Source organism: Genypterus blacodes, unplaced genomic scaffold (assembly GCF_046128005.1).
Source record: "Genypterus blacodes isolate CSIRO-AG114 ecotype Tasmania unplaced genomic scaffold, CSIRO-AGI_Gbla_v1 ptg000053l_1, whole genome shotgun sequence".
Lineage (NCBI taxonomy): Eukaryota > Metazoa > Chordata > Actinopteri > Ophidiiformes > Ophidiidae > Genypterus > Genypterus blacodes.
The window spans coordinates 41,192-178,730 of record NW_027466865.1 but is presented as its reverse complement, the minus strand read 5'-3'; the positions used below and the strand labels follow the sequence as shown (position 1 = coordinate 178,730).

The 137,539-nt window shown below is 44.3% G+C and overlaps 10 protein-coding genes and 1 long non-coding RNA gene across 15 annotated transcripts; 10 read left to right on the top strand and 1 right to left on the bottom strand.

The window, feature by feature from the left end:
* The first annotated feature begins 4,338 nt into the window (after window positions 1–4,338).
* Window positions 4,339–6,890, top strand: npffr1l2 (neuropeptide FF receptor 1 like 2). The gene is made up of 3 exons (XM_076150981.1): window positions 4,339–4,681; window positions 5,163–5,262; window positions 5,906–6,890. The coding sequence occupies exons 1-3, from the start codon at window positions 4,339–4,341 to the stop codon at window positions 6,888–6,890; spliced, it is 1,428 nt and encodes a 475-aa protein (XP_076007096.1).
* Window positions 6,891–18,790: 11,900 nt separating this feature from the next.
* Window positions 18,791–33,368, bottom strand: hk2 (hexokinase 2). Its single transcript, XM_076150735.1, has 18 exons — window positions 33,088–33,368; window positions 30,668–30,830; window positions 28,706–28,854; window positions 28,302–28,421; window positions 27,843–27,938; window positions 26,576–26,675; window positions 25,883–26,066; window positions 25,412–25,573; window positions 24,682–24,915; window positions 24,257–24,561; window positions 23,711–23,859; window positions 23,092–23,211; window positions 22,758–22,853; window positions 21,696–21,795; window positions 21,392–21,575; window positions 21,120–21,275; window positions 20,672–20,908; window positions 18,791–19,917 (listed from the first exon to the last, which is right to left on the bottom strand). The coding sequence occupies exons 1-18, from the start codon at window positions 33,178–33,180 to the stop codon at window positions 19,779–19,781; spliced, it is 2,787 nt and encodes a 928-aa protein (XP_076006850.1). The 5' UTR covers window positions 33,181–33,368; the 3' UTR covers window positions 18,791–19,778.
* Window positions 33,369–35,080: 1,712 nt separating this feature from the next.
* Window positions 35,081–39,966, top strand: figla (folliculogenesis specific bHLH transcription factor). The gene is made up of 6 exons (XM_076151098.1): window positions 35,081–35,091; window positions 36,157–36,346; window positions 37,016–37,162; window positions 37,245–37,334; window positions 39,065–39,220; window positions 39,961–39,966. Exons 1-6 carry the CDS (start codon window positions 35,081–35,083, stop codon window positions 39,964–39,966), a joined length of 600 nt encoding a protein of 199 aa, XP_076007213.1.
* A 3,507-nt stretch (window positions 39,967–43,473) lies between these two features.
* add2 (adducin 2 (beta)) lies at window positions 43,474–59,856 on the top strand. Of its 4 annotated transcripts, XM_076151094.1 has the most exons (15): window positions 47,300–47,506; window positions 49,225–49,421; window positions 49,809–49,950; window positions 50,353–50,504; window positions 51,729–51,809; window positions 52,125–52,274; window positions 52,815–52,958; window positions 53,252–53,350; window positions 53,964–54,140; window positions 54,358–54,606; window positions 56,508–56,624; window positions 56,736–56,822; window positions 56,990–57,116; window positions 57,653–57,736; window positions 58,775–59,856. In XM_076151094.1, the coding sequence occupies exons 2-15, from the start codon at window positions 49,275–49,277 to the stop codon at window positions 59,026–59,028; spliced, it is 2,010 nt and encodes a 669-aa protein (XP_076007209.1). In that variant the 5' UTR covers window positions 47,300–47,506; window positions 49,225–49,274; the 3' UTR covers window positions 59,029–59,856. The 4 variants fall into 4 exon arrangements, with proteins under 4 accessions (XP_076007207.1, XP_076007209.1, XP_076007206.1 ...); XM_076151092.1 differs by lacking the exons at window positions 47,300–47,506; window positions 57,653–57,736 and adding an exon at window positions 43,474–43,661; XM_076151091.1 differs by lacking the exon at window positions 57,653–57,736 and having other exon boundaries at window positions 47,305–47,506.
* A 961-nt stretch (window positions 59,857–60,817) lies between these two features.
* snrnp27 (small nuclear ribonucleoprotein 27 (U4/U6.U5)) lies at window positions 60,818–64,038 on the top strand. Of its 2 annotated transcripts, XM_076151183.1 has the most exons (7): window positions 60,818–60,896; window positions 60,969–61,030; window positions 61,902–62,034; window positions 62,151–62,251; window positions 62,704–62,783; window positions 63,273–63,337; window positions 63,728–64,038. In XM_076151183.1, the coding sequence occupies exons 2-7, from the start codon at window positions 60,994–60,996 to the stop codon at window positions 63,780–63,782; spliced, it is 471 nt and encodes a 156-aa protein (XP_076007298.1). In that variant the 5' UTR covers window positions 60,818–60,896; window positions 60,969–60,993; the 3' UTR covers window positions 63,783–64,038. The 2 variants fall into 2 exon arrangements, with proteins under 2 accessions (XP_076007298.1, XP_076007297.1); XM_076151182.1 differs by having other exon boundaries at window positions 60,835–61,030.
* An 887-nt stretch (window positions 64,039–64,925) lies between these two features.
* On the top strand, window positions 64,926–84,429 carry mxd1 (MAX dimerization protein 1). Its single transcript, XM_076150774.1, has 6 exons — window positions 64,926–65,762; window positions 66,412–66,511; window positions 73,595–73,624; window positions 77,121–77,235; window positions 78,564–78,723; window positions 80,616–84,429. Exons 1-6 carry the CDS (start codon window positions 65,696–65,698, stop codon window positions 80,819–80,821), a joined length of 678 nt encoding a protein of 225 aa, XP_076006889.1. The 5' UTR covers window positions 64,926–65,695; the 3' UTR covers window positions 80,822–84,429.
* Window positions 84,430–86,501: 2,072 nt separating this feature from the next.
* Window positions 86,502–89,061, top strand: LOC143001532 (uncharacterized). The gene is made up of 3 exons (XR_012963702.1): window positions 86,502–86,876; window positions 87,311–87,421; window positions 88,764–89,061. It is a non-coding gene; the product is annotated as an uncharacterized LOC143001532 (long non-coding RNA).
* A 3,007-nt stretch (window positions 89,062–92,068) lies between these two features.
* On the top strand, window positions 92,069–96,824 carry neff1 (neuronal intermediate filament family member 1). Its single transcript, XM_076151097.1, has 4 exons — window positions 92,069–92,806; window positions 95,184–95,501; window positions 95,737–95,861; window positions 96,470–96,824. The coding sequence occupies exons 1-4, from the start codon at window positions 92,069–92,071 to the stop codon at window positions 96,822–96,824; spliced, it is 1,536 nt and encodes a 511-aa protein (XP_076007212.1).
* Window positions 96,825–104,535: 7,711 nt separating this feature from the next.
* On the top strand, window positions 104,536–114,006 carry cds2 (CDP-diacylglycerol synthase (phosphatidate cytidylyltransferase) 2). Its single transcript, XM_076150934.1, has 13 exons — window positions 104,536–104,672; window positions 107,111–107,253; window positions 107,360–107,456; window positions 107,934–108,031; window positions 108,430–108,569; window positions 110,142–110,200; window positions 110,384–110,466; window positions 110,548–110,635; window positions 110,745–110,813; window positions 110,912–111,064; window positions 111,274–111,393; window positions 111,625–111,728; window positions 112,375–114,006. The coding sequence occupies exons 1-13, from the start codon at window positions 104,607–104,609 to the stop codon at window positions 112,499–112,501; spliced, it is 1,347 nt and encodes a 448-aa protein (XP_076007049.1). The 5' UTR covers window positions 104,536–104,606; the 3' UTR covers window positions 112,502–114,006.
* Window positions 114,007–116,129: 2,123 nt separating this feature from the next.
* arhgap25 (Rho GTPase activating protein 25) lies at window positions 116,130–127,856 on the top strand. Its single transcript, XM_076150842.1, has 11 exons — window positions 116,130–116,517; window positions 119,951–120,153; window positions 121,084–121,171; window positions 121,381–121,494; window positions 121,628–121,832; window positions 122,608–122,743; window positions 123,096–123,169; window positions 123,433–123,554; window positions 123,868–124,025; window positions 124,839–125,386; window positions 127,163–127,856. The coding sequence occupies exons 1-11, from the start codon at window positions 116,454–116,456 to the stop codon at window positions 127,362–127,364; spliced, it is 1,914 nt and encodes a 637-aa protein (XP_076006957.1). The 5' UTR covers window positions 116,130–116,453; the 3' UTR covers window positions 127,365–127,856.
* Window positions 127,857–130,165: 2,309 nt separating this feature from the next.
* On the top strand, window positions 130,166–134,148 carry bmp10 (bone morphogenetic protein 10). Its single transcript, XM_076150629.1, has 2 exons — window positions 130,166–131,185; window positions 131,510–134,148. Exons 1-2 carry the CDS (start codon window positions 130,783–130,785, stop codon window positions 132,586–132,588), a joined length of 1,482 nt encoding a protein of 493 aa, XP_076006744.1. The 5' UTR covers window positions 130,166–130,782; the 3' UTR covers window positions 132,589–134,148.
* Window positions 134,149–137,539: the final 3,391 nt, after the last annotated feature.

Genomic DNA, 137,539 nt, shown 5'->3' with positions numbered 1-137,539 from the left:
TTACTTTGGGGCCGTATTGGACAACTTCAAGAAAAGGCTCAGAGATACACACACACACACACACACACACACACACACACACACACACACACACACACACCTGCTGAAGCGCGCGGCTCGGAGATGTCAGTGTCGGAGTGCGGGTGGAGCGCCGGAGCGCCAGAGCGCAAGAGCGGCGGGCGCGCGACCTGCTCGTCTTCATAAATAAGGTTGAGTCGCGCGCGGCGGCTCCTCCGATGGCGCAAAGCAGCTGGCGCGTGTTTGTCTCAGTTTTCACATCCACGTCGATTCATCACAACGCGTCTGATATTATAAAGGTGAGTCATTTATTGCGCATGAAAGAGTCTCGCAGAAATATGTGAAAACTTCGCTGTGCTTTTGACTTCCAACCTCTGACTGCTTTTGGTGAGTTGCTTAATATATATACTTTATATAGAACATATGTCGGCGTACCTTGCATCACTGCATGAACCCTTATAGCACAATACAATTCGATACATTTGTGGTCACTACTCTGTTACACTGAAGAATTACAGAGGCTTCCAAATGAGCATCAGTCACGGTGGAACGGTGTTTGGACTTGATAATCTTCATGTAGGATATATAAGTAGCTGAATAATGCAGTCAAAGAGGCGGTAGCACATTTCCTCATGTTTGGATACTTTCCCTCTGTGAGTAAGTTCATAAGCTGTCCATGAGCCCTGGACTTCAGCTGCATATCAGTCTGTAGTGTCAAGATCTCACTCCACTGCAGAAGAGTTCAGGTGAAACAGTGTTGCAATATTGGATGCAGGTTAATCAACCTCAATATCTTCCCTAAATGGACAGCACATAAATGTATCCATTGGCTCGAGTAAAGCAAAGTCTTGAGACCGTTTGTCAAAGTCTGACAGGCAATTGTCCATCTGCTGTGTGTAGCCGCCCTGTCGGACACGTCTCCAGCTCTGACGAGAGGTTTTGGTTCTCCAAATCATGGCGTTGCAGCTTTGAGGACAGATGTTGTAATTTTTCTTTTGAAAGCATTAGATGAGCTGATCATAATGATCATATTGATCAGGGTAAACTGGAAGGATAACTAGGTCACTTAGCTCACTGGAGTTTTGCGCAAGCTCGCGCGTTTTGTGCGTGTTGACCCGTGTGTGAGAAGAGGAGAGACCTCAGACTGACCACCAATCAAGTGACAAACGCCATAGCGAGGACAGATGATAGACTAACTAATAAAACGCGATGATGAAAGACATGCCTCTGCCTGCAAAGAGCGCCAGAGACCGAGACATGAAACTGGCGACAGACATCTCCAGTCTGCAGATGGAGGACATCAGCTCAGCCCCAGTTTACCTGTGAGGATGTGAAGGACACTGACAGAGCTGCTGTGCAGGTATGTGAGCTCTGATGGACCAAACCCAACAGAACTCCACTTTATTGTTCTGTTTTGTCGGTAATAACATCCCCCAACACAAATAACACACTTATTTGTAAAGTTTTCTTCACTGTAGCTCTATAATTTCACAAATGCAAACCATGGTGTAATTTTAATGGAAATGCAGAGTGAACGCAGCAAGTAAACAGCGCAGAGTGTCACATGTGGGTATAGGACTGCATGCTCACGTAGACTTGACAGACTGTTTGCGTCATCGGGCCGAGATATGTTTTCCGGCTCCAGACAGATTTTTCTTTGTAGCCTGCAGAGCTTCCTTTCGCATAAAGAAACGATGCATTAGGAATATTAAAGTGATCCAGCTCAAAGTGTATAAAAATTAGATGTAGAAATGTGGGGAAAGAGAGCCGAAGATTCATCAGATCAGTCTATCCATATTGACATGAGCGCTGTTTGACATCTGGAGCTCTGGAGTGCATTTACAGAGCAACAATCCCGGTGGTGATGATTATGGTGGTGGTGAATGCGTGGCGTTAAAGGCACATCTTCATGTCTGTGTGAATGTTTCAAAGGTTCAATTCATTGTGCACTGCAGTAGAAGTAGCATATGATGAAATGAGAGCAACATTTAAAAAGAGAAATATGGATGAAAGGGGGAATTATTGCATCATACCTCCTCAAAGACAACAAAAAGCTCTTTGATGGCTCAGAAACATTATAAAGCTGTGATATAGAAAAGTGAGACATGAGGATCCTCGAGTCTTCAAACACGGCCTCAGTTCATCCTGATGTGGATTGAAATGATTACAAAGGGCTCATATAATAGGTGAACATTTTGCATGCTGGCCTGAGCCTCTTCACAGCTCTGTACAGTCACATGGGAGGGAGGCAGTGGCTCAGTGGGTAGTGCTTCCGCTTGGGAACCGGAGGGTTGCCGGTTCGAGCCCCTGCCGAGGTGACCCTGAGCAAGGCACCGAACCCTCAATTGCTCCCCCCTCTGCGTAGGGTGGTAATGTAATGTAAGTCGCTTTGGATAAAAGCGTCTGCCAAATGCTCGTAATGTAATGTAATGTAAATGATACCAAGTTCAACCTCTTTTACTGTCATAAGCTCAACAATTCTAGCAGTAGTTATATATTACAGCATACTTATTTATATGCCGTCACCGAAAGAGCCAAAATTGTCTCGCGGGCTGGACCAAATGGGACGGAGGTTCCCCACCCCTGCGTTATAAAATGTGTCCAATTTATATGTTCAGATTTTTGTTTAAACATATAAATATAAGAAACTTTATCAACAGTAACTTATGTATGAGATTGTTCAAGTATGAATCCAGTCTGAGGAGGAGAACAGCAGCATCATTCATCGCTGCAGAAATATGAGCTGCCATCAAACAGACCCTCAAACTGTCATATGTAATTCATGATTTATATAGTTTAAAGCCATGTATACTGAACACTTAATTTACAGTTCAGCTTCACTTTGTTTTTAGTTGCATCAGTTGGTTGTTAAGGCAAATAAGTCAGTCTTATATAACCATCAACACTATGGAGGCTGAGACTGTGTCTGGGTCCAGGCTGTGTCTCTGTCCTAATCCACACATTAACACATCTCTAAAGCTCCTGTTGCAGCTGTTTCCTTTGTTACCACCATGGTGTGAGCATTATTGTCAAGTCTTGTTTGGATCATTGCCTCTGTTGTGCTCATCCGTCTTTCATTTTGATAGATAGGCCTCCTGGGAGATAACAGTGCTCGGACATCTTTAGATACATCGTCAGAGAAACTTTGCTCTGATTGAAATTCAAACCCCTTAGCAATGAAGAATGGTTCAGGCCTCAAATGCCCAAAGTGTGTGTGTGTGTGTGTGTGTGTCCACAATCTGCTTGAAGGTTTTGTCAGGTGGCTTTTCAGGGATACAAGTTACCCATAACACTCAGCAAGACAGATCATTTGTCACTGCATTTGCATTACAGTACAACTCGACTCTTTCAGTAAAAGTGTTCCAGTGGTCAATGCTGCTATAATTGTGCCACTGGTCGCCATGTTTGTATCCTGCTGGTCCTTTAGTGTCCTGTGACCCCCGTGCCCCTTGGCCAGCTTGTCTGCACGTGTTGCTTCTTGGTGCCAAGTCGAACAAGGTACAACAATCAAGCCAGCGAGCAGGTCAATGCATCTGCAATATGCATCCAAACTGGAAGTCCTTCAAAATAAAGCACGTATGACCCTGTCACGTTGTATTAGAAGTGCATGTTGGCCACTTCAGTAATGCCGCCATTAACTCCCAAGTAAGCTTTTCTCCTTGCCAGCTGTTCACCGAAACCAACCTACTTGGTTTAGATTTGAAGTCGAGTGGAAAAGCTGTTGAAACTGAACTGAGCTGTTCAGCCTGGATGATCTTTTTATTATTGCCCCTGTTAGAAGGACCGAGCCTTCTGTGTGTTCGCTGAATTGGTGATAAATGATGAGGAAAAGATGAGCTGAAGTCTTTAGATGTGTTCTACTGAAGTAATTGTTGAACAGCGCTAGGACACTTTCTCCTACGTGCAATGAAGAAAAGACAAAGGAAATCTCCAGACATTTCGCCTATATCGTGCTTAGTGGGGCGTTCCCCGGGGGGGGAAGAGAGTGAAATGCATACAAATTAAAGATTAACAATACAATGCAACTGCCCTTCTGTAACCGCCTTTGATCTGACTAAGACCCCCAAACCGAGAGGCTCTTTTCTCACTTCTGCTGGCCCACAAATGCTGAGGCTTTGATAAGGTGATGCAGTGACCCGAGCTGCACTCTTCACCTGTTGACAGATATGTGTTATCAAGCCCTCCTGGAGTGAGGATTGTTAAATCCTCTGTTTTACTCTTTTATTACCAGACTTGCCAGAGCCAGCAATTTGGTTATTGTAACTATTTTAATCTCAGTTCCTGCATTTACTTATGTTTCGTGCAGTTTTCTGGTGGAGGATGGAGGTATTGGACCATAGTGTGGAGGAGGAGATGGAGTCTGATGGATCAGGTTCTGCGGTGGTCTTCTTTAACACCAGCCTGAATGCCACTTCAAATGTGACCAACATCACCTATATGCCCTACTATCAGCACTCTCTGTTTGTGGCTGTCAGCTACCTCCTGGCCTACTTCTTCATCTTCCTCTTTTGTATGGTGGGGAACATCCTGGTGTGTGTAATCATACTAGAAAACCGACGGATGCGCACGGTCACCAACTTGTTCATCCTCAACCTGGCTATCAGCGACCTACTGGTGGGCATCTTCTGCATTCCCACAACCCTTGTTGACAACCTGATCACAGGTAACAGCACCTCCAGAAGCCATTGATGAGGCTCATTAACACGTAGGCGCTACTAATCGGAGACCTTTCACCACACACACTTGAAGGCAACTTGCACCTACGCACGTTTGAGTAAGGTGCCTTCAGCAAGCTGATCTACACAAGCAAAATTCATCAGGTAATTACTGATTCAACCATGAATGACAATGAGAACACATTGAGCCAAATATTCAGAGTCTCCTTTTTTGATAGTTCTTACATGCATTTCTTACAAAATTCCAGATATTTGCCTGGTTTGCATTCAAAGAAGAAATGTATACATGGATGGAATGAATAGGAGTATACATTACATTATTACATTCATATTACTTTACATGTTTTATGAACAGAGTATGACAATGATAATCTCATATAAAGTGTGTGTGTGTTTGTGTGTGTGTGTGTGTGTACCATACAGTGTTATTTCATGCTCGGCTTTAAGGCTCAACCTGTTTTGTTACAGGTTGGCCCTTTTCCAACATTGTGTGCAAGATGAGTGGCTTTGTGCAGGGCACGTCTGTCTCTGCGTCCGTCTTCACTCTGGTTGCCATTGCTGTTGAAAGGTGAGTACATTTTTTTTATTTTCCTCATTTCTTACTGTAATGTAGTCGGGAGTTTGTGTACTGATCTGCCAAGAAAACTTTTTGATTGGTCCATTACTTCTGTTACATGTTGACATCAACATACAATTTACCCACTGACAGGAGGGGTCGATGTGTTTGTTGCACATTAAAGCATTGCAATGGTTCCAAAATAGACCCTTAATAAGAATAAAAACTATATAGTGATCTGTATAATACATGAACATGGCATTTGTTATAATGTAAATGTAAATAAGGCCTCTTTTTTACCATGTATATTTTCTAATTACCTGCAGCCTTACACATACCTCTACTGCACAGTCAATTTGCTGAAAGAAGTGTATATACATATATGTATATATATATATATATATATATGCATGTTACAAAGAACTTAACCTGTGTGTAGCAACAAACATAACGTGAGGCAACGTCAACATTAATTACACAGTAAAACTATAAAATGAATGGCATAAAAATTTGTTTGAAAAGTGCAGATGGAGTCAGATGCTTTAATATTTAATGGTCAATCCTTCCATAACTTTGGGGGCCTGAATAGAAAACACACACTCGTCCTCAGTTAACCCTTCATTTTAGCGTCCTTTTGTTTTTTTATCCAACACAGGTTTCGCTGTATAGTGTACCCACTACGACCCAGGCTGACCTTACTTGTTGCCAAGGCCACCACTGTGTTAATCTGGGTGTCAGCAGTGGCCATAATGTGTCCCGCTGCCACTGCCCTGAGTGTAGAGGAGGTGCCCCACCACTACATGGTCTACAACTTCAACCAAACGTACCCTCTCTACTCCTGCTACGAAAACTTTGCAAACCCGCAGATGAGGAAAGTCTACACCGCTGTGCTTTTTACCCACATCTACCTGGCGCCCCTGGCGGTCATCACGCTGATGTATGGAAGCATTGGGGTCAAACTCTACACCTCAGGGGTTGCAAACCAGGAGCAGCAGATTCCAAATGGCATGGTCCAGCTCAGGGGGAGGAGGGGCGTGATATCAAAGAAGAAGCTTACAGTGATCAAGATGCTGATCCTGGTAGCTTTGCTTTTCATGCTGTCCTGGTTACCACTCTGGACCCTCATGATGATGACGGACTATGCAGGCTTAGACCGGTACCAGCTTAATCTTCTGACCAGCTACATCTTTCCATTTGCCCACTGGCTTGCTTTCTCCAACTCCAGTATCAATCCCATCATCTATGGCTACTATAACGAGAACTTCAAGAGGGGCTTCCGCGCGGTGTGCACGTCGCAGCCCTTCTGCTGCCTTGTGAGATGTCAACTTTGGAGGAGGGCCAGAGGAAGTAGACAAGGAAGGCCGGTACAAGCACCTTGTGCAGGCAATGACTTAAGGTGTGCCACAAGCAATCGCAACCCCATCGTGTTCGGAACAAGAAACCAAGTCCACAATGATAACAACTTGACGAACAGTGCCGAGTTGAACAGGCGTGCTCAGGTGGGCTGTGTGGCTGCCCACTCCAACAACAGTGTTCCAGATTTAGAAATGGCAGTAGTGAATAAAAATGGAACCAATAGTGAAGAGTCACAGAGGGTTAGTTCACAGGCAGCGTCTGTGTATCAGGCGTGGGATAACTGAGTTTTTACATCGAACTAAGCAAAGCCACAGAGTCCCACGCACGCAGCTCATGGGAGGGAAACCTCCTGGGTTCAAGTCAGTGACACAGATAAGGATTTATCAAACACTCCTTACATTTTCACCTGTATAATAATTTAACCTGTATAATGTATCAGCTTTAAGATCATAAAATCTTAAAAACTATAGCCTACAGCTCTTCTTAATCAGGATGTTCCACCTGCAGTACAACAAACTTAAAATCCACTGTGCTGTTCTGTAATCGGTGCACAGCGTCTCTGTTCTCCGTTTCACACCGGCAACAATTAAAGTGTCATTATATTTACATTGAACTGCTTGATGGACACACACGTAATCCATCAAGCAGTTCAAGCATGTGTGGTTAGAAAACCGATAAATCAGTTGGTTTGGTGGAGTTCTCTTTCGTTTTGTGTCTATTAGAAACAGCCTTACAGTGGCCTGTACATAACTAGGAACATTACTACTCTGTTTTGTTTACACACTCTTTTGTTTACACACATTCTCCAAAACAAGGTTTGTAATTTCTCAAAACTGAAAACCAAACAATGGTGCAGCTCAGCATAATAATCTCACCTGTAAAACGCTGTAATTCAACCAAAGCATTTAAGTCATCTCAAAATGAAATCATTGGGCCAAGCCAACACAACACAATGTTTGGACATAGAGGACCACATGCATGAACGTTACAGTCATATGACCCAAAATCAGTTAATGGCACGATCAAGCTCTTCATTCATGTAAATAATGACACATTAACTACAGAGAAACTGGATATGCAGCAAAATTCTTACTATCAGGATGCAAACTTCCATATTACAGCACAGCAGTTCAGTGAGCTAAAGGATAGCTCAAAGCATCTAAAATCAGATTTGAAGTCATTATTTGGTCTCTATTTGTCATTTGTAAATAGAGCTGTGCCCTCCCACAAGCTACCCAACACTTTCCTTATGTACACTACTTTTAAACGTTTAAAATGTGTGTTTTTGTGTATGTTTTGCCACCTGTGGGGAGGCTTGGGTGGTGGTGTGGGTTCCTTTTAAAGAGAAAATGAAATGGTCATGTGTGCGTGTACTGTATATAAATTATTTGTTTTCATTGAAACTCAGTAATACCCAGTGGCAGATTAAGTACCTTTAAATCGTACTTGAGTAAATGAACAGATATTCCACGAAGAATGACGTTAGAAGAAAAATTCATTGGAAAGAATTCTTGTGTAAAGAATATTGAAAGTAAAATCATTTCTGTGGGCCGTTATATCTTATGACTCAGTCCTCAGTCATTCTGGTTTGTGAGTAAACGACTTGATCACTCATGACACGAGATATAATGATAGAAGATAAGATACGATAAAACTTTATCGCGAGGGAAATTGCTGTGCACGTGGGATGCAGTACAGTGGAGATTGAAAAGATTCACCTCTAGTGCAAAAAAACATGCGAAGCAATCCTCAATGTACAGGAAGGAAGAGTACAAAAGCTAAAGACAACAGCAAAGTCTGAAATGTTCAAGGCAGCAGGGGAAACAAGGATGTACAGGAAAGGAAAGACTAAAGAGACTTATGAGAAGAACAGGACACGTGGACAGTACCTGCACTCGACTCATGAGGGACTGGAGGTCAGGGGGGTGGAGCAAAGCGGAGAAGTGAGACTGACTGGAGATGGGGGGGTGGAGCCAATCAGGGGCAATCGGAGGGAAAGGGGAGACGTAAACACCCACATTTTTACTTTGTTCTTTAAACATTACATCTTTCATGTAACATTTCAACTTTTTTACTTGAAACATTCGACTTTATTCTCGTAACATTATGACTTTATTCTCTTAACATTCCAACTTTATTCTTGTGACATTTCAACTTTTTTCTTGCTAAACATTCTGATTTCATTTCCATAAGGTTTAAAAAAAAATCTCGAAACATTCCGAGTTTATTCTATTGACATGCAACTTTATTTTCATTACATTTGTTACTGCAATGAAGTTTGCTTGCATGAGCTTTAGTGAGGTGTGCTAAATGTTCTGACTCTAAGGCCGACATAGAGCAGCTACTCCCTCCTGGGATTTTCTGGCAGTGAATTTATCAGAGAATGGCCGCTCAGGTTTCATGGTGTCAAAGATTACGTAATGCTGTCAGTTGTGCTTTTAAATTTGTCATTGCCTTTCTAATGTCACAAAAGTTGACTGAAGTCTTTGTGAAGTGTTACCAAACAACAAAAATGTTGCAGAGTTTTCGTGTGGCTTCTATTGCAAAACTTTTCTAGCGCTTTTCTACATTATATTACATTGCATTACGATCATTTAGCAGACGCTTTTATCCAAAGCGACTCCCAATAAGTGCGTTCTTACAACTATAATTCTGTTTCCATTTCTGCATTACAAATGACAACAGGTTTTTTCTGCCAGAAGCCTATATTGATACTTTCGTGCAGAAGGACAGGAATATGTTTTGGTGGCAATTGCATATTGAATATTTTTTCTCAAAAAGAACATGTTCTGAATGGAACCTCTGAATGGTGTCCCAGTGTCAGTGCTATGCATTTAAATTCATGAAGGCAAAAAAGAAAAGAAGAAAAAAAGCGATACCTGAATTATATAACACAAGAATCGTGCTGCTTATCCAAAGACGGAATCATGCAAATTAGTCCATCTTTACAATTAGCTTCAGATTATTGAATGTTGACTGTGATTGATGTTTTCAAATTATCATGGTATTGTCCTTGATGAGCTCTTACCCTGTGAATCAGCGCGGATGAATCAGTGGAATGAATACACGCTAATGCCGCTAATGAATTTCACCCATTAGTGGTCATTACATGGGTCTCACTATACCAGCAGTTGGGATGTTTTATAAGCTATAATTGGGGTATTGTAACGTATGATGCCATCCATGTTGGATATAATATGAGTAAAACACAGTTCTCAGGTAATGTTGAATATTTTAGAATCACAGATGAATCAGATTTGAATACAGCACCATGACATGTTTCACATGTTCAGGTTTGTTTTGCAATCTTAGTGATGCCACAAGCGAAGTGTGATGGTGCCGATCTTTAAGAACAAGGGAGACGTCCGTCCGAAGTTGAGGTGCCGCCCGAAGTTGTGGCAACTACAGGGGAATAAAGTTGATGTGCCATACAATGAAGCTGTGGGAAAGAGTAATAGAAACTAGGCTACGGACAGAAGTGAGCATTTGTGAACAGCAATATGGCTTCATGTCAAGAAAGAGTACCACAGATGAAGTATTCGCTTTGAAGATGTTGATGGAAAAGTACAGAGAAAAACAGAGGGAGATTCATTGTGTCTTTGTAGACCTCGAAAAAAGCTTATGAGAGGGTACCGAGAGAGGAACTGTGGTACTGTATGAGGAAGTCTGGAGTGGTAGAGAAGTATGTTAGAGTGGTGCAGGACATGTATCTGAGCTGTAAGACGGTGGTGGGGTGTGCCGTAGCAGTGACAGAGGAGTTCAACGTGGAGGTGGGACTGCATCAAGGATCAACCATGAGCCCCTTCTTGTTTGCTATGGTGATGGACAGATTGACAGATGAAGTCAGACAGGAATCTCCATGGACCATGATGTTTGCAGATGACATTGTGATCTGTAGTGAGAGCAGGGAGCAGGTGGGGGAAATCTGGAGAGGTGGAGGAATGCACTGGAAAGAAGAGGGATGAAGGTTAGCCACAGTAAAACAGAGTACATGTGTGTGAATGAGAGGGACACAAGTGGAACAGTGAGGTTACAGGGAGAAAAGACAAAGAAGGTGGAGGATTTTAAGTACATAGGGTCAACAGTCCAGAGCAATGGAGAGTGCGGAAGAAAAGTGAAGAAACATGTGCAAGCAGGTTGGAACGGGTGGAGAAAAGTGTCAGGAGTGATGTGTGACAAAAGAGTATCAGCAAGAATGAAAGGAAAGATCTACAAGACAGTGGTGAGTCCAGCGATGTTGCATGGTTTGGAGACAGTGGCACTGAGGAAGAGACAGGAGGCAGAGTTAGAGGTAGCAGAAACGAAAATGTTGAGGTTCTCTTTGGGAGTGACAAGGATGGATAGGATAAGGAATGAATACATAAGAGGGACGGCACATGTTAGATGTTTTGGAGATAAAGTCAGAGGCCAGACTGAGATGGTTTGGACATGTACAGAGGAGGGATAGTGAACTTATTGGGAAAAGGATGCTAAGGTGGGAACTGCCAGGCAGGAGGCCTAGAGGAAGACCGAAGAGGAGATATATGGATGTAGTGAAGGAGGATATGAGGTTAGTTGGTGTAAGAGAAGAGGATGCAGAGGATAGGGGTGGATGGAGACGGACGACATGCTGTGGCGACCCCTAAAGTGAGCAGCCGAAAGGAAAAGAAGAAGTGATGCCACAAGCGCAGGCTCAGATTGTGTAATGAGCCGCTGCCTTAGCAAACAAGGGGCTAATTATGTGCCTATATGCTTTATTCGAGTAGCTGTAGCTAATGAAGCTCAGCTACAAGTAGTTAATTGTGAGAACTTGGTCCAATCCAATTTGTCGGTAATTGTCATTGTGTAATTTCTTGTAAATTATTCTGCGCATCTATACGTAATTTATGCAGGAAATGAAAATCTTGAAAATGGAGAAAAAAAAGATAAAATAGGAGATATGTTGCCTCCGCACATGTGTATATGCTTCACATATGTATCAGACTTATGCAAATTAAGTGTATGCTGATGTTTAATGTTCTCACTGGCATTGATTTATAAGGCCTGTTGCTTTTTCTTGTCCAAAAGTTACCAAATAAAGGTTTGATGGATAAAAGAATCCTTCAGGTTATGAGTTTTTTTATATTATGGATTCTTTTATCTTCTTCTTTCTTCTTCATCTTTCATCATTCTTTCACGTCTGACAACCAAGACAATGATTTCATGCACAGCAGAGCACCGGCCCTGACTGCCTCACAGCTGCTGGAATGCATCAATGAAAGTGGTTTGAATGACTGAATTCAAGTACAGTATAGCATGCGTATTTGTGCCATTATGCCTATAGGGAGCAATTCGAGTGAGGGTGAGTCAGGGACACTACAAGTTGAATTCATTTTAATTTAATTTAGATTTAGAATTTTGCTGGCTGGCAAGATTTAATTGGGAGCAAAGAGTACAATTACACATGACACCAAATCACAGCATTTATCCAACCAGCCTTTAGTCCGGCTCAAGTAAAAAAAACAAACCACAGTGTAATTTAGCCGCTGTTAAGCAGAGGGAGGATTAAGGGATTTCTGCAGAAGAAGTGCAAGACGTCTGGCTAATAAGGACCTAAAATGTATTAATTTGTTTCTTTATCTACCTTTGTTGAACGCACTTATTGGAAGTCACTTTGGATAAAAGCATCTGCTAAATGACCGTAATGTAATGTAATGTTTTTGCATAGTTTAGACGATTTGACTCATCAGGGGTCCCAAAGAGGGAAATCGATGGACAGGGCAACAAATGTCTGCCCATCATGGTAGATGTTATAGTAAAATAAGCAGACCAACAATGATGAAACGATAGGTAGAGGAAAAGCCATCGCTCACATTTATCCTCCACCTCTGAAAAGGGGGAATCAAATATGAGGGAAGAAACAGGAGATTGTTACATTGTTACATGATGGACCTGAAGGAGATGCAGATGGTTCCTAAACTGGTAACAGGTAAGATCAGGTGTGTGATCTCTGTGTGCCACCGCCTCATTAAATCAATTATAACTTTTATTCTTGTATTTCCTCTGACTTATGCCTGTGTAAAGCATTTTGAATTGCCTATGTGTTCAAAATGTGCTAGATACTTAATACTGTAAATAAAGATGCCTTACTTTAATTTAACTTTGTCCAATTGTGTAAACTATTGTCCTTTCTTTATGTTGATCCCTTTTCCCTTTTACCTCTAGGCTGAGCTTCATATCGGACAAACAAAGACATTAAGTTTATTCTAAATAATTTCTAAATAAATTCAATTTCTAAATAATTTATTTCTAAATAATTTCATTTTCAATCATTTCATTGTATATGTGATTTGCTCAAGTTTAAGAAAAACACAGTGTCATTAAGTCGCTGTTAAGCAGAGAGAAGGAGTTAGGGATTTCCGCAGCAGAAGTGCAAGATGTCAGAGATCAATGCTCAGATGCTTCTGCCTTGATTCATATGTTTCTGCTTCCCCCCAGTCTTGGGTCTTGACCTGCAGACATGTGAGGAGGTTCTGATTGAGGAGCTGGTGGTGTATTTGGATGGGCTGCATGGGAGGTGTGGACATGGCTCAACCAGTTGTTAATCCGAATTTGTTTAAATTGCCAATCCTTCATTGTTTAATTGTGACTAACATTTGTTCCCTGACTTTCTGGATTTCGTAGTGGAACAATGTTTTCATGCCACTCTCTGCCCTGGCAGCCATTTGGTTTGTCTCTCATTAGTTCCATTTTAGTATTGCGCTTCCTTCAGTTTCATCTGATCACTTTTGTGTCTTTGTTGGATTTAATTCTTATATGACATATGGCTCCCTTCCTGAGCCATATGTCCTGATGCTTAAACACCCCACAGACAGATGATTGTTCTGTCCATTTTCACACCTTGACTCCACACTTAACTCTGACCTTTTCTTCCACTGTATGTCCACCATGCATTAAAGAAAATGCAGATATGACATATTCTGGACAGAGAAGAAAGGCCTGTTGTGCACTACAAATGTGGGTGCAGTGTGGGTGCAGTGTGGGTGCCTTGAACCCCAGATGCAGCCATTGTTTATCAGACAGCAGGAACCGAAACCCAGGTTAGCTCATTATAAGAATACAGAGATCCAAAGCGAGTACAGGGTTCAGAGTGCAAGCAAAGAACAAGGTAACATACCCATACTGGGTGAGAGGACAGAATTGCCATTACATTCCCCTCTTTTGATCATTCTTGGTCAATCTTCAATCAATATATAAAATCACATGCAAACAATATAAAAAAAGGACATTTTAAAAATCATATCTAGAAGGGAATATAAAGTCATTATCACCAGAATAACATCAAACTGTCGCATCCTTCTCGGGGAGGGTTGGTGCGGGGGTAATCATAACCTGGAAAAACATTAAACATTTGTATCCTCATGTCGAAGGGATCAGAGAAGTTGTGAATAAGGGAAGGAATCATTAGCAGGTGGACGGAAAAGGGGAGCAGTGAAATTGTCATGCAATAACTAATAATGCAGAAGCTGGGTAGTGATGAGTGCTGAGACACACAACGCACGGTCTCAACTGTGCATCAATATAGCAAAAGGAGGGAAGAAGTGATGAGGGAGACATGGCTTATTATCAGGACCTAGCCACACACTGGAGGAGACCGAGGCTGCATCGGGGACATTGAACAGGAACGCCAGCGCAGAAGTGAAACATACAGACAATAAACACCACACAGAAGACCAGTACATATGTCCCAGGTATTTGATCTGCTGACACTAGCACCCATTTATCAGCATATTCTTCATCAAAGCTGCGGTGGACGTGAGGTGTGCAATGCACTTTATCAACAGTCACGGAAGTCAAGTCAGGTTTCCTACATTGTGTGTGTGCAGTGGTCAGTAATGAGGATGTCAGTGATCTATCAGTAAGAGCCCACTTACTGTATGTATGAAGAGAGGGTAGTGGGTCATGGGAGGAATGGACACCCTTGAAGGATGCTGTGGTGACTGCAAGACCATTGGGGCAGGAGAGGAGGGAAATTCCCAGCGCGCACATGACGTCACGACCCAGCAAATTAAACGGACAGTGATTTGACTCCACCAGAGGGAGTGAAGTAGATTTACCCTAAAGAAGCTCAAATAGTACTGGTCTGGTTAGAAAATCTTGCACTGTTTCTTCGTTTTCCACCTGAGAAAGTGACAGGGAGGGCAGGAAGACCTGCGATTGACAGAGCATGTGGCCCCGCTACCTACCAGAGAGGAAACGGGAGCACCCTGAACTTTAATTGTGAGGATAGGAAAAGTTTTACATACATCAGACTTGTATTTTAAAAAGACGTCATGGTGCGCCTCGGGAAGAACAAAGGGTTGCCAAGCAAATTCTTCATTGCATGCAAAAGCAGAGTTTTCATTGCAGAAAGGAAGTGACAATTGTGTTCGTATTGTGTGTGTGTCATGTGAGATGCACAACCTTAAGGTGAGGAGGTAATCAGTGGAGCAGCAGCTGGCTAGACGTCCTCTTCATCAGACCATGACCCTCAATCAGACATTGATTTCTGTATTCCCAGCCACTTTCAGGACAATCTCTGGCCTAATGTCCAGCTGGCGGCAGATGAAACAGCAGTATTCACCTGGGGAGGGTCTGGTTGTAAGACCCACCGTGTGGTGCTCATCGTGTGGTGCTCGTTGTTGCTGGCATGTCAATCCTTGCAGACCTGCAGTTTCACCAGTTTGGTTCATGGTGTGCAGCAGGGCCATTGTGGCTCGATGCATGCTGTCTTCCTTCTTCCCAGACGAGGCGCTTGCCTGGCATTGATGTTGGCTTGTGGCGTGGTCAGCATGTTGTCGTAATTTATCACCATAGCCGTGGATGGCCGAGGATTCAACAACAATGTGAATATACAGGAGTAAGCCATTCAGGAAGTGGTTGCAGAGGTGACACTCCCAAGACCCGCTTATCACTGGCAGACTCACCGGCTTGTTGCTTGCAGGATGTCATTTTGGACAGGTCAAAATGTACAGGGGCTTGTGGGGGGGGGTGTGTATTTGGGTGTATGTGTCTCTGTGGGGCTGTATGGCTGAGATGTGTGATCTGTATGGTCTCTGTTTGTCCGTCTGTCTTTTTGCAGTCATCTGTAGTTTTCATATCTTTTTTCGAACGCGTGGTAATGCTCTCATGACTTAATTTCTCTCTTCCTCACTAATCCACATATGCAACACCCTCTCAGATTTCTCTATTTCTCTCAACAAACCCATCAAAACGGATTTTCCCCCACATAGGAATTTGACCTTTTGATCAGTTTCAACTACTTGTACCTTTCAAAATGTACACAAATGTACACAAGATGTACAGGATCTGTACGCCTTCCTGACCCTGAGGCGGGCAGGCAAGATTATGGCCGACCGCTCCCACCCTGGACACAATCGGTTTGTAACCCTCCCCTCTGGCAGGAGGTTTGAGGTCCATCAGGACCAAAACCTCATGCCACAAATTCAGCTTCTTCCCTTCAGCAGTGGGCCTTATCAACAAGGCCAATTGCCAATTGTTGTACAACTGGCACATTTGTACCTTGTAACTTGCATGTTTAATTAATTTAACCTAATTAATTAATGAAATTTTGTGTTTTATTTAAAGTTTTTGCACATTTATTGCTCCGATATGTTGATCGCACCAACAACCAGAACAAATTCCTTGTAAGTGAAAACTTACTTGGTAATAAAGCTCTTCTGATTCTGATCCAACGGAGCATTGTTGTCATATCACGGAAAAATGGCAGGCTCACAAACATTAAAGCGAAGTTTGCATGTCATCACACACTCACTGCGCTTCACTCCTTTGTGCATTGAAGGGAGGATTGTGCAAATAACAAGCCGCAATATTAAAAGTGTGGAATTGAATTTAGTGTTGCGCACTTAGCAGGGGCAAGTAACACATTTATACAAATCAAAAACACACTTGTTCCATGAATGTAGTCTGTGATGCAACACACAGAATCCCAGATGTAGCAGGCAAGTGTCCAGGCTCTGGCCACAAGTTTCATCTTCCTCACTAGTTCGCCTGCAGCCCGGGCAGCAGGGCTCAGGATGGTAGATTGCTCGTATACAAATCAGACGGTTTGTGGTTTCATTCCTGGTTCCTCCTTCTCTGTAGCACATCAGGTCCATTAATCCTCAACATATCATATACACCGCGTTCCAAATTATTATGCAAGTGATATTTTTCTCAGATTTTCCTAAATAGTCGATGCAAATGACAGTCAGTATAATTTTCAAGTCATCAACCGCTAGAGTATAATTCAAATTGTATTGAACAAACCTCCCAATGATAACAGTATTTTTTTTAGAAATAAGAAACTCAAAATGCACTGTTCCAAATTATTATGCACAACAGAGTTTCAAAACATTTTATAGGTTGTAAAGAACTAAAAATGGCCATTTGTTGAATTTGCAGCATTAGGTCATATTTACTGAAATCAAAAGCTATTTCAAAAACATCTTAATAGGCCAAGTTACATGTAAACATAGGATCCCTTCTTTGATATCACCTTCACAATTCTTGCATCCATTGAACTTGTGAGTTTTTGGAGAGTTTCTGTTGAATTTCTTTGCAGGATGTCAGAATAGCCTCCCAGAGCTGCTGTTTTGATCTGAACTGCCTCCCACCCTCATAGATCTTTTGCTTGAGGATGCTCCAAAGGTTCTCAATAGGGTTAAGGTCAGGGGAAGATGAGTTTATCTCCTGTTTATGCCCATAGCAGCCAATGACACAGAGGTACTCTTTGCAGCATGAGATGGTGCATTGTCGTGCATAAGATGATTTTACCACGGAAGGCACGGTTCTTCTTTTTGTACCACGGAAGAAAGTGGTCATTCAGAAACTCTATATACTTTGCTGAGGTCATTTTCACACCTTCAGGGACCCTAAAGGGGCCGACCAGCTCTCTCCCCATGATTCCGGCCCAAAACATAACATTGCCACCTCCATGCTGACGTTGTTGTGACCTTGTTGGGACATGGTGGCCATCCACTACTCTATCCATCTGGACCATCCAGGGTTTAAGGCACTCATCAGCAAACAAGACTGTTTGAAAATTGGTCTTCATGTATTTCTGATCCCACTGCAACCGTTTCTGCTTGTGAGCATTGTTTAGGTGGTCGAATAGTAGGTTTATGCACAACTGCAAACCTCTGGAGGATCCTACACCATGAGGTTTGCGGGACTCCAGAGGCACCAGCAGCTTCAAATACCTGTTTTGTAACGGCATTTTAGCAGCTGCTCTCCTAACTCGATGAATTTGTCTGGCCGAAACCTTCCTCATTATGCCTTTATCTGCACGACCCCGTCTGCGCTCTGAATCAGCCACAGATCTCTTCACAGATCGATGATCACGCTTACATTTTCCCTAAATATCTAATGTTTAAAAATAGTGCAATACCTTGGAGCTTGTCCAAGGTATTGCACTATTTGACACTTTTCGGCAGCAAAGAGATCCTTTTTCTTTCCCATATTGCTTGAAACCTGTGGCCTGCTTAATAATGTGGAACGTCCTCCTTAAGTAGTTCTCCTTTGATTGGGCTCACCTCGCAAACTAATTATCACAGGTGTCTGAGATTGATTTCAATGATCCAAAGAGCCCTGAGACACAATACCATCCATGAATATAATTGAAAAACAAAAAAATAAATGTTTATGACACTTAAATCCAATTTGCATAATAATTTGGAACGCGGTGTACAATATGTTCCCGCTTGGTGAGTGATATCCGTTTCCTTTAGAATATTGAAGTGTATCGTTGATTAATTGAAGTCTTTCTAGATGAAGGTACTTTGTCCTTGGTATTTTGTATCATTTGTCCTTGCTGTCAGTATGGTGACACGACAGGCACCACTTTGGCCTTCATTTCATCAATCAATCAGGTCTGAGCCGACTGCTGCGCTCTAACAAACATCACTCTTTTACTCTCCTGTTATCTGTTTTAGTAAAAATATGAGACAGGGTGATAAATTGACTGAGTTCTAGGTTTGCGTTTACATCGAATACGTTTTAAAACATGAACAAACACGACAGCAATACTTGCCAAAGAAGACTTGTAGCTCTACCCAAAGTGGCGTAGAGCTACAAGGTTTACGAGACTTCCAGAGAACGCAAAAACAGAGAAACAGACGAAGAAATATGATGCACCTGACCTTGAACCGGCTACCCTGCGCAAAACTGAGGAAAAGTCAGCTAAATGAAATATTGTAGGACAGATCTTTAATCATTTCCGTAGACAGGTCTTTAATCATTTCTGAAATCCCTGTGTAAGCCAGATTCAGTCAGACCAACTAGTAACAGCATTACAGAGGAAAACAGTCTAATGCAAATGTAACGAGAGTGAAAGTTTGAAAGGTGCTGATTTGGTTTGATTTTGAAAGGTTTCCTCCCTGGTTTTGTTTTCGTGCTCACGGGACAGAATTGCAGGAGTCCAGGGGTCTGTGCTGTGACGGAAGCTGAACAGACCTCAGCCTTATTTGTGTTAGCTGGCTTGACTAAACCTAAACCCCTCGGTCAGGCTGAATCAGTATCACGTTGCTGCTACTCGGCTCACTTTGTTAACAGCGGCAAAGTGCGCGGGGCCAGAGAGACCCCCTCAAAGGTCACGCTGTTTTCCAAATTAGGCAAAAGGTGCTTTATATTTCGGCCGAACTGCGGCTCCTACATGCTGCCCCAGGCCGGACATAAGTTGTAATGGCAACAGAGCGCGATTAGAAGTGAGTCAGCTTCGTGACACTGAAAAATCTGACTTGAGCCTGAAGTTAGCCAGCTTAACCCCTTGATCTGGCTTCGTAGCACAGACCCGACAGTTCCTCCCAGGTCAAGGGCCAAAATGAAATCATTCTGTAGTGGAAGTAAGCGTGAGGAAAACAAAACCAGGGAACGTAGCAACCGACTGTAACATGTCACACAGGCTGAAGACTCCTCCAGCAAAAAGGCCAAACTATAACTTAATTTAAACGTTTCAATATCAGCTCACAACATAAATAGTAATGTCATCTATTCATCTACTGAGCACATGTTGTCAAAACATTCACACACACTTTGTGTACACTCACACCAATGTCATTAACTAATTGTACAAAAGATTTTAAAATCAAACAATAAGTGATTACTATGCGTCCGTTATTCACGGTCACCTCGGCTGGTCCTTGGTCGCTCTTCTTCTACGCCGTCACTGGAACTTACTACTCGTTGGCCTTCATCCTACAAGCCACCGCCGTGATCAGCGCCGCTCCTTTGCCGCTGCCGTCCTCCGACTGGAGGAACTTGACTTTGCACTGCGGGGCCAAATCCTGCAACGTCTCCTGCATGATGCTGGAGAAACTGTTGAGGCAGAGGGAGTTAGAAAGAGACAGTGTCAGCACGCATGAAGCAATCACATCAGAGCAACAACACTCCATCTGTCTGTTTTTCTACTTCTATTATTGCGACTATGACATGCTCACGTGTTGCATATTTGGGCCTTAAAATGTAAGATGTGTTTCATATGGAGTGGACAGAAATTGTGCTGGTGCTGGTGACAAACCTAAGATCGCCCTGAACGATTCTGTGATCCATCGATTTAATTAACAAATGACTGCTACTGCAACCAGTTACATGAGACTATAGAGACTCTATTCAGCCAAGTAGCATGTATTTGTATGCACTGGGTTCTTTGTACACAATGGCTCGGAATAGGATAGAGAGGATGGCTTAATGCCGAGTGTGTGGTTAAAGCAAATTCCACGTGGGATGGGAGATGATTGTGAAAAACAATGTTTTGTCTTGTTGTTTGTGAAGGTTACTGGGAAACAACATTACAATAACTATATACATTAGAAGGAGAGGAGGGGGAGGAGAGAGCTAATCTCTTTGTGCAGCAAAAGCAGCTGTTCAATCCCCCCACTCTCTGAGTCTTAACTTTACTTTCTAATTAGCTGTAGCAATTATAAGTGTGACGTCATTTTGCGGAAATCATTGTGTGAGCTTGACTAAACTTCAGAAGCCGCAGTGTTGTTTCTTTATTCTGTAAAACCTAATCCCTGTAGTTATGGCAGAAAAACAGGAAACGCTGCGGCGTGTCATTATCTGCTCTTACTGAGGGTGCAGCTTGTAGAGCGTGCCGTCCACTCCCACTGTGACGGACAGCTGCTCCAGTCTGCGGTTCTCTCTCATCTTGTCCACCACAGCGGCGAGGCCAGCGCCGCACAGCTGGGCCGCGCGACGGGAGACGACGCTGCATACCTCCTTCACCAGGACGCTGTCGTCACATGTGGAGCTGGTGAGACCCAGATGCTGCAGGATGGAGCGGACCTGACGCATGGCCAGGCGGTCACTTCAGGATGAGAGACAATCACAGCAATTATGCACCCGGGAGACATTGAGACAACGGTTGAGAACAATTTGATGGAAATAACTAACAATACCAGTGTATTGTTGTTGCTGGAGCTAATATCCTGGCAAATAACAATAAAACGAAATCTGAATCTGATCTAAAATTCACATGGGCTCTGAAGCGACGTCGAGGGCTCGTCTGTCTCGCTCACCTTGCGATCTGTGACAGGAACTTGGTCTCAAAGATGCCTCGAGTCTTCAGCCGCTCAGACAGTTTGCCCCTGAACAGCAAACCCTTTGCAGTGAAATCCAGCAGGACGTTCCTCACTATCTCCCCCAGGTACATGCCACTGATCATCTTCTCATACCTCAGGGAGACAGACACAGATACACAAGGCGTTATTCTTGGCACCGTTGTTACTCGTGCAGCAGACGACGACTTATCTGCTCTTCTCTATTCCACTACATTCTTCCCAGTTGGCACCTTTGTTTGCTGGGATTGTTGGAGCACTGATCCACAATGTGGTCAAACTGCGTGCAGAAGTCATCCAGTTCGCCTTGTTCTCCAAACGCCCCCCACTCCATGTTGACACACATGCGTCCTTCATCGCCGTCCACCAGATCTACGTACTGCATTTCCTCCATGTAACAGGCGTTTGTGCCTGTGCCTGAATAAAGTGGCAAGGAAAACATCTTTGTAAAGTGGGAAACGAGTGGGAAACCAACTTTTACATTTGGTTTAATTCAACTTCTATTGTTTTTAAGCCAAAGAGAATCGTGTTACTTACCGACAATGAGTCCCACTTCACAGTTGGGGTCCTCGTAGCCGCAGGTCATCATCGTTCCCACTGTGTCGTTCACCACAGCCACAAAAGTCAAGTCGAACTCCTGGAAACAGAAACAGGCTGGCAGTTCTAACTAATAAGAGAAACACCATTCATTTCAGCATTTGATTCGGCTGAGTCAGCAATACCTTCAGGATGTACTGTAGACCCCCTTTGATTTGTCAGAGCTCTTATATGTTTTATGTGTAGGGAGGCAGTGGCTCAATGGGTAGAGCTTTCGCTTGGGAACCAGAGGGTTGCCGGTCAAGCCCCTGAGCAAGGCACCGAACCCTCAATTGCTCCCCCCTCTGCGAAGGGTGGTAATGTAATGTAATGTAATGTGGCTCATACTCTTTCTTCAGGCTACACAATGAACTATTGCTGCGGAACACTGAGTGCTCAAAGTAATGGACCTTGACGAGTCTTAAATAAGCGAATGGAACGCGTACATTCTGAGCACACGCTGGAACTGTTGTTCATGTCAACAATGCTATATGTTCACATTGTCTAGTGCAGGGGTGAAGAACTTCAGCCCTGTTATCACAATCCCCTCCTCAGACCGGCAGATCACTTCGCAAACACCATATATATTACATTACATCCTAAGCGGAAGCTCTACCCACTCGACTACTGCCTCCCTGAGGCTAATACATAGAAACACGTGTACTATGCGTCAACAAAAGACTCCCTTTTCTTTTCTATCTATCTATCTATCTATCTATCTATCTATCTATCTATCTATCTATCTATCTACCGATCTCTATCTATCTTTTCTATTTATTCCCCTGCAGCAGCAAAGTATAAAGGATGTTTACAAAAGGGGCGCGAGGAATCAACTTTAATTCACTAGAAAATAAATCACTGAGGCACAGCTGCCGACACAAACAAGGAGCCAATTTATTGAAATTAAAGTTGTACATTTCTTTGTGTGTGTGTGTGTGTGTGTGTGTGTGTGTGTGTGCGTGTGTGTGTGTGTGTGTGTGTGCTTGTGTGTGTGTGTGTATGTGTGCGTGTGCCCATACTAACCTGTCTGCGTCTGACTGCATCTTTTAGCAACACAACGACATCTTTCCCCTCACAGCCGCTGGCTTTGAAACCCTTCGTCCACTTCAGCAAGATGCCCTGCAGCCGTGATGACAGATGAGGACGAATCGTTAGAAAACAACAGCAAACACACAGTCCACGACTAAATTGGCTTTTCGACTTTTGAGTTTTATTATGGGGATTTTGAGAGGCAGTGGGATCGATGCTCATTTCAGCGTTCAGGCAGGGGGTTAATATACCTGCACAATCCCACCACAGCTGCAGTTCATTAAACTGAGTTTAGGAAGAAGAGAAGAGCTTGAAAACAAATCATTACCTGGTCCAGTTTATTCTGATTACAGGGGAAGGAGAAGGTGAACCCGAGCGGCAGGGATGCTCCTCTCATGCCCCTGTGCTCCAGGAAAGCCGCAATGCACTGCACAATGTGGTCAAACAGCTGGAACACAAATACACACACACACACACATCCTGCTTATCGATCGCACAGCTGGTCAACGGCAGGTCTTACTAGCTGTTTTAAGCTGCTAACAAACTGGAATGTGTGATAGTAAACTATTCCTTTAACAATGTGCATTTCACGCTCCTGTTGAGTCAGAGGTTTGTTGAAGGCCGACCAAGTTTTCAGACAACAAACCTCAGAATGTGGCCTTTGTGATATGCAATTAAAAAATGAATACTGACCTCAGAGCGATGCTATAGCACAGCACTTTTGCTTTTGCCAATTATATTAAATGATGTTCCTGAAGCATGAAATGTTGCTGCTGTTGCTCTTTTGAATATGTTTCTCTTGCTTTTACATTATGAGTTCTTTCAGGTTAAACGTCTGACTCAAAGAAAGTTATTCAAATGTCAAAGTCTTTTCCCATTTTTATTTTGTGGGACGTCTTCCTCCCTAATGCAGAGAGAAGAATGAGCAGCTCAGTTCAGTGCTTCACCTCTTCTCCGGTGCCTTGCATGGTCTCCTGTGGGATGTTGTAGATCTTGTTGTGCATCTCCACGTTGCGTTTCTTTCCACTTTGCACTCGCACCAGCAGCACCCTGAAGTTTGAGCCACCCAGATCCAAAGCCAAGAAGTCGCCACATTCTGATGAGCACAAAGGTCATAGAGCAGCTCGCTCATCAAGAAACCAGAAGAGGAAGATGCAGGAATTATGGATTTACTGTGCCCCACAAAAAATGTGAAGGAGATCAACTTTTCTAACAGAAGGAGGATGAAAGATCTCAGACGGACAGGTGGGAGGATTGTTAACACTGTCATGTTAATAAATAGTATAAAATATAAAATTATTATGGAAATACACAAAATTATAGCTCACAGCACCAGAACCTACAATTATTGACTATTTGAACTTATCCCTATCAAATCGGCCCCATTATGATTATTATTAGTGATGGACACAAGAGTATATACGAGGATAAATACTGGCATTAGCCTGATCCATTCAGAGTAATCATGTCAAGTGAAGGCCTGAGGCGTTTACCTGTCCCATCTGGCGTGGCCCGGACGTAGGCGGGCAGCATCTTGACGCTGGCCTGCTCGTGTGTTTGCTTGCACAGGCCTCTCGCCATCTCCTCCGTCATCCGCATTTTTACCTTGAGCAGCTGCTCGCGGCTTAAGCGCAGGGTGTCGAGGACACGCTGTCGCTCGGCTTGTTGGGCGGCCCAGCGAAAAGCCACCGCTGTTACCATGGCTGCACCCTTCCCGCTGCCCTGCTGTGACTGCAGGAAACGTACATCGCAGTCGGGCACAAGGCGGCGAACCATCTTATTGAGCTTTCTGGCAAACCTGAGAAACAGGGAGACGATAGGGAATTGAACCTGTGACATGTTGCGGCCACTTCAGATATATCTATCTCTCCTTTTTTCATGTGGTTGAGTGAATGTGAGGGTGTACAAGATGAATTACTGTGGATGATTCTTGTAGACCGAACCGTCCACTCCAATCGTGGTGCGAAGCTTCTCCGCTAACTTGTTGTCCCGGATCTGCCGGAGCACAGCGGCCAGAGTGGCGGCGCACAAGTGAGCAGCGCGCGTGGATACGATCTGACACACCCTCCGAGTGGCTATGCAGTCCTCCAACGATGGCTCCAGCATCAGGTTGCGGAGCACCTTCTCAGCGCTCAGCAGACCTTCCCGATCACTGCAGGTAAAGCACAACACCTTAGAGTCCAGAAGACACGCAAAGAGCAAATGAGAATATTACGCAAAAATGCCAAACTCTCAAACTTATTAACACTGTACTGCTTTAAGACAACTCCCAATTTCTTTATCTTGCCGTCCTTGAAAAAGCCCTTTGACTCAGTGATGTCAGTACTCGAAAGAGGAAGAAAAAGAGAGCAGGGCTCAAGAGGCTTTCATTATGCAGGAGGTTGATGAATTCAATTAAGTTCTTATGTTTGAGCTCACTTATAAGAGCGGAACTTTCATTCGCCATTGAACCTATATTGCATCCAAACAGTAGATATTAGAAATTGAGCCTCACAGCACATCTAAGCTTTAAATGTGAGTATCTAGGTTCAGACATGCTGATCGTGTCTGTGTCCATCATCCAAGTGGGTTCCTACAGACACAACTGGCTACAGGAAGCCACGCACCCAGTCACACAGACACGCACACGCACAAGCAAACAAACTAACTTGTCGTTCTCAATAGCGAAGACGCAGCTGGTCGTCAGGTGTCCTGTGGTGAGGAGCTCCGTCGTCGTCCGGCCCTGGAACAGCAGCTGCTCCTTGGCCATCCTCGCCAAGATGAGACGCACCAGCTCCCCCATGTACAACCCGCTGATCATCTTCTCAAAACTGCAGGAAAAAGTTGTCCATCCCTCAAATGTTGTTTTGTTTGAAATAACAATCCATTTAAGTGAAACTGCTTTCTCTCTGCTTTTATTGACCCACGAGGGCGAGAAGAGGCTTGTAAACAGTTTTAGAAAAAAGTGTTACAAGTGTTGAAAATAAAGAAGAAATGAAGATGCATGTTTAATTAAGAAGATGATTACTAATGAGTTACTAATTTAGTGCGCTTCTCCACAAAGTCACACGAACCTTAAGTAGCTGTGCTCATGAAATAACACGCCAGTTGGCACGTTTAAAGGAAAAGGAGATGCTTACAGCTGCTTGCCGGGGTTTAGGGAGCCGGCATCTAAGTCCCGGTCAAAGTCTGTGCGCAGGTCCTCCAGGGCGCCATCGTCTCCGAACGCGCCCCACTCCATGTTCACACACATGCGCCCCTCGTCACCTTCCAGCACGTCCAGGTTGCGCATCTGCTCCATGTAGCAGGCGTTGGTGCCCGTCCCTAAAAAGAGGGGGGGGGGGACATGACTGATGACCTGGCGTCTGACCTCCACATTTGGCTCTTTGCTTGAGATGTAAACTAATCTGCTTCAGCTACAGCTCAGTGATGCCACAATTAGGGATTGTGGGAACATCGATCAGTTCAGTCCAATCATCTCTATTCAAATTCTAAACATTGAACCTCTTTACTGTGACATTTTCCTCAGCACAAACATAAATATTAATACGACTGTGACTTATTATTGAATTATTAATTTTGTATGAATAGAATACTTTCAATGCCTAGACAGAAGCGGGTTTCTGTATAAATGAAACCTCTAGAACTGCAGCAGAGGATTGATTCAACAATGCGGCTGATTGAGGTGAAGTTAGATGTTGAGCACCAGCAGGATCCGTCCATTTCTGGGCTCTCAATCAGCTGAAGAGGCTGCGTGTAAACAGCCATTTACTTGGTTTCTTAGAAGAGCGACTCAATCACTTCAGCTTCACTTCTACGTAGACTCGACTCACCAACGATGAGGCCAATCTCGCAGTGATGGTCGTCGTAGCCGCAGGTCATCATAGTTCCCACTGTGTCATTGATGACTGCCACAATGTCAATGTCAAAGTCCTGCCATGACATTTAATTGTATGTGTTAACAATTGTGTGCATTTAAAATAAATGAAGCAGTCTTTACTCGCCCCCTTTGTAAACACTGTGGCACTGGAGGCGAAACTTGGTCAATTGTTTACCGCAACGTTAAGAATCACAAACTTCACTTTAGGCTGAACAAGTCCAACTTCTTCACCTTCTGGTAACAAGGAGTCGTTAAAAATACATTTTGCTGGTTTTCAGAAATCGCGTGAGAGGCTCCAAAGTGTCATAGCACCAGATGCAGCAGATCTAAAAAACATAAACTTAATATTTTCACTTCAATCCCTTTTCGTTTCTGTCTCAAGCTGTCAAGAAAACATTTCGACGACATTCCCAAAACATTTCCTTGGCCTGTAAAGCATATTTTCGATTTCTCTGAAGGTAGAACCCTTTAGCATTACAGCCTCCACTGTGTCGGAAAGCAACAGAGCGTGTTCAGTTCTCTAGGTCACGGGCTCTTTGATGGTGGGAGCAAGGTCATCGGTGAGCAGGGCGATGGCGGCTCAGCCTGGTGGAGCTCCACACGGCTTAAGAACCTCTGTCAGGCTGCTTCGGTGAATCTGGGTTTGCACAGGCTTTTGTAGAATACATTTTCCAGAAAACTGAGTTACAATCGCCGGACTTACCCACCTGCATCTTTGTCAGCGTTTCGGCAGCCCGAGAGGGAATAACGGCACATCTATACTATATACTATAACCACATTCGAGTAACTAACTAAAGCTAGATGTGAAATGTATGTAACTTTTCCGACTTACATACAAATTCGACTTACAGACGGACTTAAAAACGTAACTTGTTTGTACTTGAGTTGGTGACGTCTTGCTTCACGATGACTCAACTGTCATATTATTGAAGCGCCGGGTTTCATTTCACATTATGCTTTCACATTTCACCTTTTTTTTTGCTTATTTTAAATTCAAATGCCTTTTTTTCTCTCTTCCGCTTTGAGCTGCGTCAGACTTTTTGTATTGAAAAGCCAAATGGCCAATGGCTGCATCTTATCTTCTCAGTGGGGAGTTGCAACAAGCCTTTAAAATCCATTCAGAAGATTTGCAGTTACCGCAACGACGCTTGCCACCTAGCAATTTCTCTGCACACGCTGCTTTCAGCTACGGATCACTCGAGAACATCACACAGCTCACCCCTCGTTTGTTGATGGCTTTCCTCAGCAGCTCCACCACATTTTTTCCTTCTACTCCACTTGCACTGAAGCTTTTTGTCCAAGACACCAAAATACTCTGCACACATGGAAACACAGAGATGGAACAGAACCAATATTATCAGCTTACTCACACTTGTCAACATGTCATTGTAGATTGGACAAGATGGCTCTGCTACACACTGACACATATCTCCAAAACATCAACCTCACTATGTCAGTGACTTGGTTTAGGGGTCATTTTTCAGAATATAATTTTATAAAATCCCTGATGCATCACTTTATGAGACATAGACACAGTGAACCTTTTGACTAAGAAGAACTTGTTCAGAAATCCGTCTGAAGTTATCTTATTGACTTTTGTTTTGCTCTTGGCTCACGAGGCTGAGCAAATTTACACATGTACAGTATGTCATTTTGGATTTTTGGATTTGGGACTCACCTCATCCAGTTCGGTCTGCTGACAGGGGAAAGAGAAGGTGAAGCCCAGTGGGAGCTTCTTGTCCTTTATGTCCATCTTCTCCAGGAAATTAGCCAGACACTCGGCTATGTGGTCAAATAACTACAAATGAGAGAAAAGGTTGTTTCTGTTATCGAGTGTCTGTGGCCAAATATCATGTCCTTTTCGGTGCACCTGTGTCTGCCTGTGTGTGTGTGTGTGTGTGTGTGTGTGTGTGTGTGTGTGTGTGTGTGTGTGTGTGTGTGTGTGTGTGTGTGTGTGTGTGTGTGTGTGTGTGTGGAATAACTTCACAACATTGTAGGTTTTGTGTATACGCAGTAAGACCTGCTGTCACATTAGTGTGTATAGGTGTGTATGGGTGTAAACCAAATGAGAGAGACTCAAACCTCTGAGCCGCTGCCTCTCATGAGCTCTTCAGAAATGGCGTAAATTTGACTTTCCATCTGGACCTTCTGCTCCACGTTAGCTGTGACTTTCACCAGGAGCACCCGGAAATTTGACCCCCCGAGGTCGAGGGCAAGAAACTCACCATTTTCTTCAGATAAAGGAAAAAACAATACATGCACACAATTGTCATTCTTGTAATTGCTCTCATACATCTTTCCAACCTTTTTCTAGCTCCCAAGGCTCATTGTCACTACACCACAATAGAATTTTAAATAAATAAAAACTAAATTGTGAAAAGTGTCTTTGTAGTCTTTGTATCTTTGGTTCTTTGGCTTCAGCGATGACAGTCACAGTTGCAGCACCGTGTTTAAGCCGTGGAATGGGAGTGAAAACCCTGTTAGTCCATCCAGGAGCTGATCACTCACATTCTGCCAGTGTACTTATGGGATTTTGAGGCATAAGTGCCTCCAGCTCACGTGTTTGAGTTTTACCCACAGTGCTCCATGCCAACCATGATGGCAGCACCAGAGGGGCTGATGAGGCAACTCAACAGACAAACTCTCTTTTCTTCCTCACAACCTGCTGTCTCACATTCTTCCTCAGCTGTACCTTTGTGAGCCAGAATGAGGAAACATTTGTTCAAGAAATGTTGAGAGGAAGAATTGAAACGGTCAAAAGTTCATAGATGAGCTCCGTGTTCGCCTACAGGAGTCAGGTTGTACAGATTGTACAGGCGTGAACATGTAAGTGTATATTTTTACACCCATTGTGTCAGAGTGTGAGAAAGACTGAGAAAAAGGACAGTGACACCAATCAGGCCAGCTTCAATAAGTGAGCCTCACAGTCACACACACACATGACATGGACACACAGGTTCCAATATAGAATCATCAAATTTCACTGGAATCCAAGTTTTACCAAGAAAACTCAGAAATGGTTTCAATAAGTATTTTAGACAGACACCGCATAATATAAAGCTCTGGAAAATTGAAAGGACTTCCCATAGCAGTACACCTAATATGGACGAACACCTAAAGCGAAGCATCCCGGAGCACTTTGTCAAGGCAGCAGCAAGACAGCAACGTAAGAGAGAAAGAGAGAGAGAGAGAGAGAGGGTCTTGCGTAGTCAACTGATATTTCCTTTTGGTGTCTTTCTGTCTTTATCTTTGTCTCCCTTCCTCTGTCTCTTCCTGTGTGTTTGAGAGAGCGAGAGAGAGAGAGAGAGATTGTGTGTATGTGCTTGGGTGTTTGTGTTATAGAGATTTGATTCAGATTAAAAGTTGTAGTTATTCTTGTGTTACTGAAATTGCACTAATTTGACTGTAAAATGAGTTTTTGTTGGACTGCTAAACTTGAGGTTGCAGTTATTTCTTCTGAAAGTGACTTGAATATCACATTGCCTCATTTATTTTTGTTGTTGGACTGCAGATTGCGCTCCATCACTTATACCTGAATTGAATAAGCAATATGTTTTTGTTGTGTAATAATGCTGTGAATACCTTGTTTTACATTTGGTTTTTTTCAAGAGCAGCTGATTGAAGAAAATATTGAAATATTAATGAGACAAGTTTGACATCTCTTTTGAGGGAATTTATTGTTATAATAAAATAAATGTAATAAAAAATAATCCTTAGGGGCGGCCCTAGTTTTAATACTGCAAACATGTCAATATTTACTTGAACTCTCACTTTTAATTATACATAAACTGGCTTGTAGTAGGATACTAGTATGAATATGGAGATTTGAAAACACCACGTAAGGGGTTTGGTGATGTTTTGAGCCTTTTCCATACTGCAGTTTTAGTCCGCTTGTAAGGTGAGAAACTGCAAAATCGGTGCATTATTTTAAAGTTACACTGATTTAATTTCCTGTTTCCCCGCATGCCCTTAGCTGGCGTGAAATGCATTCAAACTAGGATTTGCGTGCCAGCTGAGATACCTGCTAGTCGGATGCCTACATACCTGATCCATCTGGCGTGGAGCGGACAAAAGTAGGCAGCATCTTAACGGCAGCTGAGGGGTTGGTGTCTCTGCAGAGGCCTTTATCCATCTCTCGGCGAAATCGTATCGACACATCCATCAGCGTCGCGTCGTCCAGCTGAAGGTGCTGCAGGAAATTGTTTGTCTGAAAGAATTTGGAGAGCAACGCGCCGTTACAAACAATCAAACACAATATCAGGCATTTATCCTTTGGGAAAACTCTGAAAGAGGGTCTGCGCTATCTGTTCAACAATGATTACCGAACATGTAGGTAGTGTGTTGGCCAGTGGAACAGCAACAAGGTTCTAGGCCAATAAAGAATTTAAAATAATTATCTGGTCACCTCCTTTAAGGACTGCACTTTCACGACGGTACCTAACTGCAGCAGACTGGGTATCAAGCTGCAGTGACACGTGTTTGCAGTCACTCTGTTGAGTAGCATGATGGTGAGAACGTGTCAATGCGAGTTTGTACAACGTCAGCAGAGATGAAAACACAACAGCAGTGACTACATTGTTATCATAAAATAAGACTGTTTTAATTGTTTTTCTGGTCTTTAACGGTCTCTTTGTGCTGCATTTGACTGAGAGTGGTTTGAAGAGCTCCTCACACTGCTACTAACTAAGATGAATCATAGCTGCTTTGTTGATCACATGTGGCCAAATTGCAGTTTTCCCCTCGCTCTCACTGGGAAACAACCCCATAAACACCCAATTCATCAACAAACGAGGACTGCCAAAAGAAACAAACAGTTCTTTGAGTTCTTTGCAGCATGCGACAGAACCATTATTTCTGAATCCAATACTGAGTTACTTTGCTCAGTCAAGGGCCACCGTCTTACAAATTCAAGTGTTCACAGACACTGAATAAACTTTGTCGCTGCACACACACGCTTTTTATGCTAGTTAGATTTATTTGATTGAATTGTCATAAATTGAAAAAAGATTGAATTTATAACATTTGTCTAAGCGCCCACTCCCTGCATCTTCCTGTCTGAATAAAAAAAAGAGAAAAAAAGAGAACAAACTTTTCACATTTCATGAAAAGGGGCCTAGGATGATGGAATGGTTATCTGGGATTTGGAAGCAAAAGGTTCCCGGTTCAATTCCAGGCTCCTCCTAGACTGGAGAGTCAGTGTTGTTGCGCAAGACATTTTACAACTAACTGCTCCTGATGCACTTCTGCCTTCAGCGTATGTGTGGGTGAATGTGAGGTACTTCAGTACAAGGTTATAAAAGACACAAACTACTTCAAACTCATAGGGTTTGATGGCGAACCGGGTCTCGCTTTTTAATGGAGCTGTTTAAACAAACTTCTGTGTACCTTTGTGTTCATGTGCTGCGGAGGAGTTTATAGAACCTGCAGGAATGATTTGTATCTGTTAAAATGGCAACACTTGACACCTAAATTGTTCAAATCTTTCAACACTGAGCTAATAAAGCAGCTTCGAGTGCAGTTGAGGAGCAGTGAATGGTTCACCTCATCACAGGGGTCATTATTTATTGGACAAAAACATTAAACATTTCTAAAAACTAATAAACTAGAAGCCAAAAAAATGTTTCACTGATTACAGAGCTGTGTGTGTGTGCGTGTGTGTGTGTGTGTGTGTGTGTGTGTGTGTGTGTGTGTGTGTGTGTGCGTGTGCGTGTGCGGCCTCTGCCCTGTGGCCATGAAGAGCTGCATGCATGTAAGTCAAGATGTTCTCATAAAGATGAAAGATTCGTTTTTTTTTCCTTATTTCCCTTGAAAGTATTGACCTCACTGGATCAAGAGCGAACACCATTTGTTCTGTGTTTTCAATGTTTCATACTTACACTTGGTCCCCACAGTGGCCATCTGCACTAACAGCTAACAACACAATAACAGACACAGATAATAGATAACAGATATTAATCGATAATAGATACAGATAATAGATAATCATTGATAGATAACCACATTTTATACAAAAAACTGTTGTTTTTACTGTGCTTTCTCAATAACATCTCTCTTTGTCTCTACCTGTCTCTCTCTCTCCCTGCCCCCCCCAGTCTTCCTCGGCAGAACACAGCTAAATGGCAACACAGCTGGCTCTCTGGTCGATCAGTGATCTCCACTTCCTCTACCAACGCATTGTAAATGCTAGACGTTATCGAAATAACAGGAAGTAGGAGAAATGGCTTTAAGCCAGCGACGGTCTCCTGACAGAGACGCTGGAGTTCAGTCCGCTGTAGATGTGCTCACCATCGACAGCAGAACTTCTAGGTTTGACCCTTAAGAGTCACATAATCTGACGGGTCACACGTTTGAGCGTTACACCGGGATCCACAACCGCCTCGCAGTTGGGCTACTAACTCAGAGGTCACGTAAGAACTCGCCAAATGAGATCCACAGTAGCTCATTGTGGAGTGAACCAAACTCACCCTTTGAATTTGATCATTGTGCAGTTCTGAACTATAATCCTCCGGAAGGTCCGAGACGATCATTTTCTTACTGATGTGTGGCGACTTTGACATCCTGTAGCTTATACGAAGTTGTTCCTGCTACAAGGGCGGCTTCTTTAAGTAATAAATAAAACAACAAATATGAAGACACTTCACTAGCTGCTCATATCTGTGCTCTTAAACTCTTAAAAGTGCCGCTAAGTCCAAGTAACAAAAAACCCGCAGTCATCTGAAACTCCCAGCTTCCTGGAGTTGGCTGCTTGGTGACCTCACCATGTAGCTAGGCTGCTGATTGGCTGACGAGAACGCGCGCCATGACAGTCCCAAGGATGTACAAAACCTGTTCTCCTTTGCAGCTCCACTTTGCTGCACCACTTTACTCTGTTAAATTCTGTTCCATTCTTTTCTTTTCCATTCTGTTCCACTCTGCTCTACTCTTTTATCACTGATCTGTGTAGTTATCACTACAGGTACAGTAGTTAGACAATATAACAGAAATACCTCATAATATAAACACAATCAAATTATATTCAACAGGATTTTAACAAATATCATCCAATTATTGCATAAATGTTGCATGTTGAGGTTTCTTCCTTTTTTCCTTATCCATCTAGGTTTTCTTGGGAGTTTTTCCTCGTCTTCCTTGAGAGCTTTGGACTGGGTCGGGAATTTTCCTGATGTGGGTCTGTTAAGCCCTTTCAGACATTGTATGTGATATTGGGCTATACAAATAAACTTGACTTGACTTGACTTTAATTATGCTGTCAAACCTTTGCTTACCTTAGTAATTCCAAATTAATATTAATATGTCATGTATAAATTGTGAACATGCCACTTATACTAACTTGTAAGCAACTTAAAGCTTGTAATGTTTTTTTTTCATTCTGCGTTTCGGGGCTGCTTTGATGAGGGTTCCAGGTTTATATAACTCAATGTAAAAAGGTGCTGTCATTTTGGTTATACATTTTTAATACACATTTGGTCTTGAAAGGTAAAATGAGGAGGGAACGAAAAGGAGGAGCAGAGGATATGCTAACCTACCTAAGAACCGTTCGCTGTTTCACTCCTTGATGGTTGCCAATGAGGATGAATTCACATTAAATCAGCACTGAATCAATATAAATGTATTGTGGAGCAAAATATGTATAAATGATGAACTGTCAGCAAATATTAATAGATAGATTAATTTCTGTGAGCCTGAGCATATCTTTCATACTGGTTCAAAGTTGTGTATGTTAATAAAGGGAGAGTGTCAGTGATACTGCACCCTGTCAGCCACACTTTCCCCTTCAGAGAGATCATATTCAGAAAACACCCTCATGGCAGCCAGAGCAGCTTTTGAGGCAAGTCTATGTCCTTCCTGAAGAAGCAGATTGGGTAGAAACCCTTAAGCAGCACAGTGCTCAGTGCTGCTCGCCCTTGAGTCAAGTTAAAAGCACCGAAGGACACACTTGCAGTAACGCTGTGATCAACAGCCCAGACCATTAATTATTTATAGCCAAAGTTTGGAAGTTATGTCTGTACACGTGAGGTAGCAGTCCTCTTAATGGCAAAGCAAGACATTGAAATACCTGGATCACATGTGAATATGTATGCAGGACATTTTTATTGCATTAGTCTTCCTGTGGTCCATGACACAGAAAACTATTTTGTAACTTCCTTTTGTGGAAGAGCCAACTCCCAAAACATAACAGAAAACTTTTCAATATGTTGGTCTTGAAGGACTTTGACGCAGGAATGATCCAACCATCTCCCAGCAGGGGGTTTATGCCATTATCATTACTTATATGCCAATGTGAAGCATGTACTTATGTCACTACCCCCTTGGTACTTTAGTCATTAAAAAACAGATTTCGATGGTGTCTCTAAATATTTATTCAATCTTAATTTTTCTTTACAGGTGCAAGTCTATGCTTTAAACAATTTGTAATGTATTGCAGCATTGTTTCTGAATTTGAAGTAATCAGCATCAATGATACTTGTGTGAATAATTTTAAGTTGAATGGAATTGATTAATAATTTTGTGTACATTTTCACTAATTTAAACATTGATTTATGACATATACATGTTGATACTTATAAGGCTGATTCAATGTTTCTTTCATCATAGAGTAGGACCTCTCTCCCTTGCATTGCATCTAATTGCACAGCCTATCTTTGGGAGGAATGAGCAGTTGAAGATTGTTATATCACTTGGATAGACGGTGGTTGAAAAGTAGAGACTGTTGTGACGAAAACCAGTGTGCTTATAGTTCTTCTATGAAGCAAATAAAATAAGAACAAATTCCAAACAAAGTGTGTGAGTGTGGGTGTGTGTGTGTGTGATTGTTCAAATGTGCAATTTTGCCTCCACCGCCCAAACAGCAAATCAGAGAGAACCCCAGCAGACACATCAAGACCCAGCTAAACAAACTCAATCAAAGCAGCAGCTGATGGGCTCTGGAGAGTTAACAGGAATTAAAACACCAGTTATATCTAAATAGTAGTCTTATAATAGCTTATGTCACTTCTATAACTGAGAGTGACATGTGCATCCAGTGCTTTCCACATCATTTACATTTGTATTATGTTTTTTTAATGTTTGTTTTTACATTATTTTAAATATGTATTGTTTTTACTACCCATCATCCCCTAATCTCAACCCTGCCAATTGAGACATCATCTCCGACTACTATAACTTGGAAATGCAAATAAAACATAAAATAAGAATGTACCCTTAAATGAAATGAAAAGCACTCGATTGTGAGTGTGCGTGTGTACACACGAACGGTGCACATTGCTTTTAAATGTATATTTATCTATATGTATTCATAATGTCATGACTTAAGAAATAGATGAGAAAATCAATGGAGTTGTAGAAGAATTGCGTCAAATCGCCATAGCCGTGATTAATTGACGCGCTTACGTCATCGCGTTGGACGCCAGGTGTCCAATTAAGCGCGCGAGGCACAGGTGCGCTCGTTTCGTTTCATACCCTAATTCCCCTGCAGCTGTAATGGCACCGCTTTGGAAACGTAAGTAAAGACGCCACAAATGAACGCAGCGCAGTGAAATGAGGGTGCCGGAGCAGGAGCTGATGGGCGACATCCTGATGCGGCTGACAGGCGAGTCGGCGCTGCCCGCGTACCGAAATATCCAGAAGTTTAAGCGTGACACAGACGGATTCTACTTCGTGGCGGAGGATTTCAACGAGACGGTGAAGAAACGAGAGATGGTGAACGCGAAGGAGCGAATGAGGGTGAGCGCCCCCCAGAGGCCGCGACGGGAAGCTGCGGGTTACGCTGAAATTACATGTTTACCTCACGAGAACGGCGACTAACTATATGTGATCTTTGACACATTATGACCTCCAAAGGACTTGTGACGTGAATTATTGATTGTTGACAACTTCACATGTGTAGCACCTATCGTACCATAGAAAAATACAAAACGGGTCGGACACAAACCTCCATACAGCCAAAGTGCTTTACAGTGTGTCCAGTAGAGAAGTTTAACATGGTGAACATTGGAAGTGAACCTGCCTGAGCTGACAGGGTCCCCTCAGAGGCCTGTGAGCGAGGGAACTGCTGTCACAACAACAACAACGCCTCAGTATTGTTGTTTAGAATAATTGTATTACGTCTTCGCATGGCTAAGGACTACTTAATCATTGTGTGTGTGTGTGTGTGTGTGTGTGTGTGTGTGAGAGTGTGTGAGAGAGCGAGAGAGAGAGAGTGAGTGAGAGAGATCCTTGTTATTCTGAAGCAGTGATTGAGTCCTGCTGCTCAGATGCTCTGGTTACATGCTCATTTGTTGCACAATCGCACAGGTTGATAGCTTTCATACCAGCACTGAATCGATTTAAAATGTATTTTCAGAGGGGGGGGGGAGAACTCTGTGTGACTGTGCTACCTTTTTTTCTCTGCAGATCAGGAACTTGAATGCCATGTTTTCCCGCCTGAAGCGCATGGTGCCACTTATGCGGCCGGATCGGAAGCCGAGTAAAGTGGATACGCTTAAAGCAGCGGCTGAGTACATCCGATTGCTTGTTGCAGTCCTAGAGGACACTGATGGCGTGAGAGCGATTGTGTTCCTGTGGAGTCTATACGATGACGTTCTTTGAGATTCTGATTTGTGTTATATTGTAACTTCTTTAGGATGATGGCAGCAGCACTGATTTCCTGAAGAATGCAATATCTTTTGGTCAGACTGAAGGCTTCGGCAGTGATCTGTGGAGAGTGGATGATGTGAGTTAGTGTGTTTTACATGATCGCATAACAATATGGTCTTATATAGAGCCCTGACGGATACATTACCGGAATATAATTCAGCTCACTGAGAATGTATTTATGTATTTAACATAATGACATATTTGTGCTGCATCATTTGCATATCTGGCACAAGAAAAAGTCAGTAGTCAGTCTTAGATATCTGTATTGAATATTTTAATATGAAGAGTGAGCGATGCATGGTGGAGCAGAGTAGCTCCTCTCAATCGAGACTGCCCCCTGCCCATTTAGCAGTTATTAAAGTTTACTGAAAGGAGGTCAAAAGAGGTTTTCAGGCGGGATTTGAAAACCTCAAGAGAACCTGCCTCTTTAACAGGTGAGTTCCAGAGCAAAGGATCGCAGTACGGAAATGCTTTATCTCCAAAGGTCTTTTCTTGACCTTCGGAATGACATCTAAAAGATGAGATCTTAAAGAACGCGCTGGGACGTAATTAGAAATAAGGTTAGAAAGGTACACAGGAGCTAGGCCATGTAGTATCTTATAAGTAAGAAGTAAAACCTTACCTACAGGATGACGTGATGAAGGCTGGTACAAGTGCTTCAGCAACTCTAAGACTTCATGCCCGGACTCAGCTCTTGACCACAAGGAACATCAAAAGTCGACTAGGATACGCCAGGGGGAATTTGGATAGGACTACAGAGTTTTGGGAGACAGTTCTATGGACTAATGAAACCAAACTGGAACTGTTTGGACATGTGGACCAGCGCTATGTCAGGCGTGCCAGACTTACAACCAGAAGAATACCATCCCCCCGGTCAAGCATGGAGGTGGGTCATTGATGATGTGGGGCTGTTTCTGCGGCAGGAAGTGGGAATCTTGGTCGTACCTGGCATCATGGAGTCACAGCAATACCAGGCCATTTTAAAGAGGAACGTGATGCCTTCTGTTGACAAATTTAAACCTTCGAAATCATTGGACCTTCCAGAAAGACAATAATCCCAAGCACACCTCCAAGTCAACCCAAAGCTTGGTTGTGAAAAAGATCCTGGAACATTCTGGAGTGGCCTTCTCAGTCACCAGATTTAAATGCGATTGAAAATCTTTGGTGGAATTTAACAAAGGCAGTTCTAGCATGGAAGCCATCAAACTGAGCTAGAGGCAAAGATTCCAGTTGAGAGGTGTAAGAAGCTTGTCAGCACTTACCGAAAACGTTTGTGGTGCATCCTTTAGCTTCTTACTTCTAACAAAGTACTGAAGCCGGGGGTTGAATAATACTGCACATGCACACGTGTTAGAAGAGTTACATTTTTCATTAGAACTTAACTTCTGTTGTCAAAAAAACTGAAATGTGTATCAATACATATTGTTTGTTTTTTTGTCATTTATTGTCATTATCTTTTATCCACATCACTATGAGGGGGTTGAATATTTCTGGTTGCAGCTGTATAAGCTGATTGGAGGAGTGACTCATTAATTTAGACCTTTTGCTATTCATGTCTCAGCTCGTGTGTGAGTCTGACCAGGGAGGCTCTCAATCCATTCTTACATGCAGAGATCAATGAGGACTTCTGCTCATTAAAAGCAGTGAGAAGTTGTTTGATTATTTTTGTAGCCGTGCCTCCAGATCCGATCACATGACTGATTAATGATGAGACATTACTAAGGAGGTTGAAGGGACTTATGCCAGTTAACGGAGGTGAAAGATGGTTTGGACCCTGAGAGGAGGTTTCTGTTTTTTCCTCTGTAGTTGCTAAACGGCATACCGGAGGAATGCATGGAGGACGGCTTCACCGCTGCCCCAGATCCTCCGCCCGAGGACGGACACATGACCGCGCTGATGCTGCAGCACTGCGTGATGCCAGCGTACCAGTTCATCGTCCAAGTGGCTCCAGATCAGACCATGGTAACTCCTTCAAAGGCTCATTGCTCAATATTCTTCACTATTTACTATTCTTTATTATTCTACTTGAACTTTGACAATAAGTTTGAAGCTGTAATAGAACAGAGTTTAAATTTTGTTTAAACCAGGAGTCCTGAGGCTTTTATGTCTTCCTACAATTATGGGTCAATTGTCTCTTACATGTGTACCAAACTGGGCAAAAATTGGATTTATCTTTTTCCCCCCTCTCACGCTTTGCTGAACTTGGCTGCAGTTGAGTGGGTGTGCTGCATCTCATCATGAATGAATCAGGTGGCTTTTACCAAACGTGGTGGACATGTGACCTCACTACTCATGCACATAATGAAACGTCACTCAACCTGTTGGTAGCGCTATAACAACAGTTCAACTTTGTCAGTAGCTTTCAGGACGCCGGCATTGCAGAATCAAGTCTGTTGTTTTCTTTTCTGATTTCCCAGCCTTTTATAAAGTTAAAAATAGAAAGCTAAATTTTGATCACTGTGACACATATTCATGGACAAAATGACTCAGTGAATTGCTTTTCACAATTTCTGATGAAACCACTCCTTCTCATTCTTTTTTTAGTAGTTCTGTGTCCGATGGGGGGGCGGGTCCACATTCCACATTTCCAAAATATCTGGCGTGATATTTAATGCAGCCTGTTGTTTAGTTTCTTCACAACCTGTAGCTGGTCAGTGTCCAATGTAAAACTGTGCATTAGTTCCTTTGGTCTGCGTCTCCAGATGTGACTGCGAACCAACAGCCGCAACAAACACAATCGTACCCCAGCAGCTCAGTGTGTGCTTGTACTTCACTGAACACCCACGGCTGTGCAAATGCCACCCAAAGAGGCAGCTTGAACACCCAAATGTTTGATATTTATATTTACTTTGTTCTTAGAAAATGAAAGCTTTCAACAGACAGATTATGACTCTTTGGTGCAAAGTAACATGGCGTTGAAAACACATTTAGATAAGGTCTTAAATTGCACACAATTGGTAGATGAGATTGAGTTGTAGTCCGTGCTGCTGCCAGAATCAGGATAAACAAAATCGAGAGGTTTGAAGCGGAGCTCTGTTGGACTTTTATATAATCACCGGTATGAGTGGTGTGAATTTAGCAATGCTTCCCCATGACGGTGAATGTTTTCTCTTGTTGCAGTCTGCAGAGCACAGGGCGAGGTCGCCTTTTAACAGACCTTCAGTAACAGACTGAGCTTTTGTTTAATTTCTCTTACTGGCAATCAGGACAAAGCGTTTGATTTGCAGCGTTTGATGAAGTACCTCGTCATCTGATTGGATGATTGAAGGTGAAGAGCTTTCGCTCTGGAAGGTTCCTCTGACTTGTTGCTTCCCAAACTGATGCTGATGTTGGGCGTCTGAGCGGGACCTCAGGTGAAGACAAAGAAGTCAATGAAGTCACTTGAATTTGATGGATGCCTGGTTTCATCTTGGTTGATTTAAATTGATCTGGCTTATTTTTCCTCCTCATTTTGGCGGTATCATTATAAAAACGTCACCTAAAGTAGTAATCTATCTCTTGAAGTGAGACTTTGATGCTGGTTACATGACGGAGCAGAACGAGCAGGAAATCAGATGCAGCTTCTGTCATTATGGTAAATGGGCTGTACTGATGTAGCGTGTTTGTCCAAGGCGCCGCACATGTACTTCACATTCACCCATTCTGAGGGAGACAATGATCTAATGATGTCAGGTGCAAGCCAGTAAAGGATATTATATAATGACTGTCATTTGCATATTTGCCATCATATCCTTTCTGTGCTCTCAACTGATCAGAGTTCTGTATCACAGCAACATAGCCCCTGTGTTTTGCCACGCATCCTTCATCATATTAATTGTTCCTTGACATGTTTCCAATACCCCCGCCGTTCTGTTGTCATGGTGCGTGGACATTGGAGGACTTATTGCTCCAAAATGTTTGTTTTTTGGAAGTTTGCAGAATTGAACTTTCCTAGGTTGGAAATTAAAATGAGCAGTCAATTTGACAGATGTTTACTGTATTATGTTTGTGCTGTCCCCAACTTGGAATAAATATTATTTTTCTATGTCTTCATTCAACAGATGTCTCAACCCACCTGAGTGGTCGTTTGAGCCAATGATGGAACATCTGACAGGTGAGGCTGCAGCTTTGAAAACCGATTAGAAGCTTGGTCATCACAAAATCATTACACATCCAAAATTAAAATGTCGGAAAGTTAACTGCATGTGTGAAAACATTGAAAAATGCTGAATTGATTATGTAAAAATCAATCAATGCCAGAGCAAAGTTCCATCAGTGGCTGTCTGATTTTAGTCCTGACCCAGGGTTTTGGGTTTGCTGTTTGTCCAATAATGTAGAAATGCTGCCTCCTAGTGGTCAGAATGATCACTGACATTTATAACGGCTCAGTTTTCAACCAACTGCAGTTCATGTCATCCAGTCACAAATCACAGCCTTCAGTGTGTCCACAGCAACAATAAAACCTCAGCAGCCTAACTTCTATGACTGTGGTTTAACTGTAAATGTGTGTAAACTGAGTGTAGTAATGATGATTTTATCGTTTATTTAGGGGCTTCTTGCTTTGAAGAAAGGATTTTCCTTGAAGATGTCATTCTATTTGGAATAATTTCATTTTGCTTTTGAAATTGACAGGTTCCGTTTGTGTTTTTTTAAACTCGGTTTTATTTTTATTTAACTGTATCCTGGCAGCCCTGGAATAAAATGTACAAAATGGCTTTGAGATTTTTGTTTGTAAAAGGTCGGCCGAGCCAAATACCAACGTGAAACATTTGTGTCTCATTAGGTCGACTCAGATATGCAACCTAATCACCCAAGGGTGAGATGCACCAACTCCTCTGTCCAGAGTGATAAGCAGAAGCTAATTAGCGTTGTTTGGCTCTGCAATGTTTTATGTTCTAATTATCTTTGACAGGAGGTTTAGTGCCATGATTCATTTCAGAAAAAAGTTGCCGCATTTTTTGTTGTTGTTGTGTTGCTCCTATAGACATGAAGAAGGTTCAGGCTTAGTAAATAGTGTGGAGTTATTGCTTTTTAAGGATATATTCTGCTTTTTGTTATTTGCCCTTATTTGTGTGGGGAACATAAGCTCATATCGCACTGTAAGTGATGAATATTGTCAAAATGTCAGCGTTGGCGTTGTGCCCTTTAGAAATGAATCCAGTAAGATAAACCCAAAGTCACTGAGCTGCACTGAAATGTTATTGTGATTCGTCTTTTCACTTCTGTGACATGGTGACATTGACCTTTAACGTGACTTTACCTCAACGTGTCAATCTGCAGTTTTTCCTTTATACTATAAAGTATAAAAAATTAAAATAAAGATGACCATTATATAGCTGGATCTGTGTGCTGCTTTATGTGTGTGTGTGTGTGTGTGTGTGTGTGTGTGTGTGTGTGTGTGTGTGTGTGTGTGTGTGTGTGTGTGTGTGTGTGTGTGTGTGTGTGTGTGTGTGTGTGTGTGTGTGTGTGTGTGTGTGTGTGTGTGTGTGTGTGTGTGTGTGTGTGTGTGTGTGTGTGTGTGTGTGTGTGTCTCTCTCTCTCTCAAGAGGGAGCTGAAGTGGATTGAGCTGTTCTGCACATTAAAGCAGAGATGTTTCAAAATAAAAGCCTATATAAAAATGCAAACATGGAAATCGTATGCATGTGTCCCTTATATAAAATCATGTAGTTAATATACAGGTTAATTAAAAGAATATTACTAAATATTTCATCTTAAATATAAATTATCCCAAAACATTACAGGACACTTTGAACACACTTTAGGCCTTTTCTGGGCATTCGATCTCATTTCTCACTATATCAAGATGACTCTTAACAACACTTTTGTAATGTGACTTTATGAGTGAACATGAGGGGATGGATCCTTTTTCTGTGCTTAAACCAATCAAAGAAGGCGGGGTCAAAGTAAGAATGTTTAACCCTTGCAGGCTCATATGTGGCGGTGATCTGCACTCTGTTTCACACCTTTTCCCAGGCTTTCCCCTATTTCGACAGAGGGTGGCGCCAGTTCCATATGTAAACAATTCAAACATGCCTTTTTATTTTATACTGTATCTGTTTTTACTCTCGATAATCCAGCGTCTTGATTCTGCATCACACCTCTAAAAAGGCTTCACATTGGCTTCGCAAACAAAACTGGGAGCGGATCCCTCGGCAGCTGTCAGCGGCTCCTTTGGGTGTCAGACAGGCGTGGCAGTGGGCTGGTCCACGGAGAGATTAAACAAAACACACCAGGACCCACCGACTTTGATCCAGCTGAGGCCCTCAAACGCGCTGACAAAGGAGATCTGGACCCTCGACCTTCTAATATCCACAGATTTGATCAAGCGAGCCACGCCTGCGTGATTTGATCCGGAGGCGGATTCGCTCCGTGGGTGTTTTCCTCTCGCTCACGCTGAGGACAAAGTGCCGAGGATGTACTGAGGTAAGCGCGCCGCCCGCTCCGGTTCTGAGCTCATTAATGTCGAACACGGTACCGTTCATCCCTCCGGGTGAAGCACCGAGGCCTCCCGGTTTGTGTGTGTGTGTGTGTACCTCCAGCGTCTGGTGTGTTTATGGTAACACACAGACACACACTGCGTCTCATTCTGCGGCTGTTCTAGATGCATGAACGCGGTTTTGCGCTCATTAAAATCCCAAATCAAGCTGGTTTTAGTCGCGAGTTTCCACCTTAAACATCACATCGATCCGCGAGCTTATTCCTTTTATTCTGTGCATAGTATGGTTCGCGGTGACAGAGGATCTTGTTTTGTATCCGCGGATGGAGACGCTGCTCCTCTGCGCGGATCGGCCCCGAATTATCATTAAAATGCCCCTGATGCTGTTTTATTTCTGCTTTCCCCGTCATGTGTATCGTGTGTGGATGATTTGGGAGGTCTGGGGTGCTCTTGTTTGTCTTCGTGTGTGTGTGAGGCCGTGTCTTGGCTGTGTCGGTGCGTGGCTACTGGTGGCGCTGGTGGCCATTAGCGGAGGCTGCATGGTGCTGATGCTGCAGTGTGTTGCTAGGCAGTGAGCTCGACGGAGGATGCGACCAGCCAAGTGTGTAGCTGGAGATGGAAAATGTCTGGTTGACTGTAAAAAGCATCAGCATGTAAACACACTCTGTGCAGCTGTAGTTTGACTTCTCTCCAGTTTGGGTTTTATTTGCCTCTATTAAAGCTGCGCTTGATTAAATAACCAACCACGTTTCTAAGGCCTGTTGTTTACATTGAACCATGAAGGATTCAGTCAAAACTATAGATCATGCGATGACTTGGAGGATCACTATCAACTTCAACATTATGAAAACGAAGTTTTTAGTTTTCAAGACTTTTCCAAAATGTAGAGTGGAAATAAAATAATGATTTGTATAATTTGTGTCGCTCACATTGTTTTAAACACTCAGCATCACTGTGCTTTATAAAGAAGCCCTGTTTGTCCTTAAGAATCAGCTGTTACTCATGAATTTAATAAGGGCTCAGGTTGATTTGTCAGGCAGAACCCAGGGCCTGAACTGGAGGGGTGGGCCTGGGGGATAGCCTGTGTGTGTGTGTGTGTGTGTGTGTGTGTGTGTGTGTGTGTGTGTGTGTGTGTGTGTGCGCGCTGCATTCTAGTGAGTTCCTCAGTCTGTGAAATGTTCAGAGTTAATAAGTCCATTATTAGCCAATGTTGAATGCAGCCTTTACTTCTTGTTTACTCAATGTTGAGCAGTGAGCAAGTTGTATCCAACAGGAATCTCAGGGTTTAAAGCAATACTTTCATAGTTTTTATGAGAGTTAAGTTCCAACTTGGTTACTGAAATCATTGTCTTGTAACTTGCTGCATTCGAGAGATGTTTGCGTCTTGAATGAATCCTTATGGATCCATGATGTTGTTCTTTCTTCTACAGCACAAAGATAGAAGTTCTGTCCTCCACAGTGGAAGCTAAATGTATCTGATGGATTCACTAATAGAACTGTGTTAGGCTATAATGACGCTAACACCTTGTCACATCTGTATGTTTTTCTTCTACTGTTTGTCCTCACAACGCCCTGCATGTATATCTGCACAACATTCTCCCAGCTACTTCAAGTAAAGGGGCGATGAGCTGCAGAGTGACTGATGAGAAAAGGCACCGGAAGTAACTATAGGATAGATATCCATGACAACATACAGAAGGTTCAGGGTCAAAAGTCAGAGGTAAACACTATCTGAGGCTACTTTGAACATATTTGTATTTAACCTATAACCTCATGAGCTTTTAGAAGCTTTAGCACAAAGGCTTATGAACCTGGTCAATTAACGCTAAATATCTGCAGAAAACTTAAACTTGAAATATAGTAAAATGTTGTCTCATCCCAATTTGGTCACATAGCCAATGAGCCATTACAGCGGCAACCAATGAGGTTTCATACGAGGTACTGGTCATAGTGGTTTTAAAGGAGACAGATTATACAGATTTACATTATTCTTTGTTTGACTGAGTTCATGACTGTGCAGATTGAGTGAACACAGGCAATTTAAGGTGATTCATGCTGGCTGGTCAAAGCTGGTCAAACCCTCAAACCGCAAGTTTTGAGGCTTTGACAAAATGAAATCTTGATGTCATATAGTTGAGCGTACTAAATCTTTATCACGTTGTATAGAGATATTTTGTATGGCATATCATCACTTATCTGCTATATCTTATTCTGAAAAACAGAAACATGTGGGTTTATTAGAAAGTGGTTCCATCGTTGGTTAGAATCCACTGAAGAGCCATTTTGGCTTTAACCTGATGAGAGCAGAGGCAAAGAAAATCAATTCAGAGCTACTTAGGTAATCATATCTGTCTCTCTGCTTAGATTTCAATATTCACAGACCTCACCAGTGCAAGTGGGCACATTTACAGCGATCAATACCGGCATCTATATGTGAAGGTAATGTGCGCTCGTACAGTGTATGAGAAGGAGAAGCTGCTGCTACTTCTCCTGACATTACAAAGACACATTTTAGTTGATGTGTTTTATAAGATGGAGGCATGGGATCTCAGATTTGTGGCAACTTCTCTCATAAGAGAATGCACTGCTGAAGTGCCCTAAAGCAACAGAGGGAGCTGATCTGGATGGGAGCACTGAGGAGGTTTTATAACAATGTTAGATGTAGTAGATTTATGTTGAAATGTATCAGTAATACATCCTGGCCTCCCGCAGTCTGTACAGGCATCATGCTGGAACTCAGGTTAAGAGGAGAAAGAGGGAGCGAGCGAGAAGGAGGAGCAGCAGCCAGACTCTCTTCAGTCATTAAGAGGCTCCCCAGAGAGGAGCATCTCCGTCTGCTGCCTCTTAGCAGCTGCGCCCCCTCTCCCCCCAGAGAGAGAGAGAGTGAGGGAGAGAGAAGGGGGGGTGATAGAGACGTAGGGAGGGAGAGAGAGAGAGAGAGGGAGGGAGAGTGAGAGAGAGAGAGAGAGAGAGAGAGGGAGGGAGAGTGAGAGAGAGGAAGGGAGAGAGAGATGGAGGGAGAGCGGGAGAGAGAGAGAGAGAGAGACAGGGAGAGAGAGAAGGGGGTGGTGAGAGAGGGGGGTGAGGGTGAGTGCGGAGGGGGGTGCAATGAAACTTATTGGTGTGGTTGTTTGTGATTCCATGAAAGTTGGTACCAGTTGCTTTAATTGACAAGTTTGTACTGTAACTATTGCATCGTGAGGCACAGAATCCAACAGAATGGATCAAATCATAATATAATATAATAAAAATATAATAAAATATAATCTGTATACATTTTTGTGTGTGAGAGACTCAATCTTTTGCATACAGCAGATTTTTGGACACAATTTCCAATAATCATAGCTCTGTATGTACTCAATGTGGAGACAATGATCAGGAACGTGCATCTTCACATCCTTCTACACGTTATGAGATATTATACATTTTAATGTGGCCAGAGCCAGAGTGTGTATCATCTGGATTACACACTTAAACTTCAGCTGATCCAGAGAGTAAATAACAGGCCGTCAGTTAGACGAAGCCCAGGAGAGAGAGGGTGTGGTGTGTTTGGGAGCTTATCTCCTCACTGCAGTACTCTCTTTCTCTGTGTGTGTGTGTGTGTGTGTGTGGTTGTAATAGAGGGGGAGTGTTCAGATGCTTTTCTAAACGTACTTACGGTAACTCCTCGCTGTTTCTCCAATTACCGAGCCGTCGCACCAGATAACTTCCTGTGGTGGTTCTAATCCCGCTGTTTGCATCGTAGCTCTCGCCGCTAATGCTGCATTTTGTGCATCAGGCTGCACTTCCATCCGGCCAAAGCCCAGAGGAGCGCAGCATCCTTCATGTCAGGGTAGGTTCACTCACAGGGATCTACCTTCATGTGGAATAGCTGATACACTCTTGTATGTGAATGCTATAGTTTCTAGCAGATTTGTTTTCTTTTTTAGTGTAAATTATAAATGAATGAGGGTAGTGATTGAGTTGACATTTCTTTCATTATCTTTGCTGGATCTCACAGGGCCTTTAAGTCCAGTTGGGTCGATATGCGCTGTCAGAGTCTCAGACAGGGCTCGGGACTCTAATCTAAATATTAGAACTGCTGGGATTCTTAGCTGAGCTGTTTTTGATGATGCTGATCCTCTTTTGTTTGTAGAATTATTTGTCTTTTTCCTTTTGTATGCCTTTAAGTATTTTTCAGAGATAAAACTAAGCAGGATTGTGGCTATAAAAGAATCTGTCTTGGACTGTACACACTCAAAACTTTAATTGTTTTTTAATTAATTCATTTAACAATGTTGTTTATCCAGTGAAATTATTTCCCCTCCATCTCTTGAAATTGGTTTATTACTTATTGAACAGGAGAGGTGTTCATAAAATTAACTTATTAAAGTGATAACTTATTAAAGTGTGAGATGAGCTCATTATCTTGGCCCTGAAGAGGACCTGGTACCCCACAGACTCCTGAAACTGCAGGTTGACCTGAGAGTCTGAACGTCTGGGTGCCAGTGCTGCTTCAGGGGTCACTTCCTTTATCATTATTATACCATTAAAGCAGCGGAGCTCATTGATTTGTGTTACTGAAGAGACAGGATGAAGACGCCCCAGGAGGAGGAGCCTCTCATTTACGCCCTGACGGTGTCCCTGTTGCGTGGCCACACCTTGCTGATCTCCTAACACGTGGCCCCCTATCATTATTCTGAATGATCTTAATCAATGCAGGATATCGCCTCTCCTCTTCCAAAATGACTTAAGAACAGATTGACCAAAGCACTATATCGCCCCAGGACAAGAACATTTAACGACTGATCAGCGGGTTGTGCCGCACCATCTGTCCTTATTCGTCTTTTAACTGTAAATCAAAAGTCACCGTTGGCCATGTGGGCAGTTTGCTCTCTGGTGTGCTTGTTGTGTGTTGGGTGGTTGCTAAGGCCCAGCAGAGGAGGACCTGTGCGGGCTGAGGCAGAGGCTGGACTCACTGTAGGGCCAGCTTGTAGCATTTTCTCACAGCATCATCAATACGTTTATACCAATCAGGCAGCTTAGATTTATGCCGTCTGGCTCTCCGGCCAGCAGGAGCTGAAGTGCTGAAGAACTGGAAGACATGGACTGGGTGGTCATTCGGGAGCTGGATTTAGGCCGATGCTCAACCTGGATTTATTGTCGGAGCGTGTCAATGTTTTAGGACCAAACCGTGCTGCTCAGACAGGACTTTACACTTTTGTATGAAAAAAATGTAGTCTTGGTGAGGCACATCCAGCTGCAGCCTGAAGATGACTCATGTGACGGTGAGGCAGATTATGGCAGGAGAGTCTGCAGGCCTCAGCTGGATCATTATTGAAGGTTTAAAACATTCTTGGAGTCTTCTTGCAAACAACACAACCTGCATTGTTTACATACTTGTTTACATGTTCTTCTCTTTTTGTGCTTCTACTCTGCAAACCATTGATGCCAACCTCTGTAGTCTGGTACTGTGTGTACCTGTTGTTTTCACCCTGTGTTAGTTCTTAGCTGACTGGCGTGTGAGCAGAATTTATCATTGTATTCATACGCCGCTCTTGTTCTTCACAGTTCTCCGTGCAACCCCTGCTTGTGAGGCCCCCACTGCAAGACGGTAGAAGATGAGCAAGTCCCCCACACCCAAGGGCACTCCGGTGCAGCTGAGCCCCAGTGATGGGATCCCTGAGGGCCTCCAGTCCCCTCAGCCATCCACCCCGGGCTCCGGACCCCAGCTAAAGAAACGCATCTCCAGCCTCATGCAAAGCCCAGTGAGCTCTCCTTCTTCTTCTCCTCTCCCTTTCTCCATGTCTCTCTCCATTTCTCTACAACTGTCTCCCTCTCTCTCTCCTCTCCTCTCTCTCTCTCTCTCTCTCTCTCTCCTCCCCTCTCTTCTCCTGTGATATGATTTCCCTCTTACTTTAATCTGTTCTCAAATGTCACAGTCAGTGTGTATTTCCACATTTTGGAGGACAGCACAAAAGTTGCGCATGAAATGGAGAAAGTGACGGCGAATCGAAAAGACAAATGAAGAGATGCTGACTCATTTAATGTGTTAGCATGTGGTGGGTTTAATCAGTGTGTGTGTGTGTGGTTGCATTATGGAAAGTTATGTTGAAGCAGAAGTGATTTGTGTTTGCGTGCATCTGTGTGTGCAGTCGTTCAGGGAGGAGCTGGACGTGCTGATCCAGGAGCAGATGAAGAAAGGAGGCAGCTCGTCCAACCTTTGGGCCCTGAGACAGTTGGCTGATTTCATGGCCTCTCACGGCTCCCCGGCCGCTCTGCCAGTGTCTCCATCCAGTAGGTTCACTGCATCGCTGCATGAACCTGCTGACATACTGCATGCACTCCCTACACTACCTCTGGTGATCCACCGTTTTATCCACCAGTGATTGATTATTGCAAGATGAGGAAGAGTGTGTATATCTGACCATGCCCACTCAACTTTGGCAGCCAATGACAGCAAAACAGTGAGGAAAATAAAAAAACAAACATTCTGCATATAATTTTGTGACAATTGGCTGAATATTGTAGGATAAGATACAAAACAAATATTTTGGTCCAAATGGGCGTGGCCTATATGAATGAATGTAGATCAACACAAGGAAACTTTTTAAGTATATGACAACCAAAAACTCCTCTCCATTTATATGACTTACTTTGTTACCTGTTTTACCCCCTCTCTCTCCTCCCATTGTGCAGACATGATGATGGTGACGCCCATCAACGACCTGCACGGCTGGGAGCCTGCCAGCTTGGTGAAGGGGGAGAGGCTGATGCGCTGCAAGCTGGCCAGCATCCATCGCCTGTTCGACCTGTACGGCTGGGCCCAGTTCAGCCACACCTCTCTCACCGTTAGTACCACTACCTGCCCACATGATGTCATATTATATATTGATGTATTCACTGCTGCTCCGCTTTATGTTCACGCTGTTTTTCCACTAGTGAATCTGCGAAGAGCCGCACCAAACCGGGCCCAATAGCTGTGACCATTCCACCCTCTTTACATTTGCCCCGTAGAGTAAAATGGCCATTAGATCAAGATTCAAGATTCAACCTTGACTGTCATGTTGTAACAATAATTTGTCTTTGGTGTGAAAAAACATTCCCGCAAACAAGTTTGATAGAGTTCATCAGTACAAGAACAGGAAGTTCAAACAGATCATGATCTCAAATGACTTCACTACAAAGATGTGCTTATTTGAACTCCCTTAGCGCACTAATAGCTTTGGGAGTGTAGGACTCTTTATATGAGTTCCTGCGGGTGAGGGGGAGTCTGTAGTGGCGACCTGATGGCGTTTATTGGATGAATTGTTGACAAGGAGGTGCAATGTCCTTTTCCACGGCTCCCTGTCAGCCTTGGTGGTGGGCGTAGAAAGATGGGAGGCCGTCGGTGGTGCACTGTCATCTGTCATTGCTGCTGTGCCGCAGACTTTGGCCACTTGACTTTTGTGGTGCACCACAACTTTCAAGGCGTGCGGTGCAATAGTCAGTCATGGTTTCTCCTCAGCTGCCCTCCCTGTACAAAGCTCCACCATTGGCACTGTGTGGCTGCTGAACAAAGGAAGATACTGTTTTGTTCAGTGTAGATTTACTATCACACAAAATAGAGAATAGCCTGGATGCTAAAGGTAAACATCTGTGGTCTTTCATGGAATTGTGACGAGCAGGCTGAATTAGTGCCTGATGTGATGTTTTTCGGTCTAAGCAACAACAGAACAGAGCAAAAATATCATTATAAATAAACTGATTTAGCTGCTCAAACATTATTTTCCACAAGAAATACAAAAAATATGTGGCCATCAAGCCACATGCTGCACAGCTCCACTCACCAGGGAAGCTCTCAGGCTGCTGACCGCTACCCTCCATCAGATACACTCATCAGATACATATTTAGTTTCTTTCCCTTCTGTTTCTCTTTTTCTCCACAGAGGCTTTTGTATCATTTTCACAGACAGTATCATTTATCATATCAGACATCTGTTAACATATAGACTGGACAGACACCAGAGTCCAGTATGTCTGTGTTGTATTTCCTCCTCTGTCCACCTTTAATGTCGTCTCTGTCTGCCTGACAGCTGCGTGTCAGTAAGGAACAGGAACACTTCCTGGTGCTTCCAGACGGTTTGGCCTACAGCGAAGTGACCGGATCCAGTCTGGTGAGTCCACCTACATACACACTCATAGAGATGCTCTGCCTGTTCTGGGAGTTCATTGTGGCAGGTTCACTAAAATTTCACGGTTATTGTTATAGCGCCACCATCAGGATGAGGATTTTTATTTCTTATTGCATTAGAGTTGAGTGCAAATGTGACAAAAATATGGTTACAATAGACTAATTCAGTCATGGGATACTGTGGGGATACCCACTCAAACTTCTGTAGGTTCATTTAATCACCATCTATATGATATCTGGGTCTTTTAGACGTGAGTTATCATACTAAATATGGTGTTTATCCACTTTTGGTTGGCAGGTAAAGGTGAATATCCTGGGTGAGGTGGTGGAGAAGGGCAGCACCAACCTGGGCGTGGACACAGAGCGCTTCAGCCTGCACTCGGCTATCTACTCCGCCCGACCGGACGTACGCTGTCTGCTTCACCTCCACACACCGGCCACGGCAGCGGTGAGTCTGCCCATCTTCTTTAGAGACGAACCCCACAGAGAGACGGCAGCTTTAGGCTTATTGATTTGGTTTTCCAACTGCATAATACTGTACATGGAGCACTCACCATCTCCTGAGACTGTAGGCACCTTGACTACTGTATCCTACATGGAACAAGACAAACAGACAAAGTTAAATCAAGCATCGATAGGAAACTCAGATTTTCTTCTCAGAAATTGATGATGATGAAAACAGAGCCAAGTGGAGTAAATACTGGACATATATTCATCAGGTGAAGAGAAACAGGATTACACTGTGTTGTTAATGTTGCTCTGAGTCTGCTGAGTGTGTAGGCAAACAAGTGTTAGCATAACAATTTTATGACTCAATGTTTATCAGCTCATATCTTGTCCAGCATGAAAGCAAAGTGTAAGATTACTTACAGGCTTTCAGCAGCAATATGACTTCATGGTGATGCCAGTATCATCTTGTTCTGTATCATCTTGTTCCTGAAGCCAACAGCCCTAATGTGAGTCTGACAGATGACTTATCTGACTGTAGATTTCAGCTATGAAGTGCGGCCTCCTGCCACTGTCCCATGAGTCTCTGCTGGTGGGGGATGTGGCCTATTATGACTACAATGGCGTGATGGAGGAGGAGGAGGACAGGGTGGAGCTGCAGAAAAGTCTTGGGCCCACCTGCAAGGTGAGCAGACCAAAGCAGATAAGAGGGTGTGTAAAGTTTACAATATAGATATTTGAGTGTTAAAGACTATGCATACATACAAAAACATGTTCAGCAAGGATCCCTGAAACACACACAGAAAGACATTGATCATCATGTCTTTAGCAACAGGAAATGGCAGCTAAATCTTACTTATTAACGTTTTGCAATGCTACAGAAGGTTGTTAACGTTTCCATGTTACAGTACATGTAAATGTTTGCTCCAAATAATAAACACAGAATCAGTCCAACCTCATTATGAATGTGAATTCCAGGTTCTGGTGCTGAGGAATCATGGCATCGTGGCCCTTGGAGAGTCTGTGGAGGAGGCGTTTTACAGCATCTTCCACATCCAGGCTGCCTGCCAGATTCAGGTATGCGCACACACACGTATACACACACACGCACGCACGCCCACGTCCACACCCACGTGAACACGCACACGCACATGCACGCGCCAACGTCCAAACGCGCGCGCACACACACACACACACACACACACACGTGTCGGGGCCTTTGCTTGTGTACAGTAGATGCAGTAACTTTGAGCTGTTGCCTTCCTGCTTGTACACTTTAACTGTAACACAGCCAGCAGATCTGCACTGCAGCATATCACACTACAGTATGACTGTGTGCCAAAGACACAAATGCAGCCTGCTGTACTCCCACAACACTGGGCAGAAGTCTATAGGGCAACAGCTCTATGACTGGAAGGTCACCTATGAAAATCTGCTGATGCCTTTCCTAAACATGGAAGTTGATGTATTACAGGGCAGCACTGAGACGCACTGTTGTCTCTCAGCTACAAGGCTCTCGGTTCTGCCCATGGGTTCTCTACATTTCCCCACCTTCCAAGTGTCTGTGTGTTGCCCCTACCCATGCCCTGGGCACTGGGCTGTAGACATGTAGTATGAATCTCCTCAGACTTGAATGTATGTAAATGTTTGAGGCGTTCTAGCTTGTTGGATGTATGCTTTGTTTTATAAGGTGTCTGCATTGTGCTGTGCCGGCGGCGAACACAACCTGATCATGCTGGACCGGACCACCCACCGACCCAACCCAGCAGGCACGGTGGGCTGGGCGGGCTCAACCTTTGGACCGCTGCACAAGAGCCGCATCGGGGAGCACGAGTTTGAAGCCCTCATGAGGACTCTTGATAACCTGGTAGGAAACACTTACTGATGAAAGACAGATAAGTGATATAGAAATGGTCGCTATGTCGCCAACTACAGGAGAATCAGTTACACACAATGTCAGTCACCTAATTCAGACAATCATGAACTGTTGCATCATTACTTTAGCTTTGACTGCTCTCTGGTTCAAACTTACTGCTTTGTGTGATGTCATGACTGTCATGGCCTTAACCTCCTCTGTCTGTCAGGGCTACCGCACTGGTTACGCCTACCGCTTCCCCGTGCTGCTGGAACGCTCCCGGACACGGAGGGAGGTGGAGGTGCCTGCCACCGTCACAATCTTCCACCAGTTTGATGAGGAAGGAGGGCACCCGGCTTTGAGGCAGCACCCGTTTGCCCAGCGGCAGCAGCAGGAGAGGACCCGCTGGCTCAACACCCCCAACACTTACCAAAAAGTCAACCAGGACCAAGCCAGCCCCGGACACCAACGCACCACTGTGAGGCGCCAGAGAGAACAGACATCATTTTATTTAGCACCATTGATCAACTTTGATGACAATTCAGGTTTAGGGATCACACACAACCACAGCTGAGTTAATGCAGCTGGGGTTGAATCTTTGTGAATCTTTACATCAGCAGAACTATTTGTATGTTCAACCCTCTAAATTACTGCTCAGACCAAGGCAGAGCGAGGATCTCTAATTCAGATTATTATTCTATTATTTTCTTGAGAGGATTGAATAATTTTCTCCAATCCTCGAAAAAATGAAGTTATGCAGTCATGCTGAGGCAGGCAAAACAATGTTCCTTTACAACGGCAGAGGAGCAGAAACATATTGATCAATGTGTCACATTTCTGTTCAGTCAACTCCTGATTCAGCCTGAAACGGCTTTATGTCTTAGGACAGAATATCTAGACATTAGTGTGCATCATCTAGGGAGACATTTCATTGGAAAAGAACAAGACACTGACTACAATTAACTGCAGCAACTGACAAACTAACTAACTATTAAACATCTCTTGGCTTTCCTACATCTTGGCCACACTTTGACCTCAAGGTTTTATAGTTTGTCTCCAGTTTAGAGATCAGTTGATTGTACTTTGATCAAACTTTTTCACGTAAACACCATAATAAGATTGAAATGAACATGAACATGAATTGACTTTGACTTACTCACAGTAACAGACCTAAATTATGCAATTGTAAACGGATTTACATGCAAACAATCCATGCTGTTGTAATCAGAGTGAGCCCCTCTGACTTTCCTCACTTTTCATGTATTAAGTGACCGACGGAATCCTATTAATTTCCTCCTTGTATTTGTCTTGCTGTCATTTTTACCTGTATTGCAGCACAAACAGAGCGTAGCATGAATGTAAACGTGCTGACTGACCAGCTCAGGCATTTTCATTGCATTTCTGAAGAGGCGTATGAAGCAGCATTAGCTAAAACAACAGCGTCAGCCAGTTTGGTCTCCACCTCCCCATCGGTCAGGTGTTTGAATGGACCCTTATGGATTATGGATGTTGAGAAGCCTCTAAAAGCTTCTGTGAATTTAGTTGCCGTTGCCTCAAATCAAGTCAATTTTATTTGTATTGCCCAATATCACATACAATGTCTCAAAGTGCTCACAACATCAGGAAAATTCAGGAAAAATTCCCGACCCCGCCCAAAATGTTTTCCTATGACATCTTACTCTGAATCGTTTATCTTATATCGGGGTGTTCATAAGTAATAGTAACATGGATCCATTAGTGTCCACACAAAGGCTTTAAGAGGGCCTTTGTGAACCCAAATATCTCCAAAATGTTACAGAGTACAGAAAAGCAATGTCAGTGACCTATTTCAGAAAATCGAGACACTTAGTAAAAGTGCTGTGGCATCAGTTTAAAGGAGGAGGGTTTGGTTCTGTGTCAGTAGGAATGTGGAGCAGTAAAAGGGATATGGCGCCGTAGTGTGTAAGCAGGAAGAAGAGGACCAGAAAGAGGATTCATGTAAACAAGGAGGAGATTGATTTTACCTGGTGACTTGTGTTTTTGTATCCCTGCACCTCTCAGATGGAGCAGGATGAGTCTCCCTCTGAGAGCAAAATAATAGCAGAGGTCCTCTTCCTCCTCATAAACCGGTGGGAGGAGTCCGACTCTTCCTCCTTCCTCAGTCCCTCCAACCTCCTCTCTCTCCTCTTCTCTGCATTGCAGAGGAAAAGCCCAATGCTTGATGATGGCTACTGCATTGCAAAGTCTGCCCCCTGGTGGCAGAAATGTTCTTGATGTGAAATGTTCTTCATCTACACAGCATTGTTGATTAGTGACTTAGTCATCGTCCTCTTGAGATGGACGCACAGGGACAAACTAAGATATCTGCCAGTAATTCAGACATGATTCTCTCTCATGTAGTGGCTGAAGTCAGAGGAGTTGATGCAAGCTGGCAGCACACCCATCAAGATTGAGAGTCCAAACCAGTTTGTCCCTCTTTTTACCAACCCTCAAGAGGTGATTGAGACACGAAACAAGGTGCAGTCTTCCTCCCTGAAATCCTCATCTTCCTCCACCAAAATCCTAATATTTGTCACAAAATACTTTTCATCGTCCTGACACTCCGACATTTCGATTCTTTGCTCTCAGATCCGACAGCAGAATCGTCAGGACATGAAGACTGCAGGGCCGCAATCTCAAGTGCTCGCCAGCGTCATAACGGAGAACGGTCCTCCGGTAAATGCACTAACTAACTACGAGGTTATACTCTCGCCTCCATTTGCTTGTCTCTGTGTGTGTGTGTGTGTGTGTGTGTTCTGTTGGGAGAATAAGACGCCACCAATGCAGGTTTGGGGATTTCCTTCTGTATTTGAGTGACCTCTGACCTTCTGTTTGTCCACTAGTCTCCAGTCAGCCCACCCAAAGTTCCAGCAGAGCCAGAGCCTCCCAATCCCTTTAACGAGCTGACGGACCATGAGCTGGAGGAGTATCGCAAGGAGGTGCAGAGAAAACAGGACGAAGGACCCAATGGTACGTTTAATTCAACCCAACCCAACTCATGACTCACATGATGTCCTGCGATGTCTTGCTCTTTCCTATAACACTCTTAAAGGTGCTGTGTGTGTGTTTCAGTCTCTGTAGTCCTTCTGCTCTATCATTGCCAAATTGTTGTGCTAACTAGAATAGAAGATACATTTAACAGTGTGGACAAAATGGATCAACTGCGTACCAAAGGATCCCATTACGACCACATATCCCTCGGGGCAATGCTTCCTCTCCTTGCAGAGTTGTTCCCTCCCTCCCACTCTTCATGTTTGTCCTTACTCATTCACTTTCCTGATTGCGATCAATGTGCCGGAGGGTATTTTCTGATCACTCGTTGGCTGATCAAAGCTAAGACTGAGCACCAGCGTGAACACTGAGCACCTTTAATCGCTCCGGCTTCCACTAATTCACAAAACTGTGTCGCACTTGTGTCTGTCTGTGCAAACGTTGATCACTTCTCTCCTTGCTAACTATCCTCAAGTCCTCACTGCTGCTCACTGTGTGTGTGTTTCTATGAGTAGAGGAGGAGGCGGCAGACGACAAGGAGTCTTCCCCTGCTGCCTCCCCCACAAAAGACCCTCCCCCCAACAACCCCCCCCTCTCAGGTGAGGTTAGGCTATGCTGCCCGCCTGCCTGCTCCCCCGGCATTACCTGCCAGTTGGCCCAGCAGCATGCGCGCCCCCCCCCCCCCACCCCCCCCCCCCCCCCCCCCCCACACACACACACATGCATCACGTTCTGTTCTGTCTGTAATTGCCTGAAATCCAAATCCAGAAACTACACATGCTGTATATGTATAGATTGAAGGACTATAGATTACAAATATGCTTTAAAACTGAAGTGCTGTGAGCTAAACCGGGTGGTGCATGACTGAGGACGCAACTTCATCTCACAGGTTCAATCCATCGTACATCACACGCTACACTTGCCTAAATTTCTGTATGAATATTGATTTCTTACTGATAAATTGGCAGAAATGCCCCATCTAGCAATTATAAAGAAACGCAAAATATGTACAATATTGAGGTGGTATTTCAGATCTGCCTTAAGGTCTTATTTCATCCATATTTGCCATATAGTCCTCCTAAGTACATGTACACATTTGACCAACCTTCAGTTTCCCATGATCATGGCTCATAGTTCAAGTTACTCACTAACTCAGAGGAGTTTGTTGTGATTAGGAGCTCACACTTTAGGTTCACTTGTTGACATTGAGAGTCTCTATATATTTTGAAGGATGCAATGTGAAGTAACAGGGTGTCAGATTTGATGGTGTTCGTAATCGTCAAACTATTGATGATTGCTGTTTGCCTCATTCCAGCCCATTGTAGGGAACCCATCTGTCTCTTTCTTTCTGTGTGTGTATGTATATGTCCTTCTCTGTGTACATCCGTTTATATTTTTGTGTCTGTACATTTCTGTTGCTCTGCACTGATTCAAAGGGCAAACCTCTGCTGCTTTGGTCTTGTCTCCCTAGTAAGTACAGACGTAGAATAAGATAACGCTCTTCTTATCAAGCAAGCATGTTCATCATTACTGCAGTCACGTCTGGCACGAATCTTTGCAGCTCCGCCGCAATCACAGCCTTCAGCCTGATCCCTGAACCTTCTGTCTGTTTTTGGTTTCATCCTGTAATGTACCAGAGGAGACAAAGACCGACTCCCCGGCCATGCAGAACGGCGGGGAGGAGGAGAAGCAGACGACAGAGGAACTGGAGAAAGGGATGAAGGCTCTTACCACCAACGACACGTCCACCCCTGCCGCTCTGCCTGCCAAACCACAAGGTGGAACCCCCGAGGGCTCGCCCTCCAAGTCTCCGTCCAAGAAGAAAAAGAAGTTCAAGCCACCGTCGTTCCTGAAGAAGAGCAAGAAGCAGAAGGAGAAAGCAGAGACCTGAAGGGTGCACGCAGACCAGACCTCGGTGAAATACTGCTGTGAAATACTTCTAAGTGTTTGTTGTATGTAGATGGAGTAGCACATGGTTGCAGTTTGCTGCATCAGGACCATGATGATGTCTTTCACAGGAATCGACATGTGCTAAACTGACTTTCAGATATTTAACTGTGATAGCCAACACTTTCTGCTACTCAGTGTCTGGATTTACATGGTATTAGTCCATCTAGTACCATTTATAGTTACTTTCACAAAGTATTTGACCCAGGTCTGATCCCAAACAATGACATTTTGACACACTACTTCTTATCACGCTGGCTCACAAACATTCGATTCCTGTATTACTCACGTTTTATTTTCAAATGCTTCAGCGCTTGTCAAGCCAATACTGATGTTCACTCTATAAGCATTTTATTATTTTCCTTTTTGACACCGGGGTGATATTTGGTGTAAACCAGCGCTCTCCTCATCTTACAACTGTTTTGGTTTGTTTTTATATCAATGATGTTGCAGGACAGTGGAAAATGATGCACCCCTCATCCACATATAGGCAAAATGCACTTGACGTATGAACTGTATATATATTGACACTCTAGTTGCATTTTTTCATCATCATAGGCATCTTCTGGTCATGATTTGATTACAATTATCAAATAAATGTTGCAGGTATATAATGTGAGCACAGTATGTGTAGAAATATACTGATAGCTACTGATTGTGCTCCTGTGAATGCTGGATTTGTGTAAAACTATGATTCTATTCAAGTTACTACAGCAGGGACAATAAAGAAAAGGAAAAACATACTGGCTCCCAAGAAAACCCAGGCCGCTAACACGCCACCAAAAAAGGATGCAAAGTATAAATCTGTTGCTTGGCAGTGCAGTAATCGAAGGTACTGAAGCTACTAAACATTCCACTTTTCCATTTTCTTTTAAATGTATATGTGCAAAATACCTCTAACAGTTGTAATTATGTTTTTGTTTTAACCAGTAGCTGTTATCAAAATGCTGATGTGTGATGTTTGTTCATAGTTTGGATTTATTTTATATTAAGTGAGTGTTGCAAGGTTATCATGTATCAGTCATTAAAGATTAAGTTTGATTTAAAACAAAGTGTTGCTCCTGGTTGAGCGTGTCTTCTCCGATTCATATGGACGTTGCAGAGTGAAAAGCCTCAGTGATGTCTATGGTGTATGATTGTAAAAGGAAAATGCTTAGTGAATGTGTGAGTAATCTTTTTCCTGAGTGAGGCATTACTTTGACAAAGTTGAAAAGAAATGCATGATTAAAACAGACATGAGATGGTAGTAGTAGTAGTGGTAAAAGTATTTGTATCAGGAGTGACAGCAGAAATAAAAAACAAGACCCTAATATATAAAGACTGATTATATAGTTTAAACACATTACAATTAGAAATAAAACAGACTTAAAGACCGGTTTGGAAACAGCTGAGAAAGATGCTGGATTTGTTTTAATTTAATTTATCCAAACTGATAAACTGAACTTTTTTAACATTCCACCACCAGTCCACAAGGTGGAGGCATCTTAACTCTGAATATATCCAAACAACAAAATAGAAAATGGGTCTTTTATACATTTTATTGAACAGCAATATAACAATACATGTAAATGGTTATCCTTATTCTTCTGTCTAATTTAGAAAGAGATCCATCTGAATCATTCAGTCACAAAAACATAGAGAGGAAAGAGTCGTTTTGATTTGTCTTGTTTTGTTTTGTCTGCCCAACAACTACAACGACGACGCCTTACAGCTCCAGGCCAGTAGAGGGCGCTCAGCGATGGAATAAAGCACCGGATGTTCAGTTATCAGCTGCCTAAATAGAATCCCCTGCTTGTTCCTGTTAGCATCGAGGTAACCCAAACAAAACCGCGAATTAACAAGATTCCCCCTCACATATAAATATTAACTTTTGTTGTCCAATAGTATTTGGCAGGAGTTTGGGCGTAAAATGGGCAGAAGCAGGAGCCGATCTCCCCCAAGACGAGGTAAGAAGCGGAAGCTAAGCTAACTTTAGCCGTGTCGCTCTGTACGTTGTTGTTGCGTTTCGAGCGTTCAGACATTAAACCATTAAACTTTACATTCTGACGGATGTTGCATGAGTGAACATCTACTCAATTGTTGAAAATAATGAAACACTTTAAATGTACACAAAATGTTGTTAATGTCAGCTTTGTTTTGTTGATGTTAACCATCGGCATCTTTTGATAACCCCCGTAACCACACGTACTAACAAACTCATTTAATTGTATTTAAATTATTTAAGTTAATTCCACCTCAGAAGCTAAATGATAATGGGAGTAATCATTTTCAGGGAATATTGAACAGAAGAAGGTGACATCGTTTTGCGTTAAAGGCATCTTAAACTAATCCCGAAATTTATAGCAACTATGTAATCGAGCCAAAATCATTACTGTAACAAGAACAAATGTAGGTTGTTGAGTATTGAAGTTAGTTGTTAGTGAGTTAGTTAGGTAGTATTTTAGAAGCAATGCATTCCCACGCCATTTTAGTGACCCATCTAGTCTGATTTTTTTTATCAAAAATCTTAAATCGTCAATAAAATGGCTTCTGGGTCATCAACAATGCAACATAACATACCATATAGTTTAATATCATTTCACTGTGGCATTTCTGTTGTAATATGACTAAATTCATCACCCCATCTGGAGATATATTTATATGTTGACATGATTGTTTTAAAGCCAGAGACTTGTACCTTTCCTGCTATAAATGCTGCTGTGAAGAAATGCAACACAGTGAATAAGATAACCTGGATTCAGTTTACAAGAGAAGAATGTTATTGTGCCATATAAGTGTTTGGGCCCATGGCTAACCTCGTGTGTTCATTTCCTGCAGAGAGACGTCGTTCTCGCTCGACTTCGAGGGAACGCGAGCGAAGGCGCAGGGAGAGGGAACGATCTCGCTCTCGAGACCGTGACAGAGACAGGAGGCGAAGTCGCTCTCGGTCTCCTCACAGAAGGCGCTCCAGGTGAGTCCAGTCCCCCAGTTTGTCAAACACATCTGTTTCCTGTCTTAATGATTGTTTATTTGAAGGTGCGTTACACCAGGCCCTTAACTGCAGCCACCTTTGTGCTCCTTTTCCAGGTCTCCAAGACGCCCTCGCTCCTCCTCTCAATCTCCCTCAAGGCAAAAGGATGATCGAAAAGAAGGCAAAGATAAGCAGGCAAAGACCATCCAGATCTCAGGTATCAGATCAATGTTAGTTTTCACAAGGGGGACATTTGGCACAATACTTATATTTTGTCCCGAAATTTCAGTTCCTGTGCAAGCTTTTTCTTGGAGCATTTCATCAGAGAGAGGGTGTATTCTGTTTTCATTGAAGAGGAACATTCAGGTATTAAGTGTCTGGGAAAACCCATTGCTGTATTCCATAAAATGGGTTTGTGTTCATTATTGAAGTTTAGATGTTGCCCGGATCATGCAGCAAATCCAACAACTCCTGCAGAACCTGCTTTAGTACAGAACATTGTAGAAGTTTGACAAATCAAGTGTTGGCTAAAACTTCTTTCTAGAATATCCCTGGTGTCTTACTGTTTGAACATTTCTGGCTTGTTGCTGCAGAAAAGTCCTTTTACAAATACGCTTATCTTATACGTTACCATGAATATGTTGCGTGATGCAATTCTGTTTTTGTCAGAGGAAGACATGGAAGGCAAAACGGAAGAGGAGATCGAGATGATGAAGCTAATGGGATTTGGTTCTTTCAACACCACCAAGGTGAGAGCAAACGGTGTCTTACGCTCTGCAGCCAAAAGGGGGCGCACTGTGTTCAATTTGCATTCTACAAGGCAAAACATTTTACTGAGATTGCTTGATGATTGTATTTTTTTTTTGCCATTTTGTGTGATTAATAGAGCATCCAGGTCCTGCAATAAAGTGCTTTCACTGCTTTTTTTTTTAAATTTGTCTTATTTGGTTCTTAAATCAAACAGCTGCCTCAGTATTTTCTGATCTATCCTCACTGTTATTAGAGCTGTAATGACAGTTATTCCTCTTTAGATGTTTTGCCATCTTGCTATCAAATATCAATTTTATCACACATTGCACGTTTTTCATTCCGAACACATTTCAGCCGTATATTTATCATTTGTCAATCTTGTATCCTCCCTTGTACAGATTGTGCAGAGCTATTCTACCATACTGAATTAAACCTGTGGTGATCAAAATGTGTTTTATATGAGAGTAAGTAGCTTTGTTTTCTCACAGGGAAGGAAAACCGCTGGATCTGGAAATGCACATGCAGTCAACGTGACCATGAAGAGAAAATACAGGTATGTTATATTCAAAGGAAAATGGTAATCAATTCATTTTATTAAAGAGTCTTTCACATCAGGTGTGCAGCCATACAATATTACCAAGTATAAGACACGTTTATTTATAATAATCTTAACGGTCTTTAAGGCCCACCTCTATTCTATTGTCGCAGATAGATTAAGTTTCAATGCCAACTGTTAGCCAGACATCTGTGTAAAAACAACCAAGTTTTCAGTCTGCTCACAGTGAGCACTTTAATGCCACAAGCACCGTCACTGCAGCCAATCACCTCTGCAGGTGTTTCTATGTAGACATCCCAGCTCTCCTATTGGTGCTCGATGATGTAATCTGCAAGTGTTGCGAGGGTAACAGTGATGTAATGTTTTTTTATATATTTATTTTTATAGGCAGTACATGAACAGAAAAGGAGGATTCAACAGACCACTGGACTTCATTGCTTGACAGCCGCAGCAACCCACGGTGACACCCAGAAGCTGCAGTGCCTGTTAGAGCTCTCCTCCCCTCACAGCTGCGGATCAGAGTGATACTGCGCAGACATTCTGGAGATACCTTATTGTTTTATAGTTGAAGTGTAAAGTGTTTTGCAGTGAGCTACATCGATTGACAGGAGAGCCAATGTGGACCCAAAGCATGGAGCCATCTGTTATTGAGTTGTATATGGTGTTGTAATTGAAATAAACTGTTCCAAAAACATGAACATGCATCCTAGTAATGCAAAGTAAAGCTTACACCGGCCAGACACTTTGTCCCTACGCCATTATTTACATTTGTCACACTTCAGTTTATATTTATTGGTCAGTCATCCATTATTTACATATATAACACTTAAGTTTATATTTGTTTGTCAGCTAATATGATCAAAGTAACAGAACCCCTCAGTTTTCCAAACAGTAAGCCTGCACAACATGTTACCATGTGGTTGGTGTATGTTTTCTCACCAAATATTCTGATTTTTTGGCGGATTTAAGGTGGTTTTATAAATAAACATAAACAAACCATAATCAAGTGAATAAAATGAGTTTTATATCCTTTTAATTTTTGCTATAGATTTAATATTTGACGTGAAAACTAATTTTAGAGCTGGTTAATATGGCCATCATGCTTCATAAAGCTGTCCGTCTGCTTCCGTAGTTATGCTTTGTGATTGGATAAGGAAAACACCAATAGCGTGCACGCATGTGAATCCAGCCAATCGCTCTTCAAAAAATAAGACAAACAACATTATGAAAACCAATCATCGCCATACACCGCGAACCAGCATGGCAGAGGAGGCGTGCCGGCAGCGAGAAGCGGGTCTTGTCGCCGTAGCTCGTGGGCATTTTGACCAATGACTGACAAGCTTATTGTAAAATAACCAATCAGGCCGCACGAGGGCGTTGCGCAGAAACTGCTCCATTATGGCTTGGTACGATAAATCTCCGAGAATGGTGACTCGAGCCAAAATGGCCGGATATGACCCTCAGTTGCATTAAGGTCCAACCCTCCAATTTGATCGACAGCTGAGCGATCCAATAGGAGCGCAGCGTGTTATGTTACCAACAGCCAATCACATGTCAGAACGGATAAGCTTTGTGGTGATGTACAGTAGTTCGCCGCCGTCCAGATCAACAAGCCACTATTTTGGAAGCAGTTTGATAAACACCCGCTGTTCCTCTGTTGATGTCAGTCGCTCTCTGCTTTACCAGCGAGACATATCATCGCCAAACCAGCACAAACTAGCCAGCTAAACACTTCCCTGAAGCGGGGCACTGGAATCTGACATCGTCGGTGGAAGTTTAGAAAAGCGAGCTCGGTTTTTACTCATTTCACTGTAGGCAAGTGTATGACAACTGGCTGAGGGTCGACAGCTTGCGACCTAGCATCAACTTTCACCGTCAATTTGGCAACTTTTCACAAAAACCTTCATTTTTGCTAATAGAACCGAGCGACACTCCGCTTGTTTTTAAATACCCAGCACTTCTCGCGTTGTTTTCAGTCAACAAGCTGCTTTTTTTTTTTTACCGAGGAACTATCGAGGAATTATCTTATAAATAAAATATTGTATAGTTGACATTTTATTGCAACGCAGTTAGCTTTCAAATTGTCGGCGCGAGCCTGAACCAGCCTGCTAAAGCTAACAGTTACATCGTCAATAGGAAAGCTGCTTTTCCCACGACGTTTAACTTTTAAAAAGCTATTTTTAATCATTTAAAGCGTGTTTTCTCGCAGACTCCTGTCTTTGAAATAGCCAGTGACAGACACGGAACCAGCTGAGTGTTGAAAGGAGAAGCAGCTGTAGGGGCTGAGAGCAGGTTGTGTACAGCCACGGAGTCCCAGGTCGAAGTGTTAGAATAATATCAGTGTTATTGTTGAAAATGGCGGCGATCGGAATGGTGCAGATGTTGATCGAAGCAGCCGAGTACCTTGATCGCAGGGAAAGAGGTAAAGTATGACTGCATTGTTTTTCTTCTTCGATCCATTTCATTCCTGACAAACAAGAGCAGCCCCCTCCCCCGGGCAGGCTCATTCATACACCTGTCACCCTGTCATTTTAACGCTAATCTGCATCGAGTTGCGTGCATGTGTGTTTATGAAGTAACTGGGACATGCATTTAAGCAGGTAATATTAAGGGTTTTGCACAATAACACACACATCTCTCTGTAAGCAGGGGATCAGAGACTTGTGCAATGCATTGTTTATATGCAAGCACATATGTGCATGTTGATAACGATGATGGAAAAATGCATATGTGCCAGATGCAGTCAGATGTGCAGAGAGAGACATTGTTTTCATGCAGGCCCCTCCTTTCCTTCTGTTGTGGTTGGCTAGTGGGGTTTACTCCAGTTCAAGATGACATCATTGTCCAGGCTGAGCAAAAAAAGAAAAACCCTTAAAACATTATGCGATGGCTGCATGCCTGCTGCCATCAACAGAGACATTTGACTGTTGCATTCCACAAAGATTGCAATCAAATGTGTCACATTTTGCTGTGCTCCTGTTCTGGGTTTGGCTTCTTCTCACTGTGGCTGTGTGTTTTGCAGTGTCTTGATATCAGAACATGTGACCAGTATGTTGTTTATCCGCTTGCAGAGGCTGAACATGGCTATGCCTCCATGCCACCCTTCACCAGCAGTAGAGAGAGGGAGAGCTTGAAACGGAAAAGCAAAAGCAAGAAAAACACAAGTAGCAGGTAAAGATGACTCAGATCTCTGTGGCACTCATCACATCCCCATTTTCTGTGTGGCGCTATTGCGTGCAGGCTTAACCCACTATTCCCTCGAATGGTGGTGTTTTCTTACAGGTCATATTACTTCATTTGCTGCTACACTGTCATTGACCATCATTATGCATTTGCTGCTGCGTCTCTGCTCATGAAATACAGCCTTTTCTGACCAACAGTCACCACCCACCACTTAAATGGTGGAGAGGGGAAAGGGTTTGGAGCTAAAATGGTGCACTGTGCTAACATGGATGATTTTTCTCCCCCAACATTCACGCTAAAACAATGGAAGTGAAATTCTATCCATGTAAAAACCTTATTGGAAAGCCAAAACCTATGGCAAAAATCTATAATCTGGATGATTGTAGACCTGTGTTTTGCTACTTACAGACCTCAATTTGTGTCAGCGCAGACAGGCATTCAGGGTGTTTTACAGCCGGCACAGTGCCAAGTCACCTTTAGGATTTTAGCAGGTACGTTCAGCCAGAACACAATTGTAACACTGGGTGCTTTTTGCCAATCATTTTGGGAAACTAAAACAGGAAGTAGTCAGGAAAGGGAAAAGGATGGGACAGTGTGTACCTGCATCAGCTTTTCATATTCAAATCATGTTTATGTATGTATGTCTGCTACCACACAAGTGCTATGAACACCATCAACACAAATGCAAACAGACTAAATGGCCTCACAAAAAACGAACTACATGACAGAGATGTAGCCTCAGAGCTTATTTTCATTATGTTTTATCCTATTACTATAAGATGTATAATTAATATGCACAGAATAGTTCATTCTTTCCCACAATTACAATTTGACAGCCCAAACAAAACGTCTCCTTTTGTTAGGCTCTTGTGCAGAAGAGGCTGAACATAAGTTGGCACCACATGCATCCTATAGGCCTGTGCTGTATAGATTATGATGATGTGACAATGGATACACACTGATAATTGATTAGGTGTTTTATCTGGGATTGTGTTTGACGTATGATGCCATTCAATTATCTAAATTTGAATGTAAAGCTGTGTCTTGTTTCCATAGCATTTATCCTGTCTGACTGAAGGCATTTAAAATGCTAATGTCTCCATTTTGTGGTGTTTTGTGAGAACATACGCCTGTCAGTTTTTCGGGGGGATATTTAAGATGAATAAAGCGGGGAAACATACACCGAGGTGTTGTAGATACATAGATCATACACGGAGGGTGCAGCTAACAAGCTCTCCTCTGCCTTTGTCTATTTGCCTTTTGTCTGTCCACATTGCAAAAGTCCTTCAGTAGGTAAACCTACACGTCATATGGTGGTGTGTGCGTTTGCTGCCTTGCTGGTGTGTTCTTTTTAAGATTGTGACTGACGGCAGCAAACATCAGTCTGGCTTAAGGCAAGCGGCTTCTCGCCGAGGCAAACTGGGTCAGTCAAGGTGACTGCAGACGGTATTTCAAGGAGGGATGAGCCCCGGTGGCTCCGCTCACCTCATCTGACTCCACCTAACGCACGCATTCAGGCTACGGTTACAGCAGTCATGCCGTACTACTTCTCTAATCAGAAGTCTAACAGTCATGTCAGGTCAGATAAGAGCTGGATCCTCATTTCACACTTCCACGTGTAAAGGAGCATGACTCACAGTCATGAACGATGACATTTGATATGTGAGGCTGTGCTGCTTCTTTATAAGGCGTAAGACACTACTCCCTGTTACACTGTGGTTTCTTTACATCAGCATACAGCTCATGGGCTGCGGCATGGTCATGTGTTTTTATATATAGGCCCTTTACCTCTGTTCACCCTGTGTATTATACAGTAGGTGCTCTCATAGCCACACAGCTAAACATTTCACATTCCTACACCATACATTTTAAAACTGTATATAAGCTTCTCTTTTAGTACATTTACATGCCTGTGAAAATTCTGACAATATCATATCTGATTGCTCTGAAGCAATAAACTCATTATTGTACCATAAAGACAATCAAACAGGGATTCTCCTCCTGCTCCGTGTGAGATGGAGGAATCCTATGAATTCTGTCTTGTAAGTTGGCCTCATTCACAGCTCAGTGCAGACAAATGTTTAAAGAATAGAGTGCAAGTAAACATGCTGATTGATAATGTGTCACAACCTGAAGCTTCGTCTCCCGTCTGTTCACTTTAACCTGCAGCTCTTCCTATAGAATTAGAAAAGAAATCCAGTATTGCCTCATCAGTACACTTCAGAGGAAGAGTATTTCAAATGTAGTGTGTATATGTGTGCACAGCAAAAGTAACTTGATGTTATGTTAATATTTGCCTTTGCCTGTTAGCCAACATTAGGCCAGCTGTTTCTGACGGCCTTGGCTGCAGGTTAATGAAGGTCCAATGCTCCATTCCCCACTTTTGGTGACCGTTGCAGTCACAATGTTTCGATAGGTTTTTGGAAGGTTTGTTCAGAGTCTGGGCCGCCCTGATTTCATGACTCTTGTTCAGTGTCAGTGATTCAGTGATGGAGGCACAGCTGCTGCCTCCACTGGGTCCACACACACATGACAATAACTTTGGATTGTACGTACCTGCTTCCTCCTCTGTACATGTCTGAACATGTCTAAACGTTTTTAGGCGTGCCACGTATAATGTGGACAGTGTGTAACTCTTTTGTTATCTCGGTGCTGCCAGAAGCAGGTTAGTCCTCGTTTTTAGTCTTAAAGTCACCTGTGTGTTCACTTCACGTTGTCACTCCGTCGCCCCAGTCAACCCTGTGACACCAGATTCCTTTACCATATATTGAGCTATTGTGGACTGAGTAGAAACAGCCTTTTCAGTCTGGTTACATATATGTTAAACTTTGATTATATCAGATGAGATTATGAGGATTACACCATAATGCAATTGAAATCGACAGAAATCGAAGTAAGCTTACGCCGATAGAAGCAGCTAATCTCACACAAAGCTGCTAAATCCTTAGAGGTTTACCTCTTTTTTTGATGCTTGGTGATATTTGACGTTTTTCAGCTGCCCATTTTTCGTAGAAAACCCAGGCGAATGTAAAGCCGGCTAATGTTGGGAGGATCCAGCCTCAGACTGACGGTAAAGTCAGTGTGTGATGTTTTGGTGTTTCCTTGTACTTGTCTCTTCTTCTCACGGTGCCGTAGCAACACTCCCACACTAGCCCCTCGCTTGATTTTTTTCGGGGGGCTATTTTGAGTCTTGAATCCGCCCTTAGCTTGAAGATTTTCATCCAAAGCCATAACAGCTTCCTCGTCAGCCGCGATCATATCGTCAGCCATTACTCATTACTATTTAAGGCCAGTACAGCACGTGTTCTGAAAATCTGCACTGCCTAGATGGCTCCATATGATGTGGGATGATACCAGCTTTTGATTGTTAACTGACAAACCGGTAAAACGAGTAAAATTCCCTGTTTGGTGAGGGTTTGAACATTCCACGCCGATTGTCAATTCATCACTCATCAACGAGCTTTGATGTCGTTGAGACTTGAGGAAAGGAAGGACACAGTGGCCTGCTTTTGAAGTCATTCAGCGGCGTATATATACTGGAAACCAGCCCTCTAGTTTCTGTTGCCTCCCCATGGTATAGATGTGTGGGTAGTGGGGGAGGGTCGTCCCTGTTTTCTCGTGTGTGTGTGTGTGTGCATGTGTGTATGTATGTCAGTAGTAGCGACTTCCCCCTCTTCCTCAGCGCTCTTGCTTCTCACCCCACGCACACCTCCTCCACCCTCTGTGTGTCTTTCCTGCTCTGTTCTCACTCTTGGCAGGCAATGGAGAACACCAGCCCCTCCATTACATTGATGGAGAATCCTCCCCCATCCTACGCACACACACGCGTACACACCTTGCACACTGAGCCTCCACTGTGCACTATAGAAATCATACAATGAATTGCATTCTCGTCGTGCAGGCAAATGCGATCTTCATTGTGCTGTGTTATTGTTCAGGCAAACGTTGCTGCGCTGGGTGAGGCTTGGTGAATGTGGTCGTGATGAAACAATGCAACCAAAGAGCAATTTTAAAAAGCTGAATGAAAGAAGTGCAGGTGAACCAATTCAATTCAGTGACCCAGCATGATCCAAACCAAGTGTTTCGCAAACAAACATACAGTACTGACGGCACAATAGCTCTATAATAACTCCATCTTGTACCAGTTCATGTCAGAAGATCGATGCGGGAAGGTTTTTTGTTCTAGATTTAGTATTGAATTTTACTCTGTGCGTCGGGAGAGAACAGTAGTAGAAGTAAACGCTCCGATCAGAGCAGTCGTCCCGCCGCAGCACATTCTGATGGCAATGCTCACATTCATTATTTGAGATATTTGTTTTAATTGATTGAATATTAGAAAAGAAGTGAAAACCAGACAAGCACCTTCAGTAATGTAACTTTATTTCAGTTTGTTTCCTTTGATGGACTCTGGTGAATAATTAACACCTTGTTGGCGTCGTGTCTCCGCAAGCTGTCAGTCCGTTGTTCCCGATAGACAATCTCGTTGCTTGGATACTTTGCGTGGAAACAATGTGAGTCAACGCTGACTTGTCATCGACGTTTTCTATATTGTGCTGATGATGTCTTGGGTGCAATGACCTCATTCCACAAGTATTTGTTCAGAGTACACGCTGGCCTGTGAGAATGCATCCCAGTCAGTATAAGGGTGGGGAAGATCAGCTTAATTATGAGCAGCAGTTGAGGTGTTCTATGAAGTTACTCCCTTCTCTGTAAGGAATTACATAAAGCACCAGGAAATGATTTAATATCACGTTGGGATATTAATCAATGACCCCATATGATGTCATCAGTCTGGTCCCAGGCTCTGTGTGGCTCTAGCAGGGGTCCTGTGCTATTTAGTATTTCCACATTTGTAGATGTTGCACTTTATTTCACATTAATTACTTAACATTTGTCAGTTGCTCAATATAGAGACGCTCCTTATCCAACATGACAACACTTCCGTTTACATCAGCTCATCCAGGGTCACTACAGCTCATTGTGTTTGGTTTGAACAGATTCTCATCCATCGAAAAGGAGGAGGAAATCATTTGAAACTGGTTTTCACCAGGATGTGATTTCCCCACACGCACATTGATACATTTCCTCTTTCCTCTTCACTCAGCAGTTTACAGTAAACAAAGTCATCCAGTGCTGCTTCCAGTAATAAAAAGTCAAGCGAAAACACAAGAAACATGGAAATAGTCCATCATAATTAATTTGCAATAACTGAGCTGTAAGTTATACTCCAATATTACTCAGTAACAGCATTACACTGCTCTGTAGGCCCTTTTATGTTTACATTATACACCTCAATGTGAAGGAAATCAGCTCAAATGTAAGTATTCTTACTCTGAGCTAGGTTGTCTAATTGTAAATAGATGTACTTCGTCATTTCCTCATCTCCCCCTGCGATTAAGCAGGGGGAGATGTAGGGGCATGTGTAGGGGCTGAATCCTATTGATTCCATACGCGTATGTGACCAAGTTGCATGTTTGCCTTTAATCTCAGTAAGGACAAACACTTGTATTGAGTGCATCTAAACGTACTGACTGTGCAGAAATACTTGAGTCGTTTCAGTCCATGTCTGAGTGCGCCTGTACCCTGCTGTGTCCTGGGTACATTATCCAGAGGGGCACATAGAGGGTGTTGGCCAGGTGGGAGGGGTATCGCAGGCGCAGCCCTGAGCAGTCACTGTTATGTCACCAGCAACTATCTGCTGTGTGGAGGAATGTAGCTTGGCCAGAGGAGACCGAGTGAGATGGAGAACACCCAAAGAGACTCAGGGCTGAAATAAGACGATACCCACGCAGACACGCTGGCGTATGAGGGCCGGTCACACGCCACACCGCACAGTCCAGCCGCCCGGCCTCAAGTCACACTGCAGTGGGATGAATCTTGTTAAGAGGTTGAGGTTAGGAGAAGAGTATTTATAAGGTTAGAAAGCGCACTGTCAGATCTGGCTCAACTTTGGTGTTGAACCTGGGAGTGTGTGTATGTGTGTATGTGTGTATGTGTGTATGTGTGTGTGTGTGAGCGAGAGAGGCTGTGGGGCGATGACAGCAGCGTGCCCAGCAGAGCCACAGAAGGTGCAGAGGCTATTCTGGGAGTGTGTGTGTGTGGGGAGGGTGGGAGGTCAGGTGGAGGTAGAGGACAGCTCAGGAATGCTTTTGGGATCTTCTTCTCTGCCCCCCATAAAGTTAACTTTCTGTTTCTTTTTTACTCATCCTCTTAGGGAAGTACAGCCCAAGAAATGTTGTTTAAATGCCAACTATATAAAACAGAAACCAACAACAGCAACAAAGCCAAGATACTTCCTCATCAGGGCTTTTAGTGAGTTTTGCGGGGGGCAGGAACTGCATTTGCGTGTGTGCGTGTGTGTGTGCGTGCGTGTGCGTGCGTGTGTGTGTGTGTGTGTGTGTGTGTGTGTGTGTGTGTGTGTGTGTGTGTGTGTGTGTGTGTGTGTGTGTGTGTGTGTGTGTGTGTGTGTGTGTGTGTGTGTGTGTGTGTGTGTGTGTGTGTGTGTGTGTGTGTGTGTGTGTGTGTGTGTGTGTGTGTGTGTGTGTGTGTGTGTGGCTTTAACACTGCAGTGCAGGACTCCGGCTGGCTGTTGGCTCCCTCCCTTCACTCGGTTTACCTTCAGCACCACGTCTCCACCTCCACCCACACACCACTTGCGTGAACAGTGGATGATCTTAGCGGTATCTGCTGTTTCTGGTTACTGTTACTATGTTTACCCTCCCGGCTGCCTCGTCACGTAACCAACGCCAGCTGTGCCAAGCACGCACAGATTTCCTCCACAGATTTGTGCCTTTGCGGCGTCACAATAGCCTGTGTAGTCTTATTAGTGTTTTTGCATTTTCCACAAATCGGGTTTTGTTCACTGCTCATACACTCCCACACGACTCCTTCTCTCTCTCTCTATCTCTCTCTCTCGCTCACTCCCTCGCCCCGTCCCGCAGTGTGGCCTCAGACTGCAGTGATGGCAGACAGCGAGGGGGAAACCTTACACCGTTCAGTCAGTCCTGGCTCCCAGCTGTGTTATGATGTGTGCTAATGTGTGTGTGTTTTTTTCTCCTCTTATCTCTGCAGGTCTACGCACAATGAAATGGAGAAGAACAGGTACGTGAAACATCTCTGGTGTTTTGTTTTTTATATGTGGATTGGTGCTAAAAATAAACCACTCAAGTTCCCTCCCACGTTGTGATTGTGAAAAAAAGTCCCTATAAATCCGCGGACGTTCCGGAGATATACACCGCCTTATTTTAGCCCACAAGTGGTATTTGCACAACGGAATGAGTCAGACGAGCAGTAGATTGTTACGTGGAAGTCACATGCAGTGGGTGAGTGTGAAGTTCTGCACAGATGATGACGATATTAATTGTGACATAAAAACACAAGTGTTGTGTCAAAAAAGGAACCTAAGCGTTTACATGCGTGTAAACCCATGGATGGGTGACTGAGGTGAACCTGCACTGACCACAGTGATCAGTCGATTAGTCATCAACACTTTTTACGTCATATTACTGGAAGAAGAAATGGATTCACTTTACTTCAAAAGCTTAGATTTACCAAATGATTAAATCAGAACATTTCAAGTTCCAACAAGTAGGTCACACACGTCTAAGGCGCTCCAGGCACACACACTGTACTACACACGCCAGCTTGAGTGCCACCTCATTTGCTTACACTCGATAATTAGGGTAAGATAATTAGAATGCTGTGGTATGCTGAATATGCTTTGAAGAAATGCGTACAAACCTAAATGAATCAACAGTTGCGTACTCTAGGCGAATGTTGTGTGTTAGTGGTGATATGTTGTCTTACTCCGAGCATCGTCGTAGTTGTAACCTTTATGTAAATGTCCAATGTGTTTACATACGTTTAACTCCAGGCCTCTATTTGCAGCGTAAACATGTTCATCACATCAGACGAGACGACAATTTTGTTCTTATCTTGTTCCTTGACGCAAAATAATCAGAATAATCCACATTACAGCGCATTTCAGGACCAGTGCGTCAAATGCTTCCAGGTTTCACGCTGTGCCAGTTGATCCAAAGCTGCAGCTCAGTGTACAGCTTGAATAATATATGGAGCCGTGGCCTGCACCTGGGATTTAATGCTCTGTATGTGTGTGTGTGTGTGGGCACGCAAAGACACCTCATGTCCGACTAAATGACACGGCAGCAGTACGTCAAAATTATGACTGCAGTCTTTGGGTAGCACACTTGAGCACATTCATAGCCCTGAGCCAGTTTCTCTCTCCCGTGGCTTGATGATGGAGAGCCATCATAGCCGGATAGTAAATTACTCGTGACTACCCACTACCAGCGAGGCAGAGGAGGTCGATGAGGCCCCTCCCCCCTCCGGCAATATTGGCTCAGTGAAATCTCTGTTTCTAGCCGAGACCCCTCCCCCTCTGCGTGTTGCCGTCTGTAACGTGACTCCCAGCACTGCCGCACCTTCCTGACATGCGTGTGTCCCCTCCCCCTCCCCTCCCCAGCCGGTCATTGGCAATTACTGATGTGGTCAAAGGGCAAGAGCGAGGAGAGTGGGGTGATTTACTGGCGCTCCAGCAAACGTTCACCCTGCTGACCCAGTTGTAGTTTTTAGTATGTGGAGTTTCGGTGTGAGAGGCTCTATTTCAGTCACACAGATCATGTGTGTTTACATAACACGTTAAAGTGACACAGCAGCAGTTTTTACAAAATATTTTTGGGGAAAATCGCTGACGCAGGTCTTGTATTTTGTAAGCTGGAGAAGATATTTGGTGTTTTCATCCTAGTTGACCTTCAGTCGATAGATTGGACCCTTATAGATCCATGAACACACGTTAAAGCCTCTACAAGCTCCTCTACATGAAAGCTATACTGTAAGTTTAGTTTGTTTTCCTATGACCTTTCACTCTGAAACCTCTGTTTTATTTTTTCCTGGATCTCCTATAGTTAAAGCTATCCTATAGTGCCTTAATCCCATAATGTCAAGTATGTTGCATCATGATAGTGTAACGAAAATCAACAACATGAGTTGTTGAGTTGAGATTACTGTTCAATTTTATTGTGCCTTGTGTAACGTCCATCTCACAGTCCCAGTAAGGGAATGTCAAGTAACTTATCATAGTAACAATGTCAGTGACCTAACTTGGATGTTATTTTCCCATAAAAGGTTAAATTAAGTAAATTGCTGGAGTGTCATTTCAACTTCATTTCACTCACTTGTAGCTGTGACGTGCAGCTCAAGTCACTGTGGGGCAGATGAGGAAGTGGTTGTTGAGCATTGATGTGTGTGAGCTGAACACAGACCGGCAGGCCGCACACACACACACACACACACACACACACACACACACACACACACACATGCACACACGCACACACAGTGGCCTGTCAAAGCACAAACACACTCACCTATTGACACACTGCACCAAGGCCACACTGAACCAGAATAACCTGTCACCACTGATGCAGCAGTGAGTTGCTGCCACACCCGTCCTGTCAGACGGCCATGTGACCACACGTTATCTCACCAGTCTGCAGCTAGTCAACGTTGCTCGACAAACACGAGCAAACTCTGCTGATACCTGATTATGTCAGAACAACACAGGGCATTTCCATGTTACGTAACGGCAGCCTGCCTGCTGCCCTTTGGATGCGGTCAGCTGAGACAGAGGCGCTCGGTCTTAGCAACTGAATGCTACTTTGTTTGTGTGTGTGTGGGCTTCAGTTGCTATGTGTGTGTGTATGTGTGTGTGTTTGTGTGCCTGCGTGTGTGTGCTTTGAAAGGATAAGGGGTGAGAATATATTTAAGTGTCCTCTGCCCACAGTCAAATCAGTCCTCGTCTGTTTTGGATAAACTTTTAGCAAACGTAGGCGCTGCTTCCTGTAGTGACGCTCATTTCATTCCACACAATACACAAACAGCTCATGTAGCCTTGAGCTGCATAAAACATTCTTACAGTCGCTCTCTTGAAGACGCTGACGCACACACACACCCACACATGCACACACACACGCACACGCACACGCACACGCACACGCACACGCACAGGCACAGGCACACACACACACACACAGGCATGTAGACACATACGCAGTCAGCCAAGGCTGGAGCTGGAGGTGTGTGTGTTGTGTAACAGCGGGGTCAAATGGTCACAAACACCCACCAGACCCCGACAGCTGCCAAGGGCTGCCTGCTCAGAGGGCCGGAGAAGCTCCTGAGGAGGAGGCGGAGCCCAGACCAGCAAGTTAATGATGTCATCAGAAAGTCAACACGCACAATAAGATCAAATCTTAACATATGTCACAGAGCAACGCACAGGTGTCCATACGACACGTGCGGCTCTAAACAGAAGACATGCATATTTAACAACAACGTACAGAAACCACTGAAGAAAATGTCGACAGAAACGTTTAGCTTTTTTGGATTATCTTCTCCGTCGTGGCGTTTGTTCAGCCCATCATATGGATTTGACATACAGGACCGCACAATGTGTATCTGACCCAGTAACACACTTTACTGTGTAGGTTTTTTGACCTGCAAACATGAATTTAATGTCCAAATCTGCACATGAATGTTAGAGCCTAACAATGTGCATCTCTCTCTGTCTCTCTCTCTACAGACGGGCACATTTACGGCTCTGTTTAGAGCGTTTGAAATCCCTCGTTCCCCTGGGACCAGACGTCAACAGGCACACCACCCTTAGCCTGCTGATGAAGGCCAAAGATCACATCAAGGTAGGCGTGTGCGTGTGTATATGTGTATGTACAGTTTATTGATATATGACGAGGGCCATTTGTTGGACGCTAGTATGAGCAAGTATGTTAACATTGCACACACACTGGACACACACACACACACACACACACAGGCCATAAGCTCAATTTATATTTATGTGTGTGACACAGTGTCAGCAGGTCTCCCCGCCTCTTTAAAAATTAGATCACATGTGGGCTCCTTTTTCAGTAACTCCACATTTATATTTTGCGACGTTGCAAAGCCTTTTTTTGGCACAAACCTTCTCCAAGCTGCTCTCATACCACACACAGCATGAAGAAAAATGTAAGAACAGAGATTTCGAGAATTAACTCAAAACTGAAGCGAAAAAGTGAAAAAGATGACAAGAATATAAAGCAGCCGAGCCCAAGCTTCATGTCTTCATACTGTCTTTCTTTTTTTTTGCAATTTGTTTTTATTGAAGCAGATATTGTACATGACATTGTGCATACAGGTGTAGGGTATTTTGGAGATCATTGTTTATATAGAAAGAGGGGAAAGAGGAGAGAGAGGGAAAGAGAGAAAGGAGGAAGGGAGGAAGGGAGGAATGGATGTCTTCATACTTTTAATGAACTGGTGTTATTTCCTCATTTGAGAATCAGATATTAAAGTTAAACTCCACCAGATCTCCGCCTTTGCCAAAGCCATAAGTCCAGTCAGCAGCCTCTCTCACTCTCTCTCTCTCTCTCTCACTCACTCACTCACTCACTCACTCACTCACTCACTCACTCACTCACTCACTCACTCACTCACTCACTCACTCACTCACTCACTCACTCACTCACTCACTGGCTCACTCACTGGCTGGCTGACAGATTGTTTACGCTCATACCCACAATGCACTTTTGTTTTCCTTAAAATATTATGACTTTATCCTCGCAACATTACAACTGCGTGCTTGATATCTCCTCTCAATCCACAAAGGCCCCAACACGGTGTTGTACTCTCAACCTCAAAGAGACCTCAAAGAGAAGGAGAGAACATAAACAGTGGCATCAGGAGCAGCTCGACAGACAGAAAGCAAAGTTCAACATGATTATTGTATTTAACAAATTCACAATATAAAGCCATAATGCAGCACTGCTACAATGAGCAGGTTAGATTTAAGAATTCAACAATTCCCTTTGGGATAAATAAAGTTCTATCTTATCTTATTGGTGAACTTAATTGATAATTGGATCCTCATTGGAGGCTGAAGGTGAAATATAACCATACATAAGTGACACCTTAGATTGTGCTGCAGACTGTGAAACACCTGTGACACCACTGCTGCCTTGTTCCCCTGCAGAGGTTGGAGGAGAGCGACAGGAGATCTCTGCACACCTTAGACCAGCTACAGCGGGAGCAGAGACACCTGAGGAGGCGCCTGGAGCAGCTCGGGGTGGAGAGGACCCGCATGGACAGCACCGGCTCCACCCGCTCCTCCGACAAGTCCGACTCCGACCAGGGTGAGCCTGACACACGCAGACACACCCGGTCACTGAGCCTGACACACGCAGACACACTCGGTCACTGACCCTGACACACACAGAACACCCTTGGTCACTTAGCCTGACACACACGCAGACACACTCGGTCACTGAGCCTGACACACACAGAGACACACTCGGTCACTGAGCCTGACACACACAGAGACACACTCGGTCACTGAGCCTGACACACATAGACACACTCGGCCACTGATTCTGACACACACAGAACACTTGGTCACTGAGCCTGACACACACAGACACACTTGGTCACTGAGCCTGACACGCGCAGACACACTCGGTCACTGAGCCTGACACACGCAGACACACTCGGTCACTGAGCCTGACACACACAGAACACCCTTGGTCACTGAGCCTGACACACGCAGACACACTCGGTCACTGACCCTGACACACAGAACACCCTTGGTCACTTAGCCTGACACACACAGAGACACACTCGGTCACTGAGCCTGACACACACAGAGACACACTCGGTCACTGAGCCTGACACACACAGAGACACACTCGGTCACCGAGCCTGACACACATAGACACTCTCGGCCACTGATTCTGACACACACAGAACACTTGGTCACTGAGCCTGACACACCCAGAACACCCTTGGTCACTGAGCCTGACACACACAGACACACTTGGTCACTGAGCCTGACACGCGCAGACACACTCGGTCACTGAGCCTGACACACACAGAACACCCTTGGTCACTGAGCCTGACACACGCAGACACACTCGGTCACTGAGCCTGACACACCCAGAGACACTCGGTCTCTTTGCCTGACATACACAGACACACTCGGTCACTGAGCCTGACACACGCAGACACACTCGGTCACTGAGCCTGACACACATAGACACACTCGGTCACTTAATCTGACACACAGAGAGACACACTTGATCACTGATTCTGACACATCCAGAACACCCTTGGTCAGTAAACTTGACACACGCAGACACACGCAGTCACTGAGCCTGACAGACAGCAGTAACACACTTGGTCACTTAGCCTGACACAAAGAGAGACACTCGGTCACTGAGCCTGACACACAGCAGCGACACACTCGGTCACTGAGCCTGACACACAGCAGTAACACACTCGGTCACTTAGCCTGACACAAAGAGAGACACTCGGTCACTGAGCCTGACACACAGCAGCGACACACTCGGTCACTGAGCCTGACACACAGCAGTAACACACTCGGTCACTTAGCCTGACACAAAGAGAGACACTCGGTCACTGAGCCTGACACACAGCAGCGACACACTCGGTCACTGAGCCTGACACACAGCAGTAACACACTCGGTCACTTAGCCTGACACAAAGAGAGACACTCGGTCACTGAGCCTGACACACAGCAGCGACACACTCGGTCACTGAGCCTGACACACAGCAGTAACACACTCGGTCACTTAGCCTGACACAAAGAGAGACACTCGGTCACTGAGCCTGACACACAGCAGCGACACACTCGGTCACTGAGCCTGACACACAGCAGCGACACACTCGGTCACTGAGCCTGACGCACAGCAGTAACACACTCGGTCACTTAGCCTGACACAAAGAGAGACACTCGGTCACTGAGCCTGACACACAGCAGCGACACACTCGGTCACTGAGCCTGACACATAGCAGCGCACTCAGTCACTACATCATTCTGCTGGTTTTAGATTCGATTTAGTAAAATGGAGTTGGTTGCTGGAGTTTGGCTTTTAGTGGGGCTCCTGCTTGGGCTCAAACATCAGATCTCCTGACACACCATCTAATAATTGTGTTCTATCAAACCTTGGCTTCCTGCTATTGTTCTGTTTCTCCTTGTAATCGCGTTGTCACTCTCTCCTTGCTCAAACAGAAGACCTGGATGTGGATGTGGAGGGGACCGACTACCTGCTGGGTGACCTGGAGTGGAGCACCAGCAGTGTGAGCGACTCAGGGGACGAGCGGGGCAGCCTGCGCAGCAGCTGCAGCGACGAGGGCTACGCCAGCGCCAGTCTGCAGCGCCTGCAGCACCTCCAGGACTCTCAGGAGAGGGCCAAGCAGCTGGGCTGCAGCCTATAAACAACGCAGGGCGTTGACTCGCCGCCCAGCGTCCAAGCCGCCCGATCCCATCTCAATAATACACCACCACTCCCAGTCAGACCCACACTCCCCCCCCCCCCCCCCCTCCCCTCCTCACCTGGACTGACCCGGTCTCAGGTCCCTCCAGCCAGGCCTCTGTGGACAATGATGGCACCCAGAGCAGCGCCTCTGCCCTCTGTGCTCTGTTCCTATCGAACCAGTGGGGTTTTGAAGTCACTCCGACCCCTCCGTCCATCGCCTCCCCACTGCCACCTCCACCACCAAGCCCCCCTCCGTCCATCAGAAACGCGACTTTCAGCCAGAGAATGTTACCACACAAAACCCCACTGCCTCTTTTTCTATGCCTCAAGAGCCATGGGAAGCACTTAAGGGAGTTCACCTTACCTATACACACACACATACACACACACACACACACACACACACACACACACACACACACACACACACACACACACACACACACACACACACACACACACACACACACATACATACATACACAGCGTATGTGTGCATCCCTCCATCTCTCCAAGTCGTCCTCTCGGGCGTGACACAGACGCGGGCCTTTTTTTACCGCCCTGTTCAGTCAAACGTGTGCACGGGAATTTGCACTTAAATCATTTTTGTAAACAAAAGTGTCGTCCTTTTTTCAAACACTTTCTCTGAAGAACTTGAAGGTCTCGCGGCATCTGTGGCAGCAATGTTATCAGATGAAATGGTCAGTGGCCTGCCTGTGTTTCACCGCACAGCAGCGTTGGTCTGTGGACACTAAACCAGTGTGGCAGCAATACGTCCCTCAGCACCCAGCGGGGCAGAAACCCTCCAGCTCTGTTACGTCTCCTGTAAGGCTCATTGTTTTCAGCCCCTTTCTCATAGAAATATGCCTTTGTTTTAGAAAAAAGGAAGCAGTTTAGACCAAATTTAATTTCCCTGCCAAACAATTTTTCTGTTGTAGGCAGAAACGTTTCACTGCAGGTTCCAGTAAACAGAGAGCTGCTTCCAAAAGTCCCTCACTCACTTACGAGCCGACAGAAACACAGAGGACGTGTGATGTCATTATTATTTTGAATTATTATCTCAAGAGAACAAGAGCTAGAGAAGATGAAACTTTTCCCAAACATAGGCAGATGCTGACAGACAGACAGGCAGGAGCGTATTGATCTGCGCCTCACGTTTCTGTTCAGTCCAGGCCGCCTAAAATGCAAAGGATACATACAGAGTATCCTGAGAGAAATGTTTCACCTGGGGGAAAACGATTCTAACAAGTCTAACGGTCCCTTTTTAAGGTCTAAAAGCTGAGAACAATGAGCCCTCTGTGTGCGTCGCCCATTTTATGTCCACCTGTCGTTCAAAACGTGTTCTGAGGAAAACGCAAAAAAACAACAAAAACAAAAAAACTTGTGCAGCATGAGATTGTGTCGGGGTGGTGGGTGGGTGGGTGGGGGGGTGGGGGATGTTACTGGCAGGTTGGATGTTTTCTGCCTCTCTCTGATGACGGTGGCGTTATTGCATTTTTATCACGTGTGTGTGCGTGCGCGCGCGTGTGTCATTTAGTCACGTCTGAACCCGATGGCGACGACGAGGGTGAACGGCAGGTTTGGGGAAGACGCCAGCCCCCCTTCCCTCACATCCCAGCTCAGAAGTTGGTATGTTTGGGCAGGGACGATGGTTGGAGTACTGAACCCACCGACACGAAAGCGATAGAGCAGGGGGAGAGAAACAGAGCACATTCCACGATGCAGAGGCCAGGGGCGGGCGAGAGCGCGAGCTTCATGTACGGAGCAAAGGTTCCTTCCGGGTTATTTGCGGCGGAAGAGAACGACATCAGAAAAAATGTTAAACCACACTTTCTCTGCTTTGCCTTGCCTTCATAGCTATTTATTGTATCTCCCAGAAAAAATGTACACCTTTTATATGTAAATAGTTTACAAAAAGATCTCTATGTATATCAAAAAAATGTATTTATTAGATCTACTATATGGAATTATAGATGAATATACAAATCTATTTAATTAGTATAGCTTCTGTTCTTCTCGTGAGGTTTATTCAGAGTTACCTATGTGTAGTTTGTTTGCACAGACTAGTCAATCTATAGAATCTTTAGCTTTGTCTCTTGTGTCTGTTACGATCGGTGTGGTGCTCCCAGCAGACAACCCGTTTCCTTTGTGCTTTGATTCAGACTTTTTTTTTCTCCGTGGTTTTGAAAGGCCGACTCGCCAGTTAATGGGAGAGTGATAAGACAAAAAAATTGACATAATCTATTTAAAAAAAAGTGAATTAAAAAAGTATAAAAAGTGAGAGGAGCCCGGCGGGGCGACAGGGGTGCATCCAGCTCCGGGTTCTGTAGGAACACGCGGACAAAGGTTTGAATGTTGATGGCCTCCATCCCCTGGATACGCCTCCCCCACCCCTCATCGGTCCCCCGCGACTCGTAAAGCATGAAGATGGGAAACCAAAAAAAAAAGAATAAAAATCGGAAAATAGATATAGGATCGTTGTCTTTGGTGTGGAATGCTGCTGTTGTGTTCAATGCAAACCTTTCAGACGAGGGGGGGGGGGGGGGTTCACTGAAAACGAGGCGTGTGTGTGGGCACTGAAATGCCATCTGTCGATTCGTGCAAATGTGTGTGAGCAAGTGTGTGTGTGTGTTTGTGTCGTCACTGTCCTCAGAGAGAAGAGTTGGGTGGTAGCGGGTGGGCGCTTTAACACTTTGTATGTTTGTTTTTGTTTCTATGTTACTAATAAAATGCAAAAAAAGTCGACTTTACAACGACCTGGTGTATGAACCCAAACCGCCTCGTCCGTCTGGGCCCCGCCGCCTCTCGCTCGTCTGCGTCTTCCACGGACCGCCGCGTGCATGTCTAAGTCTGTGTGTGTGATCGCGCGTGTATGTATGTGTGCGTGAGCCTGACTCACCTCTCTGCATGCTTTGTTGGGCAGAGACCCCTTGTTTTCTGTGCCCGCCACACACACACACACACACACACACACACACACACACACACACACACACACACACACACACACACACACACACACACAAAAATCCTGGTGCTTTGATCACCTGCCCTTAAGGAGCAGGTGTGGAATCCGAACAAACCTACCGCCACACCAGATGTTTAAGCTACCGTGTGTGTGTGCTTGTGTGTACTTTTGGTCCGTCCCCGCATACAAAGTGGCAAATGCCTTAAACAGACGCAAATGTATGACACATCAGACGTACATCACATGTAAGAGAGATTGTGTGTGTGTGTGTGTGTGTGTGTGATACGTCGACATGTGTCGCAGAGGTTATTCCTTCTCCTTGTGACATCTCAGGCGTGGTGCTACACACACACACACAAAATACACACACACACACACACGCCCAAAACAACATGTCCTCCTGCCTTTCTCCTGGGAAAGGCCAAAGATCGGTGGCAGAGTCACTACAGGTGGACGTTTGTGCACTTACTTTTTAGATTTGGAGGATTTGGACACTGGAAGCACTTGAAATGTGGAAACCTTTTGACTGGTAAAGCAGCAGTTTATAATTGCCAGTGATATGAACAGAATAAAACATTTGAAACCCTTGTTTACCTACAGAGCAGCTTGTCCTTGTCTTTATTTGTTGCGTCCGAGATCATTGGGAGTGAAGGTTTTACCCCAGAGCCCCACCCCCTTCCTGGGGTCCTTCATACAGAAGCTTCATCAGGCAGTAATGAGGTTTTTGCACAACAGATGAAAGGGGGGTGGGGTTGATCCCAGTAAGACGTCCTGTGTTTTTCAGAGTAATCTACCGGCCAAATCCTGGGTTTGTATGATCACAGCCATCTGACTGCTGCTCCATAACCAACATACACACGCACACACACTGCTGGAGAAGGAGGAAGAGAGGGGGATGGGTACTTGAAAAGCATCCCTGCATCCCGTCTGGCTGCTGAGGGGGAAGGGAGAAGTGGATTTTCCAGCATGGAGCTCTGCAGCTTCTCATTAGATATCATGTAGACCTAGTGGTGCGTCTGTGTGCGAGGCGTGGTCGGTTCATTGTGAATAGAAGTGTGTGTGTGTGTTAGAAGTTCTGATCCTGGCACTGAAGACTGAAAGGTGTTGCATTGTTCTGTTTTTCAACACAAGCTCCTATAAATGTCTTCATTTGATGCCAGAGGGATTCAGTTGAGATCCAGAAGGCTCAGAGTCGTTAGTTGGACACACACACCTGACAGCCGAGGGCCGAGCACACACACACCTCACAGCCAAGGGCCGAGCACGTCATACAAAACTGCAGCCACAAGAACCACGACAGAGCTGCTGACCAGAGGGCGAATTAGATGTTTGATGATGTGCTGACACTAAATATGTGCTATGCTTCACCTTATTTGCATCTCCCAGCTGTAGATTCTACCATGTCCAATTCAACCATTAGTGACAAAATGTAACTGTTGCTGACAGACAGACAGACAGACAGACAGACAGACACCATCAGGTTGATCGATGTTTCATTTTGTGTGTAAGCAGTGAGGTCAGATTTGAGGTTAAGTCCACCATGGGTCTGCGTCTCCTACCGACCCTCCCAAAACATCTTCCCCTTGATATTCCTCCCCCTGCACCCAGCCCTGCCATCAAACCTACTGCCAAAGTTAGCATAAGATTTCATGAATGATGCTAATAACAGCTGTGACATCATTCACCTCGAACCCTCCCAGCCTCCTCTGACCCCTATACACATTCAACTTGGGGTGCCTATGTTCCCTCAGCCCTATGTTCCCTCAGCCCTATGTTCCCACAGCCCTATGTTCCCTCAGCCCAATGGTCCAACAGCCCTATGTTCCCTCATTTCTAAGATTGTTTTCAAAATTAGGCCCTATGTTCCCTCAGCCCTATGTTCCCTCATTTCTAAGATTGTTTTTAAAATTAGGCCCTATGTTCCCTCATTTCTAAGATTTTTTTCAAAATTAGGCCCTATGTCCCTCAGCCCTATGTTCCCTAACCCTTACCCTAGCCCTTAGAAATGAGGGAACATAGGGCCTAATTTTGAAAACAATCTTAGAAATGAGGGAACATAGAGCTGAGGGAACATAGGGCCTAATTTTGAAAAAAATCTTAGAAATGGGGGAACATAGGGCCTAATTTTGAAATAATCTTAGAAATGAGGGAACATAGGGCTGAGGGGACATAGGGCCTAATTTTGAAAAAAATCTTAGAAATGAGGGAACATAGGGCTGTGGGACCATTGGGCTGAGGGAACATAGGGCTGACCCCTTCAACTTTGGCAGCGACAGCATTATTACATATCTATCTATCTATTTGTCTATCTGTCTGTCTGTCTGTCTGTCTGTGAAACAGGAGGCAATGGTGCATTGCAGTTCCTTCCTGAGTCGAGCACACACAGGCTCCAGCTGAGTGTATTGACATAACCTACCTGCTGGTGTGTGTCTATAGAAGCCTTACTGACAGAGTTGAATGTGTTGTGTGTTTGTTTGTGTTAGCTTGCTGTTAGCATGCAAGTGTGTCCTCACTTGACAGATTATTAAATCCAGCTGCTCATCCGGGCCTAGCTAAGCCGGCACACCCGGCTCACCCTGCTTACCTGGCACACCTAGCTCACCTGGCACACCTGGCTCGTTGTGACCTTTGCCTCTGTCTTGCTTTCATGCAAACCTGACATGACACACCCTCAAAAAAACACACACACACACACACACACACACACACACACACACACACACACACACACACACACACACACACACACACACACACACACACACCACAATCAAACACAAACAGCAAACAGGGAACCACAAATAACACTCGCTATGGAAACGCCGGACAACACGGAGCCCTTGGGAACAACATATCAAGTGACCAATGAAGAGCAGGGAAAATCACAACCTGCACCCACAGGCACCCTCATCATCATCATCATCATCATCATCATCATCATCATCATCACCATTTTTACAGCTCTGTGATGGTGAATTAGTTAAATGTGAAAAGTCATGGTAATCACTGTTTCTTTGTTCACAGTGTTTTCCAGAGGATTTTCCGAGTAAGTGACTTTAAAACAAAACATTTTCATTTATTGACTTTAATATTAATGATATTTTTAATTGTTTCCTTGCTGGGAAAAATACTAAAAATGGGAGTGAAAATGACCTCCAGTCTTCTGTGTTGAGCTTTTATTTTGAAATCTTTAAGGAGGGCCGTCCTCATGTGTTCACTGCTCATTGGTTAATTGATAGACAGTCGGCCATGTTAGGATGTATAAATGTAGGTAAAAGTGCAGATTGCTCCACTCAGCTGGTGAAATGTACACGTCTCTCTGAATGAATCAGCGATGGAGAGAACGTGAAACAATACAGGAAGAGGAGGAGTGACAACACATGCACAGAATCACTCTCCATCACAGCTGACAGCACAGATCAGAAGATGGAGAGTTTGACTGTGTGTGTGCGTGTGCGTGTGCGTGTGTGTTTTTAACAGATGGATGAGATCGTCTCTGTCCGGGAAGGGCGATCTCAGGGGACCAGAGTGAAGAGTGCACATCAGACATCAGAGGAGAAGCGAGCAAGCTGACTGTCCTGTGTGTGACAGGTAGGCAAGTGCTACACACACACACACACACACACACACACACACACACACACACACACACACACACACACTCATGTACGCGTGAGTAACACCTGGTGTATCAAAGCTCTGAGGGGAAACCAATTGAAAGCTGCTCTGATGCTGGGAGATGTTTTCCTGTGGGCCTTCATGGAGATCTGTGGATCTCTCACACATACATTAGACCCTTAAACAATAAGAAACAATAAGACACAAACTATACATTTGTTTACATCATCCATCACTATAACATCAACAATCATATGACGGGACTGCAGCTAATGATTATTTACATGATCAATTAATGGTTACAGGATTTCTGATTAATAATGTAATAATTTGATCAAATCAATGACAAGAAATCATCACAAACGGCCTACAAAGACCTGCTCCATTCTATTCTATTGACCAGCAGATACACACACTAAATGTATTGAATTTTCAGTGAAAAGACACAAAAAAGCAACAAAAACATGATCACATTTTTGAAGGATCTTGTTTGGAATTATACTACAAATACATTTAACGATCGAGAGTCGTGAGTTTTGTCATTTCAGCAGTAGAAATGATGAAAGAATTTAGTACAAATACAAAAAACGTGATATTCACGAGTCCTGGAGGGGAATTGGTTAGATTCAGTTCAACATAGTTGGGCCTCAGACAATAAAGATTTGCTATATTTGTCTGTGGAAGTGCTAGTGTTCCTTCAATTCAATGATTCTCCTTGGCTTTCAGCTAAATAGGTTCCTTCGTTCCTTTGACACGATCATGTGAGAGTCTGAGGGGCCAAATCAGGTGAGCAGGGTGAGTGCGGAACGAGTTCAGAGCCACGAAACTGGCACACGTCCAGCACGTAAATAATCACTGAATGTTGGCATCGTTCCTTTGCAGCTTAAACAAATAAATCTGATGCCCGAAAACAAATCAGGAAATATACGACTCCAATAAAATATATTTATATATTACAGCTGCTCCCTATGTTTGTAAGTGTGTGTGCGGCAGACTCAGAACTTATCAATCAGCCCAATGGCACTCAGGAGTGAGACTCCTGCTGCGTTGTTCATTAAGCGCTCAGCACTGATTGGGCCACAGATTTCTGCCTGATACATGACTCAAACTGGCATCAGATGAATTACAGCTGGTGCCATGTTGTTGTAGTGGTGATGTCGTGTTAGTGTGTTAGCGACGATGAGCCGGTGTGTTACTGTATGTACACAAGTCCTTTGTCTCTTTACTGTTTTGCTTTAAGTGGCAGTAGAAGGATGTTTACTTTTCATGATACTTTTCTGTGAAACCCTTCTGAGTGAGTTTTGGCCTTTTGCAGGTGGAAGGTTTGGAGGATTACTGCAGTCTGAACATTTGACAAAACCTGTAATTACTGTGCAGAAACGAGACACCAGTGCTGTTTGTGTTTCCACCTGCTTGTCGTCTTTATGTCTTTGCTTAACGGTTGTTGTGATCCATTTTCTTGTCTTAACAGTTTCATGTTGGAGATCAGTTTACACTCCAGTTCCACCATTTGCTCTGCTGGAAACCCTGACGGCCTTATTTCTGCTTCTTTTAGAGGAACGGCGCCCTCTTCCGCCTGTGTGGTGTATGACATGCAATTATATTTCCTGAATAAAGTGCAGAATCCTTGTATGTTTTTATTGATATTGGATTCCCAGAATTGTTAACTCATATATGTGGGTGTGTGTGTGCGCACGCATTTCATTCTTGCTCCTTCCTCTGCACCTCGTTCTACCATTGAACAAAGAATTTCACTGTATGACCTGCAATCACAATAAAGATATATTATATTATATTATATTTTTCTATTTGATTATATAGTGAATTTCACAAGAAGAAAATAAATCTGGGATTTTAAAGGCTTCAGTTATATTATTGAGAATTTCTTCTAAACTTTCTAGAATAAAGTGTGCAGAATTATTTTAGGATTTATTTTTGGTTAAATCAGTGACTTCATTGGGTTAATATCCAATGATACTGCAACATAACATCAGTATGGTGATTGGCTGAATGTTCTGAGTGCATTCTAATTGATGAACGCGTAAAAAGAAATCCTGATTTCCAAAGAAACGCTGCACATTGCAACTTTAACCTGAGCTGAACCTGAAATGAGCCTGCAGCCATTCAGGCCCTGCACCACTCATATTTCTATCACAGTGGATGGACTCATCGGGTCACTGAGTGAATGAGGATGTGATGTATGTATCAGGTTGCTGTCTGATATGATAAACTGAATAAAGTTTGCATTCATCCCCTCGCTGTGCTGTGAAAGAGACCACATAATGATAGAAGGCAGACGTGCCTGAAGGACCTGTTGTCTGCTGCTGAGTCACTGGCAGACTCCCTCTCAAAAGGCTCTTTTATTACCACCAAAGGTGAGGCACTCTCTCGCTCTCCCCCTCCCTCTCTGTCTGCCCCCCCCTACCCCTTTCTCTCTCCCCTCTCATCCAAATCAACCTTTCTGCTCAGTCATCACAGTGACTCTCCTCTGCCTGTGTGAGCTTTAATGTATGGACGCCAGGTAAGATGATCTCAGTGTTTGGTCTGAACGAGCTCATTCACCGATCTCACCAATATAACAAGCATTACCACTGGCAGGCAGCTTGGAGTAAATACCCAATCCAAAGAGTCTATATTATATCAAGGATTACACGATCTATTATTATACATGTAAATGAAGGTGAAGATTATCCAAGTAAAGGGAAGTTATAACATGGAAATGAGATTGAGGCTGTTTACTTGCGATCATCCTCGACGCAAATCTGCTGGAACCGCACAGCAACACTGGTGCATCAGCGCCCTCGTGTGGTTTACACGTGTAAGCAAAACGTTGATAACTTCTGTCTGTTATCCCCCACACACACCTCTCCCAAAAAGCTTATCGTAAATCGATCAATGACTTGATTACAAATGTCAGACATTAATCAGCGTCCCACAGCACATACACACGCCCGCACGCACGCCCGCACGCACACACACACACACAGAAAGGAAGGAAGTACAAACCATCTCAAAGTTTCCCGCTGAGTTACACGCATTATCACTTTTACTTTTTTGATACTTGATACAAAACAGCCTGACTGCACCTGTAAAAGATTGAAAGTCTGACGCAAGGATTAATATATGATATCATAAATATCTCTGCAGTATCAAGAACACATTAAACTTGCTCTGATGGTAAATTATTTCGTCCCATTAGGAGATTTACCCGCAAAAAACACGCATTAGATTAGTGAGATTGATTTCCCCCATGGATGCTTTGATTTACGGAGACTTGGCACGGCGGGGTTGGGCCTCTGTCCAGCCGGCCGGTGTGAACGGGGGCACGGGAGCCACCTTGCGTGGTGTCCGGAGGAGGCTGCAGTCTCTCCTTCACACAGGGGCGCGGCCCTGCTGGATCAGGACCAGGACCGGCGACACCCTTCTGCGCACACCCCCTCTCCCCTCCTCTCCCCCCTCCCCCCAGCGGTAAACACGGCGCCATCACTCACCCGCGACGGTACCCACACACTTAGACACATGTTGACCAGGCGTGTGATCGAATCCCGCCACAGCAAGCAGCCCAAAGTGCACAAACACGAGGCTCATGTGAGGAAAAGGAGTAGAAAACACACTTTTGGTAGTTGTGGTTCCTGTCAGTGAAGATCCGCAGGCTGGTCGCTCACACACCGGGGCTGAAGATGCGACTGTGTGTGTGTGTGTGTGTGTGTGTGTGCGTGTGTGATTGTGTGTGTGTGTGTGTGCGTGTGTGGGTCTCATCCTGTATTCTGATATTGCGGAGGTCGGTCGGGAGCGGGACTGCAGCACCGTAACACGCTGTGGCCGCGGTGCAGCTCCACATGCATCGATCCTTCAGGATTCTGCTGTGGCAGCAAAGAAAAGGTGCAACGACATGAAGTCCGACATGACACAAGACAGAGAAGCTTCACACTCTCTCTGCTATGACTTTCATTTCGATACTGACTATTTAATTGATCTATTTGGCACACCCTCGACTCTCACGCGTTACAATACACCTGCTGCTGCTATACGTGATAATGTGACTTTATACATTTGTCTTCTAATTCTGGCTCATTCTCTCTATGTGGGCTGATGCTGCTTTAGTCAGGATCAGCTACTTAACACTGTCACTTTACAGTACACAATCATCTTTAAGTTGCTCATTCATATGAACTAGTGTCGGTCTGTTTATCTGTTGTTGTTGTGACACATCATTTTCCTCTGGGTTTGATAAAGGTACTCCTGTCTGTCTGATAGTTGAAAGAAGTTTGTAAGGAGCTGCAGAATCAAAGTTTAGTAATAAGTATGGCATTCACGGTTAACTAAGTGGTCCTGGTTGTTGCTTCGTCGCTGTGGGCGAGTTAAAGCTCCGAGCAGAGGCGATGCTGAGCTGCTGAGTGCTCCCGTGCCCCCCAGAGGGTGGAGGCTTTCTGCTAAAGCTGCAGGTTTCCCCACATCTTCTGCTGCGTCTGCGTCAAATGATGCGCTGACGCCTTCTCCATAAAAGCACCTGTCCTGGACGGAGACCACTCGCATCTCTCACTCACACACACTCCTGAACTCCTCACACACACTCGCTCTCTCTCTCTCCCTGACCGGACGCTCCGAGGTGAAGGAATCATGAGTTACTCCAACGAGGTCTACAGCAGCAGCTCCTATCGGAAAATCTTCGGAGATGCTCCCCGCTCCGGCCGCGTGGCTCTGGGCAGGAGCAGCAGCCCGTCCCGCCTGCACTCCGCCGGATACCGCACCAGCCACCGCACCTACGGCTCACCGGCCCCGGCCGCCTCCTCCAGCTACCGCAGGGCCGGCCGCGTCCTGTCCTCCATGCCTGACTCCATGATGGATCTGACCCAGTCCACCGCGGTCACCAACGAGCTCAAGATCATCCGCACCAACGAGAAAGAGCAGCTGCAGGGCCTCAACGACCGCTTCGTGTCCTTCATCGAGAAGGTCCACAACCTGGAGCAGCAGAACAAGGTGCTGGAGGCTGAGGTGACGCTCCTGCGCCAGCGCAACAGCGAGCCGTCCCGCCTGCACGAGCTGTACGAGCAGGAGATCCGCGAGCTGCGGGCGCGCGTGGAGGAGCTGACGCACGAGAAGAGCCAGATGCACCTGGACTGCGTGCAGATGAACGAGACGCTGGAGCACGTGCGCGAGAAGCTGGAGGAGGAGAGCCGTATGCGCGAGGAGGCGGAGAGCACGCTGAAGGGCTACCGGAAGGACGTGGACGACGCGACCCTGGCGCGCCTGGAGCTGGAGAAGAAAGTAGAGTCTCTGCTGGACGAGATCGCCTTCCTGAGGAAGGTCCACGAGGAGGAGCTGCAGGAGCTGCAGGCGTCCCTGCAGTCCACGCAGGTACACGCACACGCACACACACGAAATAAGACGTAACTATACGAACAATATGAAGTTTTAAAATTTAAGTGAGAAAATTAAACCAAATGTCAAATTAAACTTTCTCCTCGATAGTCATATTATTTTAAACTTAAATATTTTCTGTCTAATTCCCAAAAGCACTGAAACATTCCTTTGATAAACCGTAATTCATCACCTTTATAGTCATACACCAGCACACACATACAGTTTTATCCTGTAAGACAACACACATGTGATGTCGCTGTATGAAGTGACTGTGACTTTAAAGTGACCTCCTCGTACCTGATAGTATTTATGGACTTACAGCTGTATTATATCTCTATACTCTATTTACTATAGAAGGATGAAACTCATTTGGGTTCCTATAATAATGACCTCCAGATAAATATTCATATTTGTTCAGTTCTTTGGACTGATCCGTCATCACATGAAGAATATAAAAATGTCAAGTGACACCAAAGCTTGAATCTATATCTGCTGTGATGTCCTAATGGTCCTGAGTCATAGTTAGCGCTGTGCTCCGTCCCCCCCGCTGCGTCTAGCACACTGCGCACTGGATAATTGATGGCACTGCAGTTCCGTTTCAGCACCGTTTCACTTAGCGCAGCGCCCCGCAAACTTTAACGCAAAGTTTATTGACATACACGAGTGGGCGGGGCTTGTGGTTTTATGGCAAACAGGTCATCTGTGTGTGGGCGTTGTCACTGCGTGTGGAGAGAGCAGTTTGCGTTTGGGTCAGTGGGGGTGAAAGAGAGAGACTGTTTCTAGAAAAAGATGAGTCATATATTAGAGAGATGGAACGCAAACATCCATATGAGGACAATCCATCATCCAGGAAAACAACAAACAATTCATGGTGATTCATGCTGCAACCCTCACGTTCATGCGTTTGTTGCTTATCCTCGTGTTTTCATCGGGGGAGGTGAGCAGAGGGGTGAGGGAGGGAGCGAAATGCGGAGAAATAGCGCATAATCCAGGGGTGTGGTCCTCCCACGGGGCCCCACGCACAGGAAACCCCCCTGTCACCCACTAAAGCAGGGAAACGCAACATCCACATTAACTAACCTCTAATGTTTCCAACTTTTGAAACATTATTGACAACACTATCATATGTAGAAAATAAAGCTTTTGTCAGTAACTATGATGTTATTGATTATTGATTCTCCTCAAGGTTACTCACATTATGATTTATTTAACAGCACTTCAGCGGATCAACTTTCAGAACCTGTGAACTAAAAACAACCTGAGCAAAGATTTATGCAGTGAATTGATGTACAGGCAGCCTGCACGGAATGTATCCCTCCAACTTGCAGCAGAAATTAATTCAGCCAGTGAGGAGCATTAAATCACTCAGAGTGATGGTTGCCGGGTAGATTTCCTCCAGGGTTTCTCCTCTTGCCAGCAGGGAACATAATTGCCATGTAAGCTATCGACAGCACAGCAGAGAGGAGAAGCCTGAGTCAGCAGCGGATTCGTGCAGCAGCATTCCAGCTCACTGGCTGCAGCACAGCACACATGCAGAAGCACACAACATGCATCCAGGCACTTTATTTTATCGGGAAATAATGTCAAGAAACCACACTGTCATCTGCAAACAGCTGGTGCAGTTATCTGTTGCGATGTACCTTGTGATGTGTTTGTGCACAGAAATCTATGCAATGTCCATCGTTCACCAGCTTTGGGGTCTTGCTCAAAGTGGTCAGATAGACAGCTGATAATTGTTTGGTCACCATGGTGATAAAACAAGAAGTTTTATGAAATACAAACAGCAAACCAATTACAATGCAAACTCGCAGGGTGGTTTGTAAATTGTGAGCAGGACGAAGGGAGTGGGCAGGTCTGTCCAGGGGCTCTGTGAGGTCGACCATGTTTGTGCTGCCATGCAGTGATCTGACCTCCACCCTTTCATCTCTTGTCAAACATGGAAAATATTTTGGTGGGAAACTTATTTGCCTGAGGGGAAGATGTCATATCAGCTGTGGAGGATTTTTTGACAGCTCAGAAAATATGGGGATTAAATAAAATTGTGGGACATAATCTAGTGAGGCATTAATGGGTGTGGCCTATATGGGCGTGGCCTATGTGGACGGTTGTGGATAGGCCCAAAAAATAAGTTTGATTCCAAAACTTATAGTTCAAAGGTTACGTGCCAAAACCTAAGGAACAGCACGACCATCAGGCTGACCGGTACCAAATTCAATGGGTTTGTCCCTGCATCAGGTCCAGTCAGCCCACCAAGTTTCACAAATATCGATTATTATCTATTCAAGGTGCTAAACAAACATCCAGATGGACAAACACAGGCGAACACATTACCTCCTGTAACCCTGCCAATCCTCCCTCCTCTTCCGTCCAGGTCTCCGTGGAGATGGACATGGCCAAACCGGACCTGGCTGCTGCCCTGAAAGACATCCGGGCCCAATATGAGAACCTGTCTGCCAGGAACCAGGTCCAGGCTGAGGAGTGGTACCACTCCAAGTTTGCCAGCGTGACTGAGGCGGCTGCCCGCAATCATGACGCTGTCAAGCACTCCAAGGAAGAGCTGAGCGAGTACCGCAGGCAGGTGCAGGCCCGCACCCTGGAGATCGAGTCCCTCAGGGGCCAAAATGAGGCCCTAGAGAGGCAGATCGCTGAGATGGACGATCGCCACAACAATGAAATTGGAGAGATGCAGGTACATTAAACATATTGAGATCTTTTAGTGTGCTTGGATCTTTTGAGGAGAGTTGAGTGAAATATAAAGTGGAAAAAGTGAAAAACAGAAGACAATTGACTGTGTTTAGATACGAGCACATAAATACTGACCGCTTCATCAGCAGATTCACAAGGACAAAACAAAATGCTTAGTATATCATATCATCATATCACAGTATATCATTTTTCCTATGTTTCTGTGTGTGTGTGTGTAGGATACCATCCAGCAGCTGGAGAATGCCCTGCGTAGCACCAAAGGAGAAATGTCTCGTCATCTCCGTGAGTACCAGGACCTGCTGAATGTCAAGATGGCTCTGGACATTGAGATCGCTGCCTACAGGTCTGTAATGTCTCTCATTCACTCTTACTCTTTCACTGGAACCCACTGCATGGACAAACAAAGACAAAGTTGTGTAACTGATGTAATCGGTATTCTTTCAAACTATGTCATCCAATTGAATATATACTATAGTGATTGATAAGTTCTGAGCCTAGCACATGAAGTGAGCAAAGTTTTGATGAGACTCAAACATTCACTTCTTCCCAAAAAGGCATTAGCTGGATCTTCAGAGGATGATGTGATGTGAACGACTTTTCTGATCAAACTGGAATAAGATCAGTGTAGAAAACTAATCTTTTTACTCTGGACTCAGAACTTATCAATCACCCCCTCTCCATCAGAATATGTCAACGCTTCAGTTACAAGAGCATTCTGCAAAAGGCTCCCAATGACGGGACAAAGATGGATGGATCCCTTCACCGCTGTAACGTGATCCAGTGAATCAGAAACAGTGGCGATGTTCTGTGTGAAAACAGACATCAGAGGTTCAAACTCTGACATGTCACTGATATCAGATCCCCCAGCAGAGAAATGCCAGGTATTAATAGTAACAAATCCAGACTGGAGGGTGATGTCATCTGTCTGTCTGTGTGTGTGTGTGTTTGCAGGAAGCTGCTGGAGGGGGAGGAGTGCCGCATCAGCTCAGTGGGCGGAGCCATGATCCAGTCCGGCTACTCCGGCTTCTCCTACGCCTCTGCCCGCTCCTACAACCTCGGAGCCTACAGGAAGTCCAGCGCCAAGCCCGAGGAGGAAGAGGAGGAAGAGGAGGAGGCAGAAGATGAGGAGAAGGAGGAAGAGGAGGGAGAGGAGGGAGAGGAAGAGGGAGACGAGGGAGACGAGGAGGCAGAGGACGAGGGTGAAGAGGAGGAAGAGGAAGAAGAGGGGAAGCCCAAAGACAAGAATGGAAAGGATGAGATGGAGAAGAAGAAGGGAGGCGCCGCCGGCAAGACCACCAAGAACTAAACTGCTTGTGTCGCCGTTTTCATCATCATCACCATCATCATCAACATCATCATCAACGCCTTCATCATCCTACCAGTCCACTCACTTACTAAGATGGATCTGGTCCTCGTTCACATCGTCAGATACACAGTGCGCACGCACACACACACACAAACACACACACACACACACGCAAGCACACACACGCACTCCAGATGCCTCACACCTTCTCTGTTTTTCTGTCTGTTTGCTCTGTGACGCACAAATGATTATTGTACAAAAAAACCACAGCAGATAATGAGGAAGGAGATGAAGAGGAGGAGCAGGTAGCAGCTCCGTCTCATAGATGCATCACAGCAGAAGAGCTTCATCCATTCATATCACTTGTTGAGGTCGTTCAGGAGCCTCTGTCATGGTTCCACAGAGCGAAGGACAGAAAGGACAGCAAACGTGCCATTAACGATCTATATGGGATCTAAACCCTGTAAAGCAACAAGTTTTGGTAGCACACAAACTTTACTAAACACAGGTAAAAAAAACAAACAAACAAAAAACAAACATCAGCCAGTCCAACTTTTACGGTGCTATATCTGATTTCTACGTATAAAAGTTGGAGAGTGCAGAGAGAACAGAATGTGATCCACCAGCTCGCTGCTTGAACGCTTTCCCTTCTTTCATTAACCCGTGAAAGCGAGCGATACCACCCAAGCCCACCCAACCCCATCCACCACTTCACCCCCCATCCATCGCCTCCTCCCCAACCCCAAACACAATCCACCACTCCAATCTGCATCTCATCCTCACCATGACGAAGTGAAATGTAAGCGGTCATCGCCAAATTACCCCCAACAAACACACTGGTTTTTGGGCGATTTCAGGTGGGAGAGGCAGTGAGGTTTGCATCTCCAAAGTGGCTCAGTTCATATATCATCAGTTCAGTTCAGTGTGATAAATACAGGCAGAAAATCACAGAATAGAAACTAGTAAAGCTGGAGATGACGTCACTTTTTGACCCAAATCTGTTCACTTTTTAAGGTGGACATGTCGGCCTCTCACCTTTCAAATCGCCCGCAAGCCCATGTCTTGCTGGGTTCGGCTCTTCCTCATCCTCTTCTGGTCACTGCGGTGTCACAGCACGGCAATACGAGCTCTGAGATCCTGTATATACTGTGTTGACGCGCACATATGTACCTTTAGTTGCTAGGAAGGAGGAGACGAATAAGGACGTGCATCTCTGGGAATGATATATGTATGTAGAGAGTTTAAAGTGCTGCTATATATTATTTTTCTGTGGGGGAGGGGGGTGGGGTAGGGAAATATGAATTATCCCCCTTTGGTTGATTCATTTGTCAAATCCTGGTGAAGCCTGTGCCCATCCGCTCCTGTAGGGTTTGATTGTTTTTCGTTTTAGGTAGGAAACATTGTGGAGGTGAGGATGTGTGAGTGTCAGCTGATGGTGACACCGACAGCCCTCCACCCTGACTGCAAGTGGCAGGTGTGGCAGATGCCGCCGGGGTCATGGGTCTATGGTGCAGCGCCGCTTACAAGGGCTATTTCCACCATAAACCCCTCATGGTCTTCATCTTCCCTCCTCCCTCTTGACAAATGAATGAACCGACGGGCATGAATGCATGGCCTGACTCTGCGGATGGGATAGATATTTGCTTGTTGTGTGTTAGAAATTTAAAAACTTGCCTTAACCATGACTGGAAGTAAGTTAAAAAACAAGACAAAGCTCAAAAGAAAACCACCTTTCCGCCTGCATCTCACTTGTTTCCCGGGGTGACGGAGGAGTGCTGACACTTTACAGACCGCTCTGCTATACAACTGTGACTGTACGTGCTGCTCTCTCATGCAGTGATGTTGCTCTCAAAGCCAAATAAAGACAATAATTAACCAAAAACCTGTTGTGTCTTTCCTCAACCCAAACATCAGACTACAGACAATAACACATGTGATGAGAAGGAATGAAATCTGTTTCTATTTCAATCTACTTGTACCTCATATCACTTGACCTCAGGGTCAACGTATAAAGTTTAACAACAATAGTAGCAATAATACAACCTTCCTTCTTTCTCTCTATCTCTCTCTCTCCCTTTCCCCCTCTTTCTGTATGGAAAATGATCTCCGAGAAGGAACGAAATCTATTAAAAGTACATCCAATCATATTCTTAGAATATAGTGCTTGGTTTACCACAGATACTGCAGTAACTATACAGACATGATTAAGGGTCCATATTTGCACGTGTTGGAATAGATCTTGCTTAAGCTTTTAAGGTTTAATTCAACTTTTTGCGTAACAGCTATGTTGTGCAAAAAACCTATTTCAAGTAGATAAAGTTGTTAACAGCAGTGGGACGACACGTAGGTCTCATTTCATCGTGAATCGAGCGAGCAGTCGGGCCTTTTTTGCGTTTGTCATCGCAAGTAGCTGCTCCCTTTCTGCTCTGTGTTGCATTGTGGGACAATAATGCAAAAAAAATGATGACCACGCTCAAAAAAGGACTGAATGTAGGACACACAGGGACTGTAAGTGGTGCGCTGACCACACAGTCCTCTTTAGTGTGCGTTTGGGACACAGCTTAGAGTGAGTGGATGAGGATCAGGTGTGTTGGTCATGTGACAGGCTGAGGCGGGAACAGATGGTGATGCAGAGAGCCTGAGACGACTGAGATAGCAGCAGCACATAAAGAGACCATGATTCTGATTTATAGAACCAACACAGACACTAATGTGTGTCGAGTCTGAAGTCAGCAAATCTGTGACGCAAGTCCAGGTCCCTGCTGTCCCTGGAGACTCACATAACACAGGTAGTACGCAGGCATGTTACCTGTGTTATATGAGGGATGTTTAACCTTCAGGCTGCAGTCCCAGCATGTCTGTTAATGGCCGGCGGCTGATATTGGCTGCTGGGGGCTGTTATCAGCTCATCTCAGCTCCTCTCCGCCTGCACGCAGAGGGGAAAGATGGGCTGGATAAGATGGATGACATTGGCCCACCAACACAGCTGTCACCAGGCCTATTTGTTTCCCTGCAACTGTGTGTGTGCGTGTGTGTGTGTGTGTGGGCGTGAGGGGGAATCAGCACTAAAAAACACATTATCAGCTCTAACAAATAGTCAATAAGGGCAGGAGGATGAACGTTTTTACATCAAAGCACTGGCTGAGAGTTTCAGGGAAGGATAATGTGAGTATTTCTTTGCTGCAGATGTTTCAGAGGCATCAGAATGTTTTTACATTTTCTCACTGCAGAGAAAAGTGGCTGTTTTTCCCACTAATGAGAACACTTTGACAGCACTTGTTTTAGTTTCTTATTTTAGTAGTTTATTTAACATGGCCAATGCAATGTATTTGACATAAAGATCAGAGGCTTTTACTGCATTAGAAACAAGATAAAGTCATAACAGTGTGGCATCACTAATATTAAGTCATGGGGTGGCGAGTGTTTAACGTTAGTAAGAGTCTGAGTGTAATGTCCCTTTAACTATGTCTTAACGTTTACATAAATCCCTCATTGTGCTGCTGTACGAGCTTCGTCTGTGTCGCCGTGCGAGTCACAGCGTGAACGATGACAGTAGTTTACTCTGTGACACCACAAGGAGAGTAATGACTTGGCACGAGTCACAGAGAGAGAGAGAGAAAGAGAGAGAGACAGAGGGAGAATTGAAGGAATGGTCCAATCCGGCTGCTCAGTGGGCCTGCAGCCGGACCGCGGCTTCGTCCTTGGCGTGGTCATGCCTGCTGAGCTTTGCTGTCAGCAAATTCGTTTGTTCTGGAGGTGCACGCATGCATAATTAAACTGCCCTCCTCCTCCTCCTCTTCCTCCTCCCGCTCTGCCCCCCTGAGACCCCTTACAGATGAAGCAATAAATCCTCAACCACAGCAATCAACATCAACCACCCTATACAAACTACACATACTATACATAGTGTACACACTGTACACACTGTACACACTATACACACTTTACACACTTTACACACTATACATACAATACATACTATACACACGATACACACTATACACACCAGCAGATAATTACATTTCCTCTCTAAACTGAGTTAAACGCTGAGTTACTGACAAACACACTCCTCTCTGACCTCAGCCAGCCTGCCGGCGATCTTTGAGGGCGAAACACTTTATTCAATTTACTCTTTAATTTACTCCAACGAGCTTTTAGTTTGCTGCTCGTGAGTTTCATCATTTTTTCTGAAAGAATATGTATTTTGACCTGCCATTTACCAGCTGGACTCGGACTTAGTAACATGGAAGAGTAAATGAACTCTATAGAACAGCTTCAATTTCTGCATAAATGACCTGTTGTCAATTGTGGTTTGATCTTCACCGAGGTCACAATAACAATAATTATGACACACAATCACACTTGCAAAGTCACAGCATTGTTTTCCCGACCATCAGTGTTTCTCACATGTTTATGCCCAAGCCTATAGCAAACAGACATCCTGAGCTTTGTATTATGAAGCTTATATCTGCTCCCAGACCCGTTTTAACATTAGGAGCTTTAAAGTTTTTCCCTGTGAATTTATACAACTTTCGATTTATGAATCCTTAAATATGAAAACTGCTAAAATAATCCCACAACAACATAAAGCCTCTAAGTTTAAGTGCTTGAGTCAGTTTTGGCTAAAATGTCAAGAAAAGCTACAGCCTGACCCAATAACATCTGTTAATAATGTAACTCTTTGCTTTAAGAGAAAAGAGGTCTTGGGCTTTAATCCGGCCAAGAGCAGCAGGGGGGTTTCCTGTGTGCTCCTTCTTCGGTTTCCTGTCACTGCCAAGATGCACTGATGAAGTAGAGACTCTAAATTGCTGCAGGTATGAATGACTTCCACATGGATGAAGGACGGCCAACAGAGTGATGACCTGTCCAAAGCTGTGTCCTGCTTCTCACCAAATGCCTGCTGAACAGGCTCCCGGCCCATATGACCCTGAGAGAATGGAGCAATCTCCTAAACTCTTTGAACTCTTTAACTTCAACCTGATCAGAGACTGCAGAGGAAGCAGTAACATATGGTACATTTACAGGATCTTTACATTAATGAATGTGTAGAGTCGCTGATAAAATTAACTTTAAGCTTTAAAGGTCCAACATATAAACATTCTAACTCTTCACTGGCTCCACACATTCTCACTGCTGATCTGTAGAGCTCAAATTAGTGCAACTTCCAGTTTAACAATGATACTTTATTGGTTTATTGGTTTTGTCTCTTTTTTTCTCTTCCCATCCATCTCCCTCTCTCTCTCTCTCTCTTTCTCTCTCTCTCTCTCTCTCTCTCTCTCTCTCTCTCTTTCTCTCTCTCTCTCTCTCTCTCTCTCTCTCTCTCTCTCTCTCTCTCTCTCTCTCTCTCTCTCTCTCTCTCGCTGTCTTGCTCTCTCTTGCTCTCTGCCTGTTACTCCATTGCTATATATAGACTTCTGCATTGCAGATGTCCCAGAGCCCTGCAGTTCTGGAGGAGCTGTTGAGAAGTCCCAGCCAAATTTGACACAGACACACAGACACACAGACACACAGACAGACAGACAGACACACGCGCGCACACACACACACACACACACACACACACACACACACACACACACACACACACACACACACACACACACACACACACACACACAAACACACACACACACACAGGCAGCATAGGACGTGCCAGCACAGCATGAAAGACCTCACTGCTACACACACTTACGCAAGCACACAGACTCACAACCTGCTGTGTTATGGCATGACTGAGCAAAGTCAGAATCATCACACTGCAGCAGAACACACACACACACACTAATGCTGTGACACCAATGCCCTTTGTAATGCAAATGTATCTGAAGCTTTTTCAGAATATTGAGATTCTTGTGCCACTTTTCATCATCAGTTTTACCTGATATTTTTTCTGTTTTAAAACAAATGAAATACATAATAAACACCAAAACACAAAAACATGAAATTAAATCATCCATGTGTCAAAACTTGAGGTGGAAATGCTCTTGATATCCACAATATTTGTGAGTTTGTGAGTTTGTGAGTCAGTGAGTCAGTGAGTCAGTGAGTATTGAGTGAGTGAGTAGATTGTGAGATCGTGAGATCGTGAGATCGTGAGTAGTGAGTGGTGAGTAGAGAGTAGTGAGTAGTGAGTAGTGAGTAGTGAGTGAGTGAGTAGTGAGTAGTGAGTAGTGAGTAGTGAGTAGTGAGTAGTGAGTAGTGAGTAGTGAGTGAGTAGTGAGTGAGTGAGTGAGTGAGTAGTGAATGAGTGAGTGCATTGTGAGTTAAAAAGTTCTTGCATTTTAAAGCATTATTTCTAGGTTATAGACAACCATTCAGACTGTGTGAGCTATGTTAACACCAGGTTACCACTAGACGACAGCCTACGTTGAACGCACTTATTGGAAGTCGCTTTAGATAAAAGCGTCTGCTAAATGACCGTAATGTAATGTAATTTAATGTAATGTAATGACAGCAGAGTCTGAGGATGTCACAGCCCTCAAGTCAAAACACTCACGACCAAGTACAATACAGAACTCTATCCAGAACAGCTCAAACTTGATTGATTATTGATTTATCACACTAAAGCAGCACTGATGTGTGTTGTTGGTGACGCTGATGGAGACACAGACTGAATCACGACAGTGTGATGTACAAACCTATTGTAGAAACTGTTGTATTTGGACTGCAGTGCTTTGCCTCCCTTCATTTCTACAACAGAGGTAAGGTATTAAATATTTATATCTCCACAGAGCTGTCACACGTACACACACTCACACATGTACACACACTCGCAAAGAAACAAATAGTTTGTGAGCTTTTGCTGCCACTCTGTGTTAAAGGTAGGTATTACAATGTTATAAATTTTTAAGAGTGGCAAACTGTTCAGAACATGTTGAAACTAGTGCATCTATCCTGACCTTTGACCTTCTGACCTTGAGGTTGATTGAGGCTGATTATGTCCTTACACAAAAGACACAAAGCTATCAATGTCTTATGTAATCAAAACTGGTTTATTACTAAAATATAATAAAAACTAAAGAATACAAAAATGAAATATTTGCAGATATATCTTTCATTAAAAGCAGTAAATAAAATGAGTAAATGAATATGTTTACATTTGTTCATAAAAAATACCTTATATGTATTTTATTGTTTTATAGGTGGAATGTGACATGATGCAGACAAAGGTGAGTGCACGGCAGTGTAGAAACAAATACATACACAGAAAAGAAGAACAAACAATCAGACCAGAATAAAACATACAACAATAAAACAGCAATGATTCAATAACAACAGGGGCTGAGTGGGGTGATTGCCTCTAAATCTACCCGGAGGAAAACAATACAAGATAAAACACAAGAGAGGGAGTTTATACTCTTAAAATGGGGATCAGGTCACACTGGATTAAATGCTACATTACACTGGTTGGGAAAAAGCAGAGAATTGTGCTTGGTAAGCAGAGTGAAACTTGTTTTGCGTTCAATGTACTGAACTTAGATGTTTTTTCAGGGGACGGTGGCTGAACAAAGACACATTTTGGGAAAGTGGAGAGTTTATTGAGTGGAAAACGGAAGAGGAGAGAAGTCTCAAGGGCCTCATTGTCTTTCCTCAGAGCCGCAGGGCTTGATGGGAGAAATTTGAGCAGTTGGGTTCCATTTGATTCCACTCCTGTACAGTAGGTGGCGGCATTCACAATAAGGTAATGAGGACTGTCAGTGAATACAAAGAAGAAGAGTTTCGTGTCGATCTTTAAACGACTCTCGGATCTCCGCTGTTGTCGTCGGGCGAAGATTTGTGAAAATGACGGAGCTGAGGCACCGGGGAACCGCAGACGCCGAGCTAAAGCAGCAGCAGTCCGAGGACAAGGTGCGTTGAGCCCGCGTTCAGTCCGCCGTGTGGGGCGAACGCCAGCGCTAGCTAGCTTGTTGCTAACCGTCTGTTGGCTTGTTGTGTTGTCAAAACCGAACTCCGCTCATAATTTTAACAAGCTTGCTTTGCTGTATTCTCACGCACAGTTCCACTCTCCCAGGATACAAGACTCTGTGTTTTTCAGAATATGTATAAAAAGGTCTAAACAGCGGCCTGTGTGTCATCAGCTAAACCCTTACGTGTCCCGCTTGTTTAAACTTGAATGTGTTGTTTTTGAGGTTAGCCGGAGCTGCTGTCAGCGTTACAACCAACAGCTTAGACTGCACACACTTGGGTTGGCGGTGGTCTTCAAACAGCCTGCGCCTGCGTCAGTAACGTCATCGCGATCAATCAAAACACATCTCGAGATAATGGAATCGATTTGGTGTTGTATTCAAATCGAAGATAAATGCAAACGGGGGTGGGCGGGGGGGGAATTCTCGTATTGTCAACATGGATATTAAAGTGAAGTTCTAGTGAGTGTGGCGGCTTAGACCCATTAGTTTTGGGGAGGGTTGACAAGAAAAGCCGGAAAGGTTAGAATGGTAGGTAGCTTTTAAGGGGGGTTATGGTCAAAGGTCAGGGGTTCGAGTTTGAAAGTGTTTATTTGTGGCTGTGATGGGATTGGACCCCAGTCAAGGTCAGTCTGCTACAGTTAGACATTATGACCTCCGTTTACGTCAGAATGTGTTTTGGGTTTTGTCATATTTTATGTAACTTATGATGCCTTGAATTTTTTATTTGTGATCTTGGTTTTATAATGTTCAGTCACTCCATATGGCTTCCAAACGTGTGGTGTTACTCATCACTCTTAACGTTTCAGAATACACTTGAGAACAGAGCCATCACAGACACAAGTGTGTGTTTAGTCTTCATTCATTGTGGATGTAAACCCCTACAGTTTGGGTTTGAAGCTGTAAAACCTCAGTACACATCAGCTGACATAACCGGGCTTTTCCAGCCTATTCAAATTAACAGATGAACACAACAGACACTCAGTGTTGCTGCTGGTCTAACAGGAAGCTTTCAGGAAGAGAGAGACAGTGTGTGTGTGGGGGGGGGAGGGGGGGAGTCAACCAAACACCTATTTTTAACCCGGCATCCTGAATGACGGGATATTGTCTCCATAGAAACCAGCAGCCTGGAGGTTTCATCAGTGAATGGTTGTAGTTGCCCTGGAGAGCCTGGGTTTGTGTGTGTGTGTGAGTGAGTGTGCGCGCACGCAATAAGTGGAATCTCTATTTTCTAATCAATCAAAAGCTTTTATTTAAAGCTGTAAGCATTAAGCTTTCCCCCAATCATTACATCACTCAGTGTGCAGTTAAAATTATGCATTGAAACATAAAGTAACAGAACATCGCCGTCATCTACCGCTGGATGAGGGTGATGACTCCTAATGTTATATTAATATGAATGATGTGTTATCCTATGGAATATAGGCACTCCATGCTTATTAAATGTATTATTTATCAGGATCAACATAAAATGGGACTTTAAACAATATTCAAAAAATGAAGCATCAGTGTTACGTTCTATGCAGTTCTGTATATAAAAGTGCCCAATTTACCCAAAGTACTGTAATGAAGTCACATAACAACAACAACATAACTGGATTCTGCACCTCCCCCTCCTGTACCACATGAACCAAAATTGCTAGGCTCAGGCAGCAGACCTTCATATAATGTCTGCAACAACACACAACTCGGGCTCACGTGTTATTTTGATATTCACTGAGGTATCAGATACAAAATTGGGTGTCATATCCGGTTAAAAATGAAACTTCTGTGAGCGCGCGCTAGTGTGTGACAAACAGAGGTGACCATCTGCTGTATGAGCTTGAGGTGAGAACGCAGCACCTTGTACAGTGGACGGGAGGTCACAGGAAAGATGGTCTGAGGCCCTGAATCTCAGCCGCAACCCTGTGACGATGGTCTCCATGGAGACATCAGATCCACCCCCACATAGCAGATGGACGATTGAGAGAAACAATACGGACAGAGATGATTTGTTGCTAAGATCAGCCTCCCTCCCTCCTACACACACACAGACACACGCACGCACGCACACACGCACACACACACAGCCTGCTGATCTTTTGTCACCCAAGATCTGATATGATGGCAGACATCATGAATCTGCTTTTGATTACAAATCATTAATATTTAGAGTGATAATTTGACATTGTTGTAGACCATCAGTACTTTGTAGAGAGAAAGAAAACAAGTGGAATAAGCTACCCGTAGGCTGTAAAAACAGACGTGGTGTTACCAATCAATCAATCAATCAATCAATCAGTCAGTCAGTCAGCAATTTCCCTCGGGATAACCAAAGTTTCATCTTATCTCAATCAACCAGTCAACAAATCACTCAATATTGTATTTGTTTTTCTTCGTCAGGGTTCAGACAGCGAGCTGAAGCCAGACAAAGACAGCGTCTCAGACAGTGAGTCAAAGGTCGACTCGCGAGTCCCACATGTGCCAGTTCCTGCTGATGACACCCCGGAGGTTCTGAACAAGGCCCTGTCCGGACTGTCCTCAAGGTGGGACATGGGGACACAAATGCTGTAAAAGGCAAAGTGTGAGCCCGTGGTCACTTGTGTTGATAAGTGTGTGTGTTTTTGTGTGGGTGTGTGTGTTTATGCGCAGATGGAAGAATTGGTGGGTACGAGGGATCCTCACTCTGGCTATGATCTCCTTCTTCTTCCTCATCATCTACCTGGGCCCCATTGTGCTTATGATTATTGTGAGTATAAACGGGTTGACCGGTTGAACACAGATCAATTAACGATCAATAACCCATCAGGGACTAGAGTGAGAATTGATTTGTTTACATGCACACACTGGCTGGTAACCTGAATAATGTAAATTAACCAATGATGTAACTTCCTGTCCTGCCGGTGTTTGTTCTCGCTCTTTGTGTCAGCCGAGGTCCGTTTACGTGATGTTACTTATACGCATGTAAACACTCTGATTGATTAGTCATATTGTGTACACGCACGTGATAATGTTTAGCTGTTAAAGCACCTGAAGTGCCAGCAACGTTTCACCATCTGACACACTAACAGAATTTTTACTGAACTGGCGTGTTAATGGGATCCTGCAGTCGGGGGAATTTTCTTGGAAATTAGCCCAGGAACCATTTGAGTTCACTGGGACACTGGGAAACTGGGACGATTTGTGACATGGCGGCGGCTGATGGAGACTTTGTCGCCCCCTGCAGGTCCTCTGTGTTCAGATCAAGTGCTTCCAAGAAATCATTACCATCGGCTACAACGTTTATCACTCCTACCACCTGCCCTGGTTCAGAACGTTGAGCTGGTGAGGACACACACACACACACACACACACACACACACACACACACACACACACACACACACACACACACACACACACACACACACACACACACACACACACACACACACACACACACACACACACACACAGGTGATCATTACGTCAGCAGCACATCTCTTGTTTCACACTTTCTAACTGTTTTGATGTTTTATTTCACTGCAGACACGTTGAGGTTTGTGTTCTCACTGTAGTTGGTTGGTTAGTTAGTTAGTTAATTAGCTGTACTGTAGTGACACAGTGGGGTAATCAGTAGTGTTTTTGCAGTAGTGATGCGCACCTTCATGTTTGTTGTAAGCTTGTCCTCCGTCATATTGATCCACTGCACGGATTTCGCCGCCGTCTGGCCTTGTCCACAGGTACTTCCTGCTGTGCGTGAACTACTTCTTCTACGGTGAGACGGTGACAGATTACTTCTTCACGCTGGTGCAGAGGGAGGAGCCGCTTCGCATCCTCAGCAAATACCATCGCTTCATCTCCTTCGCCCTCTATCTCACAGGTAACACACGTGCCCACTCGCCTTTTGATGAATAAGCCCTAAAAGAGGAAGGAGAATCTTCCCACGATTTATAAATTCATTTGATAACGACAGGGAGATGGGAATGTGTTAAGATCCTGAGGGATCTTAACACATTCCCCTGCTCCTCCTGAGATCCCCTCAGGAGAAACATACGCAGTGGAAAATGAATGTTTGGGGTCAACATTTACTTAAGTTCATTATCCTGTACGGCTACACTGATGGGGTGGAGGTACATGTTGGGTTGGAACAAAGTTGGAAGCGGTTTTGAAGCCTCAGACCAGCAACAACCTCACCATCAGAGGAGCCATGAGGTGGAACAGCAGTCAGACAGAGTCCTGCTACCATATATGGTAAGTAGGTTGAGTTTATGTAGTGCTTTTGTAACGGAGCAGGATAAAGACCTTTACTCATTCACACACACACGCATGCGCGCACACACACAGACTCTGGTGCTGCAGAGCTGCCATGCGTTGCAGGCAGGTTTCATGCCAAACAGGATGTGGTCAGGAAAGAGGCACACTGACGCTTTCCGCCTCCTGTCTGTTAGCGTAAAGATTATACAGGCTGGCCTCTCTCTGTCTCTCTCTCTCTCTCTCTCTCTCTCTCTCTCTCTCTCTCTCTCTCTCTCTCTCTCTCTCTCTCTCTCTCTCTCTCTCTCTCTCTCTCTCTCTCTCTCTCTCTCTCTCTCTCTCTCTCTCTCTCTCTCTCTCTCTCTCTCTCTCTCTCTCTCTCTCTCTCTCTCTCTCTCTCTCTCTCTCTCTCTCTCTCTCTCTGTCACACACCTATATGCAGCCAAACGGAAGCTTTTACATTAGGGTGAATCAGAGGATTAATGAGACTCCTCGGGTCTTATCATAATAATCCCTCCAGCTTGTTTGAGCTAAATGTATGAAGAAGAACACCCTTTTTAATCCCAGCATTGAGAAATGTTTAGATTCAGATAAATGCATTTTTTTTTTATATTTCATGCAGTTTTACACAACACACAATGCAATTCACACACACATCTGAAATTGCACCCCTCTCCTACGCACACCGGAGGGGGCAGCCAGTCGCCAGCAGCCAGTGCCCTATGGAGCAGGTTGGGGTTAGGGTTATGCGCTATGTGCCTTTGAGCAAGGCACCGAACCCCAGGGCACATTGGCAGTGACGTAAGGGGCAAACTGGCAACTCTTTGCCTGCCAGCAGTCCACGCTTTTTGGTCCACAGGGGACTCGAACTGCCCTCCCTCCGGTTTCCAAGCGGAATCCCCTATGGACTGAGCCACTGCCGCCCCAATGATATGATTACTTATTGATCTGAAAGATTCTGAGTTTAAACGTGGTCTTGAATGATCTAAAATCTCCCATAATGATCATGTTCATGACTCCAGTAAAGCATGCAGGGGTTGGTGAACTCTTTACTGCACGTGTCCCCGGGGCTGAGATGTGATGTAGGTCGGCCTATGTTTAGAGCGAGTTTGACCCAAAGGTAACACGAGATAGTGAGTTCATTATTCTCTGTTTAGGGGCCAACTAACTGTTCCACACACACTTTGTCTCCCTCTGCTAGGTTTCTGCATGTTCGTGCTGAGTTTGGTGAAGAAGCATTACCGCCTGCAGTTCTATATGGTAGGTGACCCTCTGACCTCCTGCTGTGTCACTCAGCAACTTTAACAAAAAGTGAGAAATGGGCCCGCGATCCAAACTCCACCAACATCCTGCACAGTCAAACTGAAGTGTGTGCTGATGGACGCACAAGATGTGATCTAAGCCGTACCTGACCTGCTTGGCCCTGTCGCTCTGTCTCCACAGTTCGGTTGGACTCACGTGACTCTGCTGATCGTGGTGACGCAGTCTCACCTCATCATCCACAACCTGTTTGAGGGGATGATCTGGTAAACGTCTTTTGACTCACCCGTATGTTCATCGACCCTCATGAACGCGTCTGATATAAACTCTCTGCTTTGACTTGATAGGTTCATTGTGCCCATTTCCTGTGTGATCTGCAACGACATCATGGCCTACATGTTTGGTTTCTTCTTCGGTCGCACACCACTCATCAAGGTTGGTGGAAGTGTCGGTTTAAACCTTTTAAAAGCCCAGAAGACTTTTGTAAGATATTGTATTGTGATGCGGTGACCTCACGTCTTTGCCTTGTCTACGTCCTCTGCAGCTGTCCCCTAAGAAGACGTGGGAGGGATTCATCGGTGGATTCTTCGCCACCATCGTGTTTGGGATCCTGGTGCGTGTTTTGTGTCTGTGTGACATTACCGTTGTTGTAGTATATGCAGACTAACTCGCTTTCTCTCCCTCTCCCTCTCCTCCTCCTCTTCTTCCCAGCTCTCCTATGTGATGGCTGGTTATCGTTACTTTGTGTGTCCGGTGGAGTTCAACAACGATACCAACCGGTTCGAGGTGGACTGTGTGCCCTCAGATCTGTTCCAGTTACAGGACTACGCTCTGCCCAGCGTGCTGGAGTCCTTCACAGGCTGGGTGAGACTCAATTGTTTGTTTGTGCCCCTAAGGTTCTAGTGATTTCCTCAGCTGGAGTGAAAGTTTCACTCACAGCATGTGTGGAACTTTGAAATTGAGTAAATGTTCAGGACTCCTTCATCAAGTTGTCCCACTTTCAAACCCCGGCCATATGTATGTATCAGCTGCTAATCTGTGCTAATGTGAACGCTTCCCTCTCCTTCTTGCAGACCACCGTGCGTCTCTACCCCTTCCAGATCCACAGCATCGCTCTGTCCTCCTTCGCCTCCATCATGGGACCTTTTGGTGGCTTCTTTGCCAGCGGCTTCAAGAGGGCCTTTAAGATCAAGGTAGGGATGAAGAACACAGCTCAGTCTTTGACCCCCGGAGTGACCTCAGGCTCCTTACACCACTGTCGCCTCACGTATTCACACACCTGTAGCACCAAACACAGTGAAGACAAAGGACTCATGATTGATGTAGGATCGACTCCACGACATTAACAGTGTTATCATACACCTCCATCGTGGGGTGAAGACATTGTAATTCTCTATGTTGATTTCCGTCTTTTCCTCTTTCAGGACTTTGCCAACACCATTCCAGGTCACGGTGGCATCATGGACCGATTCGACTGCCAGTACCTTATGGCCACCTTCGTCAATGTCTACATCGCCAGCTTCATCAGGTACAGACACGTTTCCCTGTATGAAATGCTGACTCGCGTTATATTCCACAGCTCCCACTTTTCTATAAAACTTCATCTTCCAAAACTATAAGAAACTAAAAATGTAGATGTGTTTTTGTTTTTGAACGACGTGTCTGTGGGTCAGCCCGTCCACCAGCCGTCCCTCTGTCCTGCTGTGAGCTACTGAACTAAGTCAAATAAGACCTCAGTGATGGTGTCACCGAAATTAAAATAACACCTAGACTAAAGCAGCAACAAACTGTAGAAGTGCAAATGAAAGGTACATTTAGAACAATTTAAATGGCTTGGATAATGAAGCAATTTTTTTTTTGATGTGCTCCATTTTAAGGTCAACAGTTGTTTGTCATTGAACAAGTGAAGACAAAAGGCTGTCAGTCAGTGTGCTTAAGTCAGTGCTGCACAACTTCATGCGTCCATTTTCCAACAATGGCCCTTATTGAAAAGGAAGGTCAACAATGACAATATTCGATTTCCCAGCGTGTTTTGCTCTTATGTAATCGCTGTAAAGACTTGATCCTGATCGGCATGGCAATAACTTTTCGTACAAGGTCATCACTCGTGTTCGGGGAAGGGGAAACTATGTACAACGGTGAAGTTAAACGTGCGCCTCCGTCTCCTCCCCCAGGGGCCCCAACCCTGCCAAGGTGGTCCAGCAGCTCCTGGACCTTCGCCCGGACCAGCAGCTCAACGTCTTCAAATCCCTGAAGGCTCACCTCATAGAGAAGGGCCTGCTGCCAGCACTGGAGCTGTGAACACGCAAACACACAGCCTCCAGCATGGGGTCATTCCATTTTATGAGCGTGTGTGTGTGTGAGAGAGAGTCATGAACGTGTGTGTGTGTTTGAAACGTATCACCGGTGTTTTCAGGTGGGGTTGGTGACTCACTGTACTGTTTCATGTTTCCATTCTAGCCAGCGTGCATCTTCTCACACTGTTAAAGACGTTGGTCGGCTGTATACAGGATATCCTCTGTGTGTGTGTGTGTGTGTGTGTGTGTGTGTTTGTGTGTGTAAATGAATATTTTATGGTACACATTTTAATGCACTGCTCTCACCCCTGTTACTCACTGAACTGTTACCCCTCCAACACCTCATCTCCCCCTTTCCGTTTTAATTTCCTTTTGTTGTGATTGTTTCTATTTATACACAGATGCTTTTTACGTGTCATTATGATTTGTTATCTTATAGTATTATTCACCTCTGCCGCCTTTCATACACACAGGCACAGGCATGTTTACGCCACATGCCTGTGTGTGTGTGTGTGTGTGTGTTCTGCATCGGCGGCTGTCATTCATCGCATCAAAGCCAAATCACTGACGGTTTGTTTGTTATGTGTGAGCGGCTGAGTCTGATGAGCACGGTGATCCCGTTTCAATCATGAAAATGTGATGGAAAAATGCTGAAATTCGTTCGGGGAAAGGTTTTGGGAATTTTTCTGAGTCGATCTCAAAACTCTTGGTCTGTTAAAAAAGCTGACTCGACTCTTTGTGTAATAAAGTTTATGTGCGTTGCCGCTATAGTGCTTCTCCACTGCCAAACACCTGAATACAACCACCCGTGTCGCCATTTCAACTCGTTTGCGTAGAGCCGTCGGCGCTCATTGATGTCCGGAGTTTGCTAAAGCAATCTGTTAACAGTATACACACCCACGCAGTGTTTTAGGTCATATTTAACGTAATCGCCATGTTTGTGTTTTGTAAGTAATTTTGGCGGAGAAATATATATAAATGTTGAAGTTTTTTGTTTCCATTTCATTCCATTTCCAGACATTATCACTTCTGTGCTCGTCCCAAAACGTTCCAATGTTTTCATAAACGAGGCGGCCTGCAGCTCAGACGCCATCCAGCGGAAAACCTATTACATTTTGGCTACCGGTCGGCCTGATGGTGGTGCTGTAATCACCACTTTTAACTTCTTTGGTTCTCCAACTTGAACTTCTTGGATCTGTCTGCGCCCATCCATATAGGCCACGCCCATTCCCCCTAGAGTGATCATGTCCTCATCCTTCAGGTTTGGCTCACAACCGACCTCAAAGTGCTACATCTAACGGATTCGATTAGCTGAACTCAAATCAGGCGCTGTGATTGGCCGGATCCGACACCATTAGATGTACAGTGTATCAGACCTCAGAATGTCCCTTTATATTCAAAAATGTCAAAGCCTCATACACACTACGATGTACTCACTATAATGTGTTCACCTCTGGTTGTCGAGTCTGGATCGGGTCATAATCAACCAAATAAATGGGACTGAAACGATCAATGTCTGACATCTGTCTGTCTGTCTGTCATCTGTGTGTAAGCATCATACTTGTATAACGTCAGTTTCTCAAGAAAATGAGTGCGGACCAGCATCATTCCATCCTGTCATCCATTTGTGCCATATGTTAATTAGTTCCCATCGTATCTTGGCTTTGAATCGCATCTTTGCTATTCTTAAATTATTACTTTGGCTTTGCTGTAAGTGAATCAAATGTTTAAAAGAGTTATTATATTGTACATTTAAGAAGATGTTTAGAAATAGGTTGTGTTCTTCAGTATTTTTGCTAAGGCTAATTTATAGACATATGTAAAGTACTAACCGCGTCATGTGTGGAGATTATCTTTGGTGCGTTTGCAGCACAGATCCTGTAGCACTGTGTCGTGTCGCCTCCTTGAGTCAAGTATCGTAAGCGGACGACGTCAAAGGTTTGGGTTTTGACTTTCCTGGGTAACGAAGCGATCCAAATTTGAACGAGAACATTTGTGATGCGAGGTTAGATTTAGTTTTGCTGTGTTCCGAGAAGCTAAGCTAACTGTTATTAGCCACTTGGTGTAGCTCGATGGATCGGAGTCGTGAGCGGCCATCTTTGTTATCGAAATCAATTGCCCCCAAGGTCCGAAGAGAAGGACAGCATGTGAAGGCTTTAGTGGCTGTGTCGTCTTTATGACAACACAAGGGTTTTTGTTCTAAAGACTGCGGTCAAATCCCAGTCTGGCTCCTCCCGGCCCTTCATGGAACCGGTTTGATCCCAACTTGTTTGGCCAGTGGTTCCAAATCCTGGTTCACGCAGTATTTTCCCGCTCTTCCTCGTCTGTTTAACTTAACCTTAGATGATGTTGCCTACGTATTGAGAACCTCAGACTGCTCAATTCGGACCGTCACAGCTGCGCGTGTCTTCACGTTGGCGTTCCTGGCGTTCCCCCCTCCATTCAATGGCACTGGCAGCCACCGGGCCAGAAATTCCTACAGCCCAGGCGTCAGAATGTTGTGTGAATGTAGGGGGAGCAGCATGATATCCGCTAAGTGGACCAGTTTGGCTGATAGCGAAAGTGTTGGGAACAGCAATTTTTACCCTAGCATTCCAGAGATTAGAACAGACAAGAGAGAATCCATCGGGAAGGAGACGTGGGGAGGGATCAGTTTGGGGGAAAAAGGCCCACGAAGATGAACTTGCTTCATCTTTTGCACCCTGGTGAGGTCATAGAGGTCATAAGGTCAGGTTCCCCTCGACACCTTGACAGTTGTCTTCACATGCTCAGTGCTTTTCCTTATACCCAGCAAGCTGAACTGGAGAACCTTCAAGGTGCCTCAGCTGTCCAGCAGGTGGCGCAGGTGGTGCCCTGTAGTTCAGTACTGTTGTTTCTACCTGCGTTACAAATAGCCACTAGAGGTCGCCACAGCTCCTTCTCTGTGGCCCCGCAGAGCTGTAGCCTCAGCATTGACGTTTTGACCTCTGACCCTGCGGATGCTTATCAGTTTAAGCATAAAAAGCGGATCTCCACCCTAAACACATGCTGAGACACTTTGCCGTAATGAGGAACGTAAAGAAGTTGTGTTACGTGACTGACCGGTGGACATTTTGCTTTGTGCTTCTAGATTATCTTCTTCAGCCAATGTTTCGTATGATTTTGGTGTATTATTCTTTAGAATATGTGCTATAAGTTGTACATTTGTCTAGAAAAATTGTACTCTTGGTTCAATGACTAATAAAGGATAAAAAAAACCCAATCATGTGGCTTGTGTGTGTGTGTTGACTGTTACTGTTTGTTTCCTGTTTGTTTTGTTCCCTGTTTTGAGTTGTGACACACAGTTTGTTTCTTTGCACCTTTCTAGTCTGTGGTTTATTTTAACCCGCACAATCTAAAGAACATGATGCCACTCATGCACTTTTGGGGTTGTAGAGATATGTTGCATCTAACATTGCACGTATGATAACTTTAATATGTGATAAAGCCATCAAAATGTTCTTTTCTGTCACATCTCCTGCTGCTTTCTGGGGCAGCATGCGTCTGCTCGCTGGAGGAACCAAAGCAGACATGAAAACCATTTCCTCTGACAACAACTGTGGTGGTTTTGTCAAACATTACTCATTTCATCATAGCAAAAATACTTCTGCTGCTGCTCTTTCAGTGAATCAACCCAGCCACCACTCGCACCCAAAAACAGTCTGATGAGGATCACTGAAACAAGTATGGACGTGGACGTCAGGGTGGCGTGAGGCGACGTGTACAGAAGGGGAGAAAAAAGAAGAAGAAAGATTAACACAGGAAGAAGGAAGTGAGATGTGCGATATCTCCTCTCTGTCTCTGTCTCTGTCTCTCTCTCTCTGCGTGTGTGTGCGTGTGTGGACATGTGTGTGTGTGCATGTGTGAGTGAGTGTGTGTATTAATGTGTGTATGTGTGTGTGAAGTGAAACACTGACCTGTCCTCTGAATTAAGGACGATGTCTCTGAAACTACCTCACCACTGGGACTTCAGGACCTTCAAGGCTGAGACGTCTAGAATAGGTAAGAGGGCGAGAGAGAGAGAGAGGGGCGGTGGTGGAGTGTGTGTGTGTGTTGTGTTCACTGTCTGCTGTGTCGTCACATGCAGGGATCTGCAGTAACTAACGGGGGGTAAAATGAATTAAATTCCTTTGTCAGGAGGAAACCAGAGAGTGTAAAGAGTGGGTAGATTTAATATCACAGACTTTGCTCTTCTCTTCCACTATGTTGGTGATTTTCTTTAACAGATGGATGATATACATGATAAGAAGTTCTGTCATCTTGGTGCAGGTGCATGAAAAGTAATGTTACAATGTTGACTGTGTTGTGGGCATTGTGGGTTCTGCTCACACGTGGTCGCTCTCTATGGGTGAAGGTCAGAGTAATTTTATTGTTTCTTCCTAAACACCAAATCACTGTTTTCCACTATCGAGCTGTGCATACCTCCGCCATGGCTGTGTTGTCCTCCAATGATGACAGCGTCCCTCAGTGATGTGATTATGCAATTGGATCGGGATCACTGAGGAAATTAAGATTCTATCACTTGCAGTTCAGTGATTACAACGCCACCATCAGGCCAACTTGTACCAAAATCTAAAGGCTTCTTTGCTTGATCGTGAAACACCGACCTGCCATGGTTGGTTGGAACTTGTTAATAAACAGACACGCAGATATAACCTGCACCATCACGCTCCATGGTTTACTTACTTCATCACTCAAACATTCCGCCCAGTGCGTGGAATAAGAATTTAACACACTCCTGCCTGTGTGTGTGTGTATAGTCGTTCAAAGGTGCTGTACACACTCGCACTGTGCTTAGTGGTGTTTGCAGAGGGTGGAATTGTGTGTGGAAAGGTTCAATTACTACAACATCATACTGGAAGCATTCAGCAGATACACACACACCTTTGACGGTTCTGGACTGGAAGCTTTGTGAGACCTGGACTGCATATCCTGGGTTTGAGAGACGAATGGTAACATGACAGAACATGGACATTTTGTGTTGATGCTTCGGTTTGTTTGTGTGACTCAGTGAGTGGCTGATGTTACTGGGATTTTGTTTGGAGAGGAAGGAGAGAAAGGAATAAATGCAGCAATGGAAACATCAGGCGTGTGAGTCCCATGATCGTCTCATTGATAGGTGACTACCTGTTTGGATATGCTTAACGATGTGGATCTGGAGTGAGCAATGTCCTCTACAGATTGGAGCTGTTTTCTTCCAAGCATCGCTGTGAATGAGTGAATGGCCGCACGTCGTCCCAAATGAAGTGGTTTGGATCATTGGATTTGGATCATAAAGGTCAAATGTCTGATGCATTTTGATGTTCAGCTTGTCTTTCACTCTAAGTAAGCATACACAAATGTGATCAATCATTGTTTTAATCATAGAGTAATAGTTAATAGTGTTAACATGAATGTAACAGTCACACACTTTGCCCGGTGCTTTGGGGGCCTGAGGTCCACCTGGGAACTTAACCTTTTTCTGAACCTTTTCTGAGGTGTCATGGGGCTCATCAAGGTCTGACAGTGGACTAAATCAAGAAGTAAAAAGTTGAACTGTTTTGTGACTGTTTAATGTTAAACATCTGAAAATGGGACTTAGTGAGACTTTGTCTTATTGAGAGAACACCATGTGTTCACTCTGCCAGCCTGTTTCCCTGCTGTTCTTATTTCTGGATGATCATGTTACATGAAGAACCAGGTTGTCCAAAGCTACAGGAAGAAACGCAGGCCTGAGGGCTAAGTATGTGAAGTTTATATTAGTATATTTTTAATCTCCTTATAGCCCCTAGGGCCTGTTAGCTGAAGGCCTCATGCTCGGCCCAGTTTGATGCAGGACGATGCTGGATTTCGCTGCCACTCTTGTCATTCTTGCAGTTAGTCTGTATCTGTGCAGCACCGCGGCAGGAAGCAGCTTCCTGCTGTGTTTACATGATCTGATTCATGTTCACCACGGAGACGTCTTCTTCTCTCAGTATGAGCGTCTCTTCCTGAATACGACACATTCTCACGATTTTCATCTTAATAAGCAGATTTCTGAAGATGTTTCTACACTCAGTGACATTTCTGCTCAGTGGAATCGGATCCAGGCAAGATTTCAAAAGGGAAATGATGAAACAGTTTCACGTCTCTCACTGACATCGAGCTGTCTGTTTTTTACGTAAATGAGTGTGTATGTGTGGGTGTGTGTATATGTTTGACTTGTAGACATGCATGATCACTGACTTCAGTAGGTGTTGGAGTCCTGCAAGGATGAACAAGTTCTGCTGTTTAAGCTTTGTTATATTTATGTATTTTTTATCAAATGATATCGTTTATCGACAAAAAATAAGAAATGCTCAATTTAAAACTCCTCCGTGATTTGTGTAAATTAACAGACGGAACAGACAGCCACGAGATCTGGACATGGAATACAATCTGTCAATACAATCAATGAACATAATTAAATATTATTGAAATAAACTCAAACTCCAGCAGTGACATCATGTGCTGTGTGACATCAGTGGACCCTCTCTCTGAGTGTGTATGTGGCTGTGAGGAGAACCAACAGACAAACTGAGCTTAAGCTGTAAAGTTACGCTATGGTCACAATCATCCAGGCCAGAGGTGTGTGTGCCCGTGTGTGTGTGTGTGTGTGTGTGTGTGTGTGTGTGTGTGTGTGTGGGTGTGGGTGTGGGTGTGGGTTCTTCGGCAGCTCTTCATGGTTCCACTAATCAGAGGCTAGTGGTGACTTTGGGCCACAGGCCTCTCAGGCTCGTGGGTGGAGACCTTCAGAGTATCGCCGGCCCCATGGCTATGACGTGGCAGCTTCCTGTTTACGCAGCGCTGTCTTTCTTCTTCACTTCTCTTCACATGTTGCAATAACCCACAGTGGATTCAAGAACAACTGAGCAATCTACAAACAATTCCTCTGTTTGTCCATCCATCCATCCATCCATTCACACACACAGACACACACACACACACACACACACACACACACACACACACACACACACACACACACACATAACATTATTGACATTAACATTAGCTGAGAGTGTTGATCCTCATAAACTTTCCCTCCTGCACAGTAAAGGATGTGTTTGTGCAGGTTGTTAGGTGACATATGAGCTTTAATCTGTGACCTTTGACCCTTACTGGAGCTCATTGTTTGATGGTCTCTAGTAGGTCAGCGTGTTATTAGCGTGGAACAATCAGAGCTGTAATCGCTCAGCGTACACCGTCTGCAGGAAGCTGCTTGGGTCAGGCAGCTGTGACCAGTTTCCTTTGACTCTTCACTCAGCGCTGACAGAAATAGGTCTCAGATCTCTGAGCTCATGTTAAAAGAGGAAGTTGTTGGCTGATGTGTGTGAACGTTCCTATGGTCGGGCTGTGACGCAGCGCGTTGATATCGGGCCCTCCTGTCGTGTTTTTAGCACTTCTCTTTCTGCTTTCTTCTCCATCTGTCTGGCAGCACGGTCCAAGAGTGTAACTCCCAGCGAGGGAAGCCCGGGATCCAGCACGCCGGGCTCCCCGGGGTCCATGGAGAGGCCCCTGAGAGCCGGGTGGCTGAAGAAACAGCAAAGGTCTCTGGTCAAGAACTGGCACCAACGATACTTTGTGTTGAGAGGAAGCACGCTGACCTACCACAAGGACGACAAGGAGACCACGGTCCAGGTGAGACGCCAGGGTCAGAGTCAGTCCAGTTTAAGCCTGAGCAAAGGTAAAGAGGGAATATAACAGTTTTGTGTGAGGAATTCAGTTTATCATCTCTGCCAAGAAGGTTTTTACAATGGTTTGGTGTGTGTGTGTGTGTGTGTGTGTGTGTGTGTGTGTGTGTGTGTGTGTGTGTGTGTGTGTGTGTGTGTGTGTGTGTGTGTGTGTGTGTGTGTGTGTGTGTTCAACATACTGTAACTCAAAGGGTAATTGAAAGATTTCTGAGACGTTTTGGGCAGAGGTGTGTATTCATCATCTTTTATCTACCTTTGTTGAACACACTTATTGTAAGTCGCTTTGGATAAAAGCGTCTGCTAAATGACAGTAATGTAATGTAATGTAATGTAATCTAGCTGAGATGGAGCTGATCAGTAAAGGACAAACACTTTGAACAGAGCTCCATCCAGAACAGATCACACATTATTGATTACTGATTGACATTCATATCTCCTGATCTAATTGTGACAGAGAGATCATTCCAGGCAGTAGAGGCTTTGACCCCTGTGATGTCATCGGGGTTAGTAAGGTCAGATGACTACCCCTTTAAACTGGACAAAGTCCTCAACAAAGACTAAACAGAAGCTCGGGCCACAACCTTTGGAATTTTGAGCTCTAAATAAGTCATATTATGCTCTATACCAAGAGTGATCATATTATATATAACTGTACATATGATCAGTGTGTTTGGCTTACGTTTGTTGTTCTGTGGTTCAAACTGAGAGTCATTTGTTTTTGCTCTCTGGTGAACATTTGAACATTGTAAGGTCATTAGTTTGCATCTGCTGGTCTGTTCATCTCCTCAGTGTTGTTTCCAGCGCGACGGGATGTTGACTGTGTGGGTGCTGCTCTCTAATTCAGTGTGTGCATGCCTGTGTGTGTGTGTGTTCGCAGGGTGTCATCCAGTTGAGGTTCAGTAAAATCAATGAACTCCCAGCAAACACAGATGACCCTGGGAAATACCTCTTTGAGATCATACCACGTAAGTCACTCTGCTATTAAGCTTTACGGCGCCCTGCATATATGTAAACATTCTGTTAATTTGAACGGTGAGCAATTTTTTTCCCAAAGTAGAAGTAGATTTTCAACGTGATCAACACAAAGTCACACCAAATAAAAAATCTTGAGGTTTTGCAAAATGGCTCCAGCTTTCACTGTGGCAACAACCCAACAATCTGTACTGTCTTACAGGTACCCATGGCGACAGAGAGCGATGTCCTTACATCTTCATGGCAAACTCCCAGGCGGACAGGGAGGAGTGGGTCCGGACGCTGCGGCGGGTCGTCGGAATGCCGACCAGCGGAGGTTAAGTGATGAATCAAATAATAATAATGGGAATGTTCTATGTTATGCTGCGTGTTCTTTGCTCACAGAGAGTAAAACATGCAGGAACGCCAGCACATCTAAAGTCAAGATGTGGGCTTTTGTCCCTGTGCAGTGTTTGGGAAGGGTCTCACGGACACGTTGACGTACGAGCGGCGCTTCGGGCCTCACATGGTGCCCATCCTGGTGCAGAAGTGCGTGGAGTTCATCACGGAGCACGGCCTGCAGGAGGAGGGCATCTTCAGGCTCCCGGGTCAGGACAACGCCGTCAAACAGTTCAGAGACGCCTTTGACGCAGGAGAGCGGCCCTCCTTCCCCAGGTGACACACACTCCTCAAAAGACACTCCTTATTAACCTCACCTGGTCATTCCTGAATCAGGTTAAGATGAAGTGAAACAGCTTCACAAACAAAGCTATGTTAAATTACAATATTAAATACTTATATTCTTTTGTCCTTGGATTGATTATTGGATGTTTAAGGAATTTGTGGATTAAAACAGATCAGAGACTTTGGATTCCATGTGCTTCTCTTTAACAACTGACACAAAGCATAGACACAGATCAGAAATCACCATTTAAGTAAAGATTTAAGACACTTACGATTGTTAAGATTGTTATTGACATGAACTTTATATAAATGTGATAAATGATTCACTTGAGCAAAAATAATGAACAAATACATCATAAACACAATTAAAAGAGAGAAGAAAGGTTTATTTCATTTATTATTAAAACGTAAAGTTAAGTTGGTCAGTAAACCCAGCAGCAGTTGTTTGTACCTCAGAGGAGGAGGAGGAGGAGGAGGAGGAGGAGGCCTGACAGAGATGAAGAGGCTGATATGTGTGTTAGTGCTGAGATGACGCGTGACCACATCCTGCTCTGTCTGGGTTACACAACCTCACAAACTGACACACAACACATGCTTACATCCTCAGTTACATCCTATAACCCTCCATCAACCCAATCATCAGTCTCCCTCCTTGATCAGCTGTTAATAACACATATGTCTTATCAAAGTGTTGTAAGTTAAATCTCATGCAGGAACAAAGTGAGTTGTGGGATTTAATCACCCGCTGTGCTGTTATTGGCCGCAGTGACACAGATGTCCACACGGTGGCGTCGCTGCTCAAGCTGTACCTGCGGGAGCTGCCTGAGCCGGTGGTGCCCTGGACCCAGTATCAGGACTTCCTGGACTGCACCTCCACGCTGGACTCCACGCCGGGCACACAAGTACGAGTGTGTTTGTGTGTGTGTGAGAGTGTGTGAGAGAGTGTGTGAGAGTATCTGTGTGTGTGTGTGTGTGTGTGTGTGTGTGTGTCTGTCTGTGTCTGTGTCTGTGAATGTGTGTGTGAGAGTGTGTAAGAGTATCTCTGTGTGTGTGTGTGTGTGTGTGTGTGTGTGTGTCTCTGTGTGTGTCTGTGTCTGATGATCGAGAGATTTCTACCTAAATTTGTTAAGAATGACGAAGAACGTTTCGTAAGAATGTGTTGGCCAGTGTGTGTGTGTGAGGGTGATGATGTGATGCTGTGAGGTTGATGATATAAAAACAATGACGAAATTCTGTTCTCTGTGATGCTTTCAGGGTCGAGAGAAGATGGTGAAACAAATCTCTCTTCTGCCCAGAATCAACTATAACCTTCTCAGTTACATCTGCAGGTACAAACATTAAACACACTCAGTTACACAGAGAAATTACAGTTTCACATCACAGACTTCAGTTAGATGAGAGCAAAACATTTAATCTCATCAGTAAGAGATGAATATCAAAACCTTTAATCAGGATGTTAGACGACTGTTAGACAAGAAGAAGTCAAATGAATGAACACCCTTGTTGTATTTATCATAGACTTCTTTGTATATTATATTATATTTAAGATTTTATGTTGACTGTGAAGTTTTTGTCTGTTTCTGTGTTGAAGGTTCTTGTTTGAGGTACAGCTGAACTCAAAGGTGAATAAGATGAATGTGGAGAACTTGGCGACAGTGATGGGAATCAACCTGCTCAAACCTCAGATAGAAGATCCCTTCATAGTGATGAAGGGTGAGAACACACATGCACGCACGCACGCACGCACGCACGCACGCACGCACGCACGCACGCACGCACGCACGCACGCACGCACGCACGCACGCACGCACGCACGCACGCACGCACGCACGCACGTACGCACGCACGCACGGAATTCAGAAAGCAGCAAGATGCACATGTCTCCTGACTGTCATTAGTAGTAGCTGAACTATGTGGAATGGAGGAAACAAGCAGAGATCACGAAAGAAGCACCAGCAAACGTGAGCGTTTTCAAACATGAGACACTTTGATCTTCATCCTTCCACGTCTTTGTTTCCCTTCGCAGCGACTCCTCAGATCCAGAAGCTGATGACGGAGATGATCAGGGCGCACGAGAGTCTGTTTCCTCGCTCTGCAGACGTCCTGCCCTCCGCTCGGACAAACAAGGCAGAGAAGAAGAAGAGGAGCAATCCTCGCAGCTTTGTGGGCTGGGAGTCTGCAGAGGTACGAGCAGCACATCCACTCAGCTCATATGAGCCACATCCACTCAACTTCTATAGCAAATACATAAACAGGAAAGAAAATCAGAAAAACAAAGATTACATTAGTGTCCGCTTTGGTGCAGATGTTCAACGTGTCAAACTCTGTGACAATTGACCCAAAATTGAAGGAGGACGTACAAAGAAATGTCAGAATCCATAGTTTGTGTGTGGCCTTATGTGAAGCTGATAGATCCAAGGAATCCCCAAAAGTTAAAGGATGAAACATAATCTAACAACTAGATAAACATGTCAGAGAACATAAACTCCAATCAAAACGGTCTGACAAAAAGAAGAAGTTACCAGTCGGCAAAAGGTGAAGAAGACGCCTGTGATAGAGCTGCTGTGTCGCTGCAGGAAGTGCACAAATGCAGAAGCACTAGGCTGCACACTGTGTTACAATATGTAATAACTGTATCCTGTGTAGTGTGATGGGGAGCTAGTTAGTTAATCAAGGTGGTAACACACACACACACACACACACACACACACACACACAAACGCACACGCACACGCACAAACGCACACGCACACACACACACACGCACGTCTGGACTCAAGAACACAATGAAAACATTAAAATGTGCCATAGAGCCACAATGTATGCAAACATGTGTCTTTGTTCTCCTGCCAGCTCACGTCTCCACACCTTTCCTCTGGTATTACATGTATTATTATCGATTACAACTTGGCCTCAACCAAAACTCCAGCTTTCACATAACAGGTTTTATGCCTCAGCTATAACTGTGATTAATATCCAGTTGTGTGTTTGTCCCAGATGGGTGATACGTCTCTGTCCGAGTCTCCAGAGGAGGAGGACAATGACAGTCCTGGGCCCAACGGAGGGGACGGCAGCCTTCATACTGTCCTACAGGAGCCTCTCTCGCCGCCTGCAAATGACTGGCTGGGGAGTCCCCGCAAGCGCACCCAGACCCTGCCCGCCTTTAACTGCCCCCTCACTGGGATGGCAGCCAAGGCGGAGGCCCTGAACAGGTGGAGCCGCATCCAGGAGAGCACGGAGGAGAGGACCGGCACGCTGTCAGAGGACATTTTTAGGACCCTGGACCTGCAGAGTATGTCGCTGTTCAGCAGTCCTACGCTGCCCGCCAAGCAGTCAGAAGACAAGAATGGGGTCCAGACAGGAAGTGAGGCCACGACTTCATCTTCTGCTGCCGACTCACCAGACAGAAATCACCAGCCAACTCATGTGGTGACTCCTCAGCTGGTGAGTGTACAGGCCCAGACGGTGAGCGGTGCATGTCAGCGGGCAAACAGCAGGTCTGAGAAAGAGGAAGAGGACCAGCAACAATCACAACCTGCTGAAAGGTGAGATCAGTCATACAAAATGGCTCAAATAACAAATGTTGAACCAGGACAGATCTGGATTTGACAGACGGCTTTAATAATGACAATAATAATCACATCCACTGAATCAGACATTGGCTCAGTGTGATGCTTCCTCCTGTCAGTACTGACTGTGTTCCATTGCACAAGTAAAATAAAGCAGGAGATGTTTAAAGTTAAAGTTCAAGTTAGAATTCTATAAGTAAGACCTGGAAAGTGCGTTTCACGTTTTCATGTAGCTGTAGAATCGTTGTGGTGAAAACTGAACATCTGTATTATTCAAACACTTCTGCACTCACACTCTTGACGACCAGACTGGCTACAACCTTAATGGGACTTTATTTGTTTAAGTCACTCAAACTGTCACTTTTATGTCAGGAATGCTGGGAATGTCTCTGTCTTTTATTCTTAAACGCAGAAATCCCTTTCTGCATTTGCTTTTGCTAACCTGCATCGTGGCATACAGGAAGTGGATTTACTCATTGGAGGACAAATCATTGGCACAAATTAAACCTTGTTGGTCAAATGAATGCCTGTTCACTGACGTACGACACATTGGCCACACACACACACACACACACACTGCTGTGCTCTCATACTGCAAGACGCTGCTGTTTCCAAGTAAACGCCCTGATTTCCACTAAGCGGTGCAGTTTGACTGAGCAGTGAGTGAAGGGGATCTTATGGTCAAAGATGAATATTGAAACAATATGAAACAATTTATCTATTTGACTGAGATAAGGTTCATAGGTGACCATTCATCACACACTTACAACCATTTGGCCAAAAGAGTTTGGCTTTATTTAGCAAGAACTCAATTGTGTTGATCACTAAGTGGTACAACTTAGTGGAACAGTTTTGGAGTGTGTGGGTGCAATCGGGACGTTTGTCTTGGAGAAATATCAAGGTTACACTCACTGTTTCACACAGTGAGACATGGACTGCACTGCAGACTGCAGACATTTGGTGCTGTTGGTCTTTCAGCTTCAGCAAACAATTCTGATTTCTGATCAGCTTGTACTCTATATTATTTACAACATGGAAGCAGCAGTCTTGCTTTATAGACGGTGTGTAAAATCAGCTTCACCTGCTAATTTGATCAGTCCTGATGTTGTGACAAAACAAAGTGATACACAGACAAACAAGGACTAAGTTCAAAGCAAAATGCACACAATCCCAGTAAGCAAACTCCAGTGATCAATCAAAGTCTTGTCAATAATTGCTTCATCATTGAGACCTCTGGTGACGATACTCTTCTAAGTTGAGGCCAAATGCTCACGAGTCTTCAGTGGTTTAATTAGTTCTCCTGGTGAACAACAAGGTTATTTATTTTACACTTACCTGATCATCATCATCATCATCATCATCATCATCATCATCATCACCACCATCATCATCAGTTGACTTGGAGGACGCAGACAGAACAATGGACTTCATGTCCCAGTAACCTTGAAGCTTCTCAAAGCATTTCTGTAAAACACAAACTATTTTCCACAGAGCCTTCTATAGTCGTGTGCTTGTTGTTCTGTCTGTTAATAATGTAGCTGCACTAACAAGGGAACAGCTGATGGTACAAACAAGAATGATTACAGCAACTCAACCGATGTGCATAGAGGAAATGAGTGTGATGTCAAGATAGATTTGAAAATGTCAAAAAACAATAAGCCCTGGACCTTGAGCATTACATACATTTATAATATCTTTGGAATCGGTTACATTTTGGGAGCCGCTAATTCTAAACTATCTCTGCTCTTTCAGTCCGCAGAGAGAGAACAAAGAGCTGCAGGCCAGAGTGGCTGAGCTGCTCTCTGCTCTGGAATCAGAGCGCAGTCGCGTGGCCGCTCTGGAGATCTGCCTGAGAAACGCCGAGCGCAGCCGGGAAAAGGCAGAGAGACGCAGCCAGGAGCTGCAGAGAGAAATGCAGCAATTCTTAACCAGAGAGCCGCAAGCTCCAACCTAAAAACTCCATGATGATGTTCTACAAAACTGGATTCATGATCCCATTTAACCCCCGCAGAGCCATGCCGGGGCCGGTTAAGGAAGATTTGTCATCCTCCAGTGTGAGCTACTTGGTCCATTTGCTTGTTCCTGTGAGGACGGTTCAGAGTTGTTGTGGTCTTTCAATATTATCATTTACATGAAAGATAACACAGGAGGAGTGACGCATAGAATCAGTCTTGATCCGTTGTAGTTGTAACACACAGCCTGCAGTGACACTCAGAACATACTGTAGATTATTTGCTAAATTCTGTGGTCACGTTGCAATTCAAGAAATTAATTAAGAGGGTATCACGATGCTGGACGACCTGAACTCAAGGACGATTGGACTGAGTGATGGTGTTAGCGGCAGATAATGCTTATTATATGTGAAATATTTTATACTATGTAAAATAATCCCTTGTCTTAAAGTGCTAAATTGATAAAATGCATGTTGTACTTGATGTTTCCATAATTCGGTCACCCTTTTACTTTGTATGCACATCACATTTGCAGTTTAAGGTTGGAAAAAGTGTTCCCACAAAACTATGGGGGCCCTCTAAGGAAGTGAGCTACAGACTCCAAACCAACTCACATGTTTCTGGGGGCCTAAAGGGGCACTGGACCAAATTTAAGACCTCAAATGCATATCCAAATGCACTATATAAGGTGGGAAAAGTGTCCCCTTCATGCTCTCATACATTCATACGTGTACGTTACTGACTCATTGTTCTTCATCACTACCACCCACACATTTCCTCGGTTGCAGTGGATGTGGTAAGCACAGTAGTAGATCGGCAAACTGCTAAGTGAAAACATCATATTGAGGATTGTAGTCCTGGTTGTTGACTGGAGAATTCAAGCACTTCATTTAAAATCCAATCACTTTTGAAATCTTGAAAACAAATATTTCCAGCACCCAAGCAACACCTGTTTAGATTGAGGTCAGACTTCAATCAGATTTGATGCAGGTGTGTGTTGATTAATTAGTAGTGATGAAAATTACGAGTTAGGGAATATTTGAGGCAATAGTTTTTTGCTGGTGGTTTAAGAAGGCAGAAGGCAGAGGGCATTTTTGGATGCTGAATTACTGTGGAAAAATAATATATTTAGAAATGATTTAAACAAATGAAGTTGGGATAATTTTTCCTTCAAAGCTAACTTATGGTGTGAAAGAAGCACAACATTACATTACGATCGGGGGGGGAGCAATTGAGGGCACCCCAGCAGGGACTCGAACTGGAGACCCTCCGGTTCCCAAGCGGAAGCTCTACCCACTGAGCTACTGCCTCCCTCAACAATAGATAATAGGCATACAGCATTACTAAAAATATTGATTATGGTTGATTTTATCCTTAATACTACATGAGGGAAGAGTATGTGTGTGTGTCTGTGTGTGTGTGTGTGTGTACAGTATGTGGAGAGAAAGAAAAGAGGGACACAGATTGGGAGTTTGTGTAAAATGGGGGGTGGGGTGTGAGAGACAAGTAAAGGACATTGTCATTATCAAACCTTCCTCCAGCCACCAGGAAGATGCGAGAGTCTGTTGCAGCAGCAGAGAAACAGAGAAACAGATAACAGCACGTCTGTCAACCGTCAGCCTGGCGGATGAGTGGCAGAGGCAGGAAAAGCTCATTCCTTCCCATCTCACTGAGCCACCGCTATCAAGAGTGTATCTCCAGGTCACGCAAAGAAGCTCTGGAATGAGGTATCGTCGTTTTGACAGTTGTGGTGTGATGAAGCCGTGTCAGGACCGGACGTCCACATGCCAAGATTTTTTCAGGTAACTTGCCGGCCTTAGCAGCGGCGTCCTGCTCACATGGGAACATTGTGTTTTCAGGAAACGACAACCTCTTGACCCCGTGTCCGATGTTGTTACTGGTAGCGTTGCCTATCTGCCTCGCCACATACAGTGCATCAACAACACTACACTACACTTGGTATTGACTGACAGTGGAAGTCTTTCTGACTGAGTCACCCAGTTTGTATCGCCATCACCTTTGACTCTTTGCCGTCTCTCTAATCAAGAGGAATGTCTCCATATAAAGTCTAGCAGCTGCTCAATGCCATCCACGGACTTCAAACCTTAGAATACTAATCCATAAGAAAATACACAGGTTTCAGGGTCAGATGTCACCAGAAAACACTTTCTATGGAAATGGTAAAAATAAATCTTACTTTAACTCATAACCATGTGTTCCACAGGCCGATTCTTCAGCCTGGCAAGTGAATGCCAAATATCTCCAAAATGTGCCCGCGTACAAAAATAGAGTCAGTGACTTAGTTTAAACATTAATTTGCCATGAATAATTCAATTTGCATTTGCAATTTGCATTTTCGGAGTTCATGAGTTATTTTATACTAGTCTATAAAGGCAATAAACAATCACAGAAGTTAGAAGAGCCACAAGATTAACTAGATTTAAGGTATTGTGTAAGTGTGGCATCAGTGCTGTAAGGTTGTTATTGACATAACTATTGTTTGCTTGCAACATTTAAAGTAAAGTAACCTTGTCTTACCCAAGAAGTGACCCAACTATGCTGAAAGGGAAGCAAGACAAAGTGCCTCTATAAGCAGCTTTAATGTTCCAGAGAGATGTGAGCTCAGCATCTTTTATCCGTGGCCATTATGGCTCACACCTCATTACATTTCAATTTCTTTTGGACAAGTGTTGTCTGATTTAAATATCCTGATATATTTAACAACATCAACAGACCCTCACTGTATTTTGTCAAAAAGAAACGGTCAATGGAGCCTATACAGGAGCTTGCAGAACTCCACCGTTTACAAAACAAATAAACAAAACTGAAGAATATCAACCCTGGAGCACCCACCCAAACAAAATAGCACTTCCACAAGGAAGAGGCTACAGGACCGTGTTTACAAAATCCTCATTAAGGAAGTTGTGAGATAACACACACCAGCAAGCAAACTTGAAGCTGTGCACGCATGCACACACATACACCATAAGAACTGAGCAATGCAGAGCCCACCATATCATAGATAAGGGGCAGAAAGAAAGACAAGGCGAGCTGGGAAGAGAGCAGAGTAGGGAGAGACCAAGAGAGGAGAGGACGCAACAGACATGAGCCTGATGGACAAAGAGAAGCTTCGGCCGCCCCATGACCGGAACTGCAGATCTGCGGCAAAGGACATCAAAAGGTGTGCATGAGAATAACTGTTGTGAGATCAGGAAAGAGAGTCCGTTATTTCCTCGACAAGCCATACACAGCGTCAGGAATACACACCAGTCCAGAAAGTCCACTGGTCAATGTTGGGCTCAACTATGCCACTGAGCATCTGCCAGTGAACCAGCATTTACGTGGATTTGGGGATTAAGCAAACCTTTTTGTCTTACTGTTGCGTCGGCATAAATCACAGTGCTGAAGATTGGTTCTTCCATGGCGAGCATTTGGGTCTCTAAATTGGGAAACATTTTCGCCTCCAAGACTTTGCTCCTGCTGTTTTCTTTACTGCTGCTCCAGGAGCCTTTGTGTGGAGAAGGCAACCCCATCTCCCCTACACATCAGAGGCATCGCCCAGCCCCAGGCCTGGGAGACGGGCATGGAGGGGTCGTGGATCCTTCGCTGCTGGAGCAGGACAGCAATTTGGATGTGCAGAGCATGCTGGAGGGCCTGAAGGAGCAGTTTCTCCGGACCTTTAACTTGTCTGGCATGGGTTCACTGCTTCCTGGAAGCACACGCGAGGAGCCTCCAGAGTACATGCTGGAGCTGTACAACCGCTTTGCCAACGACCGCACTTCCATGCCCACATCCAACATCATCCGCAGTTTCAAAAATGAAGGTACAGGACCTCTGCTTCCAATGATTTACCCTTGTTGATCATTAAACTGCTGCAGAAAAAACATGATTTCACTTGTTAAATCTTCTACTTCTTCATCACATCACTTGTTTATCATGCATTCACGTGTAAAGTAATTGGATTTATGTATCGAGCGTAAAAGAGAAACGGTAACGGAATCAGGAAATAATTACATTACATCTGTTTTGTGACAATTTACTGTAACATTGACTGTTATTGCAGAGCTTATGTCCTGAAACTATCACTAATATGACGACACAGATTGTACAGAAATCTAAATATATGTATCCATCACTTCTCTGCCAGATTCATCTCCCAGTGCTGTCGGCGTTGGGGGGGTGAGGCACCACCCACTCCTTTTCAACATGTCCGTCCCGCACCATGAGCGCATCACAGCAGCTGAGCTCCGCCTCTACACTCTGGTTCAGACTGACCGCCACCTGTATTCTGGTGTGGACCGCAAGGTCACCGTCTATGAACTGGAATCGCAAGATGGAGAGTACAACATGACTGATGAGAATACAGAGAGAGGAGATGGATTTATCGGGAGAGCTGGTGAGCAGAGGACAGAGTTGGTGGAGTTGGTGGAGTTGGCTTCACGGCAGGTCTACGGCACCGATGATGGCTGGGAGGCCTTTGACCTTACTGCCGCTGTACAACGTTGGCGCAAATCTGACCGTGGGACAACACACAGACTGGAAGTACACATTGCTAGCATGGATAATGAAGTCAGAAGTCAAGGTTTGACAGAGGCTCGCGAAGACAGGGGTCCACCTACGGGGGACATGAAGATTGACACAAGCGCAGAGGAAAAACACCAACCTTTGCTGATTGTTTTCTCTGATGACCAAAGTAGCGATCAGCGTGATGAGAAGCGCGAACTGAGTGAGATGATTGACCATGAAACCTCAAACATGGTGCTCCAAGACCACATGGGCCTGAATGAGCTGGGAGGGGAAGGTGGGAGAGTAGAGGAGGACGAGGAGCCAAACGAAGAGGCCCTCATCCAAATGCGTTCCAATATGATCTACGACTCAGCATCCCGCATCCGCCGCAATGCCAAAGGCAACCACTGCAAGAAGCAATCACTGTTTGTAGAGTTCAAGGATATTGGATGGGACAGCTGGATCCTGGCACCCACTGGTTATGACGCATATGAGTGCACTGGCATTTGTTCCTTTCCACTGACAAAGCATGTGACACCCACCAAGCACGCTATTGTCCAGACACTCATGAACATCAACAGTCCGCAGAAGGCGGCGCAAGCCTGCTGTGTGCCCACCAAGCTGGACCCCATTTCCTTGCTTTACCTGGATGACACAGGTGTGGTCACCTACAAGTACAAGTTTGAAGGAATGGTGGTGGCTGAGTGTGGCTGCAGATAGTCCACACTGTTATGGACATGAACCCTTTGTGAAGTCTTAGTGTGAGGCGAAAGCCGCAGGTCAGGAAGCTAACAGTAAACAAACCTCTGCAGCCAGACTGTTGTCAACTAAATACACTGATTGTTGGAATCCTGAAGGGCAGCTGGGTGCGAGTGGAGGCGCAGATTTGCTTATTATACATCTATTTATGCTCCAAATGAATGAATGCAATCTGTCCATGTATGTTGTATATCAACTGCCATCACTCAGACAGTGGAGAGATAAAGTCTCACAGAGAAACAAAGCAGATCTGCGGTCATCCCAAGGTGTGTTTTCACACCAATAAGACTATGAAGGCGCATGAATTGCCAAAAGACTCAGACTAGTCAGTCCTGCAGTGGACGCAGCCTGGTGGGAACTGCTGGGCCTGATGTCCCCCCTCCCTCGTCTTCCCTCTGACATCAGTCTTCCTCTCCACTTATCTCTGGCCTCCCTACTCGATGCAAACACTAATCAGCACTTTGTGTGGCCTGGCTCAGTGAAATTACCTCCCCGAGGCAAACTTGCACGACTTGAGCTCTCTGGGCCGTCCTGCAGGCCCTGATACGTCCGTGCTGCTCTGGGGTCAGAGTGGCAGGGTTATCTACCCCAACCCTGTTTGCCACTTCAGCTCCAATCACATGCCTCTCCTCCACCACCCTCCACCCCCCCAAGCTACAGCGATAACAAGGTGTGGGGGGTTGAGAAACATGAAACGCAGACTTGGAGAACAGAATGCCATTCTGGGCAGTTTTCAAGGTGGTGGTCAACATTCCCAGGCATGGTTGATCTATACTGACGCTGTAACATGAGCCACTTGTGTATCACTAAGTCCTTATTTCAGTCGTCCCTCACTTTTATGATAAAATGGGCAGTTGCGATGGTTGTCAACCAAAGGCCAAAACAAAGAGTGGAGGCAAGAAAATACTGATATTTTCTTTTTTTGTAAGCCTTTTGATACCTCTGCTGCTTGTGTCAAATAAAAGTCTATTTATTGCTCTAATTTATTGATTTTTCTAGCAACGGAGATAGTTATGTAAATTTTCTAACTTACATAATGTGGAACAGGTTTAATATTTGTGACTATGTGGTAATGACAACCAGATGCTTCAACATTTCCTCATTATTTTTTACATTACAATTAAAATACACAAATCTTGGCTTGTCTGACCACTTTTCCATTCGTTTAGGAAGAAGCTGCAAGTCCAATGATACGGCGCATAGCTGACATTTAGATCATTCAGTCCAACAGTATCAGCTCACAGGTCATAGTTCATACCCGACACACAAACAAAGAACCATGGGAAACTGAGTGGAAGCTCAGCTAATGAACACAATGGATGGCCTGCTGCTCACACTGACAGCTAGCAGATGCAGACAGCTGTTATGGAAAACCTGTTCGTGAAGACAAACTGCGCAGAACAAACTAAACAAAGATCTGTGTCTCCTCCTGTGCTCATTTTCTATGACTGCAAATCTGGCAAATTCGCAAATATGATGTTGTTTGTTCCATGTGCAAATGCAGATTGAAGATGTAAATAAAGGGACCCATCTGAAATGTGCAAAGTGTTTTATTATTTACAGGGAGGCAGTAGCTCAGTCGGTAGGGCCTCCGCTTGGGAACCAGCGGGTCGCCGGTTCGAGTCCCTGCCGAGGTGCCCCTGAGCAAGGCACTGAACCCCCAACTGTAAATGGGTGGTGATGTAATGTAAGTCGCTTTGGATAAAAGCGTCTGCTAAATGACTGTAAAAAACATATTTAATTCTGGTAACCAATAAAACAGCGGAAATTCTCTTGGGCTGAAAGATAATAACATTGGCTGACAATAACTATTTAACAACAGTGAAAACAGGTGTAAAACATGACCTCCAGCTGAACGGAGGCCTAAACACAGGGAATATAGAATGTGTCTCAATTGTAAAACCCCTTACATTGAGAATTCTTCCTCAGCATAAGCTCTTGACAAAAAGGGTGTCCACACTTGATTTTCCATTGACTCAACACAAATGTATTGACTAAAACAAACACAAAACATAACAAGACAAAGTAGGATCTTGCAGTGGAGGAGAGAGAGCATATAAAACTAGGGAGCCTTTTGCAAGCTCCTGACAACAGATCCATACTCCAAGTTTTACATGCTACATTTTTATTGATATTTAACTTTGATTTTTCTTAATACCAGTTTTGTTTTATATCAGTTTTCTGTACAGTTATTTGTGAATTTCACATGTAAAACGTGCTCTCATGTAAACATTCTTACTATGAAAAATCAATTTTCAGAATGAGACACATTGTTCCTTCTATTCTAGTCTCTCGGTGTACACCAGAAATAAGATGTTCAGCTCCTAAATGCGTTTTTGTGCTGTTGTAATAAAACTAAACAGTAAAACGTCCATTATTTACATACCAAGAACTTCCACAATCCTGCACGAGCAGAGCGGCTCAGACCTCCTCTGGGCCCACAGTAATTACACTGTATCCGCTCCTTTACCAGTGTCCAAGATGAGATACGGTTTGTCTTTGTAGGAGTCAGACAGAACACAGCCGTCACCTACACACACTTAGCATCGCCTACATACAGAGAATGTCACCTACACACAGAAAACGTCATATCGCTCAGGTGTGACACATTCAACAACGCTGGAACAAACCACCTGAGTGTGCGCCCCCTCATCCTATTAGCATCACAATCAAACACATTAACTGCAGCGGACATATTATGCGCAGTGTCTTCCTTCAAAATTATGCTAATACAATAGGTAGCGACCACAGCTTTATGCTAGCAGCTAGCCAACAACTGACAAAAGTTGAACATCTGACACATGATGTTGATTTCATGTACAGAAAATGATAAAAAAAAACAAACAACCAAAACAAAAAATGTAATTTTCTGCCCACCAGCTTTAGTTTAAACTTTAAGAAATTTGATGGTTTTGGTCTGCCTGAAGAAATTTGACTAAATATATACCAACAGATCATTTGGAGGTCTTTATAGTCCCCAGTGTCGCCATATGCGTTGTGCTTTTGCTTACATGTCAAAGAATAAATACATGGGAATGATTCAGTAATTCCAGTAAAGTAAATGCTTTTAACATCATAATGATGATCTCATCCCAAGAAAACTGGCACTTTCATAGCTGAAAAAATTCAACAACAGTCAAAGTTAACTATCAGAGGAATATACGCAGGCATTTCCCATCTCTATAAAGGCAAACAATTTCTATAAATAGCCTTTTACACGATTCTGTCACTCTACACAGACACATCTTTGGCAGTGGTGCGCCAATGACAAGTGAAACTGGGAGTTTTTAGAAAACAAACAAGTCTGACAGTAACTGACCTCCCATCCAAGATGACATACAGGTCCACTAAAAATAGTTACAGACCAGAGGGCAAGAACCTCAGTTACTGTGAGGCAACAGGCCCTTTCATTCTGCTCACTAATTGAGTATTTACAGAACAGAGGAAGAAATATGGATCTGGCCTATGTCACTGAGTAGTTAACATTTGGAGAATATGGTGAAAAGGGAAAGTGTTAGTGTTTTATTTGTTTCACTGTCGACTCAACACACAACAACACACATGCTTGCTATTGTAGTAGAATCTGAGTCGAGTTTGGCCAAAGCGAAATTACGTGGCTCAGTGTGAACGTGTGTTTTGGTGTGTGTCATCCAAAGCTGCATGACTTGCCCAGACTCTGACGTAGAGACTCTAATTGTTTCCGTTTTGGGTAACAATGTTATCAGTTCATCGAGTGGCAAACACCTCCGCCCAGCACGCGCTCTCATCTCTCTCTTCTCCCAAGCTGCTCCTTTTTGTAAAAAAACACTGTTGTTCAATCATCATTCCGTGAGTGAAATACTCCATTCACATTTCTGACCTGGATCATTTAATCATACAAAACTAGATTGCAAAATACTGAAAACCCCATTAGTAGAGTATGAATAATGAAAAACAGATGTTCACTGTGGTTTTTCGAGCTCATGCAGGCCAGAGAGCTGCCAACAGCCTCCATACATCGCTGCTGGGATTCCATCCAGTAATAATAGGTAATGTTCCTCTCCTATCATCCGTAAGTTTTTGGGCAGTCAACTATTTCATCATATTCTCTATTTTCTCTATTTTCTCATTCTGTTCTTCTTTTGTTTGAGGGCAAAAAGAAAGAGCAGAATGAGAAAATGAGAAAATATCTCTCTCTTTTCCCAAGCTGCTCCTGTTGTAGAAAAATACTGTTGTTAAATCATGACTTGATACCTGTGTGTGAAATACGTCTCTCACATTTTTTTGACCTGGATCATTTAATCATGGGAAAATAGACTGTGAAATACTGAGGGTAAAAGTAAAACTAAATCCCATTAGTGGAATAATGAAAAACATGTTTATTGTGGTAAACAAGCTCATGCAGGCCAGAAAGTATTTGAATTCACTGCCAGCAGCCTCATCACTGCTGTGATTCCATCCAGCAATCACAGGTATTGTTCTTCTCTTTTCTTCCGTACGTTTTTTTATTGACACCCAGCCACCCTTTGCTGATGTCAGGGTGGGGTGTGGTCTAAGGCCCTACGTTTATCTTTTCTTTCCTTTTTGAACCTGGGTCCTCACCATACAACGGAGGAATGTATTTAATGGGTCCAGCGCCATGTATTTCTTTTTATGTAACTGTTGCCCTTTATATCTTTTCTATGTCTTTTATTTCCCTATCTCTGTGTACCAGTGCACCATAAATGTATGGCATACTTTTAACCCAACCTAACTGTAACCTAACCCTAACTCTAGCTGTAACCCTAACCCTAGCTAGGAATGGGGGAGTACTTTTAACCTTATTGGGTCACCGTGTGCCAGTGCACAAACAAATGTCCTGAATACACACATCAGCAAACACAATTACCTCACCTAACCCTAGAAGCCTAGCTCTACTCTAACCCTAGCTCTA

Excerpts from the sequence above, each read along its gene's own strand:
- npffr1l2 (XM_076150981.1), top strand. The coding sequence starts at position 4,339 with ATGGAGGTATTGGACCATAGTGTGGAGGAGGAGATGGAGTCTGATGGA. Across the intron at positions 4,682-5,162 it reads TGTTGACAACCTGATCACAG|GTTGGCCCTTTTCCAACATT; the intron begins GTAACAGCACCT and ends GTTTTGTTACAG. Across the intron at positions 5,263-5,905 it reads GTTGCCATTGCTGTTGAAAG|GTTTCGCTGTATAGTGTACC; the intron begins GTGAGTACATTT and ends TATCCAACACAG.
- hk2 (XM_076150735.1), bottom strand. The coding sequence starts at position 33,180 with ATGTCAAAGTCGCCACACATCAGTAAGAAAATGATCGTCTCGGACCTT. Across the intron at positions 28,855-30,667 it reads CTCCACGCCAGATGGATCAG|AAAATGGTGAGTTTCTTGCC; the intron begins GTATGTAGGCAT and ends CTTTATCTGAAG. Across the intron at positions 24,916-25,411 it reads TTCGCTATTGAGAACGACAA|TGATCGGGAAGGTCTGCTGA; the intron begins GTTAGTTTGTTT and ends CTTTACCTGCAG.
- figla (XM_076151098.1), top strand. Across the intron at positions 36,347-37,015 it reads ACGCGAAGGAGCGAATGAGG|ATCAGGAACTTGAATGCCAT; the intron begins GTGAGCGCCCCC and ends TTTTCTCTGCAG. Across the intron at positions 37,335-39,064 it reads ATCTGTGGAGAGTGGATGAT|TTGCTAAACGGCATACCGGA; the intron begins GTGAGTTAGTGT and ends TTTCCTCTGTAG.
- add2 (XM_076151094.1), top strand. The coding sequence starts at position 49,275 with ATGAGCAAGTCCCCCACACCCAAGGGCACTCCGGTGCAGCTGAGCCCC. Across the intron at positions 51,810-52,124 it reads AAGTGACCGGATCCAGTCTG|GTAAAGGTGAATATCCTGGG; the intron begins GTGAGTCCACCT and ends TTTGGTTGGCAG. Across the intron at positions 56,625-56,735 it reads TGATTGAGACACGAAACAAG|ATCCGACAGCAGAATCGTCA; the intron begins GTGCAGTCTTCC and ends CTTTGCTCTCAG.
- snrnp27 (XM_076151183.1), top strand. The coding sequence starts at position 60,994 with ATGGGCAGAAGCAGGAGCCGATCTCCCCCAAGACGAG. Across the intron at positions 61,031-61,901 it reads CCGATCTCCCCCAAGACGAG|AGAGACGTCGTTCTCGCTCG; the intron begins GTAAGAAGCGGA and ends CATTTCCTGCAG. Across the intron at positions 62,252-62,703 it reads AAAGACCATCCAGATCTCAG|AGGAAGACATGGAAGGCAAA; the intron begins GTATCAGATCAA and ends TGTTTTTGTCAG.
- mxd1 (XM_076150774.1), top strand. The coding sequence starts at position 65,696 with ATGGCGGCGATCGGAATGGTGCAGATGTTGATCGAAGCAGCCGAGTAC. Across the intron at positions 65,763-66,411 it reads CCTTGATCGCAGGGAAAGAG|AGGCTGAACATGGCTATGCC; the intron begins GTAAAGTATGAC and ends ATCCGCTTGCAG. Across the intron at positions 73,625-77,120 it reads AATGAAATGGAGAAGAACAG|ACGGGCACATTTACGGCTCT; the intron begins GTACGTGAAACA and ends CTCTCTCTACAG.
- neff1 (XM_076151097.1), top strand. The coding sequence starts at position 92,069 with ATGAGTTACTCCAACGAGGTCTACAGCAGCAGCTCCTATCGGAAAATC. Across the intron at positions 92,807-95,183 it reads CGTCCCTGCAGTCCACGCAG|GTCTCCGTGGAGATGGACAT; the intron begins GTACACGCACAC and ends TCTTCCGTCCAG. Across the intron at positions 95,862-96,469 it reads ATTGAGATCGCTGCCTACAG|GAAGCTGCTGGAGGGGGAGG; the intron begins GTCTGTAATGTC and ends GTGTGTTTGCAG.
- cds2 (XM_076150934.1), top strand. The coding sequence starts at position 104,607 with ATGACGGAGCTGAGGCACCGGGGAACCGCAGACGCCGAGCTAAAGCAG. Across the intron at positions 110,467-110,547 it reads CTGTTTGAGGGGATGATCTG|GTTCATTGTGCCCATTTCCT; the intron begins GTAAACGTCTTT and ends TTGACTTGATAG. Across the intron at positions 110,814-110,911 it reads CCATCGTGTTTGGGATCCTG|CTCTCCTATGTGATGGCTGG; the intron begins GTGCGTGTTTTG and ends TCTTCTTCCCAG.
- arhgap25 (XM_076150842.1), top strand. The coding sequence starts at position 116,454 with ATGTCTCTGAAACTACCTCACCACTGGGACTTCAGGACCTTCAAGGCT. Across the intron at positions 116,518-119,950 it reads GGCTGAGACGTCTAGAATAG|CACGGTCCAAGAGTGTAACT; the intron begins GTAAGAGGGCGA and ends TCTGTCTGGCAG. Across the intron at positions 123,555-123,867 it reads TCCCTTCATAGTGATGAAGG|CGACTCCTCAGATCCAGAAG; the intron begins GTGAGAACACAC and ends TTCCCTTCGCAG.
- bmp10 (XM_076150629.1), top strand. The coding sequence starts at position 130,783 with ATGGCGAGCATTTGGGTCTCTAAATTGGGAAACATTTTCGCCTCCAAG. Across the intron at positions 131,186-131,509 it reads CCGCAGTTTCAAAAATGAAG|ATTCATCTCCCAGTGCTGTC; the intron begins GTACAGGACCTC and ends CTTCTCTGCCAG.